The sequence below is a fragment of the Balaenoptera ricei genome, chromosome 8 (genome assembly GCF_028023285.1).
Source record: "Balaenoptera ricei isolate mBalRic1 chromosome 8, mBalRic1.hap2, whole genome shotgun sequence".
NCBI lineage: Eukaryota > Metazoa > Chordata > Mammalia > Artiodactyla > Balaenopteridae > Balaenoptera > Balaenoptera ricei.
In genome coordinates, this window is record NC_082646.1 from 114,034,398 (window position 1) to 114,166,181 (window position 131,784).

Consider the following 131,784-nt stretch of genomic DNA (forward strand, 5'->3'; position numbering starts at 1 on the left):
CTGCCCCAATTCCAAGGCTGCAGGCATGCAGCTGAGGCTTCATGCCCACCTGGGGAGCGCAGGTGGGCAGCACACCCTCTGGGGGCCAGCAAAGCTCCCTGGGCCTCGCAGACCCAGGAGTCCCCGCAAGCTCTCAGACTCAGGAAACCTGATGGACGGGTCTGGCGTGTCCTTGAGTTCTCATATCCAGGAGCCACCCCGGAGGGGGCAGCGCTTTCTGCTGCTGGTGGGGAGCAGGCCAGAGAGGGAAGCCAGGTGGGGGAGGGGTCCAGACAGAAACCCAGGTCAGTGCTGAAGCTGCTTCAGGCGCCCAGCACCACTCCAACCCCAGGCTCAGGTTGCCAGGGAGAGAACCGCCCCCCCCCCCCCCCCCCGGACACCAACAGGGAAGGGCCACCCCCCCAGGGGGTGGGTGGACACAGCAGCCTGAAATGTGAGCCCCTGGGAGCTCCAGCTTTAGACCAACTGATGACTGGTCCCTGGGAAACCCCCATCTCAGGATCTTTGGCTGCTGCCAGCCCCAGGCAGCTCCAGGGACTACCCAGGGACCCCACAGACCCTGCCCAGTGCAGCCTCGGGACACGCTTAAGCCACACGGGGCAGTTTATTGAAGTTTTAGTGTCGGGGTAGGAAGGCAGCACACACACGTGTGTGCGTGCACCTGCACACACACGGACGTGGGGAAGGACACCTCCCGCACGCAAGCACATACCTACAGGCTGAACACAGGGTGGTCCGTGCACCTCCCTTCCCCAGCACGGAGCTGTGGCCTTTGGGGCCTAGTGGTTTCTGGGCTGGCCATGCCCCGTGCTTCTCCAGGGGTCCGGGCAGATTTGACAAGGACTAGAGCGACAGTCCTCAGCCTTCCCCTGCCCCCTGCAGCAGAAACCCTAGGGCTCCGAGGCGTCCCATCTCAGACCCAGGGTACCAGGGCTTGCCACTGCATGGTGGAAGGAGTCCTCTGTGATCCCGAGCTCGCCTGCTGTCGTCCAGGCTGGGCTGGCCTTGGCTGCCCTTGCTCGTGTCATCAGAGCCCAGGGCTGGGCTGGCACTGGACGTGCACTCTGGGGCGAGAGCTGCTACCTCCAGGAGTTCTGCCTCATGGGGGTGACTGTGGGGAAGACATGGGCTGAGAGGGCTGCGGGGGCCACAAAAGGACCTCATCCCACCCAGAGTGGGGGAGACAGACATACTCTCTGGGCTCAGGCTGGACACTAGGGCTGGACTCGGGGGGGCTCCCAGGAGGGGCTCTTCTCTGGCCGGAGGCAGAAGATCCTGTGGGAAGAGCGGGTCAGCTTGGAGCTGGGCTGGGCCCCCCGCCGACCTGGCCACCCTCCAGAACCGCTCTGACCTGCGTGCCAGGGGGGGCCCCATCCGGCCGTGGGGGTGGGGACAGTGCAGCCCCCGTCTGCTGGATGAACTGCTGCAGGTTACACTGACGCAGCTCCCGGTTCAGCTCCTCCAGCTCCTGGGCCTGGGCCTGGGGCACACGGGACCCTCAGAGGCGCACGGTCTCGTGCTCTCCCTCGTCTGATCCTGAGACCGACACCCAAATCCACCCTGCGATGGGGGAGCTGGCAGGGGTGCAGGGTCCGGCGGGCTCACCTGCAGGGCGCGCTCAGCAGCCTCCAGAGCCCTGCCCACCAGGGCAAGGCTGCCCTGCACCTCCGCGCTCTGCCGCTCCTGGGCGGCCAGGTCCTGGCGCAGGCGTTCTGCGACAGACGCTGTGGGCGAGGGGGGCCCGGGGGCCTCTGCGGCCAGAAGCAACTCGGCCTCCAGGGCGCGGGTCTGGGTGTCCAGGGCCTGCAGCCGAGCGGCATGCTCAGCCGCGGCCGCGCTCAGCGCCTGCAGGCGGGCCTGCGCCTCGCGTTCCCGGGCCTGCTCCCGCCGCAGCTCCTGCTCCCAGAAGGCCTCCTGGCCCAGCTCCGCTGCGTTCCTGCGCACCCTTTGCTCCAAGTCCTGCAGGTCTGCGCAGCAGCCCGGCACTGGTGCCACGGGACCCACGGGCTCGGGTGGCACAGGGCCGGGGGCCAGCCCAGGGAACCCCAGGCTGAAGGTCAGTGCTTTGCAGGGCTCACGGTCCAGTGCTGGTCGAGGCTTTGGGGGAAGGCTAGCTCGGATTGGGCAGCGCTCAGGGGGAGGGCAGCTGTCCGAGGAGGGCCTCCCAGCAAGGCTGGGTCCTGTCCGCCTCAGGACAAACTGGACATCGCTGGCAAACTGTCCACAGGTCGCCTGGGCACCCACTGGACACTCCTGGGGTAGCAGCTGCCGTTCCTTTTCTCTGAGACGCTGCACAAGCACAAAGCGGCCTGTCTGGCCTGGAGTAGGGGAGAGGGGTCAGTCAGCCCACATCCCTTACCCTCTGTCCACCTGGCTTGTGCAGTTGGGGGAAGGCAAGAGGGATCAGCAACAGCCCCACCCTCCTTGGGGCACCCCAGGTGCACCTGCTGGGCCCATCCATGCTTCAGGGGACTCACCTATCGCTTGGGCCAGTGCGACGACCACTTCCTGACAGGTGGTCTGCTCTGAAACCCCACAGACCACACGCTGGATGCCATCCACCCACACCTTCAGCTCCATGGCCGCCAGCCCTGAGAGCATCCCTGTCCTGCAGGGAGGGTGAAGGCCACAGGGTCAGGCCCTGCATGGCCCCGACACAGCCTGGCCTCGCTCTTCCTCCTTGAGGCCTGCCCCTCACCCCCTGAACTGGCTCAGGACTGCTGCCCCTCAGCGTCTGCTGCCCAGCCCCACCTGCAGGCCGCGCATTCCTGGGGTTGGGGTAGCAAAGACCAGTGCCCCCCAAAGGGGGAACCAGTGTGCCCTCCCGCAGCGCTCGGAGGCTTCCCCACTTCCCAGCCTGCTCTCGCCCCGCCCCACTCCCGGAACAAGGCAAATCATTAACCAGACCCAGCCACCTGGCTCGGAGGGTACAGCCCCTCCCGCTGGGCGTCCGCGCGCAGACCTCGGCCCTCCGGACCCACCGCACCCGGCATGGGCGGCCCCTCCCCACTCCCGCCCGTCCCCGCGATCGCCGCGAGGCCGCTGTCCCCGCCCGGGGCGGGTGCAGGTGCGGCGCGGCCCCCACGCCGGCCCGGCTTGCGCCCCTCCGTCGGAGTCGCCGTCCGGGGCCGCGCCCTGCGCTCTGGAAGCTCCGGGGCCCGGCGCGGCTCACCGGAACGCTCGCCTACCTCCGGAATCCGGACGCGAACTGGCTACTGCCAGGCGCCGGGCGCCGCCGCAACCTGCCGCCTACAGCGCCGCGGGAGCGCCCCGGCCCGCCACCCCATTGGCCCACGGCCGGCGCGCCCCGCCCCGCACACTTCCATTGGCTCCGCGGCGCGCACTGCCCGCCCCGTGCCGACACCCATTAGCCACCTACTCTGAGCCTCGCCCCTGGCCCTCCCCATTGGCTCCCCGCCCGCCCCGCCCCCGGCGGCGCCCAGGTGTGGGCGGGGCTCCGGGGAGCTGAGGGGCGGACAGAACCTGGGTTCACGCACGCCCCAAGCCCGAAAACAACACGGAAGCGCGTCTCAGACTGCGGTCGCAGGCGGCGCGTGGGGCAGGTGCCTGGCCGCGCTCCACGACTGACTTCCGCAGAAGCCGCCCAGTCTGATGAGTCTCCCGCCTAGGGAGGGGGCGCCGGCCTGGGACCCCGCGAGCCCGGCCTGCGCCCAGAGGAGCCGCGGGGCCAGAACCGCCCCTCCCCCGGCCTGATGGGCCCGCGTCGGAACGCACAGGGGTCGGGGGCTCTTAGCGGGAGGGAGTGGAGCTGGTTGGCCGCTGCTCCTCTCTGGCTGCTGCCAGGCTGACAATCCTGGTGGGTGAGGGGGCCGCCCAGAGGTTGCCTGGGACAAAGGCCCTGAAGTCTTTGTCTGAGGTTCCTTCCCCCCACCCTTTCCTGCCCTCAGTGGGGCCCAATGCCTGCCCAAGCTGTGGACACGCTCCTGCACCAGGCCAGTTCCGCTCTCCTGCCAGGAGACCCCAAGCCAGCGCGGCAGCCAGGGCCCCTCGTAGCCTCAATACTATCTGTGTGGCCCAGCAGCAAGGGCATCCAGAGCCTGTACTCGCCCAATCAGACTGGGCCATGGGCGGGGTGGGGGTGGGGGTGGGGGGGTCCTCCCTCCCGCCACAAGCCCTACCAAGAGCAAAAGCTGAAAGTCTGAATGAATGAATGGTGAAGGAATGAAGGTGGGGTGGGGGTGGGGCATCTACTGGAGGGCATGAGTCTTATGGGTCAGGTCTGGGGCCTCACTTTTGTCCAGGGGCGCGGGTGAGGGGACCGTTGTCATCGTTATATAAGTGTCCCCAGGCCTCCCTGCAGTGGCTCGAGTGGTGGAGGTGGATGGGGGGAGGGGAAGGGGAGGCTTCTCTCTTGGTCAGGTAAATGGGCACCAGCCGCTATGGGCACAGAGGCCGTAGGAAGAACTCAGGAGGGGCTCCACTGCTGGTTAGAGCTCAGCAATCCCCTCCGCCAGGTTCTCAGAGCTCTCACCTGCCTCCTCTCCCTCCTCCCCAGTCAGCTCAGGCCCCACTGAGGGCCACATTCTCACGAAGGCCGTCCTGCTGGCCTGTGGACACACTCACAGGGCAGCAATGCCCCCAATACCCACTGATCACCATGGTCAGGCTGGGGAGGGACGGTGGGAACCTGCCCCAGGGTCGGTTGGAGGTGTTGGGCTGAGCTGGGGACCGTGGCAGGCCCTGCTGGTCACTCTGTGTCCTCTGGGCCTGCGGAGGTTAGCTGGGCAGTAGCTCAGCCTCTCACAGCTTCTCCTTCAGGCTGGACAAGGAGGGGGCCCAGGGTCCACTCAGGGCCCCGGTCTGGGGTCTCCCTGGAGGCTCCTGGTAACAAACGGCCCCTCCCCTTCTGGGTGTTGGTATCCATGGCAACACTGTAGAGCCTTTCTCTCCCCAGGCCTGCTTGGATTTCAGGCCTCAGGTGAGTGTTGGGGGGAGGGCCCTGGGTCTGAGGGGGACAGGGACATCACCGGCAAAGGACTAGCACCTCTGGGGACACTTGCACTAGGCTGGGGGGCAGAACTGCAGCTCCTGGAGGGCAAGGGTGACAGGGGGGAGATGACAGGGAATGTGTGAACACCCAAGTGACATGGTGCCGGGAGTGGGGGTGACCTGCTGCCCTGGCCTGGTCAGAAACACGCAGGTGTGGACACCCACGTGACTGGCAGTGTGCTGTCCTGTGGGGCAGACACACACACACACATACACACACACACACACACCCCTTCTTGGAGAGTGATGCCCTGTGAACCAGCGGTGCCATCTTGGGGCTGCCATACACACGCATGTGCGCTGGCCATGTAAGGAGAGCCCTGCAGGGGTGCCCACACACGGGACCCAGGGCAGCCCTACCATCCCTCCTCTCAGCTCCCTCAACAACATCAAGAATGGCCCCTGAATCTTGTCAGGAGGCTGAAGATGCCGAGGAAGAGGCTTTCCCATCCCTGGTGGACCGAGAACTGGTCAGCGGCCACGTGGGGCCTCCAGCCAGCGCCTCTGCCGACCCTGGGGCTCCCGCGTGCCCTCAGGACACCAAGCCCAGCTCCACCAGGATGGTCTCCTCCGTCAGCCCGCAGTAAGGAGGGGAGGGGGGAGGTCAGCCGCTTGGACCAGGCCAGCCAGAGAACAGGGCCTGATCAAGCGTCAGGAGCACTGGCCTTTCAGGTCTGCCCCGGAGTCCCTGGACCCCCGCACCCTGCGGCTGCTGTGGAGGCAGCGAGAACTGGAGATTCAGGCCCTGCGGTGGGCGATTGAGAACCACCGGGAGGCCCGACACTGCCGTATCCTGCAGGAAGTGGCTGGGCTTCCAGCCGAGAGGTCAGCAGCATACTGCTGGTCCCCCGCCTGCCCAGTCTCCGTCCCGACCCTAACTCCGAGTTTATGTCTGACTCCAAAGTCCACTGCCAAGACTGCAGCCCTGACCCTGGCCCTGACCTTCGCCTCTAGCCCCAGTCCTTACCTGGCCCTGATCCCCCACCCCAGCCCTGAAGAGGTTAATATACTGTACAGCCACCCAGACCCTAATCCCCAACACGTCCGTGGGTGCTGAACCCAACCTAGACGCCACCTCCAGCCCAGACGTCTTCAGGGCCTGACCTGGCCTGGCCCAGTTGCACTCTGTGCCCTCAGGCCCCTAATGACAGTGAAGAGGAGCCCCTCCTTCTCTCCTTGGCTGCCGACCCAGAGGTGGGGGCTGCTGAGATTGCCCTTTCCCCCAGGAGCTCGCGCAGTCGGAAGTTCTTGCAAAACCAGGTCCAAAAGCTGACTCTGGAGTTGGAAGAGCACAAGGAACAGGCCCAGATGGTGAGGGGCAGGTGGGATCAGGGAGCGGGGTGCGGGACCCAAGCCGGGGTGAGGATGGGGGGCCAGGCAGGGGTTGGCCTTGGCCGGCAGGGTCTGCAGAAGGCCCCGCCCACCTCTGGGCCCTCCCCGAGCAGGAGAAGGCACACCTGGAGGAGCGGCTGCTGCAGACCGGAAACACGCTGCGGCAGCTGGAGGCCGAGTTGCAGGCCTTGCAGAAGTCCTGCCTCCTGCAGCTGGCCCGCTCCTCCTGGGTGGGCCGCATGCTGCGGTCTTCCACGGGCAGTGTGGAGGTGAGCCTGGCCCCTGGGCCCGGCCCCCACAGGCCTGCCCTCCTTGGTCTTCCCTCCGACAGCTAGCATGTCCCCTTGAGACTGGCACTTCTGCTGGGGGTCCCTGGGCTGCCTGGGAGGCCTGCCCCCCTCAGGCTGCCTCTGGAACCAGGACCGAGGCCTGGGACAGGGAGGAGCTACAAGCCCTGTAGTCCCGCCACCTGATACTTAGCAAGTGTGTGCCTCAGGTACTGGGGAGGTCAGAGGGGAGAGTGACCTTGGGCAGAGGGGAGTTCTTCCCCCAGCCTGCTGCCCCTTTTGCAGGTGGTGACGGCAGAGACCCTGATGGACCCCAGTGACCTCTCTGAGAACGATCGGTCCCCCACTGCTGGGGAGGTAAGCGAGGCCCTCCAGGTGTGTTCTTGGCTCTGCGGTTCTGCGGGAGGGTCAGGTCATGTGCTTGTTGCTCCCTGGCCAGGGTTTCCGGCTGGAGGATGTGGACTGGAACAGCATCGCCCACCGGTACCCCAACCTCTTCACCGACCTCGAGTCCAGCTTGGATCAAAAGTAACTGCACTGGGTGGGGACTCCCTAGGGGTGAGGGGAGGGGAGGGCTCGCCTTGGTTGGTATGGACCAAACTCCAAGTTCCACCCCTTAGTGTCCCTGGACAGGTCACTTAGAAGGGAAAGGGCTCTGGGGCCATCTCTGTCCAGCCATGAGCCCTTTGCCCAGGCTGGATCCCAGGGACTGGGGCCACAACTTGGTGTGCCCTGCCCTCCTTATGGAGGTTGGGTGGGGGCAGGGCTGGGGTCCAGGAGCGGAAGCCATGGGCAGCGAGCTGCTCTTGACCTGCAGGCACCCCCGGGCCCCGCCGCTCCCGGAGCTCCCACCGGCCACACAGCCTGACCAGTGGAACTCAGAGCCGTACTGCTGGCAGAGGGAGCATCGTCTCAAGAGCGTCGAGTGGAGCTCCCTGCCCCTGGTGGGCGCCAGCAGCTCTGGGGGTGCCGACTCCGAGTCCAGCAGCTGCCTGCTGGCTGCACGCTATCACGTGCAGAAAGTGACAGGGGACCCTCTCCAGGCGCCAGGCCACACTGCAGAGCAGAGGGAGGCACAGGCACAGAGCCTCTGCGGGGACAGTCGAGCAGCGTGGGCAGGTGGAGTGGGGCGGGTCTCCCCTGGTTTCTCCCCCCTCCCAGCCCCGCAGGACTGTGACCTCTGCCCAAAGTCCTAAAGGGTGTCCCCCACCCTCTGGGCTATCGCAGTAGCCCAGCTGGAGGCAGCTGGGGCCTTTCCAGCCACATCCCTAGGGGTTAAGGTGGTCTGGGGGACTGCTGCCACTGCCTTTGTGCTCTGGCTTGAATCCACTTCCCCCCACCCCCCAGCAAGTGCTGCCAGGCACCTCTGCTTCCCTCAGCCGCCTGGGTCCAGCCACCTCTCCTGTCTGGGATCTGACCCTTGCCTGGTGCTGCTCCTCTCCCACGTGGAACCGCAGGGCGCTGTGGGCCAGGTCTGGCCTCACAGGAGATGTCCCCAGTGGACGCTCCATATTGGGGTTCCCCTCCTGGACAGGCCGCCTCTCCCTGGATCTCCGGAAAACCCACTCGGACAGGCAGGGCAGCAATGGCCAGGAGGCTGAGTCCTGTGCGGATCCCCACCCCCGGCATTCCGGGCGCTGTCCAAGGTGAGGAGGGGAGCCAGCCCCGAGCGCAGGGGCAGGAGCAGGTCTCCTAGCGGGACCACGGTGGGAGGGGCCCGAACGTCTCGGCACAGCGCCCCTGCCCGCGCTCCCGCCCCAGCCCCGCGGGCTCCTGCCTGAAGATCGTGGCGGTGAGCCGCCGCCGGAGGTTCGTGCGCATCCTCAACCATTCGCTGGAGGAGACGGCCGACCTGGGTGGCTTCGTGCTGCAGCAGCTGGTGCGCGACTTCCCCGTGTGCATGTACCGCTTCCCGCCCAGCACGCTGCTGGAGCCAAGGCACCACATCACGGTGCGCCCTGCTCCCCGCGCCCCTCGCGGCCCCGCCCCGGCCCCACCCCGCCGCCGGCCCCTCACCCCTCACCCGCCGCCGACGCCGTCCCCAGGTGTGGGGCGAGGCGCCCGGCAGCACCAAGCGGCAGCCACCCTCCTCCTTGGGCCAGGAGCCCGTCCACTTCCACTCCAGCCGGGGCTGCGTGACCCTCCTCCTGAACCCCCAAGGCGAGGTCAGTGCGGGTCCCAGCGGGGGTGGTGGGAAGGGCCGGCTTTGCGGGGTGGAGGTGACCACCGTGTCCCCCACGGCCCCGCAGGTCCTCAGCGAGCACCAGGCCGCGCACTGCGTGACCCCCGTGTGTAGGATCTTCTCCGACAACACCGACTTGTCCATCGACCGTTTCCCGCTCTCAGAGGCCCGGCCCGGTGCCGACCTCGCGGAGCAGCAGCCCCTGCCTCGACTCCCGCGCAAGGGTCGGGTGCAGGAGGCCCGGGCCGGGCGCCGGAGGCCGGGGTGGGGACCTCGGCTCCCTCAGTCCGTACCTCCTCCCCAGGCCCAGACTCGACAAAGACCCCAGACCCCCTGCTAGGACTGTCCCCCACCTCCCCAGGGCCCGCCCTTGCCAGGACCACCCTCCAGCTATTCAGGACTCCTCTCAGGTCATCCACCTCCCCTGGCCCCGTCCCCTCCGGAACCACCCCTTCCCGCGGACAGGCTCTGTTTCTCACGACCCCCCTCACCGCCCTTCCCCCCAGGACGCGGGTCCAGTTGCCCCGCCTGAGCACCAGCAAGCTCCTCCGCCAGCGAGAGGTGCCAGCGCGGCCCGAGGGCGCCGCCGAGACGCACCCAGAGCTCCTGCCCGCCAGCCCCATCCCCATCCCCGGTGAGTGCGCAGCAGGGAGGGACGTGGAGGGAGGGGCGGACAGCGAGAAGGAGGCGGCCGGCCGACCCCACCCCCTCATTGTCCCGCGCAGAGGCAGGGCTGGGCCTCGAGGACTGCCAGGCTAGGAAGGAACTCAAGGTCCGGGTGAGTGCTGGCGCGGGCGTCCGGGCAGCCCCCGCCCCGCCCCGCCCCGCCCCGCCCCCGCCCCCGCCCCCGCCCTGCGGCCTCTCAGGCTCCGCCCCCCCAGGTGCGCCGGAAGAGCGTGGACCGCGGTTGTCCGATGGTGGCGCTTTCGGTGCAGAGCACGGCCGAGAGCAGGTTCGGCTTCCGCTTCCTCAGCTGCCCGCCCATCACCGCGGACTCGCGCTGGCCGGTGTAGGGCCGGGCAGGGCGGCGGCACCCGCGCCTGTGCTCCCGCGTCTCCACGACTGTGGCTGCGGAGCGGGGCGGGGAGAAAGCGCCGGAGGCAGGCGGTGCCAGCTGCATAGTTTATTGAACCAACGCCGCCTACCAACTAAACCGCATTTCTGTACACCTGACAGTCGAAAATGATTCGCGAAAATGATTCGCTTGGTTTCCGGGTATCCGGCCCCAAGAGGAGGGAGCTGGCCACCCCATCCCCGCGCGGGGAACCCCACAAGTCCACCAGGGATGGGAGGCGTGGTTGCACCCTGGTTGGCCTAGGGCAAGCGCCTCTGCTCGGGACCACGGCAGCCCAAGGGTGGCTCAGAGCCCTGGGGCAGCTGGAGGGCTGGCCAGGGGATGGACAGGGCCCAGCTCCAGCCTGGGCCCAGTCTGCTCTCTTCCAGGCCTACTCCTCCTGGGAAGGCCAGGCCACACGGAAGAGGCGGGCAGCTGGGCCAGCGGTGGCGAGCTGGACCATCCTATCCTGGGCTCTCCCTCTTCCCACCCTTGGTGGTCCCAACTCCTAACTTCCCTCTACCAAGAGGGTCCTCTCCTGTACCAGGCTCACTTCCCACCCCCCAACACACCCGCCCAGGTGCTCTGGGTTCTGTGAGGCCAGAGTTCACACGAGGGCTCCCACGATCGCCCTGGGGCCCTTGCCTACCGCCCAGGCCAGCCTGGCAGTGGGTAGTGGTGTACACTCGGGGTGGGGTTGGGCTGGGGTCATGAGGTTCAGGTGCGGCATGCACCGGAGGCTGGGGGTCTGGCCGCTGGGTCTGGTGCTGGCCTTGGGCCTGGACAGCCTTCGGCTCGAGGGCTGGGGCCTGAGGCCACCTCTGGGGCTCTCAGAGCGGTCACTGCAGCCAGCCCCTGGCCCAGGCCAGGCCCCAGACTACCCAGGGCTCTGAGGCGACGCCCCCGGAACTGCAGATCTGTGGACCCCCAGGAGCTGCTGCCCCTGTCAGATGGCATGAGGGACTTGGGAGGAGAGGGGGTCAGGTTGTAGCCCAAGGTCCTGGAAGGCTCTGGAGAAGAAGGAAAGAGCACGTCAGACAAGGGCCCCCAAGGAGTCACTTGGGGCAGTCACCATGGGCAGGGCTGCAGTGTCCACTGTGGCTCCTCCCCTTAGCCCTTCACCCCCCCCCCCAAGGCAGCACCCCACTGCCCCACTTCCTGTGCTCCCCAGGGAAGCTGTGGCCCCTCGGCCCTGTGACCTCTGACCTTTGCTTGAGCTGGACCCATCTCTGGGGAAATCTGGGCTCTGGCTTTGGGTCACTGGGTCCTGTCCCCCAGGGCATGCTCACAGGCTGGTGGCCCTGGGGCAGTTCCCAAACCTCCCCTATAGAGCGAGGCCCTGGCACCCACCTGAGGGCAGGCTGGGTGGGTGTGTCTGTGGTCACCCAGAGCCCACCCGGGCCCGGACTGGAGTAGGAGGTCCTGGCTCCCCTTTGTCCCTCACTGGCTGTCACCCCTCCAGCCACTCCTCCTGGCTGCCTGCCAGCTCCCCCTCCACCTTTCCACCCCTCCTGGCTGTCTCATGGCCCACCTTCCCCAGCCCCTCCCCACAGGCCGCAGCCGGCACAGGAAGTGCAGAGCTTTGACCTGCCCTGTCCCTGCTCCATCCTGGCTTCCTTGATGTGCACCCGCCCCCAATGCCACGCCACCCCGGAGGGTCATTGGGCCAATCTTGCAGCCTACACTCCTGTGGCCCCTGCTTACAACGCCCCCTCCCCAGGTTTGCCCACCCAGCTGTCCTGCCAGTCGGTTCAGACCCTTCCTCCAGGAAGCCTCCCTGGGGCCTGCTGGGTGAGGGGTCTCTCTGCCTCACAGGCTCTGCATTTGCTCCTCTCAGCCATGGTCACTCTGAAGCCAGTGTCCCTGAGGGAGGGCCTCGCCTGGCTTAATTCTGTGTCCTGAGCCCAGCATAGGCCCTGTCTGCAGAGGAAGGGCAGTACCCCTCCCCGCCTTGGTCTCCTGCCCATCTGGTGGCCTTGCTCCCTTTGCTGGCCTTGTGCCATGCTCCCCTCAGGACTTCTGGTGGGGCTGTCCTGCTTATTGATCCTGGCCCCTCATTGCCCCCACCCTGGGGCCACTTGCTCTTTCATTCAGGACCCCTCTGGCCTCTGCTCACACTGCCCTTCTCTGGAGGGCCTTCTCTCTGTCTCTCACCCAGCCCCGGTGGCCACATGGCCCCATGGGCTCAGGGGAGGGGGACTTGGGGTTGGAACCCCTCGGTCGTGAGACCCCACCCCCAAGGGAGGACCTCCCTGTCCCACCCATCTCAGAGCCTGGCTGAGGAGGGGGCAGAGCCGGTCTGAGCCGGTGTGCGCGGTCACGCCGGTACCTGGGGCCAGGCTCGGGGGGCTGGGGCGAGTCTTGGTCCCAGCCTTGTCCTGCTCTTCTTCAGGGCCCCTCTGTGGGCTCCCGGGGGCGGCGGCCCCCTCCTCCCGGGACTCCAGGCGCCTACTGGGGAGGGGACTGGGGTGCGGGGAGGGGAGACGCTGCAGCCCTGCCCCTCCTTTGGAGCCAATCCCAAATGAGTGTGACTCTGGGCTGGTCCCCCAGCCTTGGGCTCCCATGACCAGCCCCTCCAGCCACCCGGAGGACCAGCGACCACTCAGCCAAGGCAGGTCCCAGCCATAAGCCCCCGCCTGTCGGGACACACAGGCTGGCAGGGCCAGGGTGGGGGGCATGGAGCACCCACCGCAGGCGCAGCTCCCTCAAGGCCGGAAGCCCGGCCGAGGCCAGGCGGCGGCGGCTGTCTGCAGGGTCAGGCCCTGGGGCGGAGGCCCGGGTGGCCAGGTCTTCCGGCCCGGGAGGCGGCAGCCTCTGTGGGTGTGCCCCAGCCTGGGGAGGGAGGGGCTGGTTCAGGGGCACGGCCTTCGGGGGGTGCCGGGGCAGGCGCGTCAGGCCGGGGCACGGCCTTCGGGGGGGAGCAGGCTGTACCTGGCACTGGTGCCGACGCTCCTGCAGGCCTTTGGTGGGGTTTCCACAGAGGACCCGGCCGGCACCTGAAGAAGAGGGTGCGGCTGGGCCTAGTTTGGGACTGAGGGGCTACAGGGCAGCTTCACGCCGAGGTGGGTCGCCTACCGTGGGTGAGGCTGCTGGCGTCGTCCTCTGGGGCTGGGCTCTGGGGAAGAAGGCCTTCAGGCAGGAGGCCCCCGGGGACCAGCAGGGAGCGGGGCCAGGGCCTGGGGGCCCTGCGCTGGGTCTCAGGTGAGCATAGCTCGGGGCTGAGTCTCCAAACGGGGGATCCGTGGGGACGACCTGCACAACAGTCAAAATCAGAGGTCATCACGGCCCACGCCAGCCGGCCACCCAGGAGCCCCCCAGCTGAACCCTGTCCACGGAGCAGGGCCCCCCACCACCCAGCATCTGTGTGCCCGAGGCCCAGCGCCACCAGGGGGCAGGTTTGGCCCTCCTTTCCCCCTGAGGAGGGCTGGGGAGGCCCCCACCAGGGTTGCTCACAGGGAGGGTGTCCTGGCCTGGGGGTGGTTGTGCAGGGCTCTGGGGACGGGGCAGGCGGGGGTGGGGTGGGGTGGGGTGGTGGTTCGAGGCTGAGAAGCGACACGAGGCGGCTCTCCGTCTCTGAGAGACCTGTGGGCGGGGCCAGGGGTGGGGGGGTGGAGCCCTCTCCTGGGGCAGCCCCAGCCCGAGGCCCCTGGACGGCTTCCGTCTGTACCCAGCCCGGGGAGCAGGCTGTGCAGGACGCTGCCCTCCTTGATGGCCTCCTTCACCATGAGCCAGTCGTGGTCCAGCTTCCGGGAGGTCGGCAGGCGTGTGTGTGTGGCCGGCAACTCATCCAAGACCTGCAGCTGGGGGATGAGCTTCCTGACCTCTGCCCGGTAGTTGTAGCCCTGGGGCACCTGCGGTGGGGGTGGCAGGCCTGCGTCCGGTGGGCCCACCAGGCCAGCATCGCCCCGTAGCCGCTGTCCCCAGACCTGCTGGGGGGCAGTGCAGGGGAACTGGGGGGTCGGGGATGCCATCTCTCTCTGCCCAGGCTGCCAGGCCAGCCGGGGTCACTCTGGGACAGCAGGGACTGCAGGGGCCCTGGGCTCTTACCCACGCATGATCTCACTCTCTGGGCTCACTGCCAGGGTCCAGGGGTGCCCTCTGGCCTGCGGAGCTGCCTGAACTCAGAGCTCCGGCCCAGTGGGCGGCCGCTGTGCGTGGGCACCATGAGTAGCTGGGCAGGCGTGTGAGCTCTGGGTGTTCACGGGCAGTGCCGGGGTGTGTGCAGCCGCGGGCGGTGTGCACAGGCCCCCGGCTCACGAGCAGCGCTGCAGGGGCTGGGGCTGCCTCTGAACGGGGCCTGCACGGGTGTGTGTATGTGAGCGTGTGTGCTTGTGTACACGACTCTAAGTGGAGACTGTACAGAACACGCGTGGTTCCCCATGGCGTGTGCACAGACCTCTTGGGGTGTACGCGTGGCCCTTCGGAGTCCGGTCCTGGCCCAGGAGGACGAGCTGGCAGCCGCTGGGCCTCCAGCCACATGGGAATGAGCTCCCAGTGAAGAAGCCCCCAGCAACAAGCGGGCGTGCCCTAGGCGTGTGCCCTGGGATACCCTGCGACCCGGCCGGCATTCAGGTGGGCAAAGCAGTGCCTGGGCCGAGAGGCTGGAGCTACAGAGCGCCTCCCCGCCCGGTGCCCACCTGGTGGGCGGGGCCGGGGCCGGGCCGCAGGCATAGCGGGTTGCCCTCCAGGGTGAGCGAGGCCAGCCGCGGGCACAGCTGCAGGTAGCACAGCTGCCCCGGGTCCTCCACGCAGTTGCTCTCCAGGTCCAGCACCTCCAGCTGCTCAAGCAGGCACAGCGGGCTCAGGTCCGAGACGTCGTTGTAGGAAAGGTAGAGTTCCTGGGGGGCACGAGGGGGCTCAGTCAGGGCCCCTGGGCCCCCTGCACTCCCCAGAGCACCGCAGACCCACCTTCAGGGCCAGGAAGGAGCCGATGCCGTCCAGGTCAGCCAGGCCGCAGCGAGCCAGCCACAGCACCTGCAGGCGGCCCAGGGAGGTGCCCAGGTCCCTGCAGAGGGTAGGGTTGGCTGGTCAGTGCTGTCCTGGGGCGGAGGGTCGTGTCTCGGTGGCCGTGAAGGCCCTGTGCCACGCCTCCTGCCCAGCCGCCACCCACATCTGGCTGTCTCCAGGTGCAGGGACAGTTGTGACTGGCTTGGGTGGCCTCCAGGCCGAGGAAGGGGCTCCAGAGCCCCCGGCCCCCTGTCTTCCCTCCTGGCTGCAGCCGCCTGTCTTGGGCACCTTATCCAACCCCTGCAGGGTCCGGGCCTGGCCGCGGGAGCTGCCCTCGTGCTAGACGGCCGCTGCCCGCTGCAGTGGGTGTGGGCGAGATGTCCCCTCCCCAGCGGGGTCAGCCGGGGTGTCCTCCCTCCTTCCTTCCCCCCGGCCTCTTTTGTGGATGATTTCCCTGTGTCACAGCCCGTCCCCTTGCCCCCACCTGGGACTTGTTTGTGCCACCCTCCCTTGGCGGCCGCTCCCCTGCCAGTGGGCAGGCCGGGGCTCTCCCATCTGCCCCCGACCTCAGTGGGCCCCACCTCTGCCCGCGGGGTCCTCTCAGCCTGGGTGACCCTCGTCTCCTGTCCGGGCACCGGCCCACTGTTGCACATCCTTTCCATCAGCTTCTGGGATGTTCCCTTTTGTATTTTCTCTCCTCGCGGTCTCTGCTCTCATATCTGGAGCTCAGCCTCTCACGTGTGGTCTCTGAGAAGGAGCTTGTTCTCATCCCTTCTCTCTCCCATTTCCATCTCTTTGCCTTTCCTCTGCTTTCTGGGAGATTCTCTTGTCTTCCAACAATGCCGGTAACATTTTTTGTCAGCCCTCATACATTTAATTCCCAAGCGCCCTTCGTTGTTCTCTGATCTTATTTCATGGCATTCTGTTCTTGTTTTGAGGGTGCAAAGAAGCCATGTCTTCTTCTGTGTCTCTCAGAACATTCACTGAAGGTGCCTGGACGTTTTACTCCCCTCCTGGCATTGTCTGCTTCCTCTGGGGTCCTGTGGGTTTGTCCTGACTTTTCCCTTTCATGCTGGGGGTATTGCTATATTCCTAATTATACTATTAATAGCTTCTTGGGCATTCAGATTGGGAGTGAGGGTCTGAAATGCTGCCTGGAAGTGCTGACTCACTGGAGATGCTGAGGTGAGGGGCTTCCCTGCGGTGATGAGGTGGTGCACGTTGGTCCTTGCTGGCCACCCTGCCCTCCCTGCCCCGGCTCCAGCAGCTCTGGTCTCCCCATGGTCCTGAATCGCACCTGCACTGTGGCACCCCGGGTCTTGGCATCTGCTCTTCCTCCTGCTTTGGGGGTTCTGCCTGCTCCCCTGGTCCACGTGAAGCCGCCTCCTCACCTCTGAGGTGTTCCTGGCCTGCCTCACCTTTCCGCATCGCTGGGGCCCATCTTCCAGTTCACAAATTCCCCTTCGGTTACGTCTCATCCACCGATTAACCTGTATGTTGCGTTTTTTGTTTTTTGTTTTAAAAGGTTAGACTTTATTTTATTGCCTAGATTCTATTTTTTTTAATTAATTAATTTATTTTTGGCTGTGTTGGGTCTTTGTTTCTGTGCGAGGGCTTTCTCTAGTTGCGGCGAGCGGGGGCCACTCTTCATCGCGGTGCGCGGGCCTCTCCCTATTGCGGCCTCTCTTGTTGCGGAGCACAGGCTCCAGACGCGCAGGCTCAGTAGTTGTGGCTCACGGGCCCAGTTGCTCCACGGCATGTGGGATCCTCCCAGACCAGGGCTCGAACCCGTGTCCCCTGCATTGGCAGGCAGATTCTCAACCGCTGCGCCACCAGGGAAGCCCTGTATGTTGCGTTTTTTAAGTTTTGTGCTGTTACCGTAATCTCCACCTTTAGTTACAGAGATTCCATGTTTCTCCCCCGTCTATTGCCTTCAATGCATGTTCCAATCTTTTAATTGGCTGAAATTTGCGTCTCATGATTCCTTCAAGAGGGGCTAATCAAACTATTTTCCTTAATCTCTTACTCATTCCAAAATGTTGGCTGGGTATGAAATTCTTGATTCATACCGTCTTTCTGCTGGGCTGTGTAGACATCATTCTACTGTCTTCTGGCTTTGAGTGTTTCTATGGAGAAGTCTGAGGAAAACTTCCTTTTTTTTCTCTTCTTAAAGGAAGACTTGATCTCTTTCCTTGGCTGCCCCCAATATGATCTGTGTCTTGAAGTCCAGGAACTTTATTAGGATATGTTTCAGGGTTGGCAATTCAGTTTCAGTTTTTTATTTCAATCTGTAGATGAAAGTTTTCTTTTATGTCTGACAAGTTTTCTTTATTCTTTAAACAACTGTTAGGTTCTATTGTTTCTCTTCACTTCTGCAAAGATTACAATTCTGCACTTGCCAAGCCTCTGCTAGCTGCCCTCCAGAATTCTTTTATTTTTTATTTTATTTTTTAAAATTAATTAATTAATTAATTTATTTTTGGCTGCATTGGGTCTTCGTTGCTGTGTGCGGGCTTTTCTCTAGTTGCAGTGAGCGGGGGCTTCTCTGTTGTAGTGCGTGGGCTTCTCATTGCGGTGGTTTCTCTTGTTGTGGAGCACGGGTTTTAGGCGCACGAGCTTCAGTAGTTGCAGCATGTGGGCTCAGTAGTTGTGGCTCGCGGGCTCTAGAGTGCAGGCTTAGTAGTTGTGGTGCACGGGCTTAGTTGCTCCGCGCCATGTGGGATCTTCCTGGACCAGGGCTCGAACCCGTGTCCCCTGCATTGGCAGGTGGATTCTTAACCACTGCACCACCAGAGAAGCCCTAGAAAGTTAGATCTTTAAATATATTTATCAAAAAACTGGAAGGAGTAGAATAATTAAGGTAAGCATTCAGCTCAAGGAGCTGGAAAAAGAACAACAGCAAATAACAAGAGAACACGAAGGAAAGATGTAATCAAGATTAGAATAGAACCAGTAATAACTAGAAAAACCATAGAGAAGATTAACAGAGCCCAGTGCTGATTCTTTAAAAACTTAATAGACAATCCTCTGGCAGGACTGATCAAGGATGAACAGAGGGACAATGCAAATAAATGTATGGAACTTAAAAAGAGGAATAATTATGGCTATAGCAGCAATTTAAAACAACAAAAACCATTATGAACAAACTATATACCAACATTCATGAAAACTAGACAAAGCTGGTGCCAAAAGAAAGAAAACTAGACTAATAACCACTAAAGAAATTAAACAGTGATTAACACCCCTCCCCCCACCCATGCCAAGTCCCTGGATCTGGATCAGCTTTAAAAGTAAAATCTATCATGGAATAGACAATCTCTATCTTCCACAATAATTTCTTGTACAGGAAGTTTCAAAAAATTAAGCAGTTGAAGAGAACAATAAAAGGGAGGGCCCCGTCTGAGTCAGTCGTTGATTCCAGGACCAGAGAAGTACAAACTGGGGAATTAAAGCACTATCACTCATGAAGACTGATGTGAAAATTGCAAAGCAAATATTATTTTAACGTTACAGTGATTTAAAAATAACTCGTCAAGTAGTGTTACTGCAGGAATGTAAGGATGAATTACCATCACAAAATCTGTCAGTGGAATCCAGTGCATAAATAGACTAAAGGAGAAATATCATTTTATGATCATGTCAATAGATGCAGAGGAACCCAGACACATACCCGTTAAGATCGGGAACAAGCCAAGGATGCCTGCTACTGTCATTGCCGCTGTCTAACATCGTACTGGCTAGTAGATCCTGGCCAAAGCAATAAGACAAGAAAAAGGAGCAGGAGGATTTGAGTGAAAGATAGCACTCGTAACTTGCTGATAACATCACCATCAATACAGAAACCCATCTGAATTAACAAATAATTTGAATTAATAGGAGAGTTTGGCAATAATGTTAAATACAAAACAAAGGTACACTATTGCCAGAGGCAATAGACCCATTTATAAAAATCAATTGTTTTATTGATTTAAAAAATCTATTCTAGGAAATCCAAAAAAGAGGGCATATATGTATACATATAGCTGATTCACTTTGCTGTACAGTAGAAACTAACACAATATTGTAAAGCAACTATACTCCAATAAAAGTTAATAAAATAAAAATTTAAAAAATCTATTCTAAATCAGCATAGTGTTTCTCTAAATTTGCAACAAACAGAATACAGCAGAATCAGGACCTCATCCATGATTATAAAAATACTATAAGTATGTGGGAATTAATTCAGTTCTGGTTTCAGGGAGCCCTGCCTTCAGAGGAGGCTGGTGTCCTGCCCTGTCCCAAGTGGCAGAGGGGTGCACAGGTGGGGGTCCTGGTTAGCCCACTCCAATCATAATTCCAATCCCTTGCTAGTGGTTGGTGTAAGAGAGTGTATACATGATACAGTTCTGGCCAAAGAAACACAGAAGAATGCTGGGAACCTTCTTGTTCTTACTGATGGACACAGGAGGGCACATTTCCTGTTATGGGATGAATTGCATCCTCCCCCCACCCCCAAATTCATATGTTGTAGTCCTAACCTCCAGGACCTCAGAATGTGACCTGACATGGAAACAGGGTCTCTGAAGATGTAATTGGTGGAGATGAGGTGGGCCCTAATCCAATATGACTGGTGTCCTTACAAAAAGGGGAAATTTGGATCCAGACACAGGGAGAAGAAGGCCACGTGAGCTGAAGGCAGAGATTGGGGTGATGAGTCTACAAGCCAAGGAATGTCAAAGGTGGCCAGCAAACCCCCAGGAGTGAGGAGTGAGCTGGGTTCTCCCTCTGCCTCAGAAGGAGGTACACCTTGATCTTGACTCATGGCCTCCAGACCTGAGGGAGTCAGTTTCTGCTGTTCAAGACACCTGGTTCGTGGTGCTTTGTTCAGCAACCCTAGAAGACTAGCTACCACACTCCCTCAGCCCACCAACGTGGCTGCAGCAGCCCCAGGCATGGGGATGGGGGCCACATCCTGAGGGGCCACCGGCTGAGTGAGCCACCACCGGGCTCCTTGTGTGCCCTCAGAGATAGGGATTCTCACCTGTTCTGTTCCCTGACATATCCTCTGTGCTTAGAACAGGGTTTGGCCCGTGGTCCTTAGGCACTTAAGGGATAAACAATTTCTCACTGCTCAGGCCGGTTGGATGCAGGTTTCTGTAACTTGCAGCTGAAAGCGTTCTAACCTATGAACTTTACAGAAGAAGTTTAAAGACTCTATTAAAAACATTAAAGCACACATGAATGGAGAGCTATACCATATTCATGGATGTATATAACGTAAAAATTAACCCAAATGAGCATGTGACTTTTTAAAATTCCAAAACAAAACAAAACAAAATCCTGAAAGATTAGGGTGTGTGAAACCCAGCAAACTGATCGTAAAACTCAAATGCAAGAATAAGCGTTTAGGAATAGCTAGGTCAGTTTGGAAAAAGGAAAACTAAGATGAGGGTAACATGTTACAGATTAACACAAAGCCGCGCCAATAAAGACTGTGACAATGGAGAGCTCCTCACTCCGCCAGCGTGTCTGCGTGGGTCTGGGGTAGACGATGCTGGGAAAACCGACTCACCAGGTGGTGCTAAACAGAACTGGGTCCCCATCTCATATCAGGAGTGGAAGCAACCTCGCAGATAAGTAGGATTAAAGACCCGAAAGTGAAAAGTGAGACCGTAAGTGAATAGAAGAAAAAGTAGAATATCTCCAAGGCCTCGGGGTGCAGACAAACCTCCTAAAAAACACCCACAACACCAGCCAGAACTGATGGACTGGAACAAATCAAAATGAGGGGTTTCTGCTTAAGTGAAAGCCACCATGGTCTGAGTTCACGGGAGGAGGAAAGGTAGAGAGTCTTCAGGGGACACACACACGATTAAGTTGTAGCGAGAACTGTCCCTTCAATCATTTTAATGATCTCCAAGTTAGTTGTTGCGTTTCAGAGATTGTTACTGTGGTTTCCCCACACAGTGGTCCTGGTGAAGGATGCTCTTGTCGGATGCTGGCTGGCCTGGAAACCAGCCCCATCTGTCCTCACGTCAGTGACACTTTCAGGGTCTGAATTCTCTCTCAGCTTCGGATGAAGTGACAGCCATCACATGAAAATTACTTTCCAGTCCTCATAACACTGCCTGAGGTTTTAATGGCTTGATTATCTCTGTCATCAGCTAAGCTGTAATACTACTTCATTGCACTGTCATATTGAATTAGTTTCCTTTTACAAATATTTGTTTACTATCACTCCGTCGAGATTTGCAAACAACATTCGGCCAAGTTTCAGGATTCGCTAACAGACAACTTAAAAATTCCTTACATTTTTCACTGTCGTTTTCAAGGAACAGAACACATGTTTTATATAAATCATGATTTTTTTCTTGGAATTGATTTTGTTTTTGAAATCAAATATTTTGTTTTGTTACAAATAGTAACAAATATTTAATTTTATACCTTCCACTTCTCTTTGTAGTTTCCATCCTTTATTTCATACGTTTTCTGTATATTTTATTGTTCTTTGAGCTAATTTGTAAGCCTTAATAATGAAGGAGTAAATATGATTTTCTTTGTCTTTGTTAACTTAAAGTATTGACGTCTCTGTCAGAATATTGCTGAACCATGTATCAGTACTAAAGGCAATTCCGAGAGCCCGCTTTCCAGACCCTTCCTTGCAGGCCCAGGAGCCACGCAGGAGCCATGGAAGCTGGCATCCGCCTGCTTGTCCCTGCCCACAGGGGCCACGCGGCCTCTGATCTTCTTTGCTTCCACTTCTAGGATTTCAGGTGTTTTTCAAATTCTTTTTGATGTTTATTCAACAAACAGCAGTACAAATAGGAAAAATCGTGCAAGGCTGCTTAATGAATACCTTTATCATCTTCCCTGGAAATGACTGGATACTTACAGCCCATTTAAAACATCAGGAGAACTTTCTAGAATTGGGACTGGCCTCCCGCTGCCCCAGGATGGCTGTCTGGCCGCATAAAACCAGCAGGGTTGGGCTTCCCTTGTGGGGCAGTGGTTAGGAATCCGCCTGCCAATGCAGGGGACGTGGGTTCGAGCCCTGGTCCGGGAGAATCCCACATGCCGCGGAGCAACTAAGCCCGTGCGCCACAACTACTGAGCCTGCACTCTAGAGCCTGCGAGCCACAGCTGCTGAGTCCGCGTGCCACAACTACTGAGGCCCATGCGCCTAGAGCCCGTGCTCTGAAACACGAGAAGCCACCGCAATGAGAAGCCCACGCACCGCAATGAAATGTAGCCCCCACTCACCACAACTAGAGAAAGCCCGCACGCAGCAACGAAGACCCAACACAGCCAAAATTAAATAAATAAATAAATTTATAAGGAAAAAAAAAACCAAAAAAAAAATCCCAGCAGGGTTTTCCTGACACCCATTTTGTTCAAACACCCAATAAACTCTGATATTACTTCAGCTTTGTTCTTTCCAGCCCGACGAAGTAAGAAAAAACCTTAGTCTGTCCTGAGTTTTGCATTTTGTCCTTTAAGCTATTAAGATGCTGCTGTGTTTCACGTGGGGCCTGAGGTCCAGCTGGTCAGCAGCGGCCGTGCTTCTCTGCTCGTCTCGCTGGGCTGATGGGGGCCGGCTCAGCCCCCAGCTACGGCCCCACCAGCACGGGGACACAGCCCTGGGCTGTGGTGAGGGGTGTGGGGACGCCCCAAATCCAGAGGCTGGTTGGTGATGAGCCGCCCAGGCTCGCGGGTTGGGGGTCCTCTGCCGAAGGTCAGTGGGCGCCTTCCGGGCACACCACAGGGAGGTCCCTGGAGACCTCGTCAGCCACAAAGCCTGGCATGGCCAGCCCGACCCTGACTGCAGGCTCCGGGTGGCTGGCGTCACCCTCAGCGGGGCCTCCCGCTGACCAGGGGTGGGCGACGTGACCAGGAGTGGGCGTTAGGGCCGGGAGCCGGAGATAGTGGGAGGCCCAGGACCCCACCCAGGCTGGCAGCACGCCCTCCCCTGTGACCACCGCGGGGGGTGGACACTCACCTCAGGGAGCCCAGGCAGCTGCCGTTCAGCTTCAGCTGGCTGAGGTTGGGCAGGTGCAGCCCTGTGGGGCCGCAGGAAGAGAGGTCAGCGCAGGCCCTGCCGTCCTTTGCACCTTCAGAGGCGTCAGCGCCCCTCGGCCCCTGCTGCCCAACGGCTGCTCTGAGGCCCAGGGGCAGCCTTGGGGCCACATGCTGATGTCTGAGGCCCGGCTCGAATGACACAGGCCAGCAGGGGAGGGTGCAGGAGGCACCCCGTGGGGGCAGAGGCACACAGAAGGCCACGGGGCCACGGGACTCTGCGGGGAGGGGAGCCTGGCTGGCGCGGGTCTCGCCCACAGGCCGCCTCCCACGGGGAACTGCGGGCACGCCCAGACCACACACTGGGCTCCAGAGCACGGCCCCCCCAGCCAGTGTCCCATGCTCTCAGGGCCCCGGGAGAGGGTTCTCAGTCCCTGGAGAGCAAGGTGCAGGGCAGGTCTGTGGGTGCAGTGGTCCAAAGACCAGAGCCTGGTGGGCAGGGCCCGAGCAGGCCGAGCCTTCAAGCACGGCCTGGCCGTGATGGTGACGGGTGTGCACGGGGAAGGGCTCTCACCAAAGTTCCCCAGGCTGTTCTCGTGGGTGTTGACACACAGCTCCAGCACGCTCACCAGTCGGAGGTCATCCACCTGGGCCAGGGCCTGCTGCAGGGGTCGGTGGGGAGTCAGCCCTGAGAGCTGGACAGTAGTTACACACACCCCGCCCCGCCCCCTAGTGAAACTCCTGCTTTTGGCTGCAAGGCTGGAGCAGGTGGCAGGCATTTCCCTGCCTCACCCATGTTGACTGCGGCTACGATTGGCTCCAGCTGGACGATCAGTGTGATGTGACAGGAGTGGAGATTGTGATCCTGTGTGGCTGGTGGGGCCGTTGCCAGAGAAGGGCGTGCCCTGAGGTGTGCTGGTGTCCTAACGAGACCCATGGAACAGACCCAGTGCAGCTCGGGCCTGAAGCCCAGCTCTGCTCAGCACGGCCGAGCCCCAGCCTCCTTCAAACCCACGGACGGTACACTTGCACCGTAAGCTGATGAGTTTGGTGGGTGGTTGTTACGCAGCATCACTATAGCAATAGCTGACTCATACAAAACTTGGGACTGAGGTGCAGCTCCAATAGCTACCATAACAAAAATGATGAAACGATGTGACACTGGATGGGGACTGGTGGGGGGGGGGTTGACGTGAGTGTTACTGAAACTGGAAAGATGGAGACCCAGGTCATGTGACAATGGAATTTTTGGTAAAAGGGTCTCCTGTAGTAACCTGGATAGCAGAAGACGCACACAATGAACCTGTGACGGGGGTGGAGAGGTGCCAGGCAATTGTGGGCAGAGTGAGCTGGCCACAGTTCACTGCATTTGATGAGGTTTTACAGAAGGCAGAGTTCAGAGCTGGTGGAGAGAGCCCAGGAGTCCTGGAACTCGTGGCTTGGAAAATAAAATGGCTTCTCAGCTCAAACCAGTAAAAGAAAAAACGAAGAAGGGCTGGGAGTTAGGATGACTCAGTAAGACTCAGCCTCAGGGAGAAAGCAGTTGCCACATGCTGGCGACACGCAGGACGGTCTGGGAGGACAGAGGCCTGAGACCCCCGGTTCCAGCGACCAAGGGAAATGCTTCAGCAGCCATGCTTTGGCACGGTGGGCACTGGACTCAAATACGTTAGGAAGCAAGGGTGGTCCTGGGGTGCTTGGGCCGCGCTCACACAGGCAGGCTCTCTCCCCCGCCAGGAGCTGGGTGGGGGAGGGGGAGGTCCCAGGGTGGACGGAGTGGCTCTGATCAAGGCGTGCACCCAGCACCCAGCCCGTGCAGCAGCGGGGGCTGGCGGCCTGACCTGACGGGTCCACGCTGGACCAGGACCCTGGGTGCTGTGGGCGCTGCAGGCCCGGCTGGAGGGCGGACACACAGGGGCTGCTGGGGGGTGTGGGGAGGTGGCCGGCGGGAGTGTCCTGTCCACCTGCAGTGACCAGACCTCGTGGACCCTTCTCCGAGTTGGTCAGGAAAGTGCGTGGGGACCTCAGGCAGCCAGGCTTCCTTCTGCTGAGTGTTGGTGGGTGCGTCACCCCAGGGTCTCCAAGGGTCTCTCACCTGGGTGCAAGTGTTTGTGCGGGCTGGAGGGGTGCTGGGGAGTGCCTGGCCCTTAGCGTGGCCAATGACGGGCGAGGGGCATGGCCAGCAAGGGAAGGGGTCCAGTCACCAGGAGGTGCAGGGCTGCTCTCTGGGGTCACTGGGCAGGAACCTGCAGTCGAGACGGCTCTGCAGAACCTGCTGGGCCCCAGGGTGGGAGTGGGGGAGCGGCTGCCACCGCACCCCAGGTTTGGGAGAAAGGCTTCAACAACTGCGCCAGATGAGGTCAGTGGGACCCCAGGATGCCCCGCCCTGCAGACGCCTGCGCCCTCCTCTGCTCGCGGTTCCCTAAGTCTGTGCGCCACGCGCTTGGATGGGCTGTCACCCTGTTCCCCACAGGAAAGAGGGGCCTTCTCTCTGGTTCACGGAGGGGTCCCTGGAGCCCAGCGCACGGTAGGGGCTCAGCAAAGCTGTGGATGGGCCTGGCTCGGGCCCTTCTGCGGCCTGAATGCCTGGGGGACGGACGTCTGTGTCACCAAGCACCTGGGGTCGACCCAAGGGTAGAGCAGGCACAGGGGCCCCAGCGGGCCAAGTCCAGCCCCCCGGCACTCACCAGTCGGGCAGGTGACAGGTGCTCCTCCACCAGCCGCTCGCTGCGGCTGCCCCCTCGGCTGCCCGGGGCCTTGCTCCGGGGGCGGGGGTTGTGCCGGCTCTGCCAGCTCAGCTCCCGCACTCGGACACTGGCTCTGCTTGGCCAAGGCCCCTGGGCTCTGTCCCAGGCCTGGTCCATTCACATCCAACCTGCTGGGTGTAGGCAGAGGGCAAAGCTGATCAGCCTCTGCTCTTCCTCTGATCCACAGCCCAGCCGAGACCCTGTGCAGCCCTTGATGTATGCAAGCACACAACAAGCCCCCGGAGCCCACCTCTGGCCCGAAGAAGGCTGTAATGGTGAAGCCCCAGCCTGCCCGGGGGGCCTTGCCGTCTCCTCCCTCAGCCTGGGCTCACACCCCCGGCCTGGGCAGGCCGCCCTCCCTGTGTTTCTGCCCATGCTTCAGGGTCCATGCGGGGTGCCAGCTCTGGCCTACCCTCTGAGGCCCCATGTAGGCGAGGGAGCGGGGCTGCCTCGAGGTCCCGTTCGCCCATTTGCTGCTGTAATCAGCAGCAGCCTCTGCCTCAGGGCTTGTGCTGTGTGTCCTTCTCCACCTGATGGTCTCTGACCCTGTGGGGCTCAGGACCAGGGTCTCAGGCACTCCCCCCCCACCCCTGTGCCCACTGAGACCCCCTCACCTGGAGGCAGCTGCTTTCTCCCCACCGTGGGTCAAACATCTGGGCAAGAGGGCAGCATGTGGCCCCAGGCAGCACCTGCGAGAGAGACAGTCAGATTGGCCTCCTGGCCAGGTCACCATGCTCGAGGGACCCGGGACAGGCTGGGCCAAGGTCACAGGGCCCAGAAGCGAGCAGGTGCAGAGGTGTGGGGCTGTCAGCCTGGGGCCTGGCCCTTAGGTCCTTTCAACCATCCTGATGGGGCACCTGGCCCGGCTGACTGGGAAGACAGCCATATGGGTGACCGACGCTAGGGTCCCTCTGGATCCATCCAATGCAAATGCTTGGTCTTCATTCAAATCCCCACTTCCCTCCATCCCCAACTCCACCCTCTCCAAAAGGGGTCCCCGGCCTGTTGCTCTGGACCATCCCCTGCGGGCTGGCTTCCCAGGCACCCTGTCCCTCTTGGGCGTTACCCCCAGGCCCACAGGAGGTGGTCCACCTGCACCAGGCTCACCTGGCATTGCTCCTTAACGACACAGATGCCTGTGCCTGGTCCCAGACCCTGGAATCATCTCTGAGGGTAGAGCCAGAAGTCTGTACGGAAATCTTGGCTTCTTCCCTCCACCTTGGATCAGGGCCTCGCCGACCCCCACCCCTGTGCTCCCTCCCGACCTTCTTGGGCTTACTACCTGATAAGACCGACCCCCTTCTACAGCCCTCAGTTCAGTTGAGTGAGTGCCTTGCCTGAGACAGCGTGAGCTCTGTGTGGGCAGGACACTCACCTGCCATGTCCAGTGTGCAGAACAGGGGCTCAAGAATATCCCCCCCAAAATCAGTGAATGTGGCAGATGCAGCTTCTGGCCACTGTTCTTGTCTATCACCCCCTGTGGATGGTCAAGATTCACCCTCCCCGGGGCGGGGGTGGTCAGCTAGCCTTTGACAGAGAGGGTGGGAGGGAGTGTTGGGCCTTGGGACAAGCTGCCCGGGCTCCACGTGCCCTCGTCTGGAAAGTGACCACACACCAAGGACCCAAGGAGGTGAAGGCCATGCAGGGGAGCCTCATGAAGAGCCTCATGGAATTTCTGGCCAGGATTTCTTTCCAAAAGTTCCTCTACTGCCTGCCTTTCTCCAGCTGGTGAAAGGCCCTGAGCCTCAAAGGAGGACCCCAGCACCAGGCCCCCTAGGAAGATGCTGCCCCTGCCTACCCCAGGGCTGCCAGCCTCGGGCTCTGGGAGAGGGACGGGCTGGCCAGGCTGTGGCCTGGGACGCCAGTGGGCCACCCTCTTCCGTCTGTGCTTGAGAACAGCTGACCTGAGGTCCTGCCCATGACTAGGCCCAGAGTATGGGTCCAGATTAGCCAAAGGTCTTGGGGTCCAAGGAGCAGGGCCTGGGTTGGAGGCTGAGGTTCCCACTGAGACACTATCTCTTCTCATCTACTCACTGGCCTGGACCCGTCCACACTGTTCATGGCCCTGATCCCATCCTGCCCTGCCACTCTGTGAGCCCCCGAAGTTGGAAATGTGGTGGCCTTTCTCTCTCCACGGCCCAGACTAACACCAGCTCCTGGCCGGGCTCATCACCTCTCTGGGTCCCCTCCACCTGCTATCCCTTCTGAGGGTAGGGCCTCTCCCCTCCTAGGTCCCTATCATGGAAACTCCCAGAGTGGGTCCCTAGGCAGGGCTTGGGGTCCCTCCTGTCCCGGTGACCGCGAGACCCTCAGCAGGGCCAGGGGTTGTGGGATGGGTCCCCAGGGGACCAGATCTGACAATTGGGGCATCACTGGGACCTCACTGTCTTTCTGCTCCATCCCCGGCCTCAGTTTCCCCCCGACACGGGAGGAGACAGAGAGGCCTGCGGCTCCGGACCCAAAGGCGCTCTCGGCTCTCACCTGAGGGGTCGGTCCCGGGCGCCCTCCTTCGCCGGGCGCTCTCTTCGACTTGGGGTTGTTCTTCCGGCCGCGGGGTTGAGGGGCCTGGGCGCCAAGGCAACGGGGGCGGGGCCTCCTCTGAATCTGCAAATATTCATGAGCCGCGGGAATCTTCCGGCTCCGCGAAGCCGAGTCACGGCCCTCAGCAACGGTTGCTAGGGCCGGCGGAAGGGCGGGCGGGGTGGCGGCCAACCAGGGTGGGGGGGTTCGCCCGTGTCCCGCCCCGCACGCGCGGGAGCGCCCCTCGGGCCGGGAGGGAAGCTGGGGAGGTGAGACGCGGTCGAGACGGCGGGGCGCAGGCAGGCCAGGTGTCGGCTTCCGCAAAGGTGGTCTGGGGTGGAGACTCGCGCCCACCTTTCTCAGGTGGTAGGCGCCCGTGTCGGGTCGTCCCTGAGGCCAAGGCCCTGCGGGATTTAAAGGAAGCGCCTTGGGAAAGGACCCTCTGAAGACGAGGGAAATGCAGACCTGGACTCCTGGAGGGGAGTCCAGAGTGTCCGCGCCGGCGAGAGGCGCCGTCACCCGTTTTCACTTATCCGCCTTTACTTCGCGTCTACGCGCGTCAGGCGCGAGCCGGGCTCCGTCGTGGCCGCGGCGCAGTGCGCGGGACGGCCAACCGGACACAGCCACGGCACGTGGGGTCGGCGCCGTGCCTGGGGCGGGGGCGGCCCCCCAGGGGCCTGCCGAGGTCAAGGCTTGCAGTGGGGTGAGCTCCTGGGCAACAGCTCGGAGCCGGCACGGGAGGGGGCCGAACGGCGCGGAAGGGGTAGGAATGGAAGGAGGTGCCGGCTGAGCAGAGGGGGAGGTTTGGCCTTACGTGTAATGCACCATTCTTTCTTATAAACAAGGAGAATGTGTTTATGCGTTACTTTGAAATTTTTTAAAATGTTAAATCATGTACTTCTGAGAGTCTCTAAAGGAGATACAATGTGCGTATTTATGCTTGGGGTGGGGGAGTCTTCAATTCAACCCCTTATGGCAACTTTTGGGTTGGATTTCCTGGGTACCGTTTGGGCCTCAGGGTGAGCTTCTGCAGGGCTGGGCTCCGGGCTTTGGGGAAGCTGGGTGGGCGGGTAGTCTGCAGGGCCTGCCGAAGTTGGGGGAAGCTGGAGATCAGGGAGCGCGGGACAAGGGCCCTCTGCGGAGCCCGGGGCGGGGCTGCGCACTACGTAAGTGAAAAACAAGACCCCCCCGCACTGGGTAAAAAGATTGAGCCGGACTCGCTGCTCCGCGGGCTCAGACGTCCCCGCCCAGCCGAGGCGCCCTGCGCCGCCTGGCCCTGGGCGCATGGCTGAGCCGCGCCCAAGGACCCCGCCGAACCTGCCAGGCGTCCTGGGAGCCGGGAGGAGCCCCTTCCGAAGCCACCTGCACCTGACCCTCGTCCCGGCAGCCCCTCCGCTTTTCCCCGGCCTCGGGTCCGGGGGAGTCTGCGGTGCTGACCCCGCGGGCTCCACCCTCCCTGAGGCTCAGCCCTCGGGCTGTCCTCTCCCCTCCGGAACCCCTACGGTGTGCTGCGCGGTACGGCGCAGGGACGGCCTAGGGGGGCGTGGGCGCAGCTGTGCGCGCCGTGAAGGTGCCCAGGGGCCCGGCGCTGGGCTCCAAGAGCGGCGCCGGGGCTCGAATCGGACATCGGCGACCCCGCCCCAGTCCACACCCGGCCGCGGACCCGCTTCGCCGCGGGGTCTCTATCTCCCCGCGAGTCCCGCCTGTTCCCGGGAGAGTCCGGGCAGTCTCCGGATAAGTTGTCTCCCGCAGACCCCATCCCCAGCGGAGCCAACCCCGCAGGCCGCAGCCCACGAGGCCCAGCCGGGCGGGAACCGCCCTCCGCGCAGCTCCCGGAAGCCCCGCCCGGCCGAGGCCTCTGACGGGCGGGCCTCTCGGCCAACCGGGGTGGGGCAGGGCGGGGCCCGGCGCGCGCGGCCAATGGCAGGCTGTGCCGGGCTGACGGACGGGCGCGGGGCGGGGCGTGCGCGGCCCGGTCGGGTGTCCGCCGCCCGCAGCCCGAACCGCACCCGCCGCGGACGGAGCCCATGCGCCGGGCGAGCCAAGTGCCCCGACCCCCGCCGCCGCCCCCGCCCCGGCCCCGGGGGCAGTCGTGCCAGTGAGCGGTGAGTGCGGCGGGGGCGGCGAGGGCCGGGCCGGGCGGGGGGCCTGCTGTCCTCGCAGGGCGCGCGGGCGCGCGGGGGCGCAGGTGAGCCGCGGGCGGCGGCGGGCGGGGCGCTGCGGCGGGGGTTGCGGGCGGCGGCTGGTCCGCTCTGCCTCACCCAGGCCAGCCCCTTCGGCTCCGTGTCCCGGGCCCTGTCTTCCGGGGCCCCACAAGTGCGCTGGGTGTCCCCGAGCGGAGGCCCGCCCGTGACCATAGCGCTAGGCGGGGTCTCCCACCCGCCAGAGACGCAAGGACTCCTGCGAAGAGCTCGGGCACCGGGCGGCCATCACATACACCAGACGAATCTGAGGTTTAGGCAGTCACTGCCCACTGTCCCCACAAGGGCATCCCTTCTTTAAGCATCACAAATTGGGGGCACCCCAGCTAGAGGCCTTGGCCCCAGGCCGTTTTCCTTTCTCACCTGTCTCCTTATTTCCGCACCTCCTTTGGGTCTTTTCCTGTGATCAGCTTCTGCTTCCTGGAGCCCTGGCCCCCTGCCCGCCTCCTCACCTTCCTTATGCTCTCCAAAATTCTTCTGGTAGTGGGGCCCCGTGGGTTTCCCTTTATTTTTCCATTATGTGGATTTTTTGTTTGGAGCATAGCCCGAACCCGCCAAGGCAGGGGTACTTTCTGTCTGCTCGTCATCTTGTGCCTGGAGCAGTACCTGGCATGCAGTAGGTGCTCAGTGAATACTTGCCAGATGCACCAGCATGCCCGGGGGTGGGGGGGCCTGGAGCCGGTTGTCGGCTGCCACCAGCCTGTCCGGGCACGCTGCTGTGCCCGCCACTGTGGCAAGGCCTGTTCTCATGGGGGCGCTGGTAACCTCAGCCCACGGCGCTTCCAGTTCAGGCTTCTTGCCTACCCAGCAGCTTCTAATTCGGGTGCATGCTTGGGAGACGCTCTCAGCTGTCAGCCCTGCCTCTGGGGGGCCGGCTCCCTGCTTCTCTCACACAGTCATTAAATGCAGCTGGAGGCAGGACCCCCTTCCCACCTCTGGGCTGGAGGTGCCACAGGTGAGTGGCTGGGCCACCATTCTGGCTGCCGCCCCTGTTACCTGGATGTCTGGGCCCAGAGGGCAGGCCGGGCCTGGGCAGGCTGGCCCAGGGAGCTCAGCGGGCCTGCCCTGCGTGGTCTGGCCATGCTGAGTGCCGCTTCCTCGGCAGGTGGGACAGGCGACCACTGCAGTGCCTTGTGCTGTGGTCCTTTGAGGAGCAATGACGGAGTATAAGCTCGTGGTGGTGGGCGCCGGAGGCGTGGGGAAGAGCGCCCTGACCATCCAGCTCATCCAGAACCACTTTGTGGATGAGTACGACCCCACCATAGAGGTGAGCTGGCCTGGCCCCTGTACACAGCCTGGCTTCTGACACGGGCTTGTCTTCTACCCGCTCTGCAGGAGGGGTCTCGTCGTCATAGGTCCTGGGGGGCACGAGAGGAGCGAGGGAGGGGGAGGGTCCCACCCCTGGAGCGCCGGCTCTCCCTAAGCAGTGTCCTCCCCAGGACTCCTACCGGAAGCAAGTGGTCATCGATGGGGAGACTTGCCTGCTGGACATCCTGGACACGGCGGGCCAGGAGGAGTACAGCGCCATGCGGGACCAGTACATGCGCACCGGGGAGGGCTTCCTTTGTGTGTTTGCCATCAACAACGCCAAGTCCTTCGAGGACATCCACCAGTACAGGTGAGCTGCCCGCCAGCCCTCGGGGGCCTCCTGTCCTCCCTCAGGGGCCACGGGCAGCCTGCCCACCGGCTCACGCCTTCCCTCTTGCAGGGAGCAGATCAAACGGGTGAAGGACTCGGACGACGTGCCCATGGTGCTGGTGGGGAACAAGTGTGACCTGGCCGCGCGCACCGTGGAGTCTCGGCAGGCCCAGGACCTCGCCCGCAGCTACGGCATCCCCTACATCGAGACCTCGGCCAAGACGCGCCAGGTGAGCGGGCCCCCTGCCCCCGCAGCCAGCCAGGGCCCCGCCCCGCCCCGCCCGGGAGCCGCACTCACTGCCCCCTCTCCCTTGACGCAGGGCAGCCGCTCTGGCTCTGGCTCCAGCTCCGGGACCCTCTGGGACCCTCCGGGACCCCCGTGACCCAGCAGCCCCTCTCGCTGTAAGTCTCCCCGGATGGCAGGGCAGCGAGGGAGGCCAGGGCCCGGGTCTGGGCCGACACAGCTCCCGGGGGAGGTGGAGGTCCCTGGAGAGAGCTGCCCTGAGCCAGACCGGAGCGGTGACCCTGGGGCCCCCACCCCTGTGCCCCCAGATTGCCCCACGGGTCCTGGTCGGCCCCAGCCCTCAGCGGGCCGTGGGGGAGCTGCTGAGGACAAGCCTCTCAACGAGGTGGCCCTGGGGCCAGAGGGGAGCAGGGTCCAGCTCCCCGTTTGCGGGGTGGGGTGGAGAAGGGGCTGGGGTTCTGCTCGAGGCCGAGGCAGTGGTCCCCGCCCTGAGCTGGCCTCCTCTTCCCAGGGCGTGGAGGATGCCTTCTACACGCTGGTGCGCGAGATCCGGCAGCACAAGGCGCGCAAGCTGAGCCCGCCTGACGAGGGTGGCCCGGGCTGCCTGAGCTGCAGGTGCCTGCTCTCCTGACAGCGGCGTGGGTGTGGGGTGTGGAGGTGCCGGATGAGACGCGGGCTAAGGATGCAGGGAAGGAAGGAAGTGCCGCCAGAGCCTGGCCCGCCCAGGTCGGTGGACAGAGTGACCGCGGGCCTCCCGGGACGCTTTGCACAGACTGTCATGAACTGACGCCGGCGGCCCCCAGTTGTCACTCTTCTCCAGCCCTGTCCTGGCCCACTGGCACAGGCTGAGTCGCAGTAAATTATTTCATGTCTTGACCCTGGCATTTGGCTGAGGCCGGGAGGCTGCGGTGCGAGTGACCCCCCAGGAGGCATGCGGGAACCTCAGCTTCGCGCATCCGGCAGCTTCTCTGCCTCTGGGGGCCCCGGGTGCGTCCTCCGGAGACCTCTGGGTGCTGCGAGAACCGGCCCGTCTACCACTTAGCACATGAAACTTTATTCACCTTTAACCGGCAAGGGGGGAAACTGAGACCAAAGACTGTCCCTTCCCTGGTAGGGAGGCCTTCATAGGGAACGGCTGCGGGCCGGGGAGCTTCTTCGGACTCCGGGTGGGGTCGTATCTCCTGAGTTTTGGGGACCCTGGAAGGCAGGAACTGACTTTGGTGGAGGGCGGGACACAGCCTGCCGGGTCCCGCGGCGCCCTCTGCTCTGCCCCGTGGGGAACAGGTGGCTGCGTGGGGTCTGGCGTCTGGCTGGCCCTGCCCCCTGTGTGTGTGAGGGTGGCCCGCTGGCCCCTGCCATCCCCTCGTTGGAGGTGGCCTGTTGCTCCCAGGGCCACCTCAGGTCACCAAAGTGGCCTGTGGGGCCCATCCAGGCCCCAGGTGGCCACGTGCAGCCCCGAGAGGGCTCGCCTGGCCTCGGGCAGGACTCTGCACTGGCCAGGGCGGCCCCTTTAGTCATCATCCCAACTGTCGGGGTGCTCAGCACCGCTGCCTTCCCGGGGCCCAAATTCAGGCCAGGCCAGGCCAGGCGCTTCTGGGTCAGGGCCTTGTGCCGTGTGAGGGGGTCCCGTCCTCAGGGAAGGCCAGCGTGAAGCAGCAGGGCGTGTCGCTGTCTTCCCAGGGCCTCGGGGTCACTGTGCTCACAGTCACCTTGTCCCCTGGAGGCCCCCGAGCGTCCAGCTTCCTTGTGGACGCAGAGGTTGGGGGTTGTGGGGACGCGCGGGGCTTGCTCTTGGGGCACTGCCCTGGCTCCGTCGTGGCCGTGCTGGTCGCTGCCCCAGGAGGGGTGCCGGCTGCAGTTGCCACAGGGCAGGAGGGGTGTCGTGGCCCTGGCGGTGCCGTCTTCAGCGGGCTGGGCAGAGCCAGTGGCTGGGACCTCAGTGGGGTTGCAGGGCCATGCCTGTCGTGTGGCCCTGGGCGTGGCCCAGGCAGGTGTTGAAGGGGAGAGGACCCAGCGTTCCGGCTCAAAGCCGATGTCTGGGGGCCACTTGCCTGTGGCCTCATGGTTCACTGAGAGGCTTGGGAGGGAATTCCATCACTGGCCGCAGCCGATCCTGAGGACTGTTCTGGGCTGGGGACAGGCAGGCCAGACTCGGAGCCTCCGGGGCCCCCAGCGGGAGGCCTGCGGCCGGGGCCCCCTCGTGCTGCTGCTCCTTGGCCTTCAGGTTGGCCGGGCCGGGCGAGGGGCCGGGCTGCTAGTGCTGGGCAGGTGGGCCAGGGAGGGCCAGCCCGTCTTCTCCGGGGAGCGTCTTGATGCTGGGAGGGGTAAGGAGAGGCCTGGGGGCTGGGGCAGGTCGCTCCAGGCCCAGGGGCCTCGTGGGGAACTCTTCAGGTTTTGCTGGAAATGAACAGACCAGGTCAGCTTCTCGACCAGGCCGTTCGGCTTGCGCAGGATGGGCCCGTGGGACCCTGCGTGGCTGCTCCGGCCCAACGCTGAGAACAGCTCTCCAGGCTGCTGACCCCTGGCTGTCCTGACGCCCAGCCCTGGCCTGGTCGGCCGAGTGTTAGAGCAGAAGAGCAGATGGATGGGGCTGAGGAGGAAGGCCTGGGGCTCGCCCCACCGCTCACTGCCCCGGAGGGTGACTCCGGAGGAGACTGCTGCCGAGGGCACCTGGGGGAAGCAGGTCCCGCTTCACCCCGCGTAGCTCAGCCATCGAGGCCTGCAGCTGCCTGAGCACCGCATCGTCCTCCAGGGCCCAGGCCCGGGACAGCGTGTCCTGCAGGAACTTCTGCAGGCCTTCCGGGGCAGCTTCAGGAGGTGCTCTGGGGGTGCGGATGCCATCAGGCCAGCGGGGGCCCCACCGGGAAGACTCAGCCCCCCACCCTGGGGCACCTCCCGTGGGCGGCGGCTGTATTCTGCTGGGCACCACACCTGGGGGTCTGCCGTGCCCGGGAGAGCCGTGGGCAGGGCCACTGCCAAGGGCGCGCTCTGGAGGGCGACCTCTGGGCCCCCGTGCTGGCCGGCCTGCCTCCTCTGCGGCCTGCACTCCATGCTCGGGAGCCTTGCGGACGGTGTACACCATGGCCGTCAGCATGTGCTCGCTCTCCAGGATGTAGGCATCCCAGAGCTTCAGGGTGAGCGAAAAGGGGGTCTGTGGGGACAGCAGGCCCAGGAGGGGCAGCTTGAGCAGGGCACGGTGGTGGTCCCAGCACAGGGTAAGAACCCGCCACCGGCCTCCGGCCTCTGCAGTCCGCCTGGGCTGCATCAGACAAGCTCCTGCAGCTCCTCACCTGGCTGGGCTCGTCCCAGTGGGGTCGTGGCTCCTGGACTCAAGGTCCTGAGGGCCTGGCCAGCACGACCCCTAATCTGGGGGCAACAGAGCCTGTCCCACGCTCGGTGGGAACACCTCAGTGGAGCAGAACGCTGGCTTGCTCACCCCCGGGCTGACCCAGCCTTCTGAAGGGAGCCAAAGCAGAAACGGCTGGGACTTCGAGATGCCCTGCGCCCCCCAGGAGGGCTCTGGGCTGCCCCCGGACGCCCCTCGGGAGGGGCAGGGCACGTGGGGGGGTGGGGCTCAGCCTCCTGGGCAGCCTTACCTGGTGGATGAAGCCCTGCAGGAACCACTGGACGGTGTCAGTCCCCAGGGACATCTGCTCCTCGTCCCGATGGAGGGCACAGGGGCTCAGGGCCTGCGTGCTGGGCCGGAAACCTCCCTATTTCGGGACGCCATGCAGCCGCCCCCAGGACCCAGGTGGCCCGAGCTCGCCGCTGATCCGCCCCAGGAGAAGGAGAGTGAAGCCTGCAGGAGGCCAAGCCCCCCCGGTGGCCGTGGGACAGGGCCTCTGTGGGGGGCGGGGGGCGACGCATCTACTCACCAGGTGTCGCTGCAGCTGGGGGAGGCTCTGCCTAGAACGTGCTCTTCGTGGGCCTGGAGTCTCAGCCGTTCTGGGAACCCCCGGGATGAAGAAGCCCGAGGAGCCCCCAAACCCCCACAAGTCAGAGCCGTGTCCAGCGAGGGTTGAGTACTGCAGGTGCCCCCGGTGGTGACCCCAGCGTGCGGGGCCCTCCTGAGCCCTGGCTGGACACGCTCTTCCCAGGCAGGACAGCCTGTGAGGCCGGGGCTGCTGGGGCAGAGGCCCTGCTCCCGGAGGCCCAGCTCGGCTGGCGCCCTGGGCTGAGGGGTGGGCAGGCATCCGGCCCTGGCACTTGCCCTGGCCACAGCAGGGGGTGGGGGACCCAGTACAGAGGGGCAGGGAGTGCGGCCCACGGGGTGGGTGGCGGGGGTGTGCCCGGCCCTCTCCTAGGCTTGGCAGCCAGGCTGGGGGCACGGGAGGGGGTGTTGCTGCTGCCGGGGCTTCGTCTGGCCGTGGGCTCGGAGGGCGCTGGGGGGTGGCAGGTGTGAGGCAGAAGGACCAGCAGGGAAGGGAGAGCTGCCCGGACGAGGCCGGGACTGAGGGCCGTGGCTCTAGGACCCAGAGGGCAGCGCGGGGAGCCAGTGCCCTTCGCTGATGGGGAGATGGACTGGGCCCAGGTCCCCGCCAGCCCACAGCCAGGGGAGCTCTGCAGGGAGACCCCTGGCCCTGAGGCACTCCCAGCTGTCCCCGGCGGTCACCTACCATGCATGGCGTGTTTCTTGTCATCAGCTGGACCAGCGCCCAGAAGGCGTCCTCCTCAGGAACATCAGCAGGATGGCCATGACCTGGTTCATGCCCTGGCAGTAGCCCACCTCTTGCAAGAGCCAGATGTGCATGGAGGACCCACCCGGAGGCCTCTTCTGCCCCCCTCCACACTACCACCTCAGCTCCTGGATGGGCTCCCGCCTGGCCGAGCCCACACTGCCCTGGAGGGGCCACCTGAGATGCCCTCTGGGCCGGAGAGCCCCTGAGCCAGCTCAGGCGCCAGCACCACAGCAGCCCCGTGCCTGAGGCTTTGGGCGCCGTCCTGGGTCCCCTTTCCCAGACGAGGCAAGGGGGGCGATGGGGCCCAGCACGGGCTGGAGGTCCTGCCGTGAGGGCAGGCTTGGGGGGCCTGACCTGGGAGAGCACAAGGCCAGGGGGCTGGCCCACAACCCCACTGTGGGCAGCCTGTGGGGTCCTCTCAGCTGGTGGTCCTCGAGGGAGTGTTCTGGAAAGAGCCGGTGGAGCAGGAGCTGCCTCCCGGGGGCCCCACAAGAGCTTTGGTCCCTGGGAACCTTCATCCCTGCCAAGTTTCTGATTAATAGTACAGCATTTTCAGGATCAAAACTCAAGTTTCAGGGGTTAAGTCTACATGCAATGAAATATAAATATCCCAGGTATACAGTTTGACAAGTTTTTATTTTCTTTCTTTATTCAGTTTGCACACATGACAGTTCAGTCTCTGGGACGTACAGCCCCGTGGGTTTTCACACACGGGTGGGGCCGCCGCATCCGCGCTGCAGCTTAAGCCCCCACCCCATTAGCCCCGGCAGCCGCTGGTGCTTGCCCTCCTGGGGCTGTGCTTGTTCCAGAACGCCCTGTGAGAGGAATCATATGTGGGTCTGGATTCCTTCACTTAGCAAAATATGTCTAAGGCTCATCCACGCTGCTGAGTGAATCAACAGCTTGTTCCTTTGTGTCCCTGAATCATAGTCCGTTTCATGGAATCCCACGGTTTATCCACATTCCCTCGATGAAGATGATCTTGGTTGCTTCCAGTTTTTAACGATCACGAATAGAGCAGTGAATATTGCATGCAGGTTTTATGTGTGTTTAAGTTTTCAGTTCATTTGGGTAAATACCAAGGAGCATCATTGCTGATCACATGGTGAGTATATGTAGTTTTTTTTTTTTTTTGGCTGCATTGGGTCTTCACTGCTGCAGCACGTGGGCCCTAGAGCACGCAGGCTTCAGTAGTTGTGGCTCGCGGGCTCTAGAGCGCAGGCTCAGTAGTTGTGGCGCACGGGCTTAGTTGCTCTGCGGCATGTGGGATCTTCCCGGACCAGGGATGGAACCGGTGTCCCCTGCATTGGCAGGTGGATTCTTAACCACTGCGCCACCAGGGAAGTCCCAGTATGTGTACTTTTGTAAGAAACCGCCCAGCTGTCCCCCACAGTGGCTGCACCATTTGCATCCCCACCAGTGCTGGACGAGAGTCCCTGTTGCTCCACATCCTTGCCAGCACTTTGGTTCTTATTCTGCATGAGTCCTTTATTAGATATATGATTGGCAAATATCTTCTCCCACTCTGTAGCTTTTTCATTCTTTTAACAGTATCTGTTGCAGAATGAAAGTTTTACATTTAGATATAGTTCTTTCTCTCATAGGTGTCCTCTCGCTCATCTGACCGGCCTCTTTCCCAGTGTCCATGGCCTCACCCCATCCTGGCGTTCTGGTTTTCTAATGCCACAAGTGAGTTGCCCTGCAAACAAGCCAGAGGTTTAAGATGGAACCAGAAGTTGGGACACAGCCATGTTTACTCGTTTGTGTATCCAACAGGCTGTGTTCTCAGATAACAGTGGCTGGGCCTGAAGTCTAAGATATTTACCATCTGGCGCATTACAGGAAACCTCCCTGATTTTGTGCCCAGGCCTGCAGATGGGCAGGGGTGGTGGGACGGCGGGGCCCACCAGGCTTACCCTCACACCCTGGGCTCCTGTCTGCGTGAGGCCTGCAGCCTGGTGGCTGTGGGGCGATGGAAGTTCTGAGGGCCAGCGGCGGCTGACTCGCCCTGGGCCCGGCCTCGGAGGTCAGCAGAGACACAGCCACACTCCGGGCCAAGGCGGGCGTGGGGCCTCCCAGCTTCGGGCCCGTGGAGTCCCCCCGGTAGAGGCATCTCGTCGTGAGAGGAGTGTGGGAGGTCCAGGGTGACCACTCGGGCAGCACAGCCCACGCCTGCCTTGATGCTCCCGGTGCCATCTTGGCCAGACCCCTCTTCTCTCCGGGGTCAGGGCTCTGAAGAGCATCTCTTGGTCCAGAGTGAGCTTGATCTGTTGGCTATTCACGTGCGCCCCGAACCTGTCACGGCAGAACCTGCTCTCCTGCCCACCCACAAGGTCTCCCCGGCCGGCAGGGTCTTTGCCCCATACCCAGTTACCCAGATTGGAACAGGTTGTTCAGAAAGCAGTGAGGCGTTGGGAGACCCGATACTAGGGCTCCCATTAGGGCTGGATATTAGGGGATTATAGTAAATGCTTCAGGTGTAGCAACAGGGTCAAGGTCACGCATAAGAATCCCTGTGTCGTCGTGTCCCGTCCCCCCCACCCCCAAGATCCCGCTCGGCTTTGGGATCTTAGTTCCCCAACCAGGGATCAAACCCTGGTGCCCGGCAGTGAAAGTGCTGAGTCCTAACCACTGGACCGCCAGGGAGTTCCCAAGAATCCCTCTTTTTAATTAATTAATTTATTTATTTTTGGCTGTGTTGGGTCTTCGTTTCTGTGCGAGGGCTTTCTCTAGTTGCGGCGAGCGGGGGCCACTCCTCATCGCGGTGCGTGGGCCTCTCACTATCGCGGCCTCTCTTGTTGCGGAGCACAGGCTCCAGACGCCCAGGCTCAGTAGTTGTGGCTCACGGGCCTAGTTGCTCCGCGGCATGTGGGATCTTCCCAGACCAGGGCTCGAACCCGTGTCCCCTGCATTGGCAGGCAGATTCTCAACCACTGCGCCACCAGGGAAGCCCAAGAATCCCTGTTTTTAAAATGCATACTGAGAACCTAGGGACGGGGTGAGGCCAGACATCTTGGGTTCTCTGTAAAACACCTGTGCTGGTCAAGTGTGTGGTGAACGCAGGACACAGGACAGGACAGTGTCGCTAGTGTTGGACCTGGGTGATGGAATTTGGGGGTTCGTCACACTTTTAAAAAATAAATGATGGAAATTGTCTAAAAGAGCAGAAATATATAACTAAAAAACATCAAGATGGGGCGTCATTTCGACCCCACCGACCCGCATTCGTTCCATCTGGGCTCGGGTCCAGCCTGGTCTCTGCTGCCTGGAGCCCCTCCCCTCCCGCGGGGCCCTCTGGGGCCTGTTGAGCCAGTCCAGACCGGTCCCCACTCTCCCCTCGTGCCCCCCGCCCCCGTGCCCCACACCGCCGCCCTCGCTCCTCACGTGCCCACTCGCACCCCCTCGAGGCTCAGCCGGCACCGCCAGGCCGGGGGTCGGGCACCCGCCATCCCAGCTTCAGACCCAGGTCCACAGCCTCCCCCCGCGGGGCCCCGGGGACCCACTTGATGCCGTAGCGCTCCCGGAACATGATGTGGTTTCGGAAGGCGCGGTTCCCATCCAGGTCGGATCTGCCTTATGTCCTGGGAGTACAGACGGGCCTGCTGCTTCGGGTTCTGTGGGCGGGGCCAAGGGGCGGGGCGGGCGTCAGGCGGAACCTGGACCCACGGCCACCACCGCCGGACAGAGCGGGCGCTGCGAGGCCAGCGGGAACTGAGCTGTTTCTGCAGAAGCCTCATTGTGCGCGTTTCTGAAGCCAGGGCGGGTCACGAGTGACCCCTGTCAGGATGAAGGTGACCTGACGATTGCCTGTGCTCCTAGCCTGGCAGTCTGCTCCAACAGAAGATAATATCGTCAGTGTGTCATCCAATCATCAAGTTCTTTATAATTTCTTAAATATAAAATGTGCAACACTCAATCAAAAGTAACCAGGCATTATCAGGAAATAAGATGTGATGAAAAAGAACAGGCAATAGAAACAGACCCAACAGAGGTGCAGATAATGGAGCTATTAGACAAGGGCTTTAAACGAAATACACTTGGACTTCCCTGGTGGTGCAGTGGTTAAGAATCCTCCTGACAATGCAGGGGACACGGGTTCGAGCCCTGGTCTGGGAAGATTCCACATGCCGCGGAGCAACTAAGCCCATGCGCCAAAACTACTGAGCCTGCAAGCCACAACTACTGAGGCTGCATGCCACAACTACTGAAGCTTGTGTGCCTAGAGCCTGTGCTCTGCAACAAGAGAAGCCACCTCAATGAAGAGTAGCCCTCGCTCGCCGCAACTAGAGAAAAGCCCGCACACAGCAACAAAGACCCAACGCAGCCAAAAATAAATAAATAAATTTATTAAAAAAAAAAAAAAGAAATACACTTAATGTACTCAAGGAGCGAAAGGCAAGATTAACAGATGTGGGGAGGGGGAGACCTGGAAACAAAAACAAACAAATGAAAATTCTAAAATAAATAAATAGAATAACTAAATTTAAGGACTGAATGGATAGTTTTGACCGCAGATCTAAAGATAAAGAGAGAATCGGTGAACCAGAAGGCAGGTCAAAAGAAATTATGTAGACCGAAACAGAGTCAAAGGGTATAAAATCTAATAAAAAGAATAAGAGACATGTGGGTACAGTGGAAAGATCAAGCATATTTATTTATTTATTTTCAGCTGCGTTGGGTCTTCGTTGCTGCACGTGGGCTTTCTGTAGTTGCGGTGAGTGGGGGCTACTCTTCGTTGCGGTGTGCGGGCTTCTCATTGCGGTGGCTTCTCTTGTTGCGGAGCACGGGCTCTAGGTGCACGGGCTTCAGTAGTTGTGACATATGGGCTCAGTAGTTGTGGCTTGCGGGCTCTAGAGCGCAGGCTCAGTAGTTGTGGCGCACGGGCTTAGTTGCTCCACTGCTTGTGGGATCTTCCCGGACCAGGGCTTGAACCCGTGTCTTCTGCATTGGCAGGTGGATTCTTAACCACTGTGCCACCAGGGAAATCCCAAGCATATTTTTTTAAAATAAATTTATTTATTTATTTATTTATTTATTTATTTATTTTTGGCTGCACTGGGTCCTCGTTGCTGTAGGCGGGCTTTCTCTAGTTGCGGTGAGCGGAGACTACTCTTCATTGCGGTGCGTGGGCTTCTCATCGTGGTGGCTTCTCTTGTTGTGGAGCACAGGCTCTAGGCGCATGGGCTTCAGTAGTTGTGACGTATGGGCTCAGTAGTTGTGGCTCGTGGGCTCTAGAGTGCAGGCTCAGTAGTTGTGGCGCACGGGCTTAGTTGCTCCGCAGCATGTGGGATCGTCCCGGACCAGGGCTTGAACCCGTGTCCCCTGCATTGGCAGGCGGATTCTTAACCACTGTGCCACCAGGGAAACCCTCAAGCATATTTTTAATTGATTCTAGATGAAGAGCAGAGAGTGAGGCATCCAAAATATCTGAAGAAATAAGAGCTGAGACGTTCCTGAAACTGATGAAAGATATCAAGCTACAGATTCTAGAAGCACAGTGAGCAACAAAAAGGATAAATACAGGGAAAAACACATCCAGGCACAGTATAGTAAACCTGCTGACTGAGAATAAAGAGGAAAGCTTTAAAGTACCCAGGAAGACATGTCATCTTCAAAGGAGTGACAATAAGAGTGACAGAAAGTATGGAAATCAGAAGACAATGGAATAACATCCCCAGAATGCTAACAGAAATAAATGCCAACCTACACATCTATACCCAGTGAAAATGTCCCTGAAAAATAAAGAATGCACAGAAAAATTTTCAGAGAAACAAAACCTGGCAGAATCCAGTTTCCTGGTTTCACCAGGAAACCCACATCAAATGAAATACTAGAAGGTGTTCTCCATGGAGAAAAAAAAAAAAAGTGACCCCAGATAGAAGTTTGAAAATGCTAGGATTGAAGAGGGCCCGAGTTTGATCCCTGGTTGGAGAACTAAGATCCCGCAGCCATGCAGGAAAGAAAGAAAGGAACGAAGGAACGAAGGAAGGAAGGAAGGAAGAAAAGGACTCAACCAGGTGAATCAGGTAAGTTCAAAAATAACAAGAATGACATAACTTCCAGTGAATCCCAAAGGGCCCCCCACTGTGGCCAGCACACGTATGGTGGTAACCTGCATCCTCCACTTTGTGGAGTGTCTCAAAATTGACAAGTACGGGTGAGAAAATGAGGGGAAAGGCACTTCCAGACCTTCCTTCCCCTCCTCAGGAGTTTTACTCAGCTTTCAATTTTATGTCCTTTGGCTGGGCACCACTTGTTTCATTCAGTCTGTGGACACCTGGCCACACCCCTCACCAGCTCCAGTCCCCGCAGGTAACCCTCTCAGGCCTGGCCTTCCCCTCCCGAGTTTCCCTCCATCAGGGACTTCTGTTTGTTCTACTCAATGTTGAATCCTCACCACCTAGAACACAGCCAGGCACACAGGAGTTAATAAATATTTACGAAGAAATGCATTTAGGTGAGGCACGAATTGTTAACATTCATTGACAATATTAGATGAATGAAACATCACCCATAGATTACAAACGTTGCCTTAATTAACAAAGTTGCCACTTTGTTCCGAAACCAACTGTCTGTCTGTGTCTGACTCTCCAGCTCTAGTTGTCGGTGCTCGCAGAATCCCGACACCCAGACTTTGCTCCAAGTCAGAGAACCGACCCGCTGCCCGCCACGTTAATGTCACGGCCCGGGTCCTGCGAGGCCTCATCCTCACCGGGTCCGACTTTCGAAGCCCACCTACGGCACGCGCGGGTCCGCCCATCAGTTCCAGCCGGGCTGGAAGCGGTGAGGGCGCCTTGGGTACCACCGCCGGCTCCGCCCCACCCGCAGGCCTCGCCCCCCTCCGCCAGCAGGCCCACCCTAAACCCCGCCCCTGTCCGCCCGCCCACAGGCCCCACCCCTAGAGGCCCCGCCCACCGCCTGTTGCCGCGCCGCAGCGAGGCCCCGCCCCACCGCTGGTCCTGACACCGCCCCCCGGTCGGAAGTAGGCCGTCTCCCTCCCGGTCAACAGGCCAGGGACAGTTCGTTGTCGTGTCTAGGTCAGTCACTCCCTAGGTCCGTCAGTGGGTGGGCCAAACAGACGGCCGACCGGTCCAGCGTCAGTCCTTACCGGCGCCGGTCTTGGTCGGGCCGCGCGTGGACGCACGCCGGACGCCACTGAGGCCACGCAGCCCGGGGATACGCGCGCTCGCCAGCGTGGGGCGAGGGGTCCTCTGGGCGGGGATCACCCCCGCTCCGCGGACCTGGGGGGCGGGTCCTGTCGGGGGCGGGTTCGGTGAGGCGGGGCCGCGCGGGCCGAGGCCGCGGCACCGCCCAGGGAACGTCGGCGCGCTCCGATGACGTCAGGACGCCCGAGTTCGCCTCTGCGCGTGCGCGCCGCCGCCGGTCGTCCTCCCGGGGCACGCTGGGACCTCCGGCGCGGGGCGCTGGGTCTGCGCCTGCGTGATCTGCGTCTTGGTGGTCCGCCCTTTGGCGCCCAGTAATCTACAGCAGCAAGGGCTGGCTCGGCCAGACTTTCCTTCTCAAATTGAGTAACCCCCGACCTTATTCCCCCAAAGAACCGATCCCCAGGAAGGACAGACAGCCCTGGCAGAGAGCACTCGCCCGGGTGGCGCCCTCAGGGTGTTGGGCCTTGGAATGGCCATGTGTCCGCCCTGCAGTTCTGTCCCGTTAGGTCACCCGAGTGCCCCGGGGGAGCTGGGTGGGCAGCTCCTGTGGGAAAGAGAAAGACATAAGTGGGACAGCACCTCGGGGGCCGCGAGGTTGGGTTGTCACAAGGTCTGGCTGAGACAGTCTAAATGTCAGCTTGTGGAGGTTGGTTGAGTAGATTGAATACACTCGAACAGAGACACACAGTGTGCCCACTAAAAGTTAGCTTCCATACGTATCTATTCACGTACGTGTATATTCGTCTATACATTGTATACATATCTATTCTTAGGTGAGAAATATAGCAGCTCCCTAATGCATTAGTTTCTTACTGCTACTGTAGTGAGTTGCTACAGACTAGATATTTTACAATTCTGGAGATCAGAAGTCACAAATAGGCCTTAGGGGGTTAAAAATCAAGGTATCCACAGAATGGTTCCTTCCAGAGGCTCCAGGGGAGAATCTAGTTCTTGGCCTTTTCTAGCTTCTAGAGGCTGCCTGTCTCCATCTTCAAAGCGCAGCCACTCCAACCTCTGCTTCCATTGTCACTTTTCCTCTCTGATTTTGACCCTTTTGCCTCTCTTTTAAGGACCCTCAGGATTACATTGGGCCTATCCAATTAATCAAGGACAGTACCCCCATCTCAAGATTCTTAACTTTGTCATATCTGCAGAGACCCCTTTGCCATCTATGGTAACTATTGACAGGTTTGGGGATTAGGATGTGATCGTCTTCGGGGGCCATTATTCTGCCTACTATTGTTTATATCTCATTTTTATTTTTAAAACTGTATTGTGTGTACAGGAGGAGTAGGAGCAGATACACAGATGTCAGATCATTTGTCTCTGGAAGATGGGCATTCTTGGGCCTTTCATTTTTTTTAATCTCTTCTGGTTTTTCTACAAAAAGCACATACTGCTCCTGTGATAAAAATCATGTTAAAGTTGGTTGGCATGCCAGTGCACCCAGAGGCCTCTTTCTGCCCCCTCCCCTCTCCCTGCTCCATCCTCACCCACCCCAGCCTGCAGGAGCTTCTGCCAGAAACCCAGCACCACGCTCATTTTCCTGCATCAGGGTGGGAGAGAGCTGCTCACTGTCTTCACTTGACAACTTGTCAACTTGCACTTGCTGTGGGGGAGCTCATGGCGTGGGGCGGGGGTGGGTGTCTGTGCCTTGGGGGCCCAAACCTGCGAAGCCACTAGGCTCTCCAGGACCCCTGGCCCCACATTGGTGGCCCTGACCCCCTTACAAACTACACAAGCAAGGACTGGCCCCCACCGGATATTCTCCCCAAGTTGAGTAACCCTTCCTTTATTCCCACAACAAACCAACCCCCAGGCAACTGGTCAGCTCCCTGAGGCTCCTTTGTTAAATTTAGAGATCTTGGTTGGTTTCAATAACTGACCATCTGGGCCACATGTGCTTTTCTCTTCTCCCGCTGTAAATTCCCGCTCTGATGTTTTAAATTTACCAATAGTGAGCCTGTGAAACCCTAGGCCGCCAACCTTGACCCCAGTAAAAGCAGAACCCTAGCCGCCTGCCCCCAACCCCCCGCCCCATCCCCACCTCGCTCTGTGGCCCCAGGTATGCCATGTGCATTCCAACACATGTGAGTAATAGACCTTTTTTTTTTCCCCCAAAGTTTCCTAATGGTCTTTGTTGAAGGCCGCCTTGCAATCACAAGGGCAAGTCCAGCCACAACACTGGTTATGGCTAGGCCAAGAGGGGTGCAAAACAGGTGTGTTATGAAGCCTTTAACCATCTTCCTACTGGTAGACATTTAGATTGTTTCCAGGTTTGGACAGTTGCAAAATGCTGCAAAAAGACATTTTGAACATTGTCTCCTAAGCTCCTGCATGAATATTCCTCTTGATCGATACACAGAAATGCAGGGGTGTGTAGTGTTTTACATAAGCCAAATGTCACGCTTGTTACCCGAAAAACGTTTTGCCTTGTGGTGCGTGTTGAGTCAAAAGACACAGCCAAGCCAAAGATCCGGAGAAGGAAGGATTTATTACCTGCTGCAAGTAAGGGGAACACTGGGGATCTTCTCCAAAGCAGTGTCTCCCTGCAGAGTCCAGGGTTTATTTGATTGAAGTCAGGAGGGTCAGAAAAGGTCATCTTCACCCCTTAGATTCCGGTAGGTCTGGTGGTTGCGGCTTCAGGCTAATCGTCACCATTGAAACAGAACCGGGAGTCTTTACAACTGGTACATTATTTTGGCTGTTGTTACTTCTCTTGTCTGATTACAGTCGTTTGTTTCTGCGTTCTTTTGTTCCCTTAAGACCATCAATTACTGAGACCTGTTCAAGGGCAAGCATTGTGGCCCACCTTAGATCACAAAACGGCTTAGGCCAAAAAATGGCTTCTCTTCTGATAAGAAAACCATGCCTGGTTCTCTCTCCCAGGAAACCTACCGTATCTGCTTACACACTGACGCATTTCATCACAGCCAGGACAGATAATTTCCATCTTTTCCTGTGTGGCAGCAAAAAGAAGTGTCTCAGATATTCGATTTCTGTGCTTTGGCAAACTCCCACGTTCTGCCTGCTGGTGGGAGAGCGCAGAGGAAGTCCCGACGGCCTCTGTCTCCTTGGGGGTGGTCGGGGCTCCCTGCGCCTGCGCCGCATCTCCGCCTGGCGCCCCCTCCCCGCGAGGTGGCCTGCCCCCCTTCTGGGTGACAAAGTGGAAAATCAGACAGGGACGTCAAGTTTTACCCCAGAGTTCAGCGGAAAGCGGCGAAGGTTTAACTGGGGGCGCAGGCTCGGCGCGCGTCTCAGAAAAAGACCCGGGGCCAAGCCGGGGAGGGATGGCGGGCGGGCCCGTCCCGGGGTCTAATGTCCTCCCGCCGGGGTTCGGTGGGCGAGGGCGAGCTGGCGCGGGACCCTGGGCCCGCCCGGCCCCCACTCTCCAAGGCCCCGCCCCAGGACGTGACCCCACCCCCTGCCCGGGCGGAAGACGCAGCTCGGTCCTCTGGTCAGCGGTGGAGGCCCCGGAGGTGAGGTCCGGGGTCCGGGGCAGAGCGGGAGCGGGAGCGGGAGCGGGCCGGGGAGGGGGGCGCGGCGACCCCGCGGCGTTTTTGGGGTCCCCCAGCCGGTGACCGCTTGGCGGACGGTTCCTGGGCCCGAGAAAGCACGGGGGCCGGGGGCGCGGGGAGCCCTCTCCGCGCGGCATTTGAGCGGCCCGTCTCTCCCTGGAGAGGCCCCGGCCCGACCCCGCGCTGACCTCCGACCCCCGACCCCCGGACACATGCGGATCCTCGGGCGGGCGTGGGGGGCGGCGGCGGCCCCGCGCGGACTCCGGCGCGCCCCTGCTCCCTTCCGCCTCCGCGCCTCGCAGAGGTAACCAAGCTGCGCCGGGGGCGGAGGGCGGGCCGCGGGCGCCGCTCCAGGGAAGGCCCGGGCCGGACCCTGAGGCGGAGAAGACGCACCTCCTGGCTTCCGGCACGGTCTTGCGCGGCGGCCTGTCCCCGCACTTGGAAGCATTAATTAGGGGCGGTTGTTGAGATCCTGGACCCGCGACTTGGGGCCTGGGGAGCAGCCCAGCTGGTGGGGGTCCTGATTGCCAGGGAGGCGGTGGGCCGGACACGTGCTTGTTCCTGTCCAGATCAGGCACCCTGACTGGGGGCTTGTGAGGAAGGCTGTACACGCGGCGTCTTTGCGGGATGTTAACACTTTTTCATGGGTTCTCAAAGGGATCCGTGTTCTCTGGAGGCTAAGACGCCCACAGGCCAACCAAAGGGATACTCTGGGTCTAGTCAAGTCTGGGGGCTTGGGGGGCGCAGCTGCTGGGTATCAGTTTCCTACTCTGGAGAGGCGAGTCCCCTAATGTCACACTGGATTCAGGGAGGGAGCAGCCGGGGGAGCAGTGTTGGGGCTAGAGCTCCTCAGTGGCCCCTCCCATCCTGAACCCCGAGCCCCTCCTCCTCATCCCTCTCCCGCGATGACTGAGGATTCTGAGTCAGGGTTTGGGTGGCCACACCCTGGGCTGGGGGTGGGTGGCAGGTCTGGTTTTGCTCACGGGCTCTGGCCAGTGGGCTGGGCGGCCTCTTCCTGGTATGGTCCCTCCCTGTGATGGTACGTGAAGTGGCCAGTTACCCATGCCCTCGCCTCAGTTTCTTAGCAGGCCCCCCTGCTGGGACGTGCACACGTGAATCTGAATCTTACCTGATCATTGGCACCAGGGGCCTCCCAGGAAGAATGTAACTAGAGCCTTTGCCTGGGCTGGCCCTCTTCCCTGCTGTGGGCTCGAACCAGCCGGGGCCGGCAGGGGGCATGCCCTCTTCAGCAAGGCCGGGGCTGTGCCAGGCACGGACACAACACGAGTGAAGCATTGTTCTCAGGAATCTGGGGGTTTCGGGGAACCGGGAACCTCACATGGGTCTGAGTCATCCTGCCTCGAGACCTGGAAAGGCATGGCTTCCAGGCGCGGGTGTTTACTGAACTTCCTGTGGCTCTTGACTGAAAGCCCGCTCCCTGCCCTCCTCCCGGGCACCCCCCAGCTCATGGCTGCCGCTGGGTTCCTCTCCTGCTGGCTCCCCCTTCAGGGCCACAGTCGGCACCCGCCCCGGGCTCTGGTTCCTCATTTGTTCGGGCTCTGTGTGTGGCCCTGGTGAGGTTTCAGGGCCTGTGACCTCCCATCCCAGACCTGCTGGCCAGAGGCCTCCCTCTTTTCTCAGCCTGCTTGGTGAGCTGGCTTCTTTGTGGGCTGGTCCCTGGGCTGAGCCAGGGTCGGGCAGAGGACGTGCCCTCTCCAGAGTCCCAGCTCCCAGAAGGGGCTCATGGAAGCAGGCACCCCGGGTGGCCACCCATGAATGCACCATCCAGAGCGTAGGTCACTGGACCTGGGGTCCCCACCCCACCTGCTCTGTCCTGGCCAGGGCACTTGTGGCTGGCGCCCCTCAGGAACCGTCAGCTGACCACCTGACGGCTGCTTCAGGGCAGTGAGGCCTCAGGTGCTGGCATCCTGGGCGGGTCTGGCTTTGTGGATGCCGGCCAGGTGGGGCTGTGCGCTGCCTTCCTGTTCTCGGAGGGGAGAAGGAGGCTGAGTCGGCAGGGGCAGTTACTGCAGCACGTCACAGATTGGGGCCCCTGCGCTCCCCTGGCTGGGGTCTGCACACCGTCCGGGCCCACAGGCCACCTCCTCCCCACCTGTCCTTGCTGGCAAGGCAGAGGCAGGGCTTTGGGCGGTGAGCGCTGCTCTCCCCTTCCTCGGCCGGGAGGTGCCTGGGGGGCTGGGGGACGAGCGCAGCCTCTGTCCCCGCGGCCACGTCCCCCAGCTCTGCGGTCCGTGGCGGTCTTTGCCCGGGAGCCCTCTCCCATTTCTGCTCCTGGAGGCTGAGGTGGATAAAGGTGTTGAAGAAGGGAAACGAAGCAGGCGGGGAGGCTGTGGCTTCTCCTGGAATGTCCCCTGGGGTCCTGTTTGGACGTCTTCCGTCCACTGGATCTCTGGCCTGTCAGACCTTGAGAGTTTGGCTGAAATCCTCTCCTTCTCCCCTGCCTGTGTCTAGGCAACACCTCGCCTCCCACCATGAAGCTCGACATCCAGTGTGAGCAGCTGAGTGACGCCCGGTGGACGGAGCTCCTGCCTCTGATCCAGCAGTACGAGGTGATCAGGTAGGACCGGCCGTGCCTGCGTGCCCGGGGCCACCACCCTGCAGGGGGTGAGGGGTGCTCCCAGCTCGCTTCACTTACAGAAGCGTGATGTAAATTTTGTATGATTTTCACGTGGCATAAAATGTGACTCTTTGTATTTTTTTCCAACCATTCGAATGTAAACCCATTCTGGCCCAGGCCTGGTGGGCACAGCAACCTGGCCCAGGGTCTCGTCTGCTCGTCCCCTTCCCCTGGGCATGCAGTCGCCGCAGCCGGCTCGTGTGGGCACTGCCTGTCCTGTGCCCCTGCCGGGCTGCGGGCTGGGAATCCAAGTCCAGGTTGACTCCTGCTGTCGAGGCCCTCAAACCCGCAGGTTCCTCAGGGCTCACGAGCAAGAGATGAGTGCCTGCCTGCTTATCTTTTTTTTTTTTTTTGTATTTAAAAATATTTTATTTTATTTTTTTTAATTTTTATTTTTTATAAATTTATTTATTTTATTTATTTATTTTTGGCTGCGTTGGGTCTTTGTTGTGGCACGCGGGCTTTTCGTTGCGGTGTCTTCTCTTGTTGCAGAGTACGGGCTCTAGGCACGTGGGCTTCAGTAGTTGTGGCTCGTGGGCTCTAGAGCGCAGGCTCAGTAGTTGTGGCGCACGGGCTTAGTTGCTCCGCGGCATGTGGGATCTTCCCGGACTAGGGCTCAAACCTGTGTCCCCTGCATTGGCAGTCGGATTCTTAACCACTGCACCACCAGGGAAGTCCCAAAAATATTTTATTTTTGAATAGGTAAGACATATGGCACAAAATTCAAAAAGACACAAAAGGGAATACAGTGAAAAGCCTCTCAGTCCTGTGCCCGTCCACTCTGTTGCCCTCCGCACCAACTACCCTTGTTTCTAAGAATTTAGCCCACAGGTGTAATTCCGTAGATATAATGTGAAATAACATATGCACAAGAATGTTCATTACAGCATTATTTTTAATAGCAAAAGATAGGAAACAGTGAAAATGTCCATTAATAGGGGACTGACTAAATAAGTTATGATTTATCCGTTCAATGGAGAAGTATACAGTTATAAAATAGAATGAGACAGCCCTTTATGTGCAAGTATGTATTAAGTAAAAAAAGTGCAGAACAGCATGCACAGGATGCCATTTGTGTTTCTAATACAAGGAAGTATGTGTATATGCGTGAGATATCTTGGGAAGGGCGAACAGGAAGGTGAGGGGTGGGAGGAGGGGCAGTGGGAACGGCATTTAAGAAAGTGCGGTGCCCGAAGGGTGTACTGAGGAGTGGTGAGTCCTTTGAAACATGGCGTGTGAGTTGGAGTGGCAAGGATGAGGTTAGCAGATATCCAATTCTTTTCCCCCCGTTTTAGACAAATAGCAATAGCAGCGTAGGCTTCACTTAGTTGTATAACCTTCCTTTTTCCCTTAATCTATTTCGGAAATCTTACCCAGGCATTTAGAGCCACTTTTTTTTTCTTATTAGGGCTCCATAGCAATTAATTGCTTCTAACCTTTTGCTGTTACAAACAATGCTATAATAAATAACCTCTTACATGTGTCATTTTACTTTTTTTTTTTTAACATCTTCATTGGAGTATAATTGCTTTACAATGGTGTGTTAGTTTCTGCTTTATAACAAAGTGAATCAGTTATACATATACGTATGTCCCCATATCTCTTCCCTCTTGCGTCTCCCTCACTCCCACCCTCCTTATCCCACCCCTCTAGGTGGTCACAAAGCACCGAGCTGATCTCCCTGTGCTGTGCAGCTGCTTCCCACTAGCTATCTATTTTACGTTTGGTAGTGTATATATGTCCATGCCACTCTCTTACTTTGTCCCAGCTTGCCCTTCCCCCGCCCCGTATCCTCAAGTCCCTGCTTATCTTTCTTCTTTTGAACTTATTTGAAATAGTTTTATGGAAGGTTTACGGAAGAGTCACAAAGACGGTGCAGGGTCCCCTGTGCCCTGTCGCCTGGGGCGCTGGTCAAAGCGAAGAGCCCGACACGGCCACCTTGACTCACGTCACCGGCTTTTCCGTGCGTGTCCTCTCCTGTTCCCGGGTCGTGCAGGACCCCTCACGGCATCATCGCCACGTCTCCACGGCCCCTCCTGTCTGTGATGGTCCCTCTGTCCCTCCTTGTCCTTGGCCGCCTGACTCTGGCGTCTGCTCACTCGGGCTCAGGTGAAAGTGCCTCTGACGTCTTCTCAGGGTTGAGTCACATGTTTTGGCCAGACAACACAGAAATGACATTGTGTCCTGCCTGGCGTATCGTATTGTGGGAGGTGTTGTCACAGTGGTGCCACGTGGTCACCCCTAATGGTCGCTGTGACCACCTGATGCAGGGTGCCTGCCACCTCTCGGGGTGACACCCCTTCAGACTCTGCTCATGTCCTGTTTCTGCTCGGACTTTTGCCTGTTGATCTTCGCAGCTGTTGGTGGGTTTTGCCTGAAGTGTTCCTGGGACTCTGCCTCACTGGGGTTTTTAATTTTTTCATTCCTTCCACACTTATCACTTGTCATTCTCTGAGGAAGAGCTGGCTTTCCTTCCACCTGTATTGACTCAATGGTTCACTTAATCGGTGGACGTGATCCTGGGTCAGGGTCTGGCACGTTCCACGCTGGCCTCTCCAAGCCTCTTCAGCCGGGCTCTGCCCTCGAGCTGCCACCTCCAGGTTTGGTTTCTCTCCTGGGGGTGGACGGGCACTTGTGCCCGCTGACCGTGTCCCGGGGAAGATGCGGAGATACGCGTCCGTATAGGTGCCAGTATCTTAACGGTTTTCACAAGACGATCCACGCGTTTTCTTTCATTTTAAGATGCGTTGGTTGTGACCCACCTCGTCGAGTTCTTGGCCCAAGAACGGGTCACAACCTGCTGTGTGAAGTGACTGAGTGTCCGTCTGCAGGCTGGACGACTGTGGCCTCACGGAGGTGCGGTGCAAGGACATCGGGTCCGCGCTCCGGGCCAACCCCTCCCTGACAGAGCTTAGCCTCCGCACCAATGAGCTGGGCGACGGCGGCGTGCACCTGGTGCTCCAGGGCCTGCAGAGCCCCACCTGCAAGATCCAGAAGCTCAGGTGAGCCCTGCCGGTCACTCCTGGGCTCTGGGCCCTGAGGCACACCTGAGCCCTCTCGCGGCCCCCGCCCCGCGTCCCCTCCGGCAAGGCCGGCTGCCTGGCCTCCCCGTGGGTGCGTGTGTGGTGGCGGCGGTTCCGTGCCCGCCTCGCTTGGGCTTCGGCACACGGAGGGGTGGCTCGCCTCGCCTGGGAGCCGCGGTCGGCTCGTGGGGCCCGCTGACGGCCCCGTGTCTCCAGCCTCCAGAACTGCTGCCTGACGGGGGCCGGCTGCGGGGTCCTGCCCGGCGCGCTGCCCTCCCTGCCCACCCTGCGGGAGCTGCACCTCAGCGACAACCCGCTGGGCGACGCCGGCCTGCAGCTGCTCTGCGAGGGGCTCCTGGACCCGCAGTGCCACCTGGAGAAGCTGCAGTGAGTGTGCACCCCCCCCGGGGCCCCGAGGTGCCCGCGCCCACCCCTCCCCTGGGTTTCGGCTGTCTGCCCTGGGCAAGCCCCCTCCCCAGCTCATCGGCTACGGGGAGCTTCGAGGAGGGGCTCTTCCCTGAGGCTGGGGCTGTGGCCTCTGAAAGCAGCTGGCAGCTGGCCTGTGACCCCGAGCGAGCACACAGATGGGGTCAGCCACAGAGGGAGGAAGCCGAGCCCGAAAGCCCCAGCTCGGGCCAGGTGTCTTTCTCCTGGGTCTCTGGGCACCCGCCACCCGGGGAGATGGCCCCCCGGCCACTGCCGTGCTGGCACCGCCTGGCAGCGCTCCGGTCTCTGCAGGCCTCACGGCCGGGGTGGGAAAGGAGACCCAGACAGACGGGTGGCCCTGGGCCAGGCCACGTTCCTGCGGCCGAGGGGCTGACCGCCCGCCCGCCCGCCCCCAGGCTGGAGTACTGCAACCTGACGGCCGCGGCCTGCGAGCCCCTGGCCGCGGTGCTCAGGGCCACACAGTACCTGAAGGAGCTCATGGTGAGCAACAACGACATGGGTGAGGCCGGCATCCGGGCGCTGTGCCGGGGCCTGGCGGACTCCGCCTGCCAGCTGGAGACACTCAAGTAAGCTCCGGGCTGGGGCTGGGGGGCAGGGCAGGGCAGGGCGGGGGCTAGGGGGGGCGCCCCAGCTCGCAGCGCCTCTCGTGCCCCCAGGCTGGAGAACTGCGGCCTCACGCCGGCCAACTGTAAGGACCTGTGTGGGATCGTGGCCTCCCAGGCCTCGCTGCACGAGCTGGACCTGGGCAGCAACCCGCTGGGCGATGCAGGCATCGCGGAGCTGTGCCCTGGGCTGCTGAGCCCCGGCTCCCAGCTCAAGACCCTGTGGTGAGTCGGCCTCCGGCCGGGCAGACAAAAACCTGGGGGCGGCAGGACGCGTTGGGAGCCTCTCTGTGCTGACGGGGGGCTCACCTCCGCAGGCTCTGGGAGTGTGACATCACCGCCCGTGGCTGCAGAGACCTCTGCCGCGTCCTCCAGGCCAAGGAGACCCTGAAGGAGCTGAGTCTGGCGGGCAACAATCTGGGTGACGAGAGCGCCCGGCTGCTGTGCGAGAGCCTGCAGCAGCCGGGCTGCCAGCTGGAGTCGCTGTGGTGAGGGGGCCGCGCAGAGGACCCTGGGTGGCCCGGCGGGGGGGGGGGGGGGGACGGCGCCGGGGGCTGGCGAGGTGCGGGTGCCCTCGGGGGGTGGGGGAGGGGGTGCCGAGGTGGAGCCACCGAAGACGGGCAGAGACTCGGCGGGGGCTGGCGCTCAGATCCCCAGGTGCCTCCCGGGGCACCCCAGAGGCGTGGGCCGCGGTGGCCCCAGTTCCCGTCTGCCGCCCGCAGGGTGAAGTCCTGCAGCCTCACGGCCGCCTGCTGCCACCACTTCGGCTCGATGCTCACCCAGAACAAGCATCTCCTGGAGCTGCAGCTGAGCAGCAACCAGCTGGGCGACTCGGGCGTCCAGGCACTGTGCCAGGCCCTGGGCCAGCCCGGCACCACGCTGAGCGTGCTCTGGTGAGCCTGCTGGGGGGCGCCCCGTCCGCCGGGGCCGAGGGCGGGGACAGCTGAGACTCGGACCCGCCCCCTCGCGCTCCGCGATCTGGCGGCGGCCTGGGCCCTGGTCGCACAGCCACCTGGGGGCGCAGCCTCCGCCTGACCTCGGCCCTGCCCCCCGCCCAGGCTGGGGGACTGTGACGTCACGGACGGCGCCTGCGGAGGCCTGGCCTCGCTCCTGCTGACCAATCGCAGCCTGCGCGAGCTGGACCTCAGCAACAACGGCCTGGGTGACCCCGGCATCCTGCAGCTGCTGGGCAGCCTGGAGCGGTCCGGCTGCGCCCTGGAGCAGCTGGTGTGAGTGGCCCTGGGGTGCGGGGGGCAGGCGAGGCGCACGGGGTGGGGGTGGGGGTGGGGGGCGTGGCCCCACCTCACCCCCCTCCTCCCTGCAGCCTGTACGACATCTACTGGACGGAGGCGGTGGAGGAGCGCCTGCGGGCCCTGGAGGGGAGCAAGCCCGGCCTGCGGATCGTCTCCTGACGCCCCTCCCCGGACGGCCCTCCTCCCCCGAGCAGTCCTGGCTTTAACCGAGAGAAGAGCTTAAATCAGCTCATTTTTGGGAGAGTATTTTAGGCACTTTATTAAAACGCTTTTCTGGCAGGAGGGTCTTTGTCTGTCCTCGTGGTCCCCACGAGGCTCTGGTGTCGAGGGGGGGATGTTTTCATGAGCACCCGGCTGCCCAGCGAGCACCACGGACGTAGCCGCTTCGGGCAAGTCGGGGGTCCGGGCCTGGTGGCGGGTGTGCCCAGCGGGGCCCTCCGTGGGGGTCCGGTCTGAGCGCCCCAGGTGCTGGCGGGGTCCTGCTCCGTGCGGCCTCGGAAGCCACCCATCCTACAGGCCTTCACTGCCTCAGGTCTGCGAGGACGGCGTCCCGCCTGCACTACGGGGCACCAGAACGTGGCCGCTGCCCTCGGGGCCTGGCTCACCTTGGCCAGCAGCATCGGTCATTGGTTGGCAGCGCGCTCGGACCTCCTGCGTGTGGGCCGGAAACCCCGGCTGGGAGCTGCTCCCAGGGCCGGGCCGGGCCGGGCCGAGCCTGCCGACGGCTGGCTCCCGAGTGCTCTCCTGGTGGAGGCCGGAGCCCTGTGGACATAAGGGCAGGGTCCACCCCGTCTAGCTGGCCTCGTCTGGCCGTGGGTGGACAGCGTAGGGGTGACCTGCCCTGAGCAGCACAATCAAGGTGTAGACACTGGGCAGCTTTCAAAGGGTCTGGCGCCTGGGCAGTAACTTCCTGCCATCACTACAAAGCCCTTCAAGGTACCCAGGACCCTGGCTTTGTAACACCTTCCCCGGGAAGGGAGCAGGATCTGTGGAGAAGTGGGTGGACCCACCCAGGTCTGGGTGGGAGACGCTCCAGGGGAACCTGCACCCACCTTGGGCCAGAAACCGCTCCCGGGGGCCACGCCTGGGACTGGTGAGCAACACGGGCCTCCAGCCCTGCAGGGAGAGCACAGGCCACAGGAGGGAGGTAGTCTGGGAGCAGAGCGACTGTGAACCCCGCGACGCCGAGAACCCCGGGTGGAGGTGGGCGGACAGGACGCTTGGTGCCTCCGCACTGGTGGGACGGGCGTCGGCCCTAAACCCAGATCAAAGGTGACACTGGGACGGCAGCAGGTGGGGTGGGGCACACTGAGGAAGCCCATGGAAGCCAGAGGCTGAGAAACTCAGCTCAACAGCACAACGCAAGAGCAGCGGGTGGGGCGGGGGGCACAGGCGCGCCGCCGTCTGTCCTCACAACCGCCCTAGGTTTGAAATTCTCCCCAGAAATAGTTACGGGAAAATAAACTAAGGAAACGAGTCCACCGAGGCCCTGGCGCTCTGAGGAGCCCTGCCCTTGGGGAGGTCGGGAGTGTCACCCTCGCCCGGAAGTCAGGGCGCTTCCCTTCACCCGTGCGTGTGAAGCCTGAGGACGGTGCGCCGTCCCCCGTCCCCCACCCAGAACTAGCTCCCTCAGGCCGGCCCGAGGGGCAGAGGCAGCAGGAGGCGCCCGGGAGGCCGGCGACCCTCGCGCCCGCTGGTCGTCCGCCGGGACAGGCGTCCAGCCCGAGTGGCTCCCAGCTGCCCTCTGGGCAGCACCCGAGGTGGCACAGGGTAGGGCGGGGGTGAGGGGCAGCGAGGAGCCGCGGAGCCGCAGGCCTTCACCGTGGCTTTTATTTGTTCTGTTTGCTCGTGGGGGTGACCTCAACCCTGGGCCACAGAGACCCTCCCTCACGACCCGCCCTCCTGACGGCGGGCACCAGGCCTTGGAGTCTCCGACTCGATGTGCGGGCAGCCCCGTCCACGCACCCTCCAGGTTGGAGGGTCAGATGGAGGCTCCCGAGGAAGCGGATCTGCCCTTTCCAGCCACATCAGGGCGTCCCCGGACGCCTGTCCTTCACACGTGCCGCCAGAAGGTCGTGGGGGACCGGCAGGGCCCAGGGAGCGGACAGGGGCACCGAGACGCTGCTGCCTGGGCCGGGCCGTGTGGGCACCAAGGCTCGGGGTGGCCAAGGCGGCGGGCTGACCGCGCAGAAGGGGCACCAGCCGGCCCAAGGCGAGCCCCAGAGCCTCAGGAGCACACGCGCACACACACACACGCACCCACACGTGTGCACACGCCACACACACACGCGCCCCACCCCACTGTGCACGCGGGAGAAGAGGGAGATAGAACCTTGAGGGCTGAGGCCCGCTGGAAGGCTCCTGGCGGGAATCCCAGAGGGTGGAGGGCGCCAGGCCTGGGCTCTGCAGGCCCAGCCGCAGCGTCAGTGCGGTGCTGGCACCCCCTCCCTCTCGGCCTCCTCGGGCCCCGAGGGGTCGTCGGGCCCTGGTGGGCGCCCGTCCACGCTGCCGTCCGCCCTGCCCTGGTCGTCCCTGCCCTGCTGCTTCTGCCGCCGCGTCTCCTTGTACCTCAGGGTGATGTCCCTGGGGACAGCGGGGGCTGCGTCACCACCGGCCGGCCCACGGAGGTCCCTGGACGCTGCCCCGCAGGGGAGCTCAGAGCCCGGGGTGGGCAGGCAGGACCGCCGGGGCCACGGCGCTCACCGCAGGAAGAAGCGCCAGACGGTCCAGGTGAGGGCGAGCACGGAGCCGAGCGTCCAGCACTGGGCGATGTAGAAGGGCAGGGACAGCGTGAGCGTGTGCGGGTCGTACTTCACCACGATGAGCAGCTCCGTGACGGTGATGGCCGCCACCAGCCAGGCCTGCTGGCCCAGCTTCTTGTGGAGCTTCCTGCAGAGGGAGGCGGGTGCAGGGGTGAGGCCCGAGAGCTCCCGCGCCCGCCCCTCCGCGGCCCAGGCCCCGCCCCGGCCCTCACGGGTCGTCCATGAAGTCGTAGATCTCCCGCATGGCCACGCCGCCCACGTTGACGAAGAAGACTAGCCGCAGGAGGACCAGGTAGTGCTCGGGGGGCAGCCACAGCACGAACTTCAGGTAGAAGGTGTTCAGCTCTGCCAACAGAAACTGGGGCAGAGGAGGGAGGGTGGAGGGCGCCGGGGGCGGGGGCGGGGGGCGGGGCGGGGCGGGGCGGCAGGCGGCCGCGGGCCTTACCACCAGGATGATGCCGCACACGGCCAGCCAGCGGCGCAGGCTGGAGGCCGGCTTCCACTCGAAGCGGACCCAGCTGTAGGGCGTGAACTGGAAGACGATCCTCTGCATCTTGCCCCTGGAACCGCGGCCGTCAGCCCAGGGCAACGCCCGCGGGGCACCCCGCGCCGCCCACCCCCCGGCCCCCCAGGTCTCTTCCGGGACCGTTTCTCTACTTCTCCACAGAGGGAGGCGGCTGGGAAGGGATGACCCCGAGAAGGGCCAGCAGGGAGGAAGAGGAGCTGGCTGGATGGGGACGGGCTGACATCCCGGCCGCCATGAGGGCAGCACCCAGGGTCACATCCTGGGTGGGGTTTACAGAGGCGAGATCCTCGCCTGCAGCACCTCACGAAAGGACCTCGGGGGGCGGCGGGGGCCCTGCAGGCCCCACACTGGGGTCAAGGCCTGCGCGGAGCAGGGCGGCTCTCCAGACGTACTTGTAGGTCGGAATGTTCCAGAGGCCCTGCCACTTGTATGTCTTCAGGGACAGCCACTCGAGGGTCTTCATGCCGCAGTAGATGCCCAGCCCGTTGCAGACGAGCACGTCCATGATCCACTGGGGGCGGGAGCCAGGCGGGAGGGAGGTGGGTGCCACGGATCCCCAGGTCGAACGGCCCTGGCTGAGGGGACCCCGTGCCGCCCGCTGCCCCCACGTGGTGGCCGGCCGGGACGCAGAGGGCGGCACTTACGTGGTCCCACCAGCACTCGCTAAAGTTGGGCAGCTGATGCTCCAGGCTGTATTCCAGGAACTCAAACATCACACTCACGATTGTGCACATCCACCAGTCACGGATCATCAGGGTCTGCGGGCCGCCAGGGCGTCAGCCCCCTGCGCGGGATCCCCCAAGGACAGCCCGCCCCCTACCCCCGCCCCACTGCCCTCCGGTGAGGCGCGGCGGCAGAGCAGCTGTGGCTCGGGCTGCCCCAAGTTAAGACTTTGAGGGTTTCCCTGGTGGCGCAGTGGTTAAGAATCTGCCTGCCAACGCAGGGGACACGGGTTTGAGCCCTGGTCCTGGAAGATCCCACATGCCGCGGAGCAACTAAGCCCGTGCGCCACAGCTACTGAGCCTGCGCTCTAGAGCCCGCTCGCCACAACTACTGAGCCCGCTCGCCACAACTACTGAAGCCTGCGCGCCTAGAGCCCGTGCTCTGCAACAAGAGAAGCCACCGCAACGAGAAGCCCGCGCACGCAACGAAGAGTAGCCCCCGCTCGCCACAACTAGAGAAAGCCCGCGCGCAGCAACGAAGACCCAACGCAGCCAAAAATAAATAAATAAAATAAATAAATTTATTAAAAAAAAAAAAGACTTTGAGGCAACTTGCAGGTATGTCGACGACGCGTGTGCCCAGGCCTGAGGGTGCCCAGGGCTGGGTGGGGTGGGGGCCGGGGGCCCCCCGTGGGTCTCTCCCTTTTGCTCTCCGGCGGCCACCGCAACGCCCAGGACACGCAAGGTCGGGTCAGGCCCCCCAGCTCGGCAGCCTGCCTGTCCCACACCGCGGCCGCAACCCACCGCACGGCTGGAAAACGGCCCAGAGTTCAGGGCGGCTCCGAAACCAGGTGCCCCGCCCAAGGAGGAGGTGCCTACCTTCAGGTACCAGCCGATGAAGTGTGCGGGCACGAAGCCGTCCAGCTTGTCCTGTGGGGCACAGAGGCAGGCCTCGCGCTCGGTCTACGTCGTGAGCTGGGAAGGGGCCCCGCCGCAGCCAGAGGCATCCCCGCGTGTGGGTGGCACGGCCCCTGGTACCCTCACCCCCTCCAGTCCAGAGTGACTGGGGTCCCAGAAACATCCACGCCTGGGGCTGCGCTGAGCTTCACGCATGGGAGGTGGTGCGGCCCTGCCGGGAGGGGCCCCCACGTCATGAGGCCAGCCGTCCCCCTCCAGGCGCCTACCCAGACGTTGTGGAAGGGGTCGGTCTTGTTGTCTGCATCATAGATGAGGCAGTTTCCCCCGTAGTCCCTCTCCGGCAGCGGGACCCCCAACCTGGGGTCGACGTACTTCAGAAACTGGCGGCCGTCCTGGACGGTCTGCAAGGGCGGCGGCATGTCAGTGGGGCGGGGTTTGGGGTGCGCAGACAGCACCCACCAACCGCGAGGGGAAGCACTGTCTCAGCATCGCCCCCACTTCGGGCCGGGCAGAGCGGGGCTGTCCCAAGTCCGAGGACGTCCTCACGCCCCCATGGGACCCTAGGACCACGCCACGTGGCGTCGCAGGGGCACCTCCCGTGGGAGGGCGCTCCGATCACCAGTCTCCCCACCTCTCCTCCCTACGTCCAGTTCGGGGTCCAGACCCCACACCGAGGAACAGCGCTGTGGGACACGCTTCTTCACGCGGCGCCCGGACAGCCTCTCCCAGACACCAACGTTGGCCAAACAGGCCTCCAGCTTCGGCACAAAGTAGGCTTTTGGGGGCGCACCCTGGCAGAAGAGGGCCCCCTCATTCCTCCCTCCAGGCCCCCGCTGGCCGCCAGCTGGGGCCTGTGGTCCACAGGAGGCACCCTGGGATACCCGTCATGAGGACCCTGTCCCCTCGCTCCTGCCCCGAGTACCAGCGAAAGAGCACAGCGGGGAAGAGGCTCCAGGCTGGGGTGACGAGACGCGGTCCGTGGTGTGTGTGGACAGATGACACTCAGACCTGCACCTTGTCACATGACTGAGGTGACACCACGAACAACTGAACACCCCCCCCCCCCCACGTGTGCCCTGGTAACACAGGATCTGAGGGCCAGACAGCAGGACAGCACCCGACACCGCTGTGTTCCGGAGTCAGGGTGGCCCCACGGCCTCTGCTCCGGAGCCAGGTCATTAGGGGCTCACATCCCTGGACACTCAACCCTCAGAGAAGTGAAACACAGCACTGTGTCTTCGTCTCAGGGCATCTGAGGGCTGATGGGACCCAAGGAAGTCAGCTCCGGTCCCAGCTGAGAGCTTGTCACCCAAGCCCAGAGGGCCAGACCATGAACCTCCACTCCAGCAAAGGCCAGGGAGGCCGACTGACCCCTCGTGACACGGCTCTGGGAGAGGACAGCAGCCTGGGCAGGAGGGCCTTCCAGAACCAGTCACTTATAAATCTGCAGACTCACTAGTCAGGACCCACAGGGCTCCGCGCTGCTGGCCGAGAGAGCCCAGATCTTGGTTCCTAAGAGCATTCGTTCTCCAATAAAGGAACCAGGCTCCCTGGAGAAATGGCAGATTCCAGGGCTGGGCAGGGAACCCCCAAGATGGGCCTGGAGTGTCTTCTAGCACCAGAAAGGAGGGAGGTGCTCAGAAACCCAAAACAAAACACCAAGAACCCACCATGTACGTGGGGTATGGGAAAGCTCCCAGCAGCTAACTGGAACAATTTGAGCAACGAATCAAGTATTGAATTGTAACCCAAAGTATAACGTAGCTACCTACCCACGAGTCTGCACTGATTTAAGAAATGACCGGACACATTAGTGAGTCAGGGAGAAGAGACAAACCTCCCACACAGAAGGTTTCCCATCGGATTATGGAGCTGCTCTCCGCCCGCTGCGCAGGGGGGCCTCCCTCCTGAGGGCGAGGCGTGGAGGGGACCCGACAGACACACCTCTGCCAGGGGGTCGGGGTCAGCACCGACGGTCAGAATCATGTGTCAAATCACGACAGAAACACCAGACAAACCCCCAGCAACCCTGATACCAAAATCAGAAAAAGACATTCCAGGCAAACTACAGAGAATGTCTCTTATGAATATGGATGCAACAATCCTCAAAAGAATATGAGCAAAGTGAATCCAGCAGTATATACAAAAGGTCATACACCACGACCAAGTGGGCTTTATCCCAGGAATGCTAAGCTGGTTCAAAATGAGAAAATGAATCAACACAAAACATCATGTTAATAAAGGGAAAAAACCACATGATCATCTCATTTGATGCAGAAAAAGCATCCAACCAACAAAATCTAATACCCTCTCATGAAAAAAACACTCAACAAATTAGGAAGAGTGGAACTTCCTCCATTGACAAGGAGAATCTGGCGAGGGCTGAGGGCTCCCCGCTAAGAAGTGGGGGACAGTGTGAGGCCAGAGACGGACGGACAGACAGACACTCAGGTTGGAAAGGAAGACGTGAACTCCCCCTATTCCTGCACAGAGACCCCCTCAGGAACCCCCCGAACAGCAGCAGAGCTGTGGGAACGAATGAGCAGGTACAGAGGGCCCAGACCGACAGAGCAAGCGGGCTGCACTTCCAGACGCCAGGGACCAGCAGACCAACACGACATCAAGACAGTCCCACTCAGGAAAGCACCAGAAAGAGTGAGATACTTAGGAATACATTTAACAAAGGAAGTGCAAAACATATACTCCGAAAACCACAAAATGTTGCTGAGAGAAATGAAAGACCCACGTAAGGGGAGGGTCCTGTGCTGCAGAGGAGGGGAAAATCTGAAAGAAAGTGTGGGTTTTAGTTAATAATGATTAATTGTAACAAACGTGTCATATTAGTGTAAGATGTTCATAACAGGAAAAACTGGGTGAAGAAACTCTCTGCACTAACTTCACAATCCTGTAAATCTGTCTTAAAATAAAAAGTTTATTTTAAATAAATAAAACAAAACATGAACCATTAAAAAAAATCAATCAGAACAAAAGCTGGTCTCCCAAAAAGACATACAAACAAGCACATGAAACGATGTTCAGCATCACTAGCAATCAGGGAAATGCAAATCAAAACCACATGAGAGGACCTCCCTGGTGGTGCAGCGGTTAAGAATCCGCCTGCCAATGCAGGGGACACGGGTTTGAGCCCTGGTCCGGGAAGATACCACATGCCGCGGAACAACTAAGCCCGTGCGCCACAACTACTGAGCCTGTGCTCTAGAGCCCGCGAGCCACAACTACTGAGCCCGTGTGTCACAACTACTGAGCCTGCGTGCCTACAGCCCGTGCTCCACAGCAAGAGAAGCCGCCGCAATGAGAAGCCTGCGCACCGCCAACGAAGAGTAGCCCCCGCTCGCAACAACAAAGACCCAACGCAGCCAAAAATAAATAAATAAATTTATTAAAAAAAAAAGAAAAACCACGAGATATTTTACCACTTCACCACCCCGCCCCCCCCAAAAAAAAGGAAAATAACAAGTGTTGGTGAGAATACGAAGAAATTGGAAGCCTGTGCACTGTTGGAGGGACTGTAAAATGAGTACAGCCGCTGTGGAGAACAGTCTGGCAGCTCCTCTAAAGGTTAAACAGAATTACTCAGCAATCCCACTTGTAGGCGTGTCCTCAAAGGAATGGAAAGCAGCGACTGGAACAGGTACTCGCACGCCCACGTTCACAGTCACCAAGGGGTGGAGGCAACCCGAGTGTCCGTCCATTTGAGTGGATACACAAAATGTGGTTTAAACACACAACGGAACACTACTCAGCCTTAAAAAGGAAGGAAACTGTGACACAGGCTACACAGGGTGAACCTTGAGGACGTTACACTCAGTGAAATAATCCAGTCACAGGAGGCCAAATGCTGTCTGATTCCACTCCCAGGAGGTCCCTGGAGGAGTCAGATCCATAGAGACAGGAAGTAGACGGTGGGGCCCGGGGTGGGGGAGGGGAGGGGAGTGAGTTTTCATGGGGACAGAGCGTCCGTTTGGGAAGACCGAACGTTCCGGGGATGATGGTGGGGAAGGTAACACGACCATGTGCATGTGCTTCGTGCCCCGCCTTGTGCACCTAGAAGTGGCTGAGACGGTAAATTTTATGTTACGTGTTTTTTACTGTAGTTAAAAAATACTTTTAATTAAATACACTGCAATAAAACCAAAACAATTGCACAGAATTCTACATACACACGTGTGTGTGCACACATGCGTGTAAAACTGAACTGTGACAAACTCTGTGGAGTGCATTGATATCAATTTCCTGGTTTGATCCTGTCTTATATATACATATATATATATTTTTAAAAATTAAAGTATAGTTGACTTACAATATTGTGTTAGTTTCAGGTACACATACTGTCCTACATTTGTGCAAAATATTGAGGACCTGGGTGAAGGAACACAGGACCTGCCTGTACAATTTGTTCACAACTTCCTGTGAATCTACAATCATTCCAAAACAAAATGTAAAAAGAAATTCAACATGAATAAGCAATCTCAGTGTAAAATATAAAACCAGGTAGGTTTTAAAAGAAAGTATAGGAGAAAATCTTAATAAGTTGGTGTTGGACAAAGAAGTCTTAGACATGACATCAAAAACACAAAAAGAAAAGACACAAGGACCGCCACTGTTAAAGAACGAAGGCCCAGCACATCCAGCAAAGGACCTTGTAACCAGGACTACATAAAAAGCTGTCATAACTCAACACTACAAAAACAAACCACCCGATTTTTAAAAAGGGCAAGAAATAAACTCTTCACCGAGGAGGATGTGTGTTTCACGGCTCATGAAGGCAGGAGAAGTTGGTCGAACATCATCAGCCACTCTAGCAATGCAGTGAAATCCATAAGACACTGGCTAAAATAAAAGATCCTGGTGATGGCCAGTACTGCCAAGGTGAGAGAGGGTGCTGGCGGGACACAGCTGCCCTGGGACTAAGACACCTATAACCTATGACGCAGGAGTCCCTCCCGAGTGTTCACCCTCAAGAAATGAAAGCTCAGGTCCACACAAGAGCCCGTACCTGAGGCTCAGAGCAGCTCCACGCACGTCTGCCCCAAACCAGACACAACCCCAGTGACTGGACAGATGGCGGTCCCTCCACCAGGAGCCCCATCCACGAGAAAGAGGACCGGCTGTAGGTGCGCACGGCTTGGGTGAGTTTCAGAGGCAGTGAAGGCCACGCTCTGCACAACTCCACTCACACGAGACTTTCCAAGAGACAAATGGCGGGGATGCAGGGACAGATGGTGCCTGCGAGGCCACTGCGAGGCCAGGGTCACAGAGGTGGCACCCGAGGGGGCCTGGGGCTCTGTGCCGAACTGTGGTGTCCACACAAACACAAACAGGTGTTACAGCTCCCAGCCCTGCACACCTACCCGAAATGCAAACCTTCCCACGTGATGATAAATCACTCAGCTATCGCTGACTGCTTTGAGATTGTGAATACTGGAGACCACCCTCAAAGGCGAGCTCGGTAAGTCCAGCAGAACAGGAGTATTAGTCAGACAGACGTTAGCGGCAACAAATCCTGATCCAAGATTTACTGAGGAGCTAAGTTTCCAACCTCCAACCCAACCCCCTTGCAGAACGTGTGCCAGAAGGGAGAAAAGCACACAAAGCCACAGCTGGTCACCCGCAAAACCAGAAACGAGGCCCATGGCGACTGGCCCTGGGCCCACTGCCCACACTCAGAGCGCCTGTGCTGCGGGGTCAGGTGTGCCCCCTGCGAGGGCTCAGCCCTGCTCAGATCTGGAGCGCCCGCCAGGCGTCCACGTCTGAACCCATCGTCCCCCGGCCACGCGGCAGCTGCGCCCAGAGGTCCAGGCCCGCTGAGAACGGAGACTCTGCCGCAGGCGATGGCTGGCGCCTTCCCACCCCTACGGCCCCTGCCCCCTTCGCGTGGGGTCCAGCCTCCTACCAGAGCCCTGGGGGCCAATGTGCAGAGCGTTCTGTGCCACCTCCACTTTCACAGTTCACCCAACCAAGAGACCCGCTTACCTGGAAGAGTATAAAGATGAGAACCAGCTCGTAGACCACACTGACGCAGAGCCAAAACCTCCAGTAGGCTGTACAGACACGGAGAACACAGAGGCATCAGGGGGCGCCGCCCTGCGGCCCGCGGCCCCGCCCCACACAGCTCCCGCACGCGCGGCCTCTGCTCGGGGCCCTCAGGTCCCTGGTAGAGACTTCAGAAGCAAGATCTAACTCAGGGCTGGGCACAGTTTCCCTCTGACTGTTCTTCCTCCTTCTCTTCCGTTCCCGTCCCTAATCTTTCCCGCAGCACAGAAGGCCCGCAAACCACCAGATACGAGCAGTGACAGCAAACATCCTTGTCTTGTGTTTCCTAGGGATGCTTCTAACCTTCGTCATTAAGTAAGTTTGCAGGGTTTTGGTGGATACCTTTCGTCACAGTAAGAGAACCTTTTAATTCCAGTATGCTGTGCTTCTATCATGAATGAGTACAAAACTTTATTCTTCTGCATTTACGAGGATCAATTTTTTTCTTTAGTGTTAATGTGATGAATGAAATTAACACATTTCCCAACATTAAACCATCTCTGAATTCCTGGGACGACGATTTGTTTCAGGAAACTGTCTTAAGTTTCAGTCAGCACTTTTGCCCCTCCGGTGACTACATGTGGCGGTTCTATATTATATACTTTAAAGTTGCTGAGAGAGTTGATCTTAAATGTTCTCACCATAAAAAAAAAAAAAAAGTTGAGATTACATGAGATGACAGAGGGGTTAACTAACCATACTGGAGTACGCAATACACATGTATCAAATCATCACACAGTACACCTTAAGCTTATGTTACGTGTCAATCCTATCTCAATAAAGCTGGAAAAAAGAACGAACGTGTCCCTCAGAACCCCTTTCACTGGCCGGGACTCCTCTCTCTCACCATCTGCTATCCATACTCTCAAGTCCCTGGGGGATGAGATGACAGGAAGGGGAAGGTCTAGAACTGTCCTAAAAGCCAACGGTAATGTCTATCTTCCAAGAATCTTCAGAATCCTGTTTAATAAATGCCTAAGGGGACTTCCCTGGTGGCGCAGTGGTAAAGAATCTGCCTGTCAATGCAGGGGACATGGGTTCAATCCCTGGTCCGGAAAGATCCCACATGCCGCGAAGCAACTAAGCCCGTGCGCCACAACTACTGAGCCTGCGCTCTAGAACCCGCGAGCCCCAACTGCTGAAGCCTGCCCGCCCCAGAGCCCACGCACCACAAATACTGAGCCCACGTGCTGCAACTACTGAAGCCCGCGGACCACAACTACTAAAGCCCGCGTGCCTAGAGCCCGTGCTCTGCAACGAGAAGCCCGTGCGCCGCAATGAAGAGTAGCCCCCGCTCGCCGCAACTAGAGAAAGCCCGTGCGCAGCAACGAAGACCCAACGCAGCTAAAAAACAAATAAATAAATAATAAATAAAATAATAAAATAAACAAATCATAAGATATCTGCTTCCCCTATGCTTATGTCTGTAAAGAAAAAAAAAAACCACCAGCCTACTTTTAAAAGCTAATTCACCTTGAATTAAAAAAATAAGCCGTGCTCACAAACTGGAGACACAAGGTTTGGCCACGGCTATTCCACAGCTATTCCAGGTCATCTGCGACAGCGCCACGCGCCCTCCCGCCCCCGCTTCGGTGGGGACCCAGGGTACAGGCAGCCGGGCAGGTGAGAGGGAGGGGTGCGGGGCCTGTTGTGCCGGAAGAGCGTGAGAAGTGTGCAGACGCCCGGCTCTGGGGCCGCCCGGCACCCTCAGGGCTGGGGCCTAGCCCACTCGCCCGGGGAAAACCGCCCCGGAGACTGACGAGAATCCAACCTCGCACAGGCAGGAAATACAAACGTGGTGAATTCTTGGGCAGGTGGGCTAACGTGTTCTGAGACAACGGACGTAAACAGCTGAGGTGACAGACTTATTCTTCGTGCCCTTGAAGATAGGAGAAACCTGGAAAACTCTCCCTGGTTCGAGGCTGCAGCAGCAGGTCGAGGGCTGTGGAGCAGGGACTTGGGGCGGCCGAGTGTAGCTGCCCGGCTGCCGGGACGGCCGCCTCCTCCCATGACGGCTGCACTGTCCCTCCCCTGGCCGCCCCCACTCGGCTCAGACAGGCAGCCAGCTCAGACTCCCCACCACGAGCACCCCGCGGCGCCCACCAGGACCCAGGCCTGCCCCCCGCCAGTGGCCAGCGGGCCCTCGTCCCTCCCCACGGCCCGGGTCCCCACACCCCAGCCCGGCTCCGGCTCTCCGCGAGCCACCCCAGAGGCTCCTGATCACAGGCTGCCCCGCTCCCAGACCCACGCTCGGAGCTCCTTCCTGAGCGTCAGCTCCGGGCAGCTCAGCAGCACCTGCAACGTCCTCGTCGACTCCAGCTTCTGCAGGGGGCCACGCACGAAGGCAAGGGGGCCTCTTTAGGGGCAGCCCCAGGCGGAGGAGCTGCAGCCAGCTCGTTTCCAAATAAAGCAACGCCCCACACAGGTCGGCTGTCTGCTCCCCGAGTGGCTGCCTGAGCCAGGCCCAGCGGAGGGCGGGAGGCACGCGGAGACCCCAGGGCGCCTCCTCTGTGGAGTCCGTTCCTGCCAGTGCGCACACGCAACCTGATTTGTGAACAAGCCGTCTGGACGGTGCTCCTGGGCAGGTCCCCACGTGAACTAAGCCAAGACTGGCAGGGAAACAGGGTGTGCGCACAGCAGGTGAACTAAGGAAAGGCAGAGCCGCGCTCAGCACATCGACTCAGAAACCAGGGCACCGCCCGCTGCAGCGGGGGAGCCGGCCGAACGCTCACACCGCGCAGAGCCGCAGAGGGAGCTTTCCTGAAGCTGAGCCCCGGGATGACGCGGGCAGGGCCCCGTCCAGCGCCGGGTGCGCACGAGAACTTGGCTGCGCCCTCACCCACCGACAGCCTCTGGGGAGTTTCTGGCAGCTCCTGTTCTCCCTTCCAAGTCTGCCTGACGAGCACTGAACACACCTGGTTTCTCACTGTGACTCCGACACTTCAGCTCACTTTTCCGTTGCTCTGGTTAAGAGTCCACACCCTTCTGAGGCAAGACTGGACGGGCCCACACGAGTGGAGACGGTGGAGAAGGTCCTGCAGCCCCTCCCCAACCCCCAGTGGGGGCCGTGCCCTGCGGCTCAGGAAGCTCACGCTGCCCCGGGGGCGGGGACCACACGGGCTTCACCCAGCACCAACGTCCCCACCAGGCATTGAGGGGGCAGAGCCCCCGGGGGCCTCGCTCACAACCCCTGGGTCGCTGGCCCCTGGGCAGATATGCCCCTTCTAGGGGGCAACTGGGTAGCACCCATCAGGAGCCCCAAATGCTCATGCCCTGCTACCTCCCCTGGACCTTTGGTCCCATGGATAATCAGACAGGTACACAAAGGTGTACAAGTGGAAATTCACTACAGCCTGGTTTATTGCCACGAAATTGGAAACCCCCAAGTATACAATCATATAGGACTGGTTGAGTAAACTGTAGTCCATTCAAATGATGACTAAACAAGGAGCCATCAAAAATCCAGTTCTCAAATGAAAAATTAACAAGGATATGCATGTGTTAAGCCTGAGGTGAATACTGCATGATACAAAACCACACATACAGTATGATGCCAACTTCTTCTTTTTACAGCTGTGTACGTATACACGTATACACACGCATTAAAACTTAACGGTGGTTATTTTCGTGAGTGGTTTTTATTTTTATTTAAAAATACTCTTTGTATTTTCCAAATTTTCTACGATAAATACACACCCTTACTGAGACAGAAACTCGTTACTAAACTGAGACCCTTCAGGAAAACTGACCACCCCTGCCCTGAAGCCGGCCCCTAGGGGAGGCTGGAGTCCGGACTGGCTGGGGCCCCTCCAGCTGTGAGGGGACGTCCCAGGGGTTGCCAGAAGGCCCCATGACTCCGGGGGGGGGGGGCTGCGGATGGCGCCCTGTGAGCCCCCCAACAGCGGCGAGGCACAACCACCAGCTCGAGGCCACGCCAAGCGCACTGCACGGCCCCAGACGCCTCCGCCTGCAGGAAGACCCCCCTGACTAGCACAAAGAGGGCAAGGATGGGGGAGGGGCGGGGGAGGGTCCCCGGGGGCTAGCGCCCAAAGAGGAGGGGCTTCGAGGTGGCAGTGAAGCCGGCCAGCCAGGAGGGGCCCGAGGGGGGACGGGACACTCACACGCAACAGCACAGACACAGAGCGACCCTCAGAACAGCACAGCTACGCGGGCACACACGGAGAAAGAAATGGCAAGTTACCTGGATGAGGTCTGGAAAATGGCCCGTCTTTAGCTTGTGTGACTCCAAAACATAAGAAAACCAAAATACTGGCCACAATACCTCTGCAAATAAAGAACAAACAGCCCTCAGTGTGCAGAAGCGCCAAGCTCCGGGTCGGCTCCTCCCTGGCGGGAGGTGGGAGGGACCCCCGGGCGCCCACCATGGGGACGGCCCCGACCCCGGGCTGGGGCAGAGCCGAGGCTCGGCCGCAGGGAGGCTGGCGGCCCAGCACCGCCGCCCTGACCCCAGAGGCAGCACCACCCCGGGGAGAAGGCCCTGCCACTGGGCTGGGTCATGTGTACCGTCAAGAGCCACGCCACTAAGACGTGTGGCACGTTGAAAACACACAAACAAAACCCCCCTAAAATTCCATACAGGACGATCCAGAGCTCACTAAAGCCCTAAGAAGGAAAGGTATTATTAGGATCAAACGGCTTCCCGCTCCAACAAGGCTGGGGCCCTGCTGGTAGCTCTTTCGTCCTGTGGGGCCACCGTATCCAGTCCCAGCAGGAACCCACCAGGAGACAGAGTGAAAGCCACACAGACGCACACGGCACCCCTGCCCACGACGGAGGAGCAAGGTGGGCCCAGCTCAGCCCGCCCGTGGGGGACTGTCACGCCACAAGGGTTCACAGGCTCGCGCTCGCAGGCCTGGGTGACTGCACGTGAAGCTGCTGTGCACGGACGCACTGCTCACGGGACACCCGCGGCCGCTGCCCCCAGGGGCAGGTCTGAGGACGCAAAGCCCTGTCCCCGGCACTCAGCGGCGGGGTGGGGTGCAGGCGAGGCTGCCCTGGGGGCGACGGCCACCCTTCCAGGGTCTGGTGAAAGGGCCGCTAGATATCCTCCCGCCCCAAAGAGATGATGTGGGAAAATCTGTCGCCCAGAAGGACTTTTAGAGGAAAGCAAATAAATTACACTTTAAAATAATCTTTTAATTTTAGAACAGAAAAGTTACAAAGATAGTACAGAATTTCCCACAGTCCGTGAGCGTGGGACAGCTGTCACAGTCAGTGAACCAACACTGATACAGTAACTGAAGTCCACAGTTTTTCTTTTCAGATTTCTTTACTTTCTACCTAAAGTCCTTTTCCTATTCCAGGACCCCATCCGGGGCCCCACATGACAGTCCTCAGGTCTCCTTAGGCTCCTCTGGCCTGTGACAGGTTCTCAGACTGGCCCTGTTTTGATGACCTGGACAGTTTTGAGGAACACTGGCCACGTATTTTGTGGAATGCCCCTTAATGAAGGCTGTCTTTTTTTATTAGATCAGGGCTGTTTATGATTAGATCAGGGCTATAGGATTTTTGGAAGTGAGATCACAGATGTTAAGGACCATCTTCACCTCATATCAAGGGTACACGCCATCGACACGATTCTGATTGTCGGTGCTGACCCTGAGCCCCTGGCAGAGGTGTGTCTGTCAGGTCCCCTCCACGCCTCGCCTTCGGGAGGGAGGCCCCCCTGCACAGCTGGCAGGGAGCAGCTCCGCAACCTGATGGGAAACCTTCTGTGCAGGAGGTTTGTCTCTGCTCCCCGATGCACTAATGTGTTCGGTCATTTCTTACATCAGCCCAGATTTGTGGGTACCTACGTTACACGCTGGGTTATAATTCAATACTTGATTGATTTTGTTGCTCAAATCGTTCCAGCTTTGGCCGCAAGGAGCTTTCATTTGGCTCCTGTACTGCTTTGACACACCCCATCTTTGTGGAGGTTTGTATTGTTGTTTCTGAGCACCTCCCTGCTTTCTGGTGCTAGAAGATGCTCCAGGCCCATCTTGGGGGTTCCCTGTCCCAGGCCTGCAATTGGCCATTTGTCCAGGGAGCCTGGTTCCTTTACTGGAGAACGAATGCTCTTAGGAACCAAGATTTGGAGGCCCGTGTGCTCCTTGCCTCTGGGCCCTCTCGGCTGACAGAGCAACATGATACGTGTGTGCCAACCTTGCATACACACACGTTACAAATATTCCTGTGTGTAACCACCTGTCTCTACATTAAACGAACGTGAGTTCTCACTGACGTCTCCAATCAGCATCTGTTACCCACGCATCATTCTCCCCTTGGTCGCCTGTAACCTCCCACTCCTCCGGGGTGAGACTCCCGGCCCCCACCACCCGTGTACTTTCCTGTTCAATCCCAGCGCACGTGTACAGCAGGGACACGGTTGTTAACCCGTGCCCCATGGGAAACAACTTCACCACTAGAGCCCAGTGCTGTGTGCACGTCCCCTGCCTTCAGGCCTACAGACCCCACTCGTTTCCAGAGTGACTCAGGTCAGCACCTTTCGTATGTTCTCCTGTCACAGTCTGCAATCCTTCCTGGGGTCCTCTACCTCTTAAATGACTTTTTTTAAAAAATTTATTTATTTTTGGCTGCGTTGGGTCTTCGTTGCTGCACGAACGCTTTCTCTAGTTGCGGCGAGCGGGGGCTACTCTTCATTGTGGTGCGCAGGCTTCTCATTGCAGTGGCTTCTCTTGCTGCAGGGCACGAGTTCTAGGCGCGCGGGCTTCAGTAGTTGTGGCTTGCGGGCTCTAGAGCGCAGGCTCAGAAGTTGTGGCACACGGGCTTAGTTGTTCTGCGGCATGTGGGATCTTCCCGGACCAGGGCTCGAACCCGTGTCCCCTGCATTGGCAGGAGGATTCTTAACCACTGCACCACCAGGGAAGCCCCTAAACGATTTTTAAAATTTGCATACTTAGGCTTACTCTTTGTGTTGTTTAGTCCTATGGGTTTTGACAAACACACAGGGTCATGCATTCACCATTACAGTATCAACAGAACAGTTTCAAGACCCTAAAAAAATCTCACACTCCACCTATTCATTCTCCCCCTGCCCCGAGAAACCACTGATCTTCCTACCATCACATAGTTCTGCCTTTTCCAGAATGTCACAGCGTTGGACTCATACAGCATGTAGCCTTTTCAGGCTGGCTTCTTTCCCTCAACAATATGCATTTAAGCTTCGCCTCTGTCTCCATGGCTTGAAAGCTCATTTCTGTTTATTACTTAATGATATTCCATTGCATGAAGGTACCAGTTTGTTCACCCATTCACCCACTAAGGACATTTTGGTGGCTTCCAAGTTTTGGTGATTGTGAAAAAAGCTGCTACAAATGTCCATGTTTTGGTGTGGACTTAAGTTTTCCGCTCCCCTGGGTAAATACCAAGGCGCACAGCTGCTGGATTATGTTTAGTTCTCTGAGAGAGTCTCCAACCGTCTTCCAAAGCGCCTGCCCCGTTCACGTTCCTGCCGGCGAGGGATAAGAGTTCCTGTTCCTCAGATCGTCGCCAGCGCCCGGTGTTGCCGTGTTTTCAACCCTGGCCACTCGAGCAGGTGTGTAGCGGCGTCTCCAAGCTGATGCATGGTGCTGAGCGTCCTTTCACGCACTTGTGTCCTCTGTGGTGTCCGTCCAGACCTTCTGCCCGGTTTGTGACTGTGCTGCTGGTTTTCCTACCGCTGAGCTTCAGGAGTTCTTTGCACAGTGATTACAGATACTTCATCACATGTGTATTTGGCAAATATTTCCCACCAGCCTGTGGCTTGTCTTTTCTTTGTCTCAGCAGTGTGTTTTGCAGAGCAGAAGTTTTTAATTTTAATCAAGTCCGACTTATCAGTTTTTTCTTCTGTAGATCATGCTTTTGGTGTTCTATCTAAAAAGTCACTGGGACTTCCCTGGCGGTCCAGTGGTTAAGACTCCACACTTCCACTGCAGGGAGTGCGGGTTCGATCCCTGGTCAGGGAACTAAGCTCCCACATGCCTCATGGCGAGGCCAAAAAAAAAAGGCATCATCAAACTCAAGGTCACCAGATTTTCTCCCATGTTTTCTTCAAGAAGTTTTATAGTTTTCTATTTTATATTTAGGTCTATAATCCATTTCAAATTCATTATTGTGAAAAGCGTAAGGTCTGTATCTAGGTTATTTTGTTGAAAATTCTCCTTTCTCCACTGACTTGTCTTTGCTCCTCTTTGTGTGGGGCTACTTCTGGGCTCTCTACTTGTCCAGCCTTCTGCCAGCACCACTGTCCTGACCACCACTGCACAGCTTTATGGTCAGGCCTGAAGCCAGGCAGCGGCAGTCCTCTGCCTCTGTTCTTCAGTACTGTGAATACATTATATTTCTACACATTACAAATATGCAAAATATGTTTATACTGTACATGTATTGATTTATTTACACATTTACACATGCACATGTGTATATATACGTAAACATCCCAATGTCACCAACAGATAATGGATCAAGGAACTGTGGCGTGTCCACACGGTGGACCACCCCTTGGCAATGGACCAGGATGACCGCTGACAGACACGGCAACGTGGGTGTCACAAAACCATCATGCCGAGTGGGAGGGGCCAGACACAAGGGCGCATGCTGGATGAGACTGTACAACAGGCAAGAAGGGCCTGTGGGGACAGATCGGTGGTGGCCTGTGGCCAGCAGTGCAGACTGACCGCGGCCCTCAGAGGAAACTCAGCGTGTACCTCCACCTATTCGTGGCATGTAGATGAGCCGTACGTTTTAATTACGTGCATGTTATATTAAATGACACAACAATAAAGTTGGCCTAGGAAGAAAAATCTACTCCCTTAAAGTGACAGAACTTGTTAGATCCACAATGACACACAAGGTGAAACTGAAAGCTTTAGGGAAACAAACCAAGATTTTTAACAAGGTAAATATTAATTAAAAAAAAAATAACCGTAACCTTTGGGAAGTATTTTACATATACAAAACCTTCCCCTGACAGCATCAAAAGTTCTGACATAATAAAAATCAGCAGCCCCAGCGGCCTCCAGAGACCGGGGGGGACCTCATCACAGCCCAGGCAGACGTGCTGACGTGGGGGGCAGGCTGTGGGCCCCTCCGGGGTCCACGGGGGTGAGAGTGGACTCAGCAGAAATGAATGAACCCACACGCGCATGTGACTGTCCCTGGAAGAAGCCGCAGAGCCTCAGACAGGTGAGGGCGGGGCTCCAGGCGCCACCAGCAGCCGTACAGGGCCAGGAAAGCAGCTCCTCTGTGCCCGTGAAGTGGGCCGAGAGGGCCAGGGACTGTGGCTACAATGTCCTGTGTCCCCAGAGCACAGAACTTCAGGGCAGAGCAGTGCCTGGGGCCCTCGAATTCCCACCCACCTGCCTTCGCCCGGCCCCACCTTCAATGAAATCACACAGGGGACCAGGGAGAAGACCCAGGTGTCCCTCTTGGTGGCACCTTCTGGGCTCACTGTGCCAACCTCTCTCGGGCAGGAACAGCTCGGGAGAAAGGCCAGTGCAGGAAGAAGAGGTGGGGAAGCACCCACCCGGGTCCACAGCTGCTGTCTCGGACGAGGCCAAGAAGCCCCCTCGACGCTGGGGGTCTGAGCCCCTGGACCCCCGGGCGCGGGGCAGGGCCCAGGGCAGCAGGCTTTGTGACTCGCCTGGCAGGCGTCTGGCGAGTGAAACCCCGCCCCTGCCTTGGGAGGCGTCCCAGGACACACTGCGTGGGCCGCTCGCCCTTGTGACTAGTCTTGCCCTGTGACGTCATGACTGCTCATCTCCAGCCCAACTTCACAGCCACATGGGGACACCTCTTCAGTGTGACCAAGCTCTACTTTTTGGTCCTCCCTGCCTGGCTGTGCCCAGCAGACGCTGCAAACCCTCCATAACCACGTGCTGGCAAACAAATGCACAGGAAAGGCCAAGTTCCAGCTGGAAGCCCCCTCGAGGCAGACGTGGGGCTCCATCTCCAGGTCCACGGGCCCGGCGTCCCCCTCACAGACCCACCCAGAGGGGCCCAAAGAGCAGCCCAGCTCCCTCCTCTGCTCTGGGCTCTGCGACCCCGGCTGCCAGGCCTGCGGTGTGATCACATGGGGCTGGGGAGGGCTGGGGAGCCCGGGCGGGAGGCCTGCGCCTTACAGGGGAGGGTGACACACACCTCCTGGGGTCCTGGACCCTGGCGTCTACACCACAGTCCAGGCGGAGGGTTAGACCCCAAGGGTGAAGGTGCACGAGCCCAGCCCCCGCCCAAAGCTGACCAACGGTCTCCTGCCACCTCTGGGCTCTGGATGCCGCCCTCCACCTCTGTCCCTGCCTGGTCTCCTCTAGCTGTCCCACCAGAGCAGGAGCCTGGGCCCCAGGATGAGAACAGCAACGGGGGCTTCATGGCACCAGAGAGGGAGGGGTGAGTCCGTCCAGCGTAGACAATGCACAGAAACGAGTTCCGAAACCAGCTCATCTTCCCCACGCACTTCTGAGACTGGCCCCAGAATCTATGGGGTTCAGGCAAAGGACACAAACCTACCAGCTAGTCTATTTCTGGAGATAATGCTGGAAAGACAGACTACCCCCTTCCTGCCCTGCAGGACGAGATGGACCACCAGACTCCTAAAGCCAGTTTAAAACTTCCAAAAAGTCTTCTTATCAACAGAGTGTAGAAGAATGGTGCTAGCTGATGGGAACCACCCCTGGCCTCACAAAAAGCCCAGACACCCAAATTCACGGTCACTGTGATATTGTGCTTTACAGCAAGAAATACGTCATTTGGTCTTCATCTGTTTCTGGCCAGAGCTCCTAAAACCTCTGGTATTGCCCAAGTGCTGAGGGCTACAAAGGTATCTTTTGTTATGTTAATGAGGTGACTTTTGGAGCCCACCTCCTGATGAGAGCTGGTTGCAAAGGGAACCAACCAGACGATTGGAGGGCTCTCCGTCCTACCCCCAGACCTCTGGGGAGGAGTAAAGATTAAGTCAATCGCCAGTGGCCAGTGATTTAATCCATCACGCTGTGTGAGGAAGCCTCCCTAAACCCCAGAGGCACGGGGGTTCAGAGCCTCCAGGCTGGTGGCTCTGCGTCCCATCCCCACACCTCGCCCTGTGCGTCTCTCCCATCTGGCTGTTCCTCCATCTTTCTATGATAAACCTTTGATCATAAATAAGTAAAATGCTTCTCTGAGTTCTGTGAGCCGCCCTAGCAAATTAATTGCACCCAAGGAGGAGGCGGTGGGAACCTATGGTTTACAGCCCGTCAGGTGATGACCTCTCTTGCAACTGGGGTCTAAGTGGGGAGGCGATGCAGTCTGGCCGGACCGAGCCTGGGACCATGGGGCCTGGCGCTGCCTGGGACGGTGTCAGAACTGAGTTGACCAGCAGGACAATCAGGTGGGGCCTGAGGTGCTGAGGGTGGGATGTGTGGGGAAGCCGCCCCATCGGAACTGACCTGAACCCCTTTAGACCCCTCCCTGGAGCTGCCGCAGCACCTTCCGGTTTCTCGCGCGCAAATGCAGCGTGAGCAGCGGGTCCCAGGGATGGGGACGGGCAGAAGAGGGGCGGAAAGTGCCACACAGCACCCAGAGCCCCCGCCAGCCACGTGGAGCGAGGCTGGGCCGGGCCGGGACGGTACCTCTTGGTGTTATAGGCCGTGTCCCGCGGTGTCTCTTCCAGCAGCGTCACGTAGCCCAGCACGCAGGTGAGGATGAAGAGCACGCTCAAGGTGTGGGCCCGCCTGCAACGCAAAGAGCCCGCGTCGGTGCACGCAAAGCACGCGTGGGACCGCGGCGCGACGTGCCGCCAGAGGAGCGAGCTCGGCCCTCGACCTCCAGCTCAGAATCCCCCGAGCGCCAGCTACAGCTGCGTGACTCCCAGACGGTCCCGCGGCGGCCCGTTCGGGCGGGGAGAGTGGACGGCGCGTTGGCTCAAGGCGTCCCGGGCAGGCGGCTCTGGTTCAGAGGGACCAGGCAGCCGGTAGAGTGGGCTCCGGGCACCGAGCAAGATCGCCCCGAGACCAACCTCGTGATTCACGCAGTGACCACGGCTGAGAGGTTCGCCGGGATGACAGCGGAGCACTGGCGGCGGACAGAGGCCCCAGGGCCGGAGCGAGAAGGGCGCGGGGCCGGCCACGGCCGCCTGCCCAGAGGACCGGGCAGAGGGATGGCTGCCCGGGGGGCGGGGTGAGACGTGGGCTCCCCGCTTCCACCTGCCCACCCTGGCTGGGCCTCCAGAGCCCCGATGTGGGCCAGGGGCGGCGCTCGGCAGGCAGCGGGCAGCCTCTCCTGGAACCAGGGCCCACAGCAAGTCCAGCACCAGCCCGCACGCCACTCAGTCACATACGCGCCCGGGCCCCTCTGCCCTGAACGACTGCCTGCAGAGGGGCAGAGGCCCAGCTCCCGTGTCCGTGGAGAGGCGATGCGGCCCTCCATTTCTAGACGAGGGCACCTCCAGCCTTGAAGGGCACCCTGAAGACGAGTGAACAAACACACGAAAAGCATCGAGCCCAGTACTGGCCTCCCGTCCAAACTCCGTGAAACACACAGTGAAGAAACGAAAAAGCCAGCCACCAGCCGGGAGAAAACATTGATGACACACACACCCGACAAAGGCCTTTGTACCCAGAACACGTAAAGAGCTCTTACAACTCAACGATAAAGACAATCTCCTGAAACACGAACAAAAGATTGAACACACACGTCAAAGAAAAAGATCAACAAATGGCCAATACCACACGCAAAGATGTGCAGCGTCACTGGTCGCCGTGGGAGCAGACATGCAGCATGGCAGGCGGCAGCGCCCGCCGCCTGGGACGGGACCACTGACGGCACGAGTGCCTCCAAGGAAGGGTCCTCGTGAGGACGCGGAGCCACCAACACTCACACGTTCCAGGTGGGGCTGCAAAAGGGTGCAGCCGCTTTGAAAAAGCTTCCCAGTTTCTTACAAAGTTAAACAGAGTCTACCACCCAAGCCAGCCATTCCTTCCGAGTGTTTACTTGAGAAAAATGAAAGCACATGTCCATTCAAAGACTTGTATGTGGACGTTAACCCCATGCTGACAGCCAGGCACGAAAGCAACCTGCTGTCTGTTTCCACCAACAAGACTCACAAGAGGCGGTGACAGAGCATGGACGGCAGATTGGCGGGGGAGGTGCTAGGGCAGCAGCTTCCAAGATGATGGAATGTCCTGCATCCCGACCCCAGTGGTGGGCACCACGTGTGAGGCGCTGGAGTGTGGATACAGACCCTCAAGTGGGTGTGTGTCATGGAAAGCAATCGTTCCTTGATTCAAGTAATTTTCTAAAAAGCAAGAGTGGGGCTGCATGAGATTAGGCTGGCGCTAGAGATCTGGACCATAGCTAGACCCCATCCTGATGTCCGGCAGACCAGCCCTCTTCCCCATCCTGATTATTCTTGCATATTTACTCTCCCATCTTAACTTTGACATCAGTCTGACAGCTGCCACAAATAATTCTATTAGGATTCTAATTGGAACTGCACTGAATTTATAAATTAGCCCAGGAAGAATTGATGAGTAACAACTAGTTGAGAGTCCCCCATCCACAAGACAAGGAGTATCTCTCCATCTATTCAGGTGTTATGCCCTTCACTTAAATTTTATTTTCTTTGTGAAAACAAAAACAAAAACAGTCATGTTCAGATAAGTTGGCTCCAAGTAAAGAAAGCAGAGAGCACATTCTTTTGCCATATTTCACAATACTGGCATTTAAAACTATTAGAAGTGGGGCTTCCCTGGTGGCGCAGTGGTTAAGAATCTGCCTGCCAATGCAGGGGACACGGGTTCGGGCCCTGGTCTGGGAAGATCCCACATGCTGCAGAGTGGCTGGGCCCGTGAGCCTCAACTACTGAGCCTGCGCGTCTGGAGCCTGTGCTCCGCAACAAGAGAGGCCGTGATAGTGAGAGGCCCACGCACCGTGATGAGGAGTGGCCCCCACTTGCCGGAACTGGAGGAAGCCCTCGCACAGAAACGAAGACCCAACACAGCAAAAATAAATAAATAAAATAATAAAATAATAATAATAATTAAAAAAAAAAACTATTAGAAGTGAACAAATCTCCTATTTTAACTATTTTCATACAATTCAATATTAATATATTCACATTTGAGTCCTAGGCCATGAGGGAACTTCAGGAAAATCTCAGCCTTTCAGCTGAACTCTGTATAGTAAACATTTCAGTGCCTGAGAGATCTGCGGAATAATTACAGCACAGAGACTACATTATAAGGTCCTACTTTAGACCTTCACTCCTAAGGTTCTCTGGATGTGGTGACCCAGAAACTGATCCTCTGCTGGACATTAGCCAACACCTACACACAGAGGGACTCAGCTGCCTCTCCTGGGTCTAGGACATGGCCCACCCTTCCCGACCCAGAGGAGACATCAGATTTTAGCAGGGAGAACAAGAGCCACTGAGAACCCACCAGGGACCGAGGGCATCTGGATTACGAGGGTGACGACGATAAGGCATGGGCCTCTCCGTCACCTTGGCCCCTGAGGCCGGTCAGAGCTGTAAACGGCAGTGTCAGGGTCACGCAGCTCGGTGGTGAGGGTCTGGGGTCTGAGCCCTGCTCAGGATGCCTCTAGCACACCTGTATCACCTCATAAACCCTCGCCGTGAGGTGATGAGACCCCAGGGCCAGTGGGCCTAAGTGACACAGACACTAAGCGGCGCAGAGCAGCTACCAGATGCCAACAAACCCCAACCCTGTCTCCCGGAGCTGTCGTTCCAACACAGCAAGACACACAGAAGGCTGGGTATGGGGACAACGAAACGGGGTGGGGTGGGGTGGGGTGCAGAATTAGGGAGGGCCTCACGCAGGACACCTGGGGATGCAGGTCCAGGCCAGCAACGCGAGAGCAAAGGGCTGAGGGGCCACCGTGGCTGGAGGAGGGGGTCCTGCCCTGGGGGGCCCGGACTCACGTCGGTGGAGCAGGAGCCGCTGCAGAGCCGAGAGCAGACGCGGCCGCCTCGCGACCCTCCAGGGCGGGCAGGAGATGCCGGGAGGGGCTGGTCTGGATCTGCCCAGAAGGCGCAGCTGACACGCTGGACGGGACGTGGAGCCCAAGCCGGCCGAGCGTGACTGAGCAGAACCGCCCAGGGCCGGCGGGGTTCAGCTCCAGGCCTGTGTAGACGTGTCTGCCGGGCCGGGGCGGAGCCACGGGACAGCACCCTCGGCAGGCAGGCAGGCAGGCAGGCCCGGTCCCCGCGGAGTCAGCGGCCTGCACCACGAGGGGCGGCACCGGACGGGCCCTGAGCTCCAGAATGCCCACTGCCTGCCCCAAGAGGCAGGGCCACGCCTACCCTGGTGAGCATTTTCAGAGGAAAAAAGCAAAAAACAGGAATAAAGTCAGAAATCAAGATGTTAGAATTGGTCCCAGAGGTCCCTGCTTTTCAGCCACCGCAGCATAGACTCCGCACCAGGCTTCTTTTCAGCTCAAACACCAAGTCTGAGCTCAGATTTCTCCTCAGAAACCATGGAGGCCAGAGGAAGTGGGACAAAATTTGTAAAGCAGTGAAAGAAAAGAAATGTTGAACCAGGATTCCATGTCCAGCGAAAACATCCCTGAGGAACGAAGGTGAACTAAACATTCGCGGATGGAGGAAGAAGTAGAGAATCCGGTGCCGGCAGACCTGCTCTAAATGAATCACTCACCCCAGGAAGGTCTCCAGACAGAAGGGAAGTGAGACCAGAAGGAAACTAGGTGGCCAGGAAGGAAGACGGAGCCGCTGAGACGGGAAGGCTGGGCAGATCAGGTACTGTCTTCACGAACACTGTTGACGGGCGCCAGCATAGCCCAAGGGGAGAGGCCAGACGGATTGAGATGGACTTGACGTGGCAAAGCGAGGGTGCTGGGGCTGGAAAAGCTCTGCATGTTCACTGTGGCCACAGAAACGTGATAAAAACAACACGTCAGTGGCGCAGGACAGCACGGAAGACTCCGTGTCCCTCTCGGATGCCAGAGCTGGGCAACGACCTCTTGCTCCTGGTTCCCGGTGCCCAGGAAGACAAATGCACCGTTTGGTTGAGTGACTAATAGATGACGTGGGGGATCCAGGCACAGGGAGAGATCGGCCGTAAATCCTGTGACTCTGGCCACTGGGCCAGGGTGAGGGCATGAAGACAGCAGGCTCCCTGCCACGGCGAGCGGAAAATACCCAGTTGTCAGCCCCTGTCTAGAGATGACCATACTCACATGCCGAGCGGGCAGGGAGGCAGCCTGCCAAACCAATCAGAGAAGGTATGAAGATGCGGCTGTGAGACTGAGTGCACAGCGGCGGCTCGGCCAGGGAACGTCAAGACCAGAAGGCCTGTCCCAGGCCTGCGAGAGGCACCTGGGGCCACCGACCCTCCTGGCCTGCCGACCAGCAGGACCAAAAAGGCACCAGCTGGCAAGTCATGCTGCCCTGATGTGGGCGAAGCTGGCAAACCCCAACCCACACTGACTGAGGAACGTGGGGCGTCTAAGATCTGCCCCACAGATTCTCACAGCTACTGTGAGACGCGTTGCTGACAGCAGAGCCCGCGCTCACCAAACGCTCAATGTTGTAAGATGTGAGCATGCAGTGAGCATTTCCAAAATGTCACAACCATCCATCTTGTCCCTAACTCGAAGCGCGGTGACCCAACGGCGATTCACCTATCTTCCACCTACAGGTGGCTACGTTCAGAAGCACCTGTCGGGGCACTGGGTCTCCAAGAGCGTCCAGAACAATTTTCAGAGAAATCGAGCTGCTGTATCTTTGCACTGTGTCTACTGTCCTGAACGTTTCCACCAGGTGTTCCCCAATGAAGACAACCACGACTGGCAGAAGAGGTGGTGTCTGTGCCACCGCAGACCCCAGCGGTCCTCTTGCCCCTTCCCCGAGGTCCAGTTTGGGGCAGCCCAGCCTCGGGCTCCACGGCTGAATCTTAATTCCATACTCTGTGGCTGACAAGTAATAACAAAGAAACTCACAATCCTCATACATGGCCCCCAAGAAGCCCAAGCTCCTTTGGAAACGAAAACTGTAAAAACAAGGTTTTGAACATGCAAGAGTTCTTCCGAGTAATTTTGGAACATATAGTCGCTTCCACAAATACATACTTTTTAGTCTTTATGTTAATTTTTTGGTAACATCCATTAATAAAATTCCCTAAAACTCAAAATAAAGAGTTTTTTAAATCCCAGCACAGCAAGTCAATGACGAGAGACTCAGAAGAAGGTACGCGGCTGGGCCCTGCAGGTAAAACTAAGTCATTCTCGCCAGGTGAGCATCTGGTTACCTGCCTTGAGGAAACGTGAAGCTTCTTCCCTTGCACAGCTGAGGGCAGAGGCTCGGGACGCAGCAACAACCCCACACACCTGCGGTGCGGAGGCTGCAGACACCCGCCCAGGAGGCCCAGGAGGCCCAGGAGGCCGGTACCCGGGAACTGGCAGCCCCGCGGCGCGCCCTCCTCGGAGCCTTCCTGACTCTATCAGGCCTCCCCGCAGGTGAGCGCAGCTACGGCAGGCCTTTCTGTGTCCCCGCGGGCAGGGACCCGCGGGCCGCTGCTCTGTGCTTCTGAAGAAACCCGCACGTGCCCGCGTAACCCTCTGGCTTCTGTGAGCCCTGCTCAGCGCCCGCTCGGCCAGCGTGCTGCGCCTTCTGACGCGCCAGCCTTGCGCCAGAACCTAAGTTTCTTGTTTAGTTCTCTGCTGTATCTCCTAGAACAGCAACTGGCACCCCCAAAACATGCACTGAATGAATGGGAAAGGAAAGCAAGCCCGGCACCACTCCAGAACTTCAGTCTCCCTCCTGTGGTCACCAGCCGGGCTGTCGGAGGACGGTGCCCTCTGTCCTGAAGTCTGAAGGGGCCCTGTCCCCCGAGCAGAGACGCCTGGTCCACTCACAGAATGTCTCTAGCTCTGGGGCCACACCCTCGCCGAGGAGGGCACCCCACCCCTCTCCCCCTCCCCCTGGCTCCAGGCCACTGGAGCACAGTATCTCCCCAGAACAGGGCTGGGTGGCCACCCCCCGCAGCAGCTGCCCACACCCACAGGGAAGATCCCGACCTCGTCAGATGCAGGGACGCCTCCCCCACCACATCTGCTTCCCTGTCTCTCCCGAGTCAGACACAAGCAAGACACCGGTGGCCCCACGTGCACCTCCCCTGAGGTTTCCAGCTGTGTGGCACCTCGCCGACTGTCCAGTGGCTCGGTCAGGCTCTCCTCCTTTCCTGATGGCATCTTCTCTGCGGTCCCAGGCTCCCTCTCTGAGGAGCTGCTTCCACACGGCACCCTTGCTGCCTACACGTCTGTCTCTCCCATGAGCCCTCTTGGCACCAAAGCCACAAATGTCCCCCGGGCCTACCACGGGATACAACTTCAGGTGGCCGTGAACGGAGCAGCATAGAACGGCCACAGACCTCCTCTCAAGAAGCACACTTTCTAGCGTATGGGGTTTGTGTCTCTAAGAAGCAAGGAAAGAGAAGCTCAGACTGGCGAAGGGTAGCCCAAGGTCACTGAGCCGTCAGGTGCACGAGCCACACCTGGGACCTGTTGGTCCAAGACTGCTTTCCTGGACCCTCAAACGCAAAAGTGCCCAACTCGGCCTAAAGCAACATCATGAACTCTTCCAACTCTGCTCCTGGCGGCCCCTCCCTCCCTGACCCCCGCGAAGGTAGACTAGAGGACAGCCTGACCCCGAGGCTTGGCCGGGACCGAGCTGCACAGGGGTCAAAGGGCTGGCCTGGCGAGGGGCCACTAAAGAGAGGAAGAGCCTTCCTCCACACTCGTTCGCTCAGCTGCCGGCGCGGAGTAAGATGTCGATATCACCGCCACGTGCCGGGGGAGGAGACGATCATTTCACACGGCATCAGCACCGTCAGCGAAAGGGATCACGACGGAGGGCAGCGGGGGACTGCCGCCAGGGAGGGCAGGAAAAGCCTTTCTGAGGTGACTTCGGAGCCAAGTCCTCCCAGGATAGGGCGCAGGGGTCAGAGATGAGGGGCTGGACCACCGGGGAGGCCGGGTCGGGGTTGCAGCAGCAAGGGGCCGGTCCCGGGGTCCTGCGGGCACCCCCAACCCGCACGACGTGGCCACGCCCCTCGCGACCCCAGCCGGCACTGAAGCGAACCACCGTCCCTCACCAGAAGAAGGTGTTGGTGCCGTCGTCGTAGACCTCTGACTCGGTGCTGCGGCGGCCAGCGGCCGGCCCGCTCGCTCGGCCCGCGGCCGCGCCGTCCAGCGGCTCCTCCAGCGAGGCCTTGCCCACGGGCACAGGAGACCCCGGCCGCGGCCCCTCGGCGCCCTTGCGCTCACCCCTCCGCATGACGCCCCGACCCCAGCAGCTCTGCCCCGCGCCTTGACCCCACGCACCAGAGTCCACGAGACCGCGCGAAGAGCGCCGGGAAGGGGTCGCGGCGCTCGCTCCGCAGGGTCTCCGGAGAGTAGAGGCGGGGGGCGGCAAGAAAAGGGCGGGCGGTGCATTGTGGGACTTGTAGTCCGAGCGCCTGGGCGCGAGGCATACTGGGATTCGTAGTCCCCAATGTCGTGCGTTAGAAGCAGTGCTTGCTGGGAGGGATGCCGCCTGGTTGCTAGGTAACCAGCGCGGCAAAGTTGCGGGAAGAGCGGGGGGTCTCCCTATAATGCTGGGGCGCCCGGGCTGCCCCAGACCCTCCTCCCCAGGCGGCCTGCCCCCCCCCCCCCCGGTGCGCCACCAGCACTCCCCCTTTCCCAACACCCTGGGCCCAGGCGTGTTCTCCCCAGTCTCCATTGGGAGCTCCAGACTCTAGCCTGTAGAGTCCTCTTCATGGCCGGAGAGTAGGTCTTAAGAAAGTAGTAGACATGCTGATCTTGGTTGACTCAAATTATTAATGCAGACAGAGCCCCCTGCAAAAACATTTAGCTCTGACCCATTTGAAAAAGTCCGGCAGGACTTCCCTGGTGGCACAGTGGTTAAGAATCCGCCTGCCAATGCAGCGGACACGTGTTCAAGCCCTGGTCTGGGAAGATCCCACATGCCGCAGAGCAACTAAGCCCATGTGCCACAACTACTGAGGCTGCGCTCTAGAGCCCGCGAGCTACAACTACTGAAGCCCGCGCGCCTAGAGCTTGTGCTCCGCAACAAGAGAAGCCACCACAAGGCCTGCTCACCGCAATGAAGAGTAGCCACCACTTGCCGCTACTAGAGAAAGCCTGCGCGCAGCAACGAAGACCCAACGCAGCCAAAAATAAAAAATAAATAAATTAAAAAAAGAAAAAGTCCGGCAGCTGCTCAAAGGGTGAAACATAGTTACCATGTGACCCAGCAATTCGTATATACTCAAGAAATGAAAACATTGTCCATGCAGAACTGTACATGGATATTGTCACCTTTAATAATAAAATAGCCAGTTATTTCACCAGCAAAGGCAGGCTTATTCAGGAATAGCAAAGGAATTGCAGCTCAGCATCTCTGAACCATGGTGGACCACTGGCAAATCCAGCGAACAAGGAGGGGCAACGTGCTATTATAGGGAAAAAAGGGAGCTGGGAGGGGCTGTGATAACCAGAGCCCATTGGAGGAGCTGGGGGTCCAAAGTAAGGAGGCTTCCCATGGGCTGGGCCACTGCAGTCTCTGATTGGCTGGGCTGCCGTGGGAGGAGAGAAGTTTCCTTCCTCCGGCTGGGTGGTCCGTAGAGATGCCTTCCTGTCGGAGGTGTAAGGGGAGGTCTTTTTCTGTTTGCATTACCAATGACAATAAATATACCATTCGTTTTGTTTAATTTTAGAACTTCAGTCCTCCAATTTAATCTTAAGAAAAACGAGTTTGGGGAGATCAAAAGTTTCCCATAATGGCCATTGTAATTCTGGATTACTTTGGCCCACTTAGTTAAAAAATAGTCATGTAGAGCGGTCCCTAGATTTTAAACATGAAACCAGCTGGAGTCCCCAAAGGAGAGCTGCCCCCAGTGCATTTAGATGGCCAGGATCCCATTTCCCTAAGTTCTCCTGAATACCCAAGAAAGTTGCTAGAGTCCTAACCCAGATTCCAAAGGGAATAAAACAAAACTCTTAGATCCCAATTTGCTCAGTCCCCAAAAGAGAACCTTGCTACTGTGCACTTCAGAAAACAGCTGAGTACTCACCAAGGATGAAACCACACCCCTGAAAGGACAAAGCCTTCTGTCCTGAATAAAGTTGGAGAGCTCAAAACGTAAAAAGAGCAGAGCTCAGAATCCGAGAGGAGACTCACCAAACCAAAAGCTGGTGGCGACTCCCAGAAGCAATAAGCACAAAGGGCTTGGTGCAATGCCTCAGTCAATTTCATCCCTTGGGGTTTGCCTCCAGACCCCACTACTGACACCACATGTGTCCACTTCAATAATATAAATAGCTAGTTATTTTACTGGCAAAAGTGAGATTATTCAGGAATAGCAGAGAAATTACAATTCGAGATACATGAACCATGGTGGACCACAGGCAAATACAGAGAACAAGGAGAGGGAACTTGCTTTCATAGGGAAAAGGGGGATTGGAAGGGGCTTTGATAGAGTCCACTGGAGGAGCTGGGGGTCCAAAGTAAGGAGGCTTCCCATAGGTTGGGCCACTGCAGTCTCTGATTGGCTGCAATCAGAGTGAAGCAGAGAGAAGTTTTTTCTTTCTGCTAGATAGTTAACAGAGATGCCTTCCTGTCAGAGGTGTAGGGGGACATCTCTTACTGTTTGGGGGTCATTGACGATGCGTTGAGGGCATGAGAGCTTCCCCTACAGGCCTATCCCAACTCCAGCTTTAGCTGGTTTCTTTAATTAATTCCACAATGTTCATAGCCGCATAACTCATAATAACCAAAGGGGAAGCGACTTAATGTCCACCAACTGATGAAGGCATGCAAAAAAATGTGGTATATCTATACAATGGAAAATTATTCAACTGTAAAAAGGAAAGAAGTTTTGACACATGCTACAACATGGGTTGTACATTATGCTTGAAAACTTTGTGCTAAGTGAAAGAAGTCAGTGACAAAAGACTATATACTATATGGTCCACTTATATGAGATGTCAATAGGCCAGAATAGGCAAATCATTGACACAGAATAGTGGTCACCACAGGCTGGGAAGGGAATGTGGAGTGACTGCTCAAGGGTACTGGGTTTCTTTTCAGGGACATGAAAATATTCTAAAATTGACTGTGGTGATGGTTGCATGTATCTGTAAGTATACTAAAAACTACTGAACTGTTCACTCTAAATGCAGAGTGTTCCCAACAGCTTCACAAATGGTACCTGTTGTGATCTTTACACCCCAGGTTCTATTTTTATCTCTGGTTTAAAGAGGAGAAACTGAGGCACAGAACGGTTCGTAATCCACTGGCCCAGCCTCTTCTTCCCCCTGGAGCCTCTCCCCTGAACCCCTGCACTCTGCAGAGACCCCTGCACCTGCAGCTTTGCTCCTGGGGCCTGACATCTGGGTCTCACCTCCACCTAGTCTCTGACCTAACCATGATGCTTCACCCTGGACACCTTGCAGCCCCCTCACCCCTCCCACTGCAAGACTTGGAGACAGGCCAGAGGGGGAGGGGCGGGGCATCTGCAAGGCCCACCACACTTTGTGGCCCGGGTGGCCAGGTGGCAGGTGTGAAAATTAACAAAGGGAAACCTCATTTCAAATGGAGTTGGGAAACCCTGAAGGGGGAGCTCTCACTCACGTACCTTACTTTACATTCCTGGGCAGGAAGAAGCTTGCTTTACTACCCAGCAGAAGGAAGGAAGTTTTTCTCCTTGCCCAGCAATAGCCAGCCAGAGAGAAGCTACCACCACCCAGCACACGAGAACCCATCACCACCCTGCGCTTTTCTCCATGGACTTCCGGTTCAAAGCAGCCCCTCCCAATAAAGTAACAGTTCCTCTCCTTTGTTCTCCAGACTTGCCTGTGGTTGGCCATAGTCTGTGTTTCCTGAACAGCAGTTCCTCTGCCATTCCCAAATAAACTCATTTTGCTAGTGAAATAACTGGCTATTTCGTTTTAAGGTTGACACAGGTGTGAGGAGTTAGCAGAACAGCTTTGAGGACGTGGCCCGCTGCGGTTCTGAGCCTGCAGAACCATTGAGGGGCTGCCCCTGGGACCCCATGTGGGGAGGGTGCAGAGGCTGTGACCTTCCTCAGCCATGGCGGTGACTGTGGGAAGCCCCAGCGCACTGGAGCAATTCAGGGGCTTTAACGGTGGCCGATTCTGGCCTTGCTGAGGGATTGCTGGTGTCCCGAGACCACACCTCAAAGAACCAGGTCAAAGGTTACATGGGAGTGGCCTGGTCTCAGATCCCAAGGTTTCCTTAGGCCTGCAGGACACATTTGTGGTGGTAAATGGTGAAAATATTGGCAGAAATGCTTTCCGAAAACATTCTTGCAAGGAAGGCAGAGAAAAAGTTGCGAATCTGTAAAAGAACCATGACTGTTATTTTCCACTGGAGTGGTAAACCTGCAAAGGTTAAGGGTTGCATAGAACTCTGCCCGCCACTCGCACACCTGCCGCCTGGGAGTTTTCTCAGGGTTGATGGAAGGATTTGGGACAGCAGGGCTGTAAAGTCAGCCAAGAACGGCTCTCTGCTCCCTGAGAAAGAAAACAGGCACTTCCCTGGTGGCGCAGTGGTTAAGACTCCGCGCTCCCAATGCAGGGGGCCCGGGTTGGATCCCTGGTCAGGGAACTAGATCCCACATGCATGCCGCAACTAAGGAGCCCGCGAGCCTCAACTAAGGAGCCTGCAAGGCGCAACTAAGGAGCATGCCTGCCGCAACCAAGACCCGGTGTAACCAAATAAAAATAAATGAATAAATAAATAAATAAATAAATGGCATTCACTATTTTTCTTAAAAAAGAAAGAAAACAGGAACTGCTGAAATTTAAGGCCCAGAGGCATTGGTGGGGAGCAGCAGGGAGTCAGAAGTGTTCCTGGGGTGAGGACATCAGGGGCCTGGGTCCCCACCCCAATGCCATCCTGGTGTGACAGGCACGGGCCAGCTTCCCGCAGACCGGAGGAGCAGAGGCCCAACCTGGGGGAGGGGTCTCTCCTGCAGGTGCCTGAGGCCAGCGAGGTCTATGGCCCAGGAGAGGCTCCGTCAGCCAGAGAAGCCAGAGGGGGGTGGGGTGCCTGGGACCAGCCTGGAGAGGACTCGGGAGACCCCAACCTCAGCCACCCTGCCTGTGCTGCCTCGAGGAGCACCCTCAGAGAGACCCCAGAGGGTCTTCCGGCCACATCCAGGCCACTGGGGTTGGGAGGACAGATTCCCCCCTGAGGAGGAGCCTGGGGCACTCTTGGTAGACTTGTCATTCTGACCTCTTCCTGGGGGGGGCGCCCTAGAGACAGAGGGAATGGGGGGCCTGCGTCCTGCTGCACTTTGGCCCTCAGAGGGAGACGACAGCTGTGCAGGGTTCTCTGGAGGTGGAGGAGGAAGGAAAGGAGAGCAGGGTCCAGGGTTCACAGGGGAGGAGCCGGAGGCCCATGTGCACCTCGACTGGAGTTCTCCGCCCAAAACAGGGCAGGGTCAGCCTGCCAACAGCCGGGGTGGCCAGGCCACACTGCCTGAAGGGGTGCGGCTTCTTCACAAGATGTACTCAAAACCAAGGCAGAGAGTGAGGCTGAGTCTGAACAAAGTTCCTAATAATAGACTTTAATATGACAACAAAGTGCATTTAATAACATAAAGTTTATAAAAGTGATGTGTGTCAAAGAAAGCAAACTATAGGAAGAAAAGCACAATTCCACCATCCACACGCAAATATAAATATCAAATATAAAAACTACTCTCCTGGTATTTTAATGCATTTTAACTTAGTTGAGATAAAAAAATGTATATATGTTTACAATCTATGTTTTTTTCACTTAACAGTATAACATAAGCATTTTCCTATGCTGTCATAAACTCTTTGAAAGCATCATTTTTAATGGCTGCTTAATCAGCATATGAGTATACCGTGTTTGCTCAGACATTTCCCTATTATTGATAATCTAGGTGGTTTATAATTTTTGCCTCAAAGGACATAGTAATACATATTTTCAATATTTTGGAGTTTTTCTTAGGATAGTTTAGAAAAAGTTAATTAATGGACCAAAGTATAAACAATTTTTAAGGCTTTAGATTCTTATTGCTGGACTGCTTTCCGAAAGGACCGCACCCATTTCCTCTCCAGATAGGACTAGATGAGATCTGCCCTTTCCATCCTTCATTGAGAGTAGGGGAGCTTCCACTGTGGGGCGAGGCCGGGGCTCCTCTTCCTGCGCCCCCCCGCCCCCAGGCTGGAGATGCTATGCTACCTTTGCCCAAGGGGCCACAGGTGCAGGCTCTTGAGCAGCAAGGCTGCTGGATATAATTTAGGTTCCCTCAGACCCTCGGAAGGGGGGAAAGAGAAGAAGCAGTGATTCTGTGGCATTAAAATTGGGAACGTCACATAAAGACATTGAAAAAGGGAGCAGCTGTGTAGACACTTGGGGGGAACTCGTGGACTCTTAACAGAATGAAAGTGTAAATGCAGACTGTTCTGAGCAGGTTGAGCTGGAGACTGGGGGGAGATGGAGAGTCCAGGAGATGGCTGGTAATAGGGATCTTGAGTTTGGATTACTCATGCTCAAAATCTCTTGCCTACTCTGTTTCCTGAGCTCTAACACAGCATTTGAGGCCCTCTCACCTGTGGCAGAGGCTGCTGGGTGCCCCCAGGGTCCATCTACCTTCTCCCTTAGGAAAAATGATCATACTTCCCATGCTTCCTTGCAGTAAGGTGTGGCCAGGTGACTGGCCAGGTGACTAACCACATGCAGGATGGAATACCCCTCCTTCATCCTTTGCTCTTCCTGCTGTCTGGAATGTGGATGTGACGCCTGGAGCTTGAGCAGCCATTTTGAACCATGTGATGGGTCCATGTGCTTTCGGTGACAGAGCAACAAGTTAATAACCAGGCGTCTGGTAGGACCGCCTCCAGACATCATTTATGGGAGGGAGAAGTAAGCAGGCTTGTTTAAGCTGCTACTGTTTGGGGTTTTCCGTCACACCAACCTCAGTGCATTTGTCCAGATTTGCTCCGTCAGAGTTGCACGGGTTCTGTGCTGCCAGTTCACGCTCTTGTCTTTGCCACTTCATAGTTCAGCCCCCGCTACTGTCACAGCCTGCCATGGAGTCCCGCAAACAGAAATGTGGGTGGGGCCATGTTATCCCTGGGGGAACCTAGAGCAAACATGTCAACCATGGGTCCTCACTGCAGGGTTGCCTGGGCTGCACAACGCTGTATCGTGACATCGTGGGTGCCCCCTGTGACGCTACGGGTGCTCCGCCTGTCTTCCCTCCTGAGCTCCTGCCCTGTGTCCTCAGCTTCCCAGCAGCTGTCAGAGCCTGGATACCCCACCCCCCTATCCCACGGGACAGCCTCTCTCAGGTGGCCCAGAGCCTCCTCCAGCTGCTGCCCCCCTGGACCACAGGATGTGGTAGAGCTGCCCTCTCAGTCCTTCATTCCCCACCCAGCCCAGCCAGCCACCTGTCCTCAGGGCCCCAAGGGCTCCCCCTCCCCCAGCTGGGGTCCACAGAGCAGGGGCTCAGGGAGCTGATTGTTTCTTGCTGGGGTCTGTCTCATCTTCAGTCCTCTGGGCCCCAGTTTCTCCTCTAAGGGAATCAACACTAGACTTGAAAGGGTCGGAGGTTGGGCGCTCTGGAAGGGCCTGGGGTCAGGAAGAGTGAAGGCGAGCAGGGAGCTGCTGTCATCGGAGAGGGCTCCCCTCCGCCTACCGGATGCCAAGTGTAACCCCGCAGCGCAGGGGACACGCCCCTCTGCAGGTGAGGCCGAGAGCCTCAGGGCGGGGCGGGGGCGGCGTCCCCAGGAAGGTGTCCCAGGCCCGGGGGACTGGGGGGAGGGGTGTGCCTTCTGGCCCGCGGGCCACTAGCTCCTCCCCGACGGCGCCGGGCGGCACAGGGACCTGAGGAGGAGGACGAGGAGGGAGGGGAGGAGGGAGGGGTGAGTCCCGCACGGAAGTCGGGTAAGAGCGCCGGGCGGCTTCGCAGCCACACTCGGGTTCCCACCGGCGCTGGGGCTGCCGGTCCCTCCGACCCCTCCGAGCCCGGCGCCCAGCACCGCCACCGGCATGCGGGTGAGTCTGCTCCGAGGCCACGCCCACCCGGACGGGGTCCGAGCCGAGGCCCCTCCGGCCGGCCCTGCCCCTCACCTGGTGAGTGCCTGGCGCGGCCGCGGTGGGCTTCTGTCCAGCCCAGGCCGCGGGGAGGCTGGCCGGGCTGGGATTGCGGCGGGACAGAGGAGGGCGGCCCCTCGAGAGTGAAGGGCTTACACGGGGAGGGCAAGTCCACCCCCTGGGCCCCGAGCCGGGGTTCTTGGGTCCCTCCGGCCCGGCTCTCAGAGTGTGCGGGGAAGGCATATCCACCCCCGGGCCCTGAGCCAGGAGGAAGACCCCAGACCAGCCGCTCTGCCCTGAGGGGAGGGGGCTGTGGTCTCTAGGGTGGGCTGACCTGGGGTTGGGGAGGCCCAGGGTGGCCAGCTGGGCCCTTGGCTCCCTGGGGGTTCTGCCTAGGCGGGGGTGGGAGCCCGCCGAGGGCTACTGGATTCTGATTCTGGGGGCAGAGCAGGAGGCTGTGGGGGCCCTGGGGAGGTAGGCGGGAGAACATCCTGGAAAGACTTCCTTTCTTCCCTCCGCCAGGGAAGAGGTCCGTCTCTGGGGCTGGGGCCAGCCCTTGGGCAGCTGCGGGGGAGACCCATGCTGAAGTGGAGAACAAAACCAGCCTCCCACTCAGCCTCCTCAGGGCGCTCCCAGGTGCGGGCCAAGCAGGAGGCCTCTCACTCTGCCCCTGCCCTTCCAGAGCCAGCTCTGGAGTCCCGGCTGCTAAGACTGGCATGTGGGCATACGCTGGCCTGACCCCGAGCTCCCCTGGCTGCCCCTTCCTCCCATGCCAGCCCTGTGCTGGGGTGGAAGGGAGGCGGGGCTGGCAAGGGTGGGTGGGGAGGAAGCCCCTGGTTGACTGAGGCAAGAGAATCAACCCTTGGAAAAAGACTGATGCACACAGCATAGAACTCTGTGGCCCCAGCTGGATCTGAGCACACCCTTCCCCTGCTCCAGTCCCTTCCACGGCTCCCTGCTGCCGCCCGCTGAAGTCCAGGCCCCCCCCCCCCCCCCCCGGCTGCTGAGAGGCCCTCTGTGGTCTGGCTTCTGCTAACCCCCAGTCTCACCTCCCGGCAGCTCCCTTCTTGCCCTTTATGCTTCTGCAGAGCTGAAGTGCTGAGTACTGAGTCCCTGGGAGGTAGCACCGAGCCCCTGGACACCAGTTGCCCGCTGCCCCTCAGGGCCTGTCCACACCACAAGGGCAAGCTCCCCTGCCAAGTAGGCACCTGCTCTCCGGGCCCGTGTCCACTTACACTATGCACTCCCCGCGAGGGCTGCACACAGAGCAAGCTGTGCCTGGGGGTGGATGACCGGACACATGAGACAGAGGGATGGCAGAAGGGAGGGGGGTGGCAGATGACAGGACTCAGAAGATGAGGAAGAGGAGGAAGCAGGGGCTTCCCCGGCGGCGTCCAGTGGCTAGGACTCCTCGCTTCCGCTGCAGGGGGTGTGGGTTCGATCCCTGGTTGGGGAACTAAGATCCCACGTGCGAGGGGGCACGGCCAGGGGAAGGGGGCTGGGAGGGGAAGATGAGGAAGCAGAGCCAGCAGGTGGGGCATCCGCTGGGGGGGTGGGGTCAGAGGCTGGGCGAGCGAGGGCGGGCCTCTCCTCGTTCCTGCTCGGCAGGGGGGCAGGAGGTTGCGGAGGGCCGGCAGGGCTGTGGTGTGACCCTTGGCGTGAGACAGGCCGTGGAGAGTGAGGGAGGCCCACGTGTGCCGCCTGCAGCTGGGGTGATGTCACACGGGTGCTCCCCGTAGCCCGCAGGGCCAGAGCTGGGTGGCAGTCGCATTCGCCCCTCCGGTGATCTGGAGGCTGGCCTGGGAAGGGACAGACAGGGACAGCACTCGCCCAGCTCTGGCTCCCAAGGCTGCGAAGGTCTCCCGGGAGCTGCAGCGTCTTAAGAAGTTTCCTCTTGCGGAGCCAGCCGGTGAGCCCGCGGGGACTCCAGTCTGTACCAAGCCCTGGGTGCACAGCCTGCAGGGGTGGGGGCTGGAAGGCCGAAGGGAGGACCACAGAGAGCCGGGTGCCCAGAGCCTGCCCCCCGTCCAAGTGCAGGGACGCGCCGGGGGTCTGCACATGGCAGGGCTGGGGTCCCCGAGGCCAAGAGTGCCAGGGTACCCCCTGTAGGAGCCCTGCAGTCGAGAGCGGGGGCCTGATGGGCGCACGTGGCTTCCTGGAGGTGGGGTCTCATAGACAGGGACGCAGGGGCCCCGGACACCTCGCTTCAGGTGCACCAAGCAGTCTGGTTGGCTGGAGGTGGGGGTGACTTCAGGTGAACCTGGTTCCCATCCGTGAAGGCCTCTTTCCCTGGAGGACAGGTGGACAGATGGACAGCCTGATGCTGGAGGCTGTGGCTGTGGCCACGGCCCAGCGAGGCGCCTTGCACGTGGCAGGTGGCCTGGGGGTGGGGCTGGTGAGCCCAGAGTGTACCGGAAGCTGATGCTCAGGACCTGGTCCCTTTGCGGATGAGGGGTGTGCGGTGTGGGGTGGCTAGACCAGGGCTGGGAGGGGGCACCAGACCTGGCCGCCCCTGTGACTGCTCGCCCATTGCCCAGGGGGGACCAGGGCAACCCTGAGGGGTGCATGTACCTTTGCCCTCGGTGGGGGGTGTCTCCCTGTCTAGTGGCCCGAATCAGTGGTGGGGGTCAGTGCCTGTAGGACACCTCTGGTCCAGATCACACACCATCCTCCAGGGAAGGTTGAGTTCCCCTTTTCCAAGAGGCTCTGGGTAATGTCCCAAAGCTGTGTGATGTCTCTGGGGAGGGAGGGGTGTCTGGGACCCCAGAGCTGCACCAAGTCCAGCAGCCTCATTTCTGGGGCTGCCTGGGGGCCAGCCTCCCGCTGCCGTCTTGGCGGGTCCCTCACAGGCAGTCTTCCCCGGGCTCCCTCCTGCTGCCTGGATCCCGAAGTCCCGCCAGTCCCGCCGGTGTGGCTTCCCTGTGCGTCCCTCCCCGCCCTGGGTCCCGTCTTCCCGCTGCTTGTCCTGCCCGTTCCTCAGCCTCAGGCCGGTGCCCACGTGAGGGAGTCTCTCCTTTCAGCCTTTGTGGGACTGTCCACCAGGGACCCTCGAAGGGTCCTCCTGCGGGAGGTTCCGGGCCTGGGGAGAGATGGGGCGAGCACTCCTCTTGGGTCTGAAGTCAAGCACGTGAGGATCCGTTTCACTTACGAATTTGTCCAACATGACACTTAGCCCCTAAGGCGGGCAAGTCACAGAACCGGCTACTGGTGACACAAATGTCCCTGGTCCCCATCTACTTGAGACTTTCCTCTCTTTCCCGAGACAGAGGCTCCTCAGCCCAGGGCAACCCCCTCCCTGCAAATCTGTCTGAGAACTGAGAATGGCAGCTTTCTCCTCCGGCCCCAAGCCTGAGTACCGATCTGAGGGCTGAGGGTAGCGGGGGATAGGAGGAGGCGGGGCTGCCAGAGGAGGGGTGACCACTCTCCAGGAAAGTGGGGGCAGTGGGCCTGGCGAGACCCGCGACCGACAGCGGCAGAATCTCAGTGCCCAGCGTGGGGCTGCACCGTGGCATTGGGCCACGAAGACGATGTCTACACTAGCCCCGTCTCACTGTGACCTTAGCGTCTGATGCCCTAGAGCCTGCTGTTCTGTGGTTGCATTTGATGCATTTCTTTTTGATTGAGACAATCAAAAGCTTTTGTGATTGAGACAGAGGGCAGAGAGAGGGGGCAGACCCAGGCCTGGTCCTGGACCCAGCAGTTCCTGGTGTGTATGCGGGTGGGGGGTTGGAGTCGAGTTCCGGATTTAGCAAAACAAAATAAAAAACAGGCACCTAGTAAATTGAATTTCACATAAACAACAATTTTTTTTTTTTTTTTTAGTATAAGTATGTCCCATGCAATAATTGGGACGTACTTATACTAAAAAGTATCTGTTGTTTTTCTGAAATTCAAATGTGACTGTGTGGCCTATATTTTAGCTGGCGGCCTTCAAGTGCAGCCTGGCTGGAGCAGCCCAGTGAGGCTTTCCTGAGGAGGCAGGAATGCAGCTGGGGAAGAGGAGGGGGAGCCGGTGGGCGGAGAAGCAGGGGCAAAGACCTGGCAGTGCACAGGACGGAGAAAACCCAGGTCGGGTGAGGTGCAGTGGGAGACTGAAGGCTTGTGAGCTGGTAGAGGGGCTAGGCCACCCTGGGGCGGTAGTGAGTGGGTGGTGTGCTGGCAGTGAGGGCCATGGTGGGGTGGGTGGCACCCGAACCATTCAGGGCAAGGCAGGTGCGCCAATGGACACAGGTCTCAGAGTGCTCCCCACACCCTTATCCCGGGGATGATGCAGGGTCCCTGTACCTCTGGGGTCCCTGTGCTCCCTGGGGAGCTGCCAGCTGGGACACCGGCTGGGGTCCGTCTCACCGAGCACACAGGCTGGCCAGCCCTGTGCTGGGGCTACAGGGTGCTTCCTGCATGGCATCAAGCCCCCCGAGGCTGGGGGATGTGGGATCTTGCCTGAGGTCACGCAGCCTTGGTACCTGCTGGGCTCTCGGCTCCAAAGCCAGCGTCTTCCCCCTCACATCGGCCGCAGGGCTCCCCCTGCATGACCTGCGTTGACTGTCGGCCCTGGGCCCCCACCTCCTGCATCTCCCACCCGCTTCAGCCCAGTGGCTCTTCCAGAGAAGGGGCCCTGGGTCACTTTGTCTCAAGCCCTCAGAGCCTGCTGTTTGCTCACTGGGAGTAAATGAAGCCTAAAGACCCCCCTCCACTCCCCGCCCCCCGTCGCCAACCTGGATGCCAATCCCAGCACCCTCCACTCCACTTGTGCAGTTTTTACAGGTCTGTGAGTTTCCCTAAAGAGTCACAAAGACAGTGCAGGGTCCCCCGTGCCCCGTCGCCTGGGGCGCTGGTCAGAGCAAAAGAGCCCGACACGGCCGGCTCGACTCACGTCACCGGCTTTTCCGTGCGTGTCCTCTCCTGTTCCCGGCTCGTTCGGGACCCCCCACGGCATCATCGCCATGTCTCCACGGCCCCTCCTGTCTGTGATGGTCCCTCGGTCCCTCCTTGTCCTTGGCCGCCTGACTCTGGGGTCCGCTCACTCGGGCTCAGGTGAAAGTGCCTCTGACGACTTCTGCTGAGATGGGACTAGGGCCTTTAGGGTGGGGATCACGTACTATCGCATCACATCCTGTCAGGGGGTCCCCGACATCTCAGTGACATCACCGTGACCTTGACCTTCATCACCTGTGTGGGGGGCGTCTGCCAGGTTTCTCCTCTGTGGGGTGACTCTTTTTCCCTTTCACGCTTTCTTCATTAGTCACTGAGTCCAGCCCACCCTCAACAGGGAGGATTCTGCACCCCCCCCCCCCAACGGAGGCAGGAGCATAGAAGGATGCGTGAGGGTTGTTAATGCTGCCGCAACAGTTAACAAAGAATCGGGGAGACTCAGGGGCTCGGCACCATCCGCTTCCTCCTTTAGGTTCTGCCTGCTGGTTTTAGTGTCCGTCCGTCTGTCCAGGACGTGCCTGCAGCAGTCGCTCCTGCACGGCTCTCACTGGACTTACTTTTAGGAAACTCAGTACCGCGTCACATTGGTCCCCAGCGCCCTGCGTGCAGTGGCGGCCCTCATGCTCCTGTTGCGTGTGGTCGTAGCACAGTGTTTTCATCGATCTGCCTACCGATGGGAATTTGGGTTATTTCCACAATTCTGATGTGAAATATGCTGCTGTGAGCACCCTTGTCAGTCTCCAAAGGTGGCTGGCCCGGGGTGTAGTGTCTGGGATGGTCAACTTAGTTTCCCAAGTTCCTGCACCAGTATGTGAGCCACAGCAACACGTGGGGATTCTGCTGAGTCACCCAGGCTTTTTTTTTTTTTTTTTTTTGACGTATAGTTGATTTACAACATTATATTAGTTTCAGGTGATTTACAATATTATATTACATTCAATATTTTTATAGATCACCCGGGCTTTTTTTAAAAAATATTTATTTATTTATTATTTATTTTGGCTGCGCCGGGTCTTAGTTGCAGCAGATGGGATCTTCATTGCGGCATGTGGGATTTAGTTGCGGCATGCATGTGGCATCTAGTTCCTGGAGCAGGGATCGGACCCAGGCCCCCTGCACTGGGAGCGTGGAGTCTTAGCCACTGGACCACCAGGGAAGTCCCACCTAGGCTTTTTTTTTTCTGGGGGGCTGCACCAAGCGGCATTCGGGATCTCAGTTCCCCGACCAGGGATTGAACCTGGGCCACGGCTGTGAAAGCACTGCATCCTAAACACTAGACGGCCAGGGAACTCCCACACCTGTGTTTTTAGAGCTGTCTGACCGTAAAATGTTTGCTACCACATGGTGGAAGGTGGTGCCTCCTTGGTCACCTGGCCTGCACTTTCCAGATGGTTCCCTAGCTCCATGTTTTCACCTTCTGAGTGCCCCTCTTTTGTGAAGTGCGCATGTGCATCTCTGGCCCATTTTAAACTGGGCTGTCTGCCTTTTCTTATGAATTCTGGGAGCTCTTTGTATATGTTTCCCAGCAAACCTCTGCTGGCCATTTGTGCTGTAGCCTCAGTGCATGCACTTAGCCCCACCCGGAACTACCCCCTTGGTGCCAGAGCACCCAGCCCAGGAGGTGCTTGTCTGCTGCAATGAGCCCCGTCCTCTGTCTGCCCTTCACCCCCAGGGAGAAGAGAGCCTCCGGATCCTGGTGGGGACCGAAGGGGACAGCCTCCTGCTGATGGACATCAATACCACTGAGGTGACTCTCTGCTCGAATCTCTCCTCGGCTTGGTCCCACCTACTGCCCCATGCCCCGCACCTGGCCCGCCCTGGTCCCCAGCCCCAGTCCCCACACCTCCTTCTTCTAGACCGAGGCCTCTGAGCCATGGGACTATGTCCTTGTGGCTGATCGTTGCACCCAGAGAAACCCCAGGCAGGTCCAGCGGCAGCAGCAGTTCCTGGAAGAGCTCGAGAGGAAGGGCTTCTGCTACAAGGTGGGCGGGCTGAGGGCCTCGCCCGGGCGCAGGGGTCGCGGGGGACTGGGTGGATCCCGGGGAGGGTCTGGGGAGGTGGGCTGGGGCCTCGTGCAGGACTTGGAGGGGATAGGCCATTGGCTTTGGATGAAGGGGGAGGGTCCCAATGTGGAGCGGAGGGTCCCATGCTGCCCACCCCCCTCAGGCGAGGGAGGACCAGGAGAAGGTGTTCTTTGGGATCCGAGCTGACAACCGGGTCTTTGACCGCTACCGCAGACTTCTCATGGAGCCCGAGGCTACCGCCCCCAGAGGGGAGCTGGCCGGGCCAACTTCCATCCCAGCCACCACCAGGTGAGAGGCTGGCCCAGAGTGGGGCCAGGAGGACCCCTGCCCCCCACATGCCGGTCCAGACAGGCAGCAAGGCTCCCAGGAGTGGTCCCAGGGTGGAGGGCCCAGGGGGCAAGGGTCTGGGAGTCAGTTTCCAGGTCTGTAATACGGGAAGATGACAGTTCTCACCTCTTGGAGTGTTTGAAGGTTACATGTGACTGTGTCCCCCGGATGCAGAATAGAAACCAGCCTTAAAGGGTGGGCAGAATTTGGAGAGGCTGAGAGGATCCTCCCGGCTGTCCCTCCTAGACTCTGAAGTCATCTCCCTGGATTCACGTCCTGACTTCTTTCCTCCAGACCAAATGCCCCTCCCTGGACATCTATCCCCTGCTTCCCAGGCACCCAACACCTCCTCTCTCTCTAAGCACCTGCTTCTCCCCACGCCGATCCTCTAGGCCTCCAATCCAGCCCACCTGCCCTCCCCACAGCCCTCCTCCATCATCTTCCTGGCCCCAGCCCCGGCCCCCTGAACTCATCTGGGGCCCGATCAGGGAGACTAGCGAAGAACACTCCTGGAATTTGGATACGAGGCAGTGGAGGGGGGCTTCCTGTGAACACAGGACTGGCCGGTCTTGGGAGGACACACGAATAGAGGCATCTTGATGGGGCCTGAGAGGAGCAGGCTGTGGGGAGTGCCCTGGGACGCTCAGGGGGCCGTGTCTCAGGAGGATGTTCCAGAGGAGCGGGACTGTATAGTCAGATGCCCGAATGTGCCACTTCCTGGCTGTGTGACCTTGACCAAATTACTCACCCTCTCTGAGCTTCAGTCACCCCATAGGCAAAATGGCTCACAGGGGTGCAAAGAGGATTCGTGCACATAAAGAGTGTGCTCTCGACGTGTGGGGGCTCCAGGTGGGACGGGTGATTGGAGGTGGGAGGTCTGGGAGCGATCTGGGAGAGACTATTGCAGGGTTGAGCATCGGGGCCCTGGGAAGAGAGAGACCACCCTGAGGGAGGCCCACCTTGGAACCATGGCACAGCTAGACCCTGGGAGGATTTAAGGAGGTGGGCTCCCAGATGAGTCCTGGATTCTGGGCTCTGGTCAGGTAGTCAGGGCTGGTGGTCTGGGGGCTCTGCTAGGACACAGAGGGGCCTGGGACCTGGCCAGATAGAGGGCCATCCTGAGCCAGCTCTTGTGTTCCAGAATCCGAATTGTCAACTTTGTGCTGAACAGCAAGATGGCAGCTGGTGGTAAGGAGTGGATGGGCAGGTGGCCTGTGCAGCAGCCCACCAGGAGGGGCAGTCACACGGGGAGAACGGGACAGGGTCCTCCCTCACCCCTCACTCCCTTCTGACCTGAGAATCCCTGTGACCACCAGACACGCTCCAGGATTTGGTGAAGGATGGGGTCTTTGAGGCCGGGTTTCCCCTACACAAGGTGAGGGGTGGGCCGGCTGGGAGAGGACCTGAGGGCAGGACCTGAGGCAAGAAGCTCTCACTGTCTGTCACCTGTGCTCAGGGGGAGGAAGACCTAAAGAAGAAATGGGCCCGGTGGAGAAACATGTTCCAGCAGCAGCCAATTGGTGACATCAGGTACTACTGCCCCCCCGCGGACACACCTGCGCCCCCGCAGGCAGGCTGCGCCCCCCGCGGTTACACCCCCGCCTCCAGCAAACTGCTGTGCGGGCTCCCATTTAGACACACATTTAGATGCCCTCAGTACAGACGCTCATTGCCCGCCCCCGCATGTGGCATGCCCCACCCCGGCGTTGGCGCTGGACGGTCACCCCTGGTGGGAGTGGCCCTGACGGGGCGGCTGTGCCCCTAGGAACTACTTCGGTGAGAAGGTGGCCCTGTACTTCGCCTGGCTCGGCTGGTACACCTACATGCTGGTGCCCGCCGCGGTGGTGGGCCTCATCATCTTCCTGAGCGGGTTTGCCCATTTCGAAGCCAGCCAGATCAGGTGGGGCGGAGTCAGGCAAGGGACGGGACTTGGGGGGGGGGGGTGGGGGTCAGGGAAGGGGCAGGACCGGGGTGGGGGAGGTCACGGAAGGGGCGGGGTTAGGGCGGGGTCGTGAAAGGGAGGGACTGAGGGTGGGAGGAGTCAGGGAATGAGCGGGACTTGGGTGTGTAGGGTCATGGAGGGGGCGGGGTTGGGGCGGAGTCAGGGAGGGGGTGGGACTGAGGGGCTGGGTGGAGTCAGAAAGGGCGTGGCTGGGTGGGGTCGTGGAGGGGCGGGGTCGTGAAAGGGCGGGACTGGGGTGTGCTGGGTCACGGAAGGGGCGGGACTGGGGTGTGTAGAGTCACGGAAGGGGCAGGGTTGGGGCGGGATCGTGAAGGGGCGGGACTGAGGGTGGGTGGAGTCAGGGAAGGGGAGGCTTGGGGCGGGGTCCCCCAGGGGCCACAGGAGGGGCCACAGGAAAGCGCCGCCGACAACCCGGTCCCTGCACCGCCAGCAGGGAGATCTGCGAGGCCCACGACGTCTACATGTGCCCTCGCGGCGACCACAACCCCAGGTACCAGCGGCTCTCAGAAACCTGCGCCTTCGCCAAGGTTTGCGCCTGGGGGGCACTGCGACCGCTCGCCCGCGGGGAGGGGGGCCCAGGGGGTCCTCCCAGGGAAGGGAAGGCCGCCCCAGCCCCACGCGCCGCTCTCCCCAGCTCACCCACCTCTTCGACAACGAGGGCACCGTGCTGTTCGCCATGTTCATGGCGCTGTGGGGTGAGTCGCCGCGGCACCTGGGGGGCAGCCGAGCTCCACACGCAGCGGGGACACACCGTGAGGCCTCTGCTTTCTCCCGGCTGCAGCCACCGTGTTCCTGGAGTTGTGGAAGCGGGAGCGAGCCCGTGTGGTCCTGCAGTGGGACCTGTACGGGTGGGACGAGGACCAGGTGAGGCTGAGCCAGGTGACCAGGTCCAGGGTCCACACGAGTCTGCTGTGTCTGAGGGGGTCCCCATGTATGAGGCGCGGTTCCCGTGGGTGAGGGATCCCGTGTCTCAGGCGTGTCCGGTGCCGTCCACAGGAGGAAATGGCGCTGGGGCTCATTGCCTGCCCTGACTACCAGCCCCGGCTGCACCAGCACTCCTACATGCGGAGTACCGTCATCCTGCTGCTGTCTCTGTTGATGGTACTCCTGGGGCGCCCCCGGTGGGGCTGGAGAGCAGGTGGGGCAGCCCCCTGAGGCCTACCCATCCTGGCCTCCCCGACCCCCGCCAGATCTGCCTGATGATAGGCATGGCCCACGTCCTGGTGATCTACCGCGTCCTGGCCGCTGCCCTTTTCAGCTCCGCCTTCCCCTTCCTGGGGGAGCAGGTGACCACGGCCGTGGTGGTGACCGGGGCCCTGGTTCACTACGTGAGCATCCTCGTCATGACCAAGGTAGGGGTCGGCGCAGGGCGAGGGTGCCGGTGGGGGTGAGGGTCTGCTGAGGTCCGAGGTGAGCCCTCCGTCTCCCCTCCCACAGATCAACAAATACGTGGCACTGAAGCTTTGCGACTTTGGTGAGAGGAGGGCCCCCCTGAGCCCCTCTCTGGCTACTGGAGGGAGGATTCAGGGTGGGGATCTTGGAGCCCTGGGGTGGGGGAAGGGGGCCCATGAGAGGGCAGGGGCTCGCACCTGGGAGACGTGGGGTGGGGGCCGCAGGTGTCCCTGAGTTGTCAGGATAGGGACAGGCTGGTCGTGGGCTGTCATCGGGGTGAAGGATGGGGGAGGGACGGCCCCACATCTCATTCCAGAGAAGCCCAGGACCTTCTCAGAGCGAGAGAGCAAGTTCACCATCAAGTTCTTCACTCTGCAGTTCTTTGCTCACTTCTCCTCCCTTATCTACATTGCCTTCATCCTGGGCAGGTAAGGGGCACCTGCTCCCACATGCCTCCCTCTAACTCCTTTCTCTCCACCTTGAAAATGGAAATACCTCTCCTTTTTCATTTTTAAAATAAATCATGCTCAGAACACGTGGAAACCCAGCATAGAAATATGTGAAGGAAGCCCACAGCGAACCCGCAACTGTCCAATCCTTGTCCTCAGAGATGACACTGTAACTGCTTGTTGGGTCTTCCCAAACTTTTTTACACATTTAAGTCCACACACACGCACCTATTGACATGCGCGATTTTGTCGTGTAAATAACTGTATCTGCCTTACCCTGAAAACATACTGTGGGCATCTTCCATGTCTGCATGGGTGGTGAGGCTTTGTTTTTAAAACCATACTATGAGCATTCTTTTGTGGGATGTCCTTGAATTTATTTAACCACTTCAGCTGGTGGATATTCGGGTTAATTCCAGTTTTGAGGTTTATAAGTAAAGCTGCAGTGGGCATCCCATGTAACACACATGCACATGCATATGCACACACATGCACACACTTGCCCTCACCTTCCTAATTAATGAACATTTTTCGTTCAATCAACATATCTTTTCTTGTCTTTTCTGAAGAAAATAATTCCTCTATGTGTTCTCTGTGTTTGTTCAAATGTTGTAAGTTACACACATACTGCCAATTAATCCCAAACTCTCTAGCAGAACTTCATCCATTTATTTATTTATTTATTTGCAAAATTTATTTATTCATTTATTTATTTATTTTTGGCTGCGTTGGGTCTTCAATGCTGCGTGCGGGCTTTCTCCAGTTGTGGCGAGTGGGGGCTACTCTTCGTTGAGGTGCGCGGGCTTCTCATTTCTCATTGCGGCGGCTTCTCTTGTTGCTGAGCACGGGCTTTAGGCGCGCGGGCTTCAGTAGTTGCGGCACACGGGCTCGGTAGTTGTGGCTCGCGGGCTCTAGAGCGTAAGCTCAGTAGTTGTGGCGCATGGGCTTAGTTGCTCCACGGCAAGTGGGATCTTCCCGGACCAGGGCTCGAACCCGTGTCCCCGGCACTGGCAGGCCGATTTTTAACCACTGCGCTACCAGGGAAGCCCCTCTAGAAGAACTTTAGAAGAAACCAACTCCTGCCAGTATGTTCAAAGACATCATGAGGTCCTTGGACATGCCCTCGTGGCATCTGTCCCCTTCTCTTGGGGCTGTGCTTGGCCCTTGCATCCTGGGAAGGCCCTTACTCTCTGCCGTGTAGGATCCCAAGTTTTCCAGCGGCTTCCTGTGAAAGGGCACATGGGAAATCATATGTGCTGAGTTTCCTCTTTATTGGGGGCCTGACTGAGCGTCTACTGGGGAAAGAATTCTAAGTTGGATATGGTTTTCCTCAGACTTCCGGAGGATATTTTGGTTTCCGGCTTCCAGTGTTCTGTCCACAAGTCTGGCGTTGATGTTCTTCCGACTCTCTGTGCGTCTTCTCACTGTCCCCCATCTTCTGAAATTTCTCAGCCGTGTGACTTGGTGGGTCTTTTTCATTCGACATGCTTTGGTAATTCACATCTCTCTCCTCCACACGCCAACTTTCCTCTCTCTGCTGGATGCTTTCCACCGTCACGCAAACATGCTGTCACAGTTCTTTCCGCAAGTCTTCTCACCGGCGTATCCGGTTTCTGGTTCTCCCGCCTCGCGCCTCTCCCTCCCCGGTACTCTCGCTGCCTCCTGGCGCTGACCTTTGCTCTCCTGCTGACCTCGGAACGTCGCCTGGCCCAGAGCCCTGGTCCCTCAGACTCCGCTCTTCCCTTGCTCCCCCTGCATAGCCGTCGCCACCCAGGACGTGCCGCACATTTATCTGTTCACTGTCTCTCTCAGAAATGGCAGCTCCCCAGGGCGGAGAGTAGGGCGCTTGTCCTTTGCTGAATGCTCAGCTCCTGCAGCCGGCCAGGCAGAATCAATGCTGGTCAAATGGAAAGAGATTACCGGGTACTCACTGGGCCTGGAGCCTCAGGGCCTTCGGTTCTGAGAGATTTTCTCATGTATCTGAAAGCCTCCTGCTTCGGCTCCCGCTCCTCCCTTCTGAGGAATTCTTTTTGTTTGGAAATTGGACCTTCTGAATTGATCATCTACTTTTCTTCGCTTTTTTTCTCCCATTCTTGTTCCAGTTTCTTGGAGTTTTTCTCAGCTGTTTTCCAGCCCTTCTACTGAACGTTCTGCTTCCGCTTATGTTCTTAATCTCAGAGCACTCCTGTTGACATTTGCAGATTCTTCACAGCCTCCTCTTCATGTCACCTGGACACCAGGGCTTTTCTTGTCTGAGGATGTGGCCTCTTTTTTTTCCCTTCTACTCTGGCATTTCTTCTGTTCCTTTCGAGTTTCTTTTATGCTCTTTCTTTGATTGGTCTCTGATTCTGATGTTAGAGACACCCCCCGCTTAGATGTCTTTTATTCTTGGCCACCTGTCTGTAATTGAGGAAGGCATGTGCCAGTGGCTTTGCTCTGGGCCACGTGTCTCCTGTCGGGACCTCTTGCTGTGTCCGTTCCTGAAGGGGAATCCCTGGTCTCCTGCCTGGAGGCAGAAGGATGACCGTCAGTATGCTGGGAGCCCAGCTGGGGAAGGGACAGTGTGGGGTCTCAGTGTCCACTGGCCCAACCCTGCGATCTGAATCTTTGGTTGTTCAACCCCCTAGAAATGTCTTTGTCTTCTTGTGTGTGTGTGTGTTGTGGGGGGGGGGGATTAGGGGTTGGATAGGAGACCCAGGGGTGCAGCCGGGCCTGCATCCCATCCAGTGGGTGCCCCCAAGCTACCAGAGGTGCCCAAGTCCTGAGGTGTTCCAGGCTCTTGGGCAGGGTTGCGTTGCTGTTCAGACGTCCGCCCTGCAGGCTTAGATCCAGCTTGATGTCTCGAGTGGGCTGCAGGCCTCTCCAGTTCCCTTCCGTCTCCGAGATGATGCCTGGCAGGGGGTGTGAGCAGTTAGCCATTTTATCTGGGAGTCGGCAGTGCACATTTAAACTGAGAGACATTGCTAAAGCACCCTCCAAAAACGCTGTGCTGACGCACAAAGCCACGCACTGTGTACGTGACTGCACACTCCATGTTGGTCTGATGAACAAAGACTTTTCATCCTTAAAGGTGCGTTATTAAAACCTATTAGTGAGAATCCAGCATCTTTCCAGATATTTTTTGGCCATTAAATTTCTTTTCCTATAAGTTGTTCACATCATCTGAGCATTTTTATAACATCAAGGTCAAGTGGATTCTCTTCTGACTCTATCAGTTTCTTAAAATCATGTCATATTTTACTTTGCTTCTTATTTGACCATTTCTTTGTTGTACAGCTCTTTATTTTTCCTGTTGTTTTTAATTGCCTTTTTTTTCCCCCTTGCATGTCTTTATCTTGTCAAGGTTACCCAGCCTCTCCATGTCAAACTGTCTATTGCATGGAGTCTCTTTTCTCCCAGAGACCCTCTATTCTCCCCACACTGGGCTGCTGGCTGCCCGTGCCTCCTGCATACCTGTCTTCCTGGGACTTCAATCTGCTGCTTTCCTGGGTTAGGACCATCATTTCCTGGACTCCCAAGCCTCCTTCTTTCTTGATTTTTGCTTTCATTTATTCTGAGAAGGTATATCAGAGAGGTAAACTCTCTGAATTCATGTATGTCTAAAGGTGTCATGTTCTACTGTTGCACAAGATAGACATGGCTGGGTATAGAAATCTAACTTCAAAACAATTTTCCCTTCTAGAACTTTAAAGACATTGCTCCGTTGTCTTTGAACATGCAAAATGGATGATAAGAAGTGTGCAGAAAATCTGATTTTTGTTTCTTCCCAGTTGACCTAGAAGCTTTAGGATCTTCTCTTTAAACAGGGGCACAATCTAGGGTGGGTCTTCTCTTCATGCACCGTGCTGGGTAATTGTTGGCACCTTCCAGTGAAAAAACCCACGTCCTACTTAGGCTCACTACATCTTCTTCTTTTTTTCCTTAGGTTGTTTTTTTTTTTTTTTAATTGTTATTGGAGTGTGGTTGCTTTACAATGTTGTGTTAGCCTCCACTGCACAACAGAATGAATCAGCCGTACACATACAGATACCCCTCCCTTTTGGACTTCCCTCACATTTAGGTCACCACAGTGCATTAGGTAGAGTTCCCTGTGCTATACAGTATGTTCCCATCACCTGTCTATTTTATACATAGTGTCTGTCAATAATGTATATGTGTCAGTCCAAGTCGCCCAATTCCTCCCACCCCACCCCTTTCCCTCTTGGTATCCACACATTTGTTCTCTACGTCTGTGTCTCTGTTTCTGCTTTGCATATAAGATCATCTATACCATTTTTCTAGATTCCACATATATGCATTATTATATGATATTTTTCTCTTTCTGACTTGCTTCACTCTGTATGCCACTCTCTAGGTCCATCCACGTCTCCACAAATGACCGCATTTCATTCCTTTTTATGGCTGAGTACTTTTCCATTGTATATATGTACCACATCTTCTTTATCCATTCCTCTGTTGATGGACATTTAGGTTGCTTCCATGTCCTGGCTATTGTAAATAGTGCTGCTGTGAACATTGGGGTTCATGTGTTTTTTTGAATTATGGTTTTCTCTGGGTGTATGCCCAGTAGTGGGATTGTTGGTTCAGGTGGTAGTTCTATTTTTAGTTTTTTGAGTTTTTTTTCCTTAGGTTTTTAAAAATATTTTTTTCCCCTCTGCTCTCTATGGAACGCCTGGTCCTCTTGGGTTTCTTATCTTTTTCTCTCATACATTCCATCTCTGTGTCTTTACATTCCACATCTGGAGAGATTTCCTTCACTTTGTCTTTTTGCCTTTTTTTTTTTTTAATGTTTATTTATTTATTTATTTGGCTGCACCGGGTCTTAGTTGTGGCACGTGGGATCTTTAGTTGTGGCATGTGAACTCTTAGTTGTGGCATGTGGGATCTAGTTCCCTGACCAGGGATCAAACCCAGGCCCCCTGCATCGGGAATGCGGAGTCTTAGCCACTGGACCAACAGGGAAGTCCCTGTTTTCTTTTTTTAAGTTTAACAGTTAAAGTCTTAATTTCCAAGAGGGTTTTTATTTGCTTTATCCTTTTTTTTTTTATAGTGTCCTTTTCTTGTTTCCATAGATACAGTACTTTCTTGAGGATATCAATGTTCTTTTTTCCCCTTAAGTTCTCATCTGTTTCCTCATTATCTCATTTCCTAAAGGGTCCATCTTCCTGTTCCTTTATTGTAGTCCTTCTCTTTTGTACAGCTGGTTTTCCTCGTGACTGAAGATTTGTAGCTGTCCGTTCATACTGAATAATGAAGGACTGAGTTGGTTTTCCCTGGCAGGATGGGATATGTCTTTATAATAACTCACGTCTACTGACATTCACCCATTCTGTCCTAAGGGCCTCACATTCATCAGCTCTAATCTGCACAACAGCCCTATGGGGTAGGGACTCTCTAAACCCCATTTCACAGATGAGTAGACCGAGGCACAGAAAGGTTAAGAAACTAGCTCAGGGTCGTACAGTCAGCAGGTGGTGGGGCAGATAGAAGCCTGAGTCTGGCGCCTTCTGTGTACTGCCCCTGCATGTGGCATCCCCAGGAAAAGAAGGCAAAAGCCTATGTAGTCACTCGTGTTTCTCTGGAGGTGGTTTCTTTTTTGTCACGAAGGTTATCAGTGTGTCTCTTTATAGTTCCTGTTTTTCATGCTGTGCTCAAAAAGGCCTCCCCTCCTCAACATTAAAAACGTGTTCAGCTGTGATTTCCCTTAGATGCTTATGGTTTCAACATTTTAAACATTTAAATCTTTGATTCACAAGGAATTTGTTTTGTTGCAGGCGGCAAAGGAGGGAAGCCTGTTTTGTTGTTTTCCAAATGACAGCCAGTTGTCCCCAAACCATTTGTTGACTGTTCCATCACCACCACCACCCCTCTGTCACACACCAAGTTCCATCATTCACTTGAATATTTTGGTGTTTCGTGGATTCTGATAATTTTAGTCTAGTACCTTTCTGTGTAATTATTACTGTTATGCTTTCCTGTCAGATAGGTCTAGCATTAATTTTCTCTTCTTTTTCAATTTTCCTTTTTTGTAGTTATTTACATGTTTATTCTTCTAGGTGAACTTTAAAATAATGTTTGCCAAACTCCATCAAAATTCTGTGGGATTTAGCTTAAGATTGCAGTGAAATTATACATTCTTTTAGGGAGAATTGACATAGATACTGTATTAATTTTCTATTGCTGACCACAACTTAGTGGCTTTAAACAACACACATTATATACAGTTCTCGAGGCCAAGAGTCCAAAACGGGTCTCACTGGGCTAAAATCAAGGGGTCAGCAGGGCTGTGTTCTGTCTGCAGGCCCTCCGGGAGAGTCCATACTCTTGCTTTTTTCAGCTTCTAGAGGTTGCCTGGCCCCCTTCCTCCTGTGTCTGCAAAGCCAGTGGTGTCAGGCTGAGTCCTTCTCATCCTGCCATCTTTCTGGCTCTCCCTCTCACTCATTTAAGGACTCTGGTGATTACAATGGGCACACCCAGATAATCCAGGATTATCTCATTTTAAGGTCAGCTGATTAGCAACCTTAATACCAGCTGCCATGTCAGATAGCATATTCACAGGTTCCAGGAAGTAGGATGTGGTATCTTTGGGGGCCTGTCATTCCGTCTGTCACAAAAATACAAGCCTAAGTTTTTCTATCGAAGAACAAGCTCTCTCTATTCCAGTCTTGTTTTAATGTTCGTTAGCTATGTTATAGTTTTCTTCTTATGGGTCCCCTAGATTTCCTGTGAATTTCACTCTATTTTATAGTTTTTGCTGCTATGTGCGACAGATATTTCCTCCTGCTACATTTCTCAGTGGTTTTGTTGCATCTAGGAAAGCAAAAGGGAGTTGAGCTTGATATCAATTTTATATCCACTCTGAGCATTTTTCAGTAGATTTATCTGCCCAATCGTTCAGTTGATTTATTTTGGCTTCCCAGATATATCATCGTGTTTTCTACGACAAGTTTTTCCTTTGCAGCGTTACACTATGCTGGAATAGCAGCTGTCATGAACCGTAACAGGAGCGCTTGCAGGATTTCAGCATTGAGCATTAGCCCAACGTTTGGTTTAATATACCTTTTTAATCATGGAAATCAGGCGATTTAAGCACAAAGTAGCCCTCTGTGCACAATTACCATGGGGAGAACAGCTGAGAGGTCCCCTGCTGTCCTGCGCGCCCGCAGGCCTGTCTGGGTGCAAACGGTGCGTCCAGCACCCAGCCTCTGCTCACCTGCGGGGCGGGTCTCCTTCCTTCCCCTCCAGGCCCCACTGCTCCCCGACTCCCACTCCCGTCCTGCCCCCTCTCTCAGCCTCGCTGCCCTTCCCAGGATCAACGGTAACCCCGGGAAGTCCGTGCGCCTGGCAGGGCTGTGGAAGCTGGAGGAGGTCAGTCTGTCCGGAGGCCTTACTGCCCTCTTCCTGAACTGCCCCAACCCCCTGGTCAGCCCCAGGCCCCGTGCCTGACCTCCCGCCCTTGCCCCCGCAGTGCCATCTCAGCGGCTGCATGATGGACCTGTTCGTGCAGATGGCCATCATCATGGGTCTGAAACAAACGCTCAGCAACTGCATGGAGTACCTGGGCCCGTGAGCACCACCCTCCCTCCCGGGGCGCCACCCTCACCGCAGGACCCCACCTCCCAGAGCCAGCGGTCCCGAGGGGCCCTCAGCCCCCCTCCCCGTGCCCCACCCGCTCCTCCTCGCCCGCAGGTGGCTGGCCCACAAATGTCGCTCGATGCGAGCCACGTCCCAGGACCCCGAGCTGAGGCACTGGCAGCGCAACTACCGCCTGAACCCGGTCAACACCTTCAGCCTGTTCGGCGAGTTCATGGAGATGAGTACGCGGGGCGGGGCCGGGGGCCGCTGGGCGGAGGGGCGGCGCCGCGCGGGGGCCCACGGTGACGACCCGCACCCCCAGTGATCCAGTACGGCTTCACCACCGTCTTCGTGGCCGCCTTCCCGCTCGCCCCGCTGCTGGCGCTCTTCAGCAACCTCGCGGAGATCCGCCTGGACGCCATCAAGATGGTCCGGCTGCAGCGGCGCCTGGTGCCCCGCAAGGCCAAGGACATCGGTCAGGGGCCCGACGGGGCGGCCGGAGGGCGGGCGCTCCAGCCAGGGGACGGGAGCGGCGAGGCGCGCTGGGACCACGCCAGTCCCCTTGAAACCACCGCTCTAAGCCATGGGGGCAGGGCTCAGGCCCCAGGAAGAGGCGGGGCTGGCAGGCACCTCGCCGGCCGCTCCGCCCCCAGGGGTCCCACTGAAGGGCCAGCAGCCGCCCTGCGGGGGCCGTGCGCAACGGCTTGACTCTCAGGGAGCTGAGGGAGAGGGGTCGGGCAGCTGGGGGCAGGCACTGAGAGCCGGCGGCCTTAGTCACCTAGACCGGCCTTGCTGAGGTGCACGGGTGTCAGGGATGCAGCAAGGAGAGGCGGTGGGAGAGAGAAGTGTGAGGGAGGCCTCAGTCTTGGGACCAGGTTAAGGGGGTCTGCCCTGCGGAGGGGACCCAGGAGGTGGAGCAGGTCTGGGGGCAGCTGAAAGGTTCAGGCATAAGATGGGGGGGCGGAGACCTGAGCCCCTCCCTGTCCATGTCAAGAAGAGGGGTGCAGGAGAGCGGAGGCCGCTGTCTGTTGGCCTTGGCCCAGGTCTTCCTCATCAGGGACCTGGCCCCGCGGCTGCCACGAGCAGAGGCATGATGAGGCCCTTGACCATCCAGGCTCCCAGCTTCGGGGGATCAACAGAGGCGGGGGGTGGGGGGTGGGGCGGGGAGACAGTGTAGGCCTCACCCCCTGCCGTGTGGCCCAGGGACCTGGCTGCAGGTGCTGGAGATAATCGGCGTGCTGGCGGTCATTGCCAACGGGATGGTCATCGCCTTCACATCTGAGTTCATCCCCCGAGTGGTGTACAAGTACCGCTATGGCCCGTGCCGACAGGGGGCCCACCCTGCAGTCGAGTAAGGGGACACCGCCACACAGCCCCTGGGGGAGCCTCAAACTGTCCAGAGACCCTTGGGAAACTGGCCCAACTATGGCCCAGCCCCAGGGGACCCCAGGGAAGGGCATGATGCTAACAGTATTGCCTGGGGTGGGCTGCCCTCCCGCAGCAACCTGCAGACCTTGGGTGGACCCCGGGAGTGCTGACTGGGACCCCAGTAGGGGATTAACGTCCCAGAACCAGCTGTTTTCTGAGCAAGTGATACTGGAATGGCTCCCCTTCCAAAGGCAGACCCTTAGTGGTCTGCATGCTGTCCTCCTCCAGTTCCTCCAGCCCTGCAGGGGGGTAGGTCTCCAGGGGTCTCCCCCAGGAAGGCTGGCAAGGAAGCCTCGGCCCCTGGCAAGGAAGGCAGGTGGTGGCACCTGCAAGTCCCTTCAGCCTCCCCCAGGGGCCCCTCTCCCATGTACAGAGATGAAGGAGGGGGTCTGCACTGTGGCCCACCCTGATGGCCCCCACCAGGCAGGGGTCGGTTCCAAGCCAGCACCCCAGAAGCCTGAAGGGACCACACCAAACTCCTCTCCCCCTCCCCCCAGCTGCCTCATGGGCTACGTCAACCACAGCCTGTCCGTGTTCTACACCAAGGACTTCCAGAATCCTGTCGAAATAGAGGGCTCAGAGAATGTGACCGAGTGCAGGTTTGGACCCCCATCCCCTGTGAGCACCCTCTGAACTCCTGACCCCTGACCTCAGATGCTCCCCACCCCAGGTACCGGGACTATGGCGCCGCTCAGAACTCCAACTTCACTGAGCGGTCTTGGTTCCTCCTGGCCATCCGCCTGGCCTTCCTCATCCTCTTCGAGGTGAGCCAACACTGGGCACAGGCCCCAGGGCAGGGCAGCTCTCTCCAGCCCTCCCTGGGCCCCTGCCCCCTAAAGTCCCTGCTCAGCGCATCTTCACCTCCCCACTCCGCCCCTCCTCCCAGCACGTGGCCTTATGCGTCAAGCTCATTGCTGCCTGGTTTGTGCCTGATGTGCCTCAGTCGGTGAAGAATGAAGTCCTGAAGAAGAAGCACCAGAGACTTGGGGAGGCGGGGCTGCCGGGGCCTGGGGTGGGGCCTGGCCCTGAGTCCCGAAGTACCAGAGACTCCGGCCCGAGAGCACAGACGTGGAGCGGGCCCAGAGCCGGTCAAGAGGCCAAGACGCAGAGCTGCTGCCACCACCACCCACCCCAGCCCTGGCTGTGTGTGTGTGTGGGCGGGCTTTAAGAAGACCCGCGTATATGTGGGGGTCCTGGGAGCCCCTGTATGTTTGGGGTGTCTGTGAGCTGCACACCTGCCCATGGTCTGTGAGGCCTGTTCCACCTGTGACGGCTCAGGCTTGGTACTGCCTGACTTGAACTCTGAGTGACCCCTGCCACCCAGAGAACTGGGGCGGGGGTGGGGGGGGGAGGGGGTCTTCTCATGCCGTCTCGACAGGAAAACTGGCCCAGTTTCCTGGGCCCCAGATCCTGCCCCACCCCACTGGCTCCCCTCAACCAGCAGAGTTTTCTCTAATAAAACTGCTTTGTGTTAATTTCTGGGCTTCTGGCCGATTACGTCTGCCCTCAGGGCTGGCTGGGAAACTGAGGCCGTGATGGGGAAACGCCCAGAATGTGGTAGCCTCCGCCCTCCTCTGGTTTTCCGTGGGCTTCCAAGTGCGGGGTGCCTTACAGAGGTCTTATCCTCCCTGCACCTATAGGGTTTAGGAGGGGGAGTCAAGGCAGGCTTCCTAGAGGAAGACAAAGAGCTTGGGAGGAGGGGCAGAACCGCACCAGGTGCTCCTGGGGACGGTGGAATTTCCGAGGAGTTCCTGGGGCACCGAGACTCTCCGGGCTGGTCGGGCCGGTTTGGCCTCTGCCCCCAGGCGCGGCGGCCGCGGCTCCAGGGGGCCGAGCGCAGGACCGTCTTGAACACCAGCCTGAGGCTCGAAGCAGGACAGTTGGGTCCGCCCTCGCCCCGGCTGCTGGGCGGGGCTGCACCTGCCACCGTCGCTGGGGCTGTCGCCGCTGCGCACCTGGCCCAGGTGAGCCGCTCCACCCTCGCGGCCGCGCAAGCCCCGGGTCTTGGCAGCAGGTGAGTGGCGATCGCGGTTCCTAGCTGCGGAGGTGAGTGGAGGTCACCGGCTCCCGGGAGCCAGAACCGGGCCTGGCGCTTGGGGGGCCGAGGCGCCCTTTGCCCCGCGGAGCCTCTGGGCCGTGGCGGGTGCGGCTCCGCAGGAAGCGCCTCGGAGCCGAGCCCACTGCCCGCGTCGCCCGAGCTCACCCTCGTTCCGGCCCCTCCGGCCTTGCGGGGGCGAAGGCCGCTCTTCCCGCTCCGCCCGACTTGGCCCTCGGCCAGGAGAGGGAAGAGGCGCGCCCAGGCGCGGAGGGATCCCGCCTCCGCCCCAAAGTCGGAGCCCAGGCCCGAGGCCTCCCAGGGCGCCGGAGGCGGACGGAGAAACCTGCTGCATCCGCTGCGCACCTGTGTCCGGGCGGAGCTACAGCCGTCCGCGCGCCCCGCCCTTCCGTGCGCGCCCCCGCGCCCCCCAAACGTGCGCGCCCTGCCCGGCTCACCCCACCCGGAGGGCGGGGGTACTAACGCCCCTCCGGGAAGGCGGAGCGCTGGTGTGGGGTGTGTGGCGGGCCCGGGGGTGCAGGAGGGGGCCTCTCGGCTCGCGGGGCCACAGCGCTTTGTGCAAGTTCTTTCCTTCGGGACAGACGTCCGGGGATGAAGCACGCGCCAGGCGCAGAGGGGCCGCCGGTCCCAGATGAGGGGGAGTCGCTCAGAGACGGGTGCTGAGCAGCAAGTCAGACGGCTGGGCGCCTGGGGACAAGGCGCGGGCGCGCGCCCCGCGGCCAGGCCGACGCCGAGGCTCCGGGGAGGCGGAGGGCCCGCGTGAGGCCGGAGGGGGGGGCGGGGCTCGGGCTCTCCAGGAACCGCGCGGGTGCGACCGAGCGCGGTGGGCGGTGCGGGGGGCGGGCTCGGATTCGGAAGGGCTGTTCTCAAGAGTGCCTGAGGGGACGTGGGGTTTTCTGCTCACTTTGGGGAGTGGGCCTGGGGGACAAGGGAGGGTGAGGGTGGACGCCAGCAAAGGGGCGGGGCGCCCAGCCGCGGCTGTGAGGTGGTGGTGCGGGTGGGCTTGCAGAGCGGCAGGCAGTCTGGCAGGAGCTTTGAGAGGCAGCAAAGCAGCTGGGGACACCAGGGAGAACTGGCTCTTTGCCTCCTGCCTGGGCGCTCCCGGGCAGGCCACTGAGTGCTGGCGGCCACTAGCCTGTCCCGCAGGTGCTTTTGCTGCTCACTCAGCCTCACGGCCCACTGGGGCGCCTCGGAGGAGCTGCGGCTCGGTGGGGAAGCGGTGCAGTCAGGACTTCTTCCAGTTCTGTTGGACCCTGAGCCCAAGATGCACCATCGTCCAAGGGTCGTGGAGGCCACGGGTGGGGGGGGGGGCGTTGAGCAGGGGGCTTGGACAGGGTCAGATTAAGGATGTAGGAAAGCTGACGCTGCAGTGAGGGTGCTCTGCCCCTGGCGGGTGAGGGCAGGGACAGGGACCACAGGGGACGCTGCCTGATTGCTGTGGGCAGCGCCATGAGCCGCCAGTGCTGGGCCCCGAGTTCCAGGTCAGTCCGGGATGGGCGTGCGGGGCAGTCTGTTGTGAGCACAGGAGATGTCGGTTCTCCCCCACCTGGGCTCAGAGCTGGGAGCCTTGCGGAGGCCTCCTGTTTGCTTCCTTATCTAGAAGAGGGGGCTTAAGGTCCGTGTGATACCCCAGCGCCCTGGTAACTGCTCACCATTTGGGGGCTACACCTGGGAGGTGGACAGGGAGGGGGCCAGAGAGCCCTGCTCAAGGGCCCGTTATTGGTGAGAGTTTCCACAGGAGCCCCACCCATCACCCTGGCAGGTCAGAGGTCAGAGATACATCGGGGCTGCTCACTGGGGCCAGGGGAGCTACGTGGAGACCACCCCCCTTCTCCTGGGTGTTGGGACCGTAGGGAGTGTCCGGGAAGCAGGCCGTACTGCCCAGCTCCTCATGCGTGTGCAGGACGGCCCTGACTGGGGGTCCGCTGGCCAGGACCCCCACATATCACCGTGGCCCCCAGCCCTTCTGCCACCTCCCCGCTCGCCCAGGCCTAGCCTTGGGAAGGGAAGGACGGTGCCGGTGCCGGTGCCGGTGCCGGTGCCGGTGCCGGGGTGGGCTGGGGCGGGCCCTAGAGGAAGGAGCCGCTTGACTCAGAGTTACAGGAAGAGTGGGGCAGGCGGGGCTGGCGGGGAGAACCACCAACTGCCCGCCAGCCCGCTGGGGAGGAGGGTGGGTGTCTGGGTGGGGTTTAGGTTGAGGAGAGGATGTGACTGCAAAGCCAGGAAGCTACGGGGAAAGTTCTTATTAAAACGCACAAACAAAAGCCAGGGCCTCGCCGTGCTTGGCGATGCGTCTGGGGCAGCCGTGGTGATTTGGACTGGGCCGGGGGCCCAGCCGAGCAAAGAGTTTGCTCCCAAGCACACGTGAATGACCTCAGTGACGGACATCCCCTCCTCAGGAGGAAAGAGCTGGAACCAGGTGACTCCGTGTCCTCGCTGCTCAGCGTGAGCCTGTGTTCTCGTCCTCGGATGCCTTTTCCGGCCTGAGCCCTGCCCTCGAAATCAGGCCTGGCTGAGGGGAGGCCCGCAAAGCACGTGGCTTGTGTGAGCACGTGTGTGCGTGGTGCGTGTGTGCCAGTGAGAGAGCGAGGGGTGATGGGAGGCTGAGGGTGGGTGTGAGGTGCGGGGTGTGGGGTGTGCACAGATGCTCGTGGTTGTGTGCCAGGTGTGTGGACTGCCAGAGTGTCGGAGGTGTGGGGAGTGTGCACGTGTGCACGGGGACCAAGAGCTTAGTGCAGGCCTGTGTGGGACGTGCAGGGGGCGGGTGTACAGCACAGAGACCATACAGAGCACAGGGAGGGTTGCAGCGGAGGGTGTGCAGGGGGACACCTGTCACCTGGCCATGTGGTTTGGCCTGAATTTCCAGGAGGGTCCGAGGTTGCCTTTCCAGGGGTAGGAGGTCTTCCGAGGTTACAGAGGCCAAGGGGCCACTGCAGGAGTTGCCCTGGGACCCGCTGGGCTGGGGGAAGGGGTGTGAGCCGTCCAGCCTCCCATAGCCCTCAGTGGGCTTGTCCTCCTGCTTCAAGGGCCTTCCCAGGACTGCCCTCCACTCCAGACGACTTCTGGAAGGACCCTCTGCACCAGGCCCCCGGGAACGAGCCTGATGCTCCACCGATTTCCGAGGAAATTCCAGCCCAGCCAAACTAGGGGCTTCCAGCTGATCACGGGTCCATGTCGGGTCACCCGTGCCGAAGGAATGGGGGGCAGGCTAAGACTCGTCCCTGCAAAGCCTCAGGGGCCCCACGGGTGGGGGGAGGGCCTGAAGGAGCCGGGGCCCTGGTGTGTGCACTTAGCAGGGAGAAGGGGGAGGACTAGATACCCAGTAAATACCCGCTGGGCGCCAGGGAGGAGATGCCCAAGGCCCGGCTGCCAAGGAGTCTTCCTCGAAGGCTCTGACACTGGGGCTTCACGCCCCGCCTTTCAGCCCAGGTCACTGGAGAGCTTTTGGGTCAAGAGGCATGTGGCTGCTGCCAGTCTGGCGGGGAGTGGTCCCGGACCCCGCGCAGGAGAAAAAGGTCACCTGTGGGCGGGTGGGGGCTTCCCCTGGAGAACCAGATGGGCAGTGTGGACGAAAGTGCCTGGGTCTGAAGATGACAAACGGGTGGCGGCGCCAGCACAGGACCCAGAAGGAGGGCTGCCCCGTGAGACCAGCCTGACCCCCCCCGCTCGCCCCTCCTGCCTCGACACCTCGGCCCAGTGCAGCCTCAAATGCTGGGTTCACGCGTGCGTGGTGCACCCAGGACGGCGTCCAGAACAAAACCCCATGGCTGGGAGTGAGGCTCGGTCAGGCAGCCCAGCACTCGAGAACCCCGAGCCCCCCGGAGCCTCGGTGCAGGCTGAGTGCGGCTGTGCTGCAGCCCCCCTGCCTGTATGTGGCAGCCCTGTCCCAGGGGACCTGGGAACGAGGCCAACTCCTGGGCTCACGAGGGGTGCCGGGAGTGCTGTCCCACCCTGGGCTGTCACGGTGTCCCCGGGGCAGATGACGTGCAGTCTAGGCTGTGCCTGGTGCTCTGCGGCCTCCACGCGGCAGCTGGGGCAGAGGCAGTGCTTCGGTGGCCAGAGTTACACGTTAACTTATCCTGTTCTTGTTTAACTTGCTCCCGGGGATGGCGGCAGCCTCTGACCCGTCCCGGTGCCCTGACTGACTGGCCACAAGGACAGAGATTGAATCCTGCCCAGCCCTTGAGGGATCAGTCTGCTCGGCCAAGGAGCCCCGGGGAGCCGTGGGTGGCACCAGTGTCCAGCCTGCCTCGAGGAGGCCCCGGCCAGACCATGGCAGGTAGACGGTCAGAGAGGGATGGGCACGGGCTCCACTCCCACCTCCTGCCCCTCAGGCTGGCTCCACGCTGCAGTGTGGCCTGGCCTCTCTGCTTGGCCTCAAGCCAGGGGTACAAAGACCTCTGTTTGCCCCTCCCCTATGGCCCGGGGTCCTGACCCCATGGTTAGGATGGGCCCTCACCCTCTCCTGCCCAAGGCCTCTAGACCAGGCTCGTGGGGGTCAGTAAAGCCCAGGGATACTGGGAGTGGGCGCTGGTGGGGGGCCATGGGGGGCGGGCTGCTGGGAGACCACACTACCAAGATGATGGCGGTCTTCTATGCCTACCGGCTCCGGCTCATCACCCCAATTTAAAGATGAGAAAGTTCAGATCTTGGGGAGGTGAGAAGGCTTGCCTGTGGCCAGGAGTAGAGGGTCCTGGAACCCCCAGCTCCCATACCAGGTGGAAGGTGCTGACACGCAACCCCTGACTCCCCCACACCACCGGTGTCCAGCAGAGGGGCCGGGGCCTGGCATCAGAGCAGTGGGCGACAGGTGCACACAGGAAATGTGTGCTGGCTCACGTCCTGGGTAGACAGGCAGCTAGGCGGGCCCTGCTGAGCTGGGGGGCGGTGCTGGGTCAGCTCAGCCATGACTCCATGCTAACATCTCTGAGGACTGGCGGCCACATCCAGGGCAGGCAGAACACAGAAGAACCAGCCGCTGCTGGGGTAAGACGTGCCAGATGCCAGGCCCTGTCCCCCAAGGGACTTGTGGACAGACATGGTGTGGTTACCAAGCAACACATGCCACTGGCCACCTTGGTTTTTTCCTGGCCCACAGACCATCTGTGGACAGTGGGAGGCTGGCATCGTGGGCAGAGCTAACCCACTGGGTCCTCTCTCTGCAGGACCCTGCGACAGGGCCCCTGACTTCCTCTCCCCATCTGGAAACCAGGTCCTGTGGCCTGCCCTGGGCAGTGTGGTCACTCTGAACTGCACGGCCTCGGTGGTCTCTGGGCCCCACTGCCCCTTGCCCTCGGTCCAGTGGCTGAAAGATGGGCTGCTGCTGGGCAATGGAAGCCACTATGACCTCCATGAGGACTCCTGGTAAGAGATGAGGGTGTCTGGGGTCAGGTGACCACGCTGGATATACCCACCCCCAGTGGCCTCTCTGACCTACACCCTGGTCTGTAATCACCTGGAAATGGGCTGGGGAGTGACTGGCCAGACATGACACGGGCAGAGTGCCACTCTGGATGCACACTAAGAGTCAGTGACTGCAGGGACAGATGGCCCCTCTAGACACTCACCTTGTAGGCCACCCAGGGCCATGGGTGCCAGCAGAGTCCTACAGCCTGAATTACTCATTGACCGTCGGGCCAAGCCTAGGATCTGAGGACCCCCAGGACCCAGACCCAGGATTAGGGTGACTGTCCCAAAAGGGATCCACACCCCCTTCATGTTCTGGCCATTTCTCTTAGCTTATGGCCCAAGGACTGCCCAGGAGGCCCAAATCTGCAGCCTCTCTGGGCGAGTCCCGGACAAGTGGGGCTCTGGGGCATCCAGTGATGCTGTTGGGCCCCAGGTGAGGGGGTGGGGCCTGGTCTCCCCAGGGTCAAGGCCAACTGGTCAGAGGTGCTTGTGTCCAGTGTCCTGCGGATCAACCTGACCAGTACTGAGGACTTCAGGACCTTCACCTGCTCCGTCCAGAACACCAGCTCCTCTTCCTTCACTCTTGGGAGAGCTGGTGAGTGGGGTCCAGTGGGGTAGAAGCTAGGAGGGAGGCCTGGGGAGCCTTTAGGCTTGGAGGGTGCTGGGGCGGCTCAGTCAGTGGCTCTGTCCCCAGGCCTGGCTGGACATGTGGCCGCGGTGCTGGCCTCACTCCTGGTCCTGCTGGTCCTGCTCCTGGCAGCGCTGCTATACGTGAAGTGTCGACTCAATGTACTGCTCTGGTACCAAGACACGTATGGGGAGGTGGAGATGAACGGTGCGTGGGGCGCAGATGGATGGGGAGGCGGAGTCAGCCACGGGGCCTCCGTAGGCTCAGCTCTGGGTGGGGGGGATTGGCTCTGGAGGTGGGGGCGAGGAGGTATCCGTCCCTGGAGGGCACTGGCGAGATCCCAGTCCAGGGAAGGGAGGTGTCTCTGTGCGGCCCAGGAGGGCACAGGGCCGGCAGAAGGGGGCCACGGTAGCCTGGTTCCAGGGCTCCACTCGGAATCCTGTGCTGAGGAGGGGTCTAAGCGGGGTCCGGGGCCGAGATCTGCTGGGTCTGCGTCTGGGGGGCTGGCCTGGCCCCTGGGGCACAAGGGGGGAGGTTTAGGGGGCCCCGAGGGTGGCAGGCCTAGGCCTGGAAAGCGGCCGCGCTGACCCGCCGCCACCCGCAGATGGGAAGCTCTACGACGCCTACGTCTCCTACAGCGACAGCCCCGAGGACCGGAAGTTCGTGAACTTCATCCTGAAGCCGCAGCTGGAGCGGCGCCGGGGTTACAAGCTCTTTCTGGACGACCGCGACCTCCTGCCGCGCGCGGGTACCGCGGCGCCCTACCCCTTTCCGCTCGGGCCCAGCCCCGATCCGGGGCGCAGGCCCCACCCCTGTTCCGGCCCAGACCCCGCCTTTCCAGGGCCACGTCCCTCAAGCCCGCCTCCTCCCCATCCAGGACCCAGCCCCATCTCTCGGGCCCCGCCCCTGTTCCGGCCCAGATCCCGCCTTCCCAGGGCCACGCCCCCTCGGGTCCTCCTCAGGCCCAGGCTAGGGCCCCGCCCCTTCTAGGGCCCCGTCCGCACCGCCCACGCCGATGCCCGGGTTCCCGCAGAGCCGTCGGCCGACCTCCTGGTGAACCTGAGCCGCTGCCGGCGCCTCGTCGTGGTGTTGTCCGACGCCTTCCTCGGCCGGGCCTGGTGCAGTCACAGCTTCCGGTGGGTCCCGCGCGGGGCTGGGTGGGCCCCAACTGCGCCCCTCCTGACGGTGCCGCCCTCGCAGGGAGGGCCTGTGCCGGCTGCTGGAGCTCACGCGCAGACCCATCTTCATCACTTTCGAGGGCCAGCGGCGCGACCCCGCACACCCTGCGCTCCGCCTGCTGCGCCAGCATCGCCACCTGGTGACCCTGCTGCTCTGGAGGCCCGGTTCCGTGGTGCGGAGGGGCAGGGGGCGGGGAGGGAGGGGGCTTGTGCATGGGAGCCCGTGGGCGGAGGCGCCATGGTCAGCCGCCCAGAGGAGTGGGCTCTTTGGGGCCAAGGGGACCAGGGTCTTTCCGTGTTGGCACCCACCCCCCTCAATTGTTCACGCCTGCTAACTGCCCCACCTTGGTCTCCAGACACCTTCCTCCGATTTTTGGAAAGAGCTACAGTTGGCGTTGCCACGGAAGGTGCAGTACAGAGCGATGGAGGGAGACCCCCAGACCCGGCTGCAGGATGACAAGGACCCCATGCTGATTGTGCGAGGCCGGGTCCCAGAGGGTCAGACCCTGGACCCGGAGCTGGACCCTGACCCTGAGGGGGACCTGGGTATGCCCACCGGCCCCACCCCTGACCCTGAGAAGCTCAGCCTGAGTTGGAGGGGGGCTGCTGCATAAGGTGGAGCCCCAAAAAGGGTCCAGGCGGTGGGGACTGCTCCCTGCAGCCCGTGGATGGGCTTAATTCCCAGCACCTCCCACTGCCTCTTTCCGTGAAGGTGGTCGGGCCCGGGGCCTGACTGGGAACCTCCAGGACCTCAAATGCCACCATGCAGGAGGGGCAGCAGGGAGTGACCCTGGCAGAAGGCAGGCTGTGGGCAGCCCAGCCTCAGGCCTGGCGGTACCCCTCCCCAGGTGTACGAGGGCCTGTCTTTGGGGAGCCAGCAGCTCCACCGCATGCAAGTGGGGTCTCGCTTGGAGAGGGCCAAGGCAGTGAAGTGGATGTGTCGGACCTTGGCTCCCGAAACTACAGTGCCCGCACGGACTTCTATTGCCTGGTGTCGGAGGATGACGTGTAGCCCCTGCCCCCTGGAGCAGCACGATCACCAGGGACGGCTGGGGGCAGGGCTGATTTTTTTCCCACTCAGCAGGACCACGAGCCCTGTCTACCTGCAGCCCTGGGACCTCGGGGAAAGAGAGTGGGCCCAGCGACCGTCCTTGTGCCAGAAATAAAGTCCTTTGGAATCCTGCCCAGGTCTCGGCCTCTCCTCTCCTGGGGCAGGAAGGGGGTATGCAGTGTCCTGAGCAGAACACCCCCCCCCCCACACTCACTTCCGTCTCAGGCACTCCAGGGCCCTGGATCCCTCCCTCTTCTCACTCCATGGCCATCTGGTCACCACATCTGGGTGTCCACTCAAGCCCACCCTCTCCCCATCCTCCGTCCTGAGCCAGCTCAGGCACATCTCTTGCGGTGGCCTCCTCGGGTCTCCCTGCGTGGGGCCGTGACTGTTCCCAGGTCCACTCTCATCCAGACAGTCCTTGGGGGCAGGCCCCTCAGAGACTTCAGGTTCTGAGCTTTGCAGAAAAAGCCTGTTGTTGTACAAATATCAGTGGGAACTTTACAAGCAAAAGGCCTGGCTTGGTGAGATGGAGAGAGGTTCCAGAACCTACTGGACCCCAAACCTCAGACAGCATGAGTATCCCTGTCAGGGCACCTCCAGGCCCAGGAAGGCAGGGCGGGGAGAGGTGTTGGATGCATGTGGGACGTGAGCACAGCCCGGCAGGGCAGCACCGAGGCCAGTGGGAGTCACAGCTGCCCCAGAAGTGCTCGTTCCTCTGCACACAAGGTCCCCAGCTCTGCTGCTTCTGCGCCTTACTTGGCTTGAGGCTGCCTCTGCTGTCTGCCCCATCTCCTCCGTTCTCTCCGCCAGCTCTCCCGCTGCCGGACACGCCCTCCTCCCTGTCCTGGGTCCCCTGACCTGGAGAGGCCTGTGTATGGCCCCAGGGGCGAGTGTCCTAAGGGGCAGGCATGGTTGCGCTTGGGGACATTGCTGAGTCCTTGGGTCCGACCCCCAGGTCTGACCAACCAGAGAAGCATGAGGGCCCGTGGCTGCTGAGTTCACGGCCACCTTTATTCCCATTGCTGGCTGTCCCGAGGCGCTGCTGGGCCGCAGCCAGTGCCACCTCTGCCAGTGTGACCTGGCCACCACCCCACGCATCAGAGCAGCCTCAAGCCCTGCCCCACCCCCTGCCCTGCAGAAGCCGATTCCCCAGCCGCAAGCCCCTGTCCCCTCCCCCATGGCCCAGGCCTTCAGGTTGCACGTGGACGGGGCTCCAGCGAGAGCCCCTGGGCCATCATCGATCCTGTCCTCCAGGCTGGCTGGCGAGCAGCCCTGAGCTGAGCCCTTCCCTCGGAGGTGGGTCACATCGCACGCTCCTTCAAGGAAGGCTTCGCCTACGGGCCCAGGAAGTCTTCCTTTCGGTAGCCCTTCTGCGGTGGAGAGGGGGCTGGGGTCAGGGCGCTGCTGCTCCGCACCCCGTCCCCCCGGGTGTGCTGGGAGCGGGCCCCTGGCCTTATGGGTGCCCTGGGCCACATGGGTTTCCGTGTCCTTCCCTGCCGTCCTGGGCCCACGTCCCACACGCACAGCCCCGCCTGCCCTGGACCGCGGGAACATACCGCCCGGAAGTCTCGGTGGAGCTTGTTGTACTGCCACAGGTTGGCCAAGAGGCTGGAGGCTGCCCGGGAGGACGTCTCATTGTCAGGGCTGGGGGGGCAGGGGGCAGGGGTTAGTGGGGTGACAGGCTTGGCCAGAAGGCAGGGTGAGCTGGGGGGGCAGGGTGGGCACGGGGCTCGGGCCCTGACCTGTCCCGCTTCTTCTTGATGAAGAACAGCTTGCGCAGCCCATCGAAGTAGAGCAGGTCTCGGGCGGCCACGGGACTGGCCACCACCAGGTTGTTGAGGACGGCTATGATGTTCACCAGCACGTCGGCCGGGGGCGAGTTCTCGCCCGGGCTGCCAGGCAGCTTCTCAATCAGGTGACTCACCACCTTGGTGGCTGCCAGGAGGTCGGGGCGGTCAGTCTCCGTTGCCCGCCCCCTGCCCCGCCCCCTTGGCACCGGCCGTCCCCTGCTCCCCCAGGGAGCTGGTGTGCCTGTCTGCCCACCAGCTCTGGCTTCCCAGAAGCCGGCCGGAGGAGCAGTGCAGACGCGTCCTGGCGTGCGCCCAGCCCCGGGGAGGCAGAGCCCGGGCTTCGGGCGGCTGGACTCACACAGCTCGTCCTTGTTCCTGGCGTTCCGAGCCAGGTTTCGGATGAGGCCGGTCAGTGAGCGCAGCTGGTGGTGGTCAGCGGTCCGAACTCGGTCCAGCAGCGGGTTCAGGATGCGCTCCTGCTCCAGAGCCAGCCGGCTCAGCACGCCCGCCCACTGCCGGCGGGAGAGGGGCTGGTGAGAACGGGTGCTGGCGCCCCGTGGAGGCCCCGGGTCTGCTCCCTCCTGGCCCAACCCTCCCGGCACCTTCCTGAAACTCAGTGCAGCCCCGCGGGCCGGAGGTGGCCTCCTCCAGCCGCATCCTGCCTGCCTTCCTCTCTCGCTCCGAAGTTCTGGCCCCCCGATGCACCGTGAAGTCCGGGAGAGCAGGCTCCTGTCCCCCGTCCACCCCTTGCGTGCCCAGTGCCTTGCGTCCCCAGCGCGTGGCCAGGTGTGGTCCCAGGCCACCTCACCCTGCGGTCGCCTGCGGTGATGTTCTGCAGCGCCCCGGCAGCTGCTTCTGTCGTGTGCCGGTTGAGCTCACAGCACTGCAGCAGCCGGTTGTACAGCGCCACGACCTGGGGGCTCCACAGCCACTCCAGGCCCTTGGGGTCCTTAGACACCTCGGCGAAGGTGAGCGCGTCGGCCATGAGGGGCAGCTGGGCAGGAGGGCGTGGAGGGTCAGCCGAGGTCACCCGGGATCCCTGCTTCCGCCCGCCCGCCTGCCCAGGCCCGCACCCACCTCTCGGAGCCGCCGGCTCTGTGGCGTGAAGCAGCCCACTGCCTCGCCTGGCGGCGCCCCTGCCGCATCCCGGCGGCCTCGGCCCTCCAGCCGCTGCAGGGCCGACGGTGGCATCTCGTCGTACAGGCGGTAGGACAGGTTCCTGAGCACGCACACGGCGTTCTCCACGCTCTGTGGACAGAGGACGGACCTCGGTCAGAGCAGGCTGGAGCCCCTCGGGCCCCGGGGCACTGGCTGACCCTCACCTTGTCCTCGCACTTGCCCGCGTCCAGGGCGTGGTTGATATAGGTGACCAGGGAGTCCACCAGCCCGTGGCACTCACGCATCTTCTGGCGAGTGGCCTGGGAGGCCGAGCTGAGGTTCCTTTGGATGGAGGCAGATCAGAGACCCCCGTTGGGACCGCAGGCAGAGCCCACCCCACAGGGACCCACCCAAGGCTGAGGTCCTGAGCACCAATCCCCTCCTCCCCCGAGCTGGGCTCTGCCCCTCGGCACCTCCGCGTGCCTGCCCATCCCCCATCCACTTCTCAAAGTGTCCGGGGCTCCGGGGAGGTTATAAATATCAGATCAAATCCCTGATTTAAAGAAATCTGAGCCTGCAGCCCCCAGTCTGTTGACATCTGGCGGGGGGCCACACCTGGTGGCCTGTTCCACTCTTGCGTCAGCGCCTCTGCCTCGCCGTCCACTTCTCCCAGGGCCCCCCCCCCCCCGTGGCCCCGCCTTGTCATTCAGACCTCAGATCCTAACGCCCCTTCCCTGGGCCTCCCCCGCCTGCTGCCCGTCGTACCTGAGGAAGCCCGTGGCATTGTAGAAGATCTCCGCTTCCGAGGCGTTCTGCTGGGTGAGGGGCGTTCCCCCGGCCCCTGAGAAGGGGCTCAGCACCAGGTCTGTGAGCTGCTCCAGCGTGTCTCGGGCCAGGCGGTCCTTCAGGTGGTCACTGGAGGACAGGTTCCACAGGATCCCTGGGGCAGGCGGGCCGAGGCCGTGGTCAGGGACGGCCCTCCAGCCCCTCCGCCTCTCCCGGGGATGGCAGGGCGGAGGCCCCTAACCTCTCCCACGGCCCCGCCTGGCACTTCGAGCCTCGCTGGGGAGAGCCTGAGTGTGACGTGTAGGGTCACGGGGCTGCAACGGCGCAGAGAGGAGGACGCTCGGGGCCGCGGGGCCTGGGGCTGGAGTCCAGCTCCAGAGACGTGCCCCAGGGATGGCCGTGGGGACCGAGGGAAGGGCGGCAGAGCGGCGGGCGGGGAGCAGGGCCACCTGTGACGTTCTTGCGCAGCTCGTCGTCCTGCTCGCGCAGCGTCCGCAGCAGCTCGAAGATGCCGTTCTCCTCCACCAGGGCCAGCTTGTTGTCCGCGTTGTCGTAGACAAGGTTGCGCATGGCGCCCGTGGCGTGGCGCTGCACCTCCTGGTTGGCGTGGTTGAAGAGCTTCACCAGCCTAGCCACCGCCTGCAGGCTGCGGGCCTGTGGGCATAGCCACACGGGTGTTAGCACGTGTGCACACGCTGCATAGGTATGTACAAACGTATGCAGGTGTATACGGATGTGTGAGTACATATGCAGGTGTATGGAGATGTGTGCAGGTGTGTGCAGAGGTGTGCAGAAACATGCAAATGTGTGCAAGTGTGTGCAGGTATGTGCAGGTATATAGACGTGTGCATACACATACAGGTGTATGGAGATGTGCGCAGGTGTGCGCAGATGTGTGCACATGTGTGCAGAAGCGTGCAGGTGTATAGAGATGTGTGCATACTCATGCAGGTGTATGGAGATGTGTGCAGATGCATGCAAATGTGTGCAAAGGTGTGCAGGTATATAGAGACGTGTGCATCCACGTGCAGGTGTATGGAGATGTACGCAGGTGTGTGCAGGGGTATTCAGATTTGTGCAAGTCAGTCCCTCCTGCCCCTCCTCTGCTGAGGAGGCTCTGGGCAGGTGGGGTCTGCCCAGGCAGCTTGGGGATCAGTGAGGGGTGGTCAGGGACCAGAGGACAGTGAGTGAAGGGGGGCCCATGAGGGTGGTAAGCAGGGGCGGTCACCTGCTTCTTGGCTGCTGTGTCACTGTAGCACTTGTGCTGAATGTAGGCTGCTCCCAGCACCTGCAGGTTGGGATCTGAGGCCATGAGGTACTTGACTGCTGAGGGCAGGTCAATGTCATCAAAGCTGCAGAGACAAGAGACGGGTCAGGCTGAGCCTGGGGCAGACCAGGGTCATGGCAGAAGCCCCCTCCCCGAGCCAGGCCCAGCTCACCCGCTGCTGAGCCTCTGCACAGTGCGGTGGCCACCGTAGCTGTCCAGCCCACGCATGTCCGGCAGGTGGCCCGAGTCGCCCAGGCTGAGGCTGAGGCTGCGCACAGATGGCGCCCGGATAGCGGGCTCCAGGGCGCCCCCTGGCACTCCCCCAGCCCCCACACGGCTGCGGTGGCCGCTCTGGAACCGCTGCAGGGTCCGCATGGCGGGGGCACGGATGGTCCGGCTGGGCGGCCCCTCGGCAGCCTCCGGCCAGTCCAGGCCCCCAGCCCGGCCACAGCTGGAGCCGGCCTGGCGCTCAGAGGCAAAGGCCCTGTAGGCGGAGGTGGCCGCCGGCTCCAGCGGCTCCTCCACCACTCTGTAGCATTCATCCGGACCCCCGGCCCCCAGCCTGAGCGAGTGCAGGGACAAGGTGTCGTGATCCGCCCAGCTCCCCACCCTACCACGCTCGTGGAAGGACGTGGGCCGGGTGGGCGGGGGCGCCGCGGGCCGGGCACCCCTATACCCTGCGGCCCCAAGGGCACTGCCTCCGCTCTGGGCTGAGCTCAGCCTTCGACCGGAGCTCACGTCCACGGCCGAGCGGGAGGACCAGGAGACAGGGTTGCAGGCGGGCCTGGCGATGGGCCGGAAGGTCTGTGGGGCAGGGAGGGGAGGGCAGTGAGGGGCGCTGGGCTTCCTGACGCTGGAGCCCCCAGAGCCCCCAGAACCTCCCTCACGGGGCTCCGGGCTGTCACTCACCGAGGTGTCCCCGCTCCGGCCCTGGGAGCGGGAGCTGAAACCGGCCTGCAAGGTGTGGTACTGAGCCTGGCACGCGCCTGTGGAAGGGACAGTGCAGCGTGGCTGGGCTGACGGCAAGGCACTGGCCTCCGGCCTGCCCTCCTGCCCTGAGCCCTGGTGGGGAGGCCAGTGGACTCTGGGGCAGGTGCCTTGGCTTCTGGTCCCTGCCGTTGCCTTGTCATCCCTCCCACAGCCCTCGTCCCTTCCAGCTGTGCCCCTCAGCGGGGGACGGATGTGCTCACCCTGCTGACCTCCCGGCTACCTGGGGAGTGTGCCAGGGCCTCCTTCCTCAGCTCCCCGATCCCTGCCAGGGCACAACGCCTGGCCACCGCCCCCAGGAAGCCACACTGACCTCCCGGGAGCCCATCCTGTGCTGTTGGTCACTCACCGCGGACACACAGTCTCCCTGGACCAGTGCCCTGAGGCGCAGTCCCCTGACCCACCTGGCCGAGCCACACCCACCCCTAGCCACACACAAACCGGGGGCACCGGCGCCAGCCCGCCTGCATGGCGAGTGGACAGACGGGCAGGTGGATGGAGGGCGGAGGGTGGAGAGATGGGGGGAGGGCGGGTTGGACCATCGGAAGGATGGGTGGTTGGATGAACAGACTGGTGTGTGAAGGGGTATCTAAGCCGGGAGGACGGAGGGACGGGTGGATGCTGAAGGGACAACTGAATGAATATGTGGATGACAGGTGGCGCGGGGTGGTTGGTCGGGTGTATAGGAAGAGCTGAGAACGCCCGGAGAAGAGTTGGGCAAAGGTCAAACCAAGGCAGAGCAGTGGGAACGGACTGGGGTGGCATCACCTGGGCAATGCCAGGGGCGGGGTCTTTGGATGGGGAGGTTGTTCCTGGGGTGGGCAGCCTCTGCTAGAGTCCCTGCTGTGGCCACACCTGGAGGGGGAAGAGTCCCATCCCCCAAAGGCCAGGGTAGAGTTCCTTGGCTGAAGGGATTCAGGGTGAGGGTGAAGGGAAGGGGGGGCCTTGGACCCTCCCCCAACCTCTGCCTCAGTGAGGTCTGGGGGGACTCCCCCGCCCAGCACGCTCCCCAGACGGGCCCTGGTTAATGAGGCTTCTGGGCAGGGGCTATTCACCCCTTGACTCTAGTGAGGCTCAGCCGTGGGGGGGCACGGCCCCGAGCCCGGGGGCCTTACCCCCACCCCCAAATTATAATCCTTTTTCCCCCTAATTGCCAGGGTAGCCAGGGTGGTAATTAACCCCTCCCTGCTCCCTCCTCTACCCCATGACCCCTGGGCACCCAACTTGGCCACCAGCAAGGCTGAGGCCCGGGTAGGGGAGGACGCAAGAATCCAGGCAGCCCTGGCGGCCCCTGTGCTGGCTGACCCGCTTATCCCCCGACCAGCAGCTGGCGGCCAGTACTGGGAAGGGCTCTCTGGAGATCACGCGAGCCACTGTGAAGCGGGGTCTTGGCCCCTGACATCCTGGAGGCTCCTCTTACTATCTAACCTTGGTCCCTGTTGCTGCAGACTGGCAAGGGAGGAAATGGCATTTCTAGAAGCGCCCTGAACTTGCTGCACACACTGATGCACACGCACACACACACGTACACCCGTGCACGTGCCCCATGCACGAACCGGGGTTCCTACACAGGGGGCTGCCTGGCCCTGAGGGGCATTCCCCCACCCGCTGCTCTCATGGAGAGTATCCGGGTCACCCCAGCAGGGCCCCCCCCCGCAATTCCGCAGGGAGACCCTGGCCCAGACAGGCCATGGCTCTCCTCCAGGAGTCCCAGACCCCGCCCCTCACCTTTCTGTCTGCTCATTCCCGTGGGGCATGGGGGGTAGACGCTAGAGTCTGGGCGTCTGTGTCTCTGCGTTTGTGTCTCCAGGGGAGTGACGTGTGTGTCTGCGTATCTGAGACCGTGTGTGAGCCCATGGGATGTGGGACCGGACGCGTGTGTGTTCCGGGTTTGCCGACAGAGACAGACCCGGCCGGCCACATGCCACTTCTCCCGTGC

The 131,784-nt window shown here is 59.9% G+C and overlaps 9 protein-coding genes and 2 long non-coding RNA genes across 46 annotated transcripts in view; 5 read left to right on the top strand and 6 right to left on the bottom strand.

Moving 5' to 3' along the window:
• Positions 1-580: 580 nt before the first annotated feature.
• RASSF7 (Ras association domain family member 7) lies at positions 581-3,280 on the bottom strand. Of its 2 annotated transcripts, none has more exons than XM_059932452.1 (6): positions 3,189-3,280; positions 2,478-2,608; positions 1,606-2,318; positions 1,352-1,480; positions 1,194-1,275; positions 581-1,111 (listed from the first exon to the last, which is right to left on the bottom strand). In XM_059932452.1, the coding sequence occupies exons 2-6, from the start codon at positions 2,599-2,601 to the stop codon at positions 1,080-1,082; spliced, it is 1,080 nt and encodes a 359-aa protein (XP_059788435.1). In that variant the 5' UTR covers positions 2,602-2,608; positions 3,189-3,280; the 3' UTR covers positions 581-1,079. The 2 variants fall into 2 exon arrangements, with proteins under 2 accessions (XP_059788435.1, XP_059788437.1); XM_059932454.1 differs by having other exon boundaries at positions 3,173-3,274.
• Positions 3,281-3,466: 186 nt separating this feature from the next.
• LMNTD2 (lamin tail domain containing 2) lies at positions 3,467-9,972 on the top strand. 3 transcript variants are annotated; one of them, XM_059932436.1, is made up of 16 exons: positions 3,467-3,817; positions 4,916-4,939; positions 5,386-5,593; positions 5,683-5,835; positions 6,237-6,321; positions 6,456-6,611; positions 6,915-6,986; positions 7,069-7,157; positions 7,447-7,748; positions 8,164-8,275; positions 8,391-8,580; positions 8,675-8,794; positions 8,879-9,075; positions 9,318-9,445; positions 9,537-9,589; positions 9,693-9,972. In XM_059932436.1, the coding sequence occupies exons 3-16, from the start codon at positions 5,406-5,408 to the stop codon at positions 9,822-9,824; spliced, it is 1,977 nt and encodes a 658-aa protein (XP_059788419.1). In that variant the 5' UTR covers positions 3,467-3,817; positions 4,916-4,939; positions 5,386-5,405; the 3' UTR covers positions 9,825-9,972. The 3 variants fall into 3 exon arrangements, with proteins under 3 accessions (XP_059788419.1, XP_059788418.1, XP_059788420.1); XM_059932435.1 differs by lacking the exons at positions 3,467-3,817; positions 4,916-4,939 and having other exon boundaries at positions 4,976-5,593; XM_059932437.1 differs by lacking the exons at positions 3,467-3,817; positions 4,916-4,939; positions 6,456-6,611 and having other exon boundaries at positions 4,976-5,593.
• On the bottom strand, positions 9,926-28,671 carry LRRC56 (leucine rich repeat containing 56). 4 transcript variants are annotated; one of them, XM_059932440.1, is made up of 13 exons: positions 28,033-28,671; positions 26,166-26,240; positions 25,492-25,682; positions 23,379-23,463; positions 22,788-22,848; positions 14,774-14,870; positions 14,503-14,703; positions 13,533-13,716; positions 12,941-13,117; positions 12,797-12,861; positions 12,555-12,697; positions 12,195-12,328; positions 9,926-10,875 (listed from the first exon to the last, which is right to left on the bottom strand). In XM_059932440.1, exons 3-13 carry the CDS (start codon positions 25,666-25,668, stop codon positions 10,583-10,585), a joined length of 1,617 nt encoding a protein of 538 aa, XP_059788423.1. In that variant the 5' UTR covers positions 25,669-25,682; positions 26,166-26,240; positions 28,033-28,671; the 3' UTR covers positions 9,926-10,582. The 4 variants fall into 4 exon arrangements, with proteins under 4 accessions (XP_059788423.1, XP_059788424.1, XP_059788422.1 ...); XM_059932441.1 differs by having other exon boundaries at positions 13,533-13,665; positions 23,379-23,466; positions 28,033-28,665; XM_059932439.1 differs by having other exon boundaries at positions 23,379-23,466; positions 28,033-28,665.
• HRAS (HRas proto-oncogene, GTPase) lies at positions 28,318-33,030 on the top strand. 4 transcript variants are annotated; one of them, XM_059932458.1, is made up of 6 exons: positions 30,036-30,176; positions 31,378-31,539; positions 31,712-31,890; positions 31,981-32,140; positions 32,231-32,312; positions 32,666-32,757. In XM_059932458.1, exons 2-5 carry the CDS (start codon positions 31,429-31,431, stop codon positions 32,291-32,293), a joined length of 513 nt encoding a protein of 170 aa, XP_059788441.1. In that variant the 5' UTR covers positions 30,036-30,176; positions 31,378-31,428; the 3' UTR covers positions 32,294-32,312; positions 32,666-32,757. The 4 variants fall into 4 exon arrangements, with proteins under 4 accessions (XP_059788440.1, XP_059788441.1, XP_059788438.1 ...); XM_059932457.1 differs by lacking the exons at positions 30,036-30,176; positions 32,231-32,312 and adding an exon at positions 28,318-28,340 and having other exon boundaries at positions 32,666-33,030; XM_059932455.1 differs by lacking the exon at positions 32,231-32,312 and having other exon boundaries at positions 32,666-33,030.
• Positions 33,031-37,450: 4,420 nt separating this feature from the next.
• LOC132371128 (uncharacterized) lies at positions 37,451-44,147 on the bottom strand. The gene is made up of 3 exons (XR_009504756.1): positions 43,942-44,147; positions 40,337-40,447; positions 37,451-39,128 (listed from the first exon to the last, which is right to left on the bottom strand). It is a non-coding gene; the product is annotated as an uncharacterized LOC132371128 (long non-coding RNA).
• RNH1 (ribonuclease/angiogenin inhibitor 1) lies at positions 43,773-55,759 on the top strand. Of its 4 annotated transcripts, XM_059932451.1 has the most exons (11): positions 47,303-47,478; positions 49,731-49,831; positions 49,990-50,095; positions 52,987-53,157; positions 53,395-53,565; positions 54,021-54,191; positions 54,282-54,452; positions 54,545-54,715; positions 54,950-55,120; positions 55,286-55,456; positions 55,552-55,759. In XM_059932451.1, exons 1-11 carry the CDS (start codon positions 47,318-47,320, stop codon positions 55,637-55,639), a joined length of 1,653 nt encoding a protein of 550 aa, XP_059788434.1. In that variant the 5' UTR covers positions 47,303-47,317; the 3' UTR covers positions 55,640-55,759. The 4 variants fall into 4 exon arrangements, with proteins under 4 accessions (XP_059788432.1, XP_059788434.1, XP_059788431.1 ...); XM_059932449.1 differs by lacking the exons at positions 47,303-47,478; positions 49,731-49,831 and adding an exon at positions 43,773-43,870; XM_059932448.1 differs by lacking the exon at positions 49,731-49,831 and having other exon boundaries at positions 47,373-47,478.
• Positions 46,475-48,755, bottom strand: LOC132371127 (uncharacterized). 3 transcript variants are annotated; one of them, XR_009504755.1, is made up of 2 exons: positions 48,647-48,755; positions 46,475-46,958 (listed from the first exon to the last, which is right to left on the bottom strand). It is a non-coding gene; the product is annotated as an uncharacterized LOC132371127 (long non-coding RNA). The 3 variants fall into 3 exon arrangements; XR_009504754.1 differs by lacking the exon at positions 48,647-48,755 and adding an exon at positions 47,706-48,374; XR_009504753.1 differs by lacking the exon at positions 48,647-48,755 and adding an exon at positions 47,198-48,374.
• Positions 55,760-57,293: 1,534 nt separating the features above from the next.
• On the bottom strand, positions 57,294-85,842 carry PTDSS2 (phosphatidylserine synthase 2). 5 transcript variants are annotated; one of them, XM_059932444.1, is made up of 12 exons: positions 85,503-85,722; positions 78,006-78,107; positions 70,604-70,686; positions 66,343-66,410; positions 60,615-60,749; positions 60,310-60,360; positions 59,413-59,526; positions 59,161-59,279; positions 58,688-58,802; positions 58,455-58,600; positions 58,184-58,369; positions 57,294-58,063 (listed from the first exon to the last, which is right to left on the bottom strand). In XM_059932444.1, exons 1-12 carry the CDS (start codon positions 85,682-85,684, stop codon positions 57,904-57,906), a joined length of 1,461 nt encoding a protein of 486 aa, XP_059788427.1. In that variant the 5' UTR covers positions 85,685-85,722; the 3' UTR covers positions 57,294-57,903. The 5 variants fall into 5 exon arrangements, with proteins under 5 accessions (XP_059788427.1, XP_059788426.1, XP_059788428.1 ...); XM_059932443.1 differs by having other exon boundaries at positions 58,455-58,802; XM_059932445.1 differs by lacking the exons at positions 66,343-66,410; positions 70,604-70,686; positions 78,006-78,107; positions 85,503-85,722 and adding an exon at positions 85,732-85,842.
• A 7,471-nt stretch (positions 85,843-93,313) lies between these two features.
• Positions 93,314-115,067, top strand: ANO9 (anoctamin 9). 7 transcript variants are annotated; one of them, XM_059932460.1, is made up of 23 exons: positions 93,314-93,541; positions 100,107-100,181; positions 100,291-100,416; positions 100,601-100,746; positions 101,927-101,973; positions 102,102-102,160; positions 102,242-102,315; positions 102,551-102,685; positions 103,179-103,275; positions 103,383-103,443; positions 103,530-103,612; positions 103,745-103,849; positions 103,939-104,100; positions 104,186-104,222; positions 104,457-104,568; positions 111,900-111,957; positions 112,058-112,155; positions 112,279-112,406; positions 112,487-112,639; positions 113,368-113,515; positions 114,090-114,191; positions 114,263-114,356; positions 114,479-115,067. In XM_059932460.1, the coding sequence occupies exons 1-23, from the start codon at positions 93,458-93,460 to the stop codon at positions 114,758-114,760; spliced, it is 2,466 nt and encodes an 821-aa protein (XP_059788443.1). In that variant the 5' UTR covers positions 93,314-93,457; the 3' UTR covers positions 114,761-115,067. The 7 variants fall into 7 exon arrangements, with proteins under 7 accessions (XP_059788443.1, XP_059788444.1, XP_059788445.1 ...); XM_059932461.1 differs by having other exon boundaries at positions 103,182-103,275; XM_059932462.1 differs by having other exon boundaries at positions 100,345-100,416.
• A 275-nt stretch (positions 115,068-115,342) lies between these two features.
• Positions 115,343-124,046, top strand: SIGIRR (single Ig and TIR domain containing). 12 transcript variants are annotated; one of them, XM_059932474.1, is made up of 11 exons: positions 115,343-115,606; positions 118,048-118,192; positions 119,765-119,927; positions 120,814-121,012; positions 121,519-121,652; positions 121,752-121,892; positions 122,290-122,433; positions 122,719-122,821; positions 122,886-123,036; positions 123,220-123,409; positions 123,712-124,046. In XM_059932474.1, exons 3-11 carry the CDS (start codon positions 119,921-119,923, stop codon positions 123,873-123,875), a joined length of 1,233 nt encoding a protein of 410 aa, XP_059788457.1. In that variant the 5' UTR covers positions 115,343-115,606; positions 118,048-118,192; positions 119,765-119,920; the 3' UTR covers positions 123,876-124,046. The 12 variants fall into 12 exon arrangements, with proteins under 12 accessions (XP_059788457.1, XP_059788455.1, XP_059788462.1 ...); XM_059932475.1 differs by lacking the exon at positions 115,343-115,606 and adding an exon at positions 116,975-117,129; XM_059932472.1 differs by lacking the exon at positions 118,048-118,192.
• An 861-nt stretch (positions 124,047-124,907) lies between these two features.
• The window catches only part of PKP3 (plakophilin 3), an 8,985-nt gene continuing 2,108 nt past the window's right edge, over positions 124,908-131,784 (bottom strand). The window contains exons 3-14 of the mRNA XM_059929881.1: positions 129,768-129,844; positions 129,031-129,662; positions 128,820-128,943; positions 128,041-128,245; positions 127,571-127,745; positions 127,030-127,147; positions 126,785-126,955; positions 126,516-126,701; positions 126,066-126,219; positions 125,660-125,852; positions 125,474-125,561; positions 124,908-125,287 (exon numbers count right to left, since the gene is read on the bottom strand). Of these exons, the coding sequence (XP_059785864.1) occupies positions 125,252-125,287; positions 125,474-125,561; positions 125,660-125,852; positions 126,066-126,219; positions 126,516-126,701; positions 126,785-126,955; positions 127,030-127,147; positions 127,571-127,745; positions 128,041-128,245; positions 128,820-128,943; positions 129,031-129,662; positions 129,768-129,844 (2,159 nt within the window). The 3' untranslated portion in view covers positions 124,908-125,251. The remainder of the gene's footprint in view (positions 125,288-125,473; positions 125,562-125,659; positions 125,853-126,065; positions 126,220-126,515; positions 126,702-126,784; positions 126,956-127,029; positions 127,148-127,570; positions 127,746-128,040; positions 128,246-128,819; positions 128,944-129,030; positions 129,663-129,767; positions 129,845-131,784) is intronic.

What these genes read in the sequence shown, in the direction of transcription:
- RASSF7 (XM_059932452.1), bottom strand. Translation starts at nt 2,601, where the DNA reads ATGCTCTCAGGGCTGGCGGCCATGGAGCTGAAGGTGTGGGTGGATGGC. An exon ending in CTGCTGAGCGCGCCCTGCAG is followed by an intron (nt 1,481 to 1,605) that starts GTGAGCCCGCCG and finishes CGTGTGCCCCAG; the next exon opens with GCCCAGGCCCAGGAGCTGGA. An exon ending in GGGCCCCCCCTGGCACGCAG is followed by an intron (nt 1,276 to 1,351) that starts GTCAGAGCGGTT and finishes CTCTTCCCACAG; the next exon opens with GATCTTCTGCCTCCGGCCAG.
- LMNTD2 (XM_059932435.1), top strand. Translation starts at nt 5,304, where the DNA reads ATGTGCGCTGGCCATGTAAGGAGAGCCCTGCAGGGGTGCCCACACACG. An exon ending in CAGCCCCATCCCCATCCCCG is followed by an intron (nt 9,446 to 9,536) that starts GTGAGTGCGCAG and finishes TGTCCCGCGCAG; the next exon opens with AGGCAGGGCTGGGCCTCGAG. An exon ending in GGAAGGAACTCAAGGTCCGG is followed by an intron (nt 9,590 to 9,692) that starts GTGAGTGCTGGC and finishes CCGCCCCCCCAG; the next exon opens with GTGCGCCGGAAGAGCGTGGA.
- LRRC56 (XM_059932439.1), bottom strand. Translation starts at nt 25,668, where the DNA reads ATGGACCAGGCCTGGGACAGAGCCCAGGGGCCTTGGCCAAGCAGAGCC. An exon ending in CGCCAGCAGCCTCACCCACG is followed by an intron (nt 12,862 to 12,940) that starts GTAGGCGACCCA and finishes CCTCTTCTTCAG; the next exon opens with GTGCCGGCCGGGTCCTCTGT. An exon ending in AGCGTCGGCACCAGTGCCAG is followed by an intron (nt 12,698 to 12,796) that starts GTACAGCCTGCT and finishes CTCCCTCCCCAG; the next exon opens with GCTGGGGCACACCCACAGAG.
- HRAS (XM_059932457.1), top strand. Translation starts at nt 31,429, where the DNA reads ATGACGGAGTATAAGCTCGTGGTGGTGGGCGCCGGAGGCGTGGGGAAG. An exon ending in AGTACGACCCCACCATAGAG is followed by an intron (nt 31,540 to 31,711) that starts GTGAGCTGGCCT and finishes TGTCCTCCCCAG; the next exon opens with GACTCCTACCGGAAGCAAGT. An exon ending in GAGGACATCCACCAGTACAG is followed by an intron (nt 31,891 to 31,980) that starts GTGAGCTGCCCG and finishes TCCCTCTTGCAG; the next exon opens with GGAGCAGATCAAACGGGTGA.
- RNH1 (XM_059932451.1), top strand. Translation starts at nt 47,318, where the DNA reads ATGTCCTCCCGCCGGGGTTCGGTGGGCGAGGGCGAGCTGGCGCGGGAC. An exon ending in TCCCAGCTCAAGACCCTGTG is followed by an intron (nt 54,453 to 54,544) that starts GTGAGTCGGCCT and finishes TCACCTCCGCAG; the next exon opens with GCTCTGGGAGTGTGACATCA. An exon ending in TGCCAGCTGGAGTCGCTGTG is followed by an intron (nt 54,716 to 54,949) that starts GTGAGGGGGCCG and finishes TGCCGCCCGCAG; the next exon opens with GGTGAAGTCCTGCAGCCTCA.
- PTDSS2 (XM_059932443.1), bottom strand. Translation starts at nt 85,684, where the DNA reads ATGCGGAGGGGTGAGCGCAAGGGCGCCGAGGGGCCGCGGCCGGGGTCT. An exon ending in TACGACTTCATGGACGACCC is followed by an intron (nt 58,370 to 58,454) that starts GTGAGGGCCGGG and finishes CTCCCTCTGCAG; the next exon opens with GAAGCTCCACAAGAAGCTGG. An exon ending in GTCTGGCGCTTCTTCCTGCG is followed by an intron (nt 58,064 to 58,183) that starts GTGAGCGCCGTG and finishes CGCTGTCCCCAG; the next exon opens with GGACATCACCCTGAGGTACA.
- ANO9 (XM_059932460.1), top strand. Translation starts at nt 93,458, where the DNA reads ATGCGGGTGAGTCTGCTCCGAGGCCACGCCCACCCGGACGGGGTCCGA. An exon ending in CAGCAAGATGGCAGCTGGTG is followed by an intron (nt 101,974 to 102,101) that starts GTAAGGAGTGGA and finishes TGTGACCACCAG; the next exon opens with ACACGCTCCAGGATTTGGTG. An exon ending in CAGCCAATTGGTGACATCAG is followed by an intron (nt 102,316 to 102,550) that starts GTACTACTGCCC and finishes CTGTGCCCCTAG; the next exon opens with GAACTACTTCGGTGAGAAGG.
- SIGIRR (XM_059932467.1), top strand. Translation starts at nt 119,519, where the DNA reads ATGTGGCAGCCCTGTCCCAGGGGACCTGGGAACGAGGCCAACTCCTGG. An exon ending in GACCTCCATGAGGACTCCTG is followed by an intron (nt 121,013 to 121,518) that starts GTAAGAGATGAG and finishes TGGTCTCCCCAG; the next exon opens with GGTCAAGGCCAACTGGTCAG. An exon ending in TGACCCTGAGGGGGACCTGG is followed by an intron (nt 123,410 to 123,711) that starts GTATGCCCACCG and finishes ACCCCTCCCCAG; the next exon opens with GTGTACGAGGGCCTGTCTTT.